Raw genomic sequence first — 117425 nt, forward strand, 5'->3', positions numbered from 1 at the left:
GTGAAGGGGCAGAATAGATATCTACATTTGGAAGTGTACAAAGTAATGGGATTTCAAAGAACTAAGCAAAACTCCAGAAAAAACGGCCAAATATTCTGTACAAAGAGATTTTCAAAGCCAGATGGGACATGGTGATGATGAGACGTACTTCTCGTTGAATGGCAAGGATTGCCAAAGCAATATACTCTATGATCTGACCGAGAAGTTTTGGGCCAACTTGAAGAAAAGAGTATTTTGAAAGGGAAAAAAGGATATCGGATAAGTTTTTCGAAAGGCGCAGTCAAGGATCTGAAGAATATATTTGCATGTTTCTTTTATCCATCCCTCGCGAAAGCACCGGTTGACTTACGTAGCTTGGGTTATTAGCATGCTTTCGTTGGTAGCACCAAGCAGGTTGATTGGCAATTTAAAGCAAAATTATATTTTCGAAAAAGACCAAGTCAAACTATCTTTGACTAAGAGTTGTCGATTATTTTCAGCTGATTTTAAACTGTAATGGTACACAGAAAACTTTTTTTACTGAGCTTCAGTAAAATTTTACTGATTTTTTTTTAACTGAAGTTTCAGTAATCCTTTCAGTAAAAAGAATGTTTACTGAATCATTCAGTAATGTCCGGTGCTCACCAAAATGACAGCTCGTTTACTGAAATCCCAGTAAAGCCATTCTCATATTACTGATTTTTCAGTAGTTGGTAGCGATAAAAAAATGACGAAATATTTATTTTAAATTGAGTTTTTATTGATGCGCAGATATTGCCAGTCCCTCAGTTCATATTCATACATGTTTTGTGTTGTTTTATACAGTTTTATACTGTATTTTGCCGCCGCAAGTGTAGATGGTTCAGTAAGCGCTCACAGACACCACGCAATTTCAGCAAGCACAGTGGATTGTAGCAAACATTTTACACACCAACACGGCTGCCAATTGTTTTAAATTAATCCCGTAAGCCGAAATATCACCTGAAATTTCACCAGGGTGCCTGTAAGCGCCTACAAAATCAACTTTTTGCACATCACGAGCAAGTGGGAACCGCATTGTTTTGTTTTGATGTTCTGACTGACAGGTCGATTTGACAGAATGAATTGCTGCATTTTCAGTAATTTGTTTTACTAATATCCAGTGAAACGACTTATTTGACACTTATTTTACTGATTTTCAGTAAAATGCATATTACTGAAACGAATTCAGTAAATTATTTTGCTGAAAGTCAGTAAAAACATGACATTCATGCTGAAAATCAGTAAATTTTCTATTACTGAAACGTTTCAGTAAAAAACTTTACTGAAGCAGGATGAGAAAATTTGCTGTGTAGACGCAATACGGGGTTCAAATCTCATCCGGACTGTCCTCAACTCAAGCTTATAGCAAGTCTGTCTAAAGTCTGTCCGGGTTAATCGTTACACTGAATACTTTACATTCGTTATCATCGCAATTGATAGTAGATACATTTTTTGAAAAAGAATTGACAATGTAGGTTGTTTAGCATTTCTAGAGCAACGTATACTGGTGACATCAGGTTAAATGAACCTTTTTTAAGAAGCTTTATCTAATAGGGTATTTTAATACAGATTTGATTTTGAAAGATTAACAAAGTAGATTAAATGCATCGATTTGTGGTGATATGAATGAACTCACTCATGCGGTTCTTTCACATATTGTTAGAACAGAACAATTGATACATATGCAGAGGCGAATTATGCACTAGGCAAACTAAGGGGCCGCGTGGGGCCCCGGTTAAACTATACCATCCCCTGCTCAAAAACAAATTTGCATCTCAATCTGGTAATTCTCTGGTTTAGAACTCCTAATACATCTTATCGCTCAATACTGCAGATAAAGGCCAGAAAATTTGTGTGACCACTTAGAGTCTCCATCCATGCTAATCCGACACTGAATGTCATCTAAAATTCCCAACGTTTGTTCAAAGTAATTGTTTAGATAAAATAGTAAAAAAGGTGTTGGTTTTATTTTCGGCAAACGGTACGTTGTACAAGTCAGTGCTCGCCATCGTATTTTCTGTCTTCGCCGTTCATTGCTCCTATCACGCGCTGTCAACCGTTAGACGTTTGACCCACGTGCTAAATCCAAACGTCTTCTGGCTGATTAGACGGAAAAGTAATTTGGAGTAATAAAAAGTAATAAATACCTCCGAGTATAGATTAATTACCATCTGTTCGAAGTCGTATATAAGAGTGATTGTCCCAACTAGAGTCAAAGGTTAAGTAAAAAAGAGTTCGCTGTAGCGCCTGTTTTTCTTATTGATTGCTGCGTTGGCTGTAAAAAAGCCACATAGAATCGAATTACAATTAAATCCTTCTTCCTAAAGCGAGGACCACTTATCCGACTGTGTAGTACTAAACAGTTTTCAGAATCCTTTACCACTTAGACGGTTACACCAAGATTGTTAGCGGCGTCTTCCATCCCCCAAAGAAATGGGACTCCCAAGACCTAGGCCAATGACAGTAGTAAAATCTAAAAGGAATGCAATTTACCTACTCCTTAACTGCGCCAAACACGTACTTTTAAAAGTACACACATTCCACTAATTTCAACCCCAAATGAAGATGGCGCAGCAACGAACTCCCTAAAAGTTAATGAAGCTACTCGTCTTTCTTCGTTTCAAAATGGACCTTTCTCCGCAGACACACACACACACCTAGTGTGTCTCGTGCCAACAACGCCAGATGTCCATTGCAAACAAGGGGGCCGGTGGTGTCTTCGCAGAAACCCCTCGTTACAAAAATGTAACCTCTCGCGTGAAGGAAGAAAAAAGAAGCACAAACAGGCACACATACGCACAACACAATGGGAATTCGGAAGCGCGCACGCAAAAAGGCAACCCCTGTTGTGCAGAGAAGGCAACCCCACACATACCTGTGCAAAGAGGGGGCGGGGGGGGGGAACGATACTCCCCCAGGCAGATGTCGCATTTCGGTCTGTCTGTTTGTGTACTAGTGGAGAGGCGGAAGGAAGGGAATCCTGGTCGTTTTCTTGTACTTTTAATTCGTCTTTTCCTGCAGCATAATGTTTTCATCGCATTTCTTCGCAGTATTCGCCTCGCTTATCGTACCGGGCATTTGTTGTTCCGCCGCACCGTACGCGTATGCGCACCAATAGTGTTTGCGTATTTGGCGCGCAACCGGGGGGAGAGAAAAAAAAAAGATACGCAAAGGTGTTGGAGAACCTTCCGGACCCGGGTCCATCATAACAGCGGGTTCGACAGCTTGCGTACGATTTTGTAACGCGACACAATTGTCGTATTAAATATTCATTAGCAAAGGTGCTTGCGCGTTGGCGGGTGCAGGTGAGGGCCGCTGGGAAAAGGAAGGCAAAGGTCTCGCGAGTGCGCGCGTTTGCTCGTGGAAAATAAAACCTTACCGTACGAATTTGCGGTCTCGTTTCGGCTTCGGGGGGAGTTTGTGTTGTCACTCGACATTTAAAAGTATGGGTGGCGAGGGGTGGCAGCAGGGGTTGGAGATGGAAGCACTGGAAGGGAGGATACTTGATACCGCACGGGCCGGGGAGGGGATCATGCTCTCGTCGTGTGGGGCTCTCGATTGCTGGATCAGCGGCTTAAATCGGTTTAAAAGGTAGCCTTTACGACTTACAACACAACCTACCGGCCTTGTAGACAAGCACACACCGAGTCTTCGAGGTGCACATGCATGCGGTGCAGGAGGCTCGAATTGCAACCCGCCAGTAAGTGAACACTTTGTTGTTGTTCTTTTTCGGTGTTCGGTTGATGTTTCTTGCCGCAAAGCAAGCGCAAATCCGCGTCGCATTGATAAGGGGGCGCGAGTGTTTGTTTGCGGCCAGCGTGGCTTTGTTTTCTGGCCCGTTGTTGTTTGAAGAATTGTTTGATCAGCGCTGCTTATCATTTGTTATTCAGTTCCAGTGCGATGGGCCGGGGCTTTTGATTTAAAGCATTTGGATTTAAAGCGCCTACAATTTGCCACAATCGCGGTTTTTAATGAGACGGGTGATGAATGAAGAAATGAAGAGTGAAGTGAAACAATTCAAGGGATTAAGAATACATTTGTTGGAATTCAAGAGACAACTACTGTAAAAATGATAAAAAAGAAACAGTTTTCAAAAATCAATATTTATGTTACAATTCCTCCCGTTGTCATTTTCAATCATTTTTGTCATATAATATTTATTTTTATTTATAATATGGTCATAATACAATTCAATTTTTAAACAGTTTTTATGTTCCACTTGGCGCTATCGTTTTTTATGTTCTTAATGGTATGTTTAAATCTTCTGTCTCCCCAATAAGAACGATACAATTGCAACAAATTAATTTATATATCCAATAATTACACATTCATTATTGGTCACTGTTTAACCTTTGCACAACCGGAGCTGTTTATTTTTGCTACGGCTGTGGGTAATAATTTTGCACCATTTTGCACCTTCCAAACGGTTACCATAGTCGCGATAGCCTGCCTGGACGTGCCCGGGGCGGATGGTTGCACAAACACCTCATGCGTGTGGTGTCTATTCTTGCTGTGTTGTTGTGTTTATGCGTTGCGTTTTGTTTGTTATTTACTTATCTTCTCTCGAGTGCGCGCGCTTTTTTTTTTGTTCTCTCACCCACAGCTAGGCCGACACCACCTCTATATTGCGATGCGATAGAGACACTTGAGCGATAGAGTTTGAGTGTTTGCGGCTATATGCAAATGAGTCGTCACACAGGCGTCCCGATGGGAGGTTATGCGCGCTAAAGGAATAATATCTTAACGCAAATAATGCGTTGGGTGGAGAATTGGCACCAAGCACTTGGTACGGGATGCTCGATTAGGAGGCGTAAAAATGCAAATAATTGAAATAGAATTAAAATAAAAAAATATTAATGTTAACAACAATACTAGACGCTTTTTCTTGTACAGCACTGTGTACGCGCTTTCGGTACAAAACGGGCCAGGTGGAGGGTACGTTTGGAGTAAATGGATGATTGACGATTTGGTAGTAGCACACACACACACCTATCGCACGTACACACCAAAACCCGAAACTGCAGCCGCGTAGTAGTAGGCTTGGAGTGTCCAAACGGCGGTAAGGGCACCGCTGTAGTGCTCGTTACGAAACGTTCGTTTGCTTCGTTGACTGTTGGGTGTTTCGGTGTTTTTCTGTAGAGAGAGAGAGAGAGAGAGCATTGCCACCCTGCTTGTTGTTTGTTTTAGCTGGCTTAGCTTCCTGTGCGGTGTGCTGTGGATGGTATCGTCTCACTCTCGCCCTAGCCCTTCTGACGTGGATGCGCAAGCATTGCTTTATCGCGCTTCTATCCGCTACGCTACACCACCCGTACACTAGCGGTTGAACAGTGATGGACGAACTTATGGTCACCACCGGACAAAGGTTTGATGGTGTTAGTGCCCAGCTCAAACGGCTGCATCGATTCAAAATAAAATAGTGAATTATTTAAGCTCAGGAATATTTAAGTTTTGAACGTTTTATGACGTATCAATCACTAGGCAAAGCTGTATAAACTTGAATACAAAATTTAATTTAAATAATTACGCCACACTGTTCGCTTCATACTGCTCCATTGCACAACTACACTGATCAACGCGCGTTATCAAATCTTCCCGCGGTTTTCGACTAGCAACCCCCCGTTTTCCTTCCCATTCATCCTCATCCTCTTTCTTTCCACTCTCCGTGATTGTGTCCACCTATTATGAAGACTTTCGACATTTCTCGATTGCCGACGGACGTGTCGTGGGCCACCGCAGCGCAGCGTCGTGCCCCACGGTTTCTCATGCATTTTATGGCCATTGGTCACGCAATTTCGGGCTGAGGCCGTCGTTGGGGTTTGTTTTTTCGTTTATTTTGTCTCTTTCCTCACTCTCTCTCTCACCACTCCTTTATGTCATACTTTCTCGCTCGGGCGCTCGTTTGCTCGCAAGCTGGCCGCGCGCGATTTGACGCAAGCCATCTCCATCGTAACGCGGCGCATTTCGGCTTTCCCTGCGTCGCCCTGCTGCTGCTGCTGCCCAGAGCAAGAAGCCGAGCGGCATAAATCAATCAAAAACGCACGACAACCCGCCACAACGGAACGCGCGCACATGCGGAGGGATCGATGCTGCTTTGATCTTTTCGATCGGTTTTGTGAACCGCGCTTTTCGCTTGTGTTTCGTTTGGCGGTTTGGTCTGTGCCTGGAGATATGGAGTTTATGATGAGCTCGGGTTTAATATTCATCCAGAGGAACATCATAATTCAAGCGCGGCATATAATCCTGCGCGGACTACAATGGACAGGGGGATTGGGTCGTAAACCGTGGAAGGATTTTAGGTAACCACTATTCACTCAAAAGGTTGTGAGCTGGTGAGAGGCTTTTAGTGTTTTTTAATGTCAAATTTATTAGCTATCTGAAATGTTCTTCCAGAGGTATGAAGTTGTAGGAGTTCTCGCTTCTTTAATGTTATTGTATTAATTTATTTTTTGTTTTTGACATAAAAAATGGGCTATTACATGAATTCTAGCGCCGTAGGAACGTCTAACAAGCTGTGTAGCATGGTATGTATCTTTAGGCTTTAAAGCATATGTGTTTCTAAAGAACACATCAGTAACTGTTATCAGTAACTGATTTTTTCATTTGCCAGGGAGTTGGTACATACAACGACCTCCAACAATGGCCTGCGTATACTTTCAAAATGCTTCAAACCGACAAGAATGCAAAGAAAGTGGAAAGGATTCTAGATTCAGAATCATTAGAGCGGAGGATGCAAACGCATTGGGCGTGTTGTAATGACTTTCTACGATCGAAGATCTTAACTGTTTGATGAAGGTTGGCCAGATACGTTGACTATTACTTGCTACGAGGAGACTGGAGGTTACTTCTACAGAGAGGCAACCAAAATGTTTGAATGTGATCCGTCTGGCATGAAACGAGAAGGGTCCAATTAATTGGGTAGCTTCATCTCGTGAAGCCGGTTAGAAGCTTGTAAATAACAACAAAAATGTTCACGGAACATGAGTTTGACAGTTCGTCCATACGATTTGGCAACAAATGTTCCCGCAACATTTTCATAGACCCGAGCCTTGCCTCCAACAATTTCTTGTACACATTGTTAGTTTAAAGAACCATAAAGTGCCTTGATTATTTATTTTAATCATTCAGAAGAAATGACTTATCATTCAGTATCAAAAAAATTGTCATTTTTATTTAACATAAAAAGCAAACGATTGATAATGTGCTTTTAGTTCGTTTTGCTTTATTGGTATGTTAAGCTGGTAAGACGTGGTAAGACGCAAAGGGTTTTAAAAACTTTTATATGGAAGAAAGCAAAATTTCAATCTGGTACAATTATTTGAGAATCTTAAATGAGTTTTACACTACAATTTTTAGCGAAAATCGCAAATTTTAAATATTTCTGTGAGGGTTCAAAGGTTATAAATGACACAGTACATGCAGATATCATGAAGAATTGAATGCTATATTCGAATCATGAAGAATTGAATGATTCGTATCACTAATGCAAAGGAAATACCTACAATAACATAACAATAACATAACCTAATCGTCCTAATGAGTAGAGCAATTGATCGATTATGAAAGAAATAAATGAAGTCCTAAAACTCAATTAAGACCGCTAGTCGCAGTCTCATTGACATCTAATCTTCTTATAAAGAACATCATTGGACTACTGCATTAACTAACAATAGCTTTTGTATGAGGAAATGTGGATAGTATTGTTATTAGACTTTAAAAAGAAACGATTAATAAAGAGAAAATAGGCTATTTATAATCATAATTACAAACTAAAATATTACTTATATACAGTAGATAGACTGGGCAGGTGGTTGTCAGATTAGTTTCTACAACAGCTAAAACTGACCAATGAGTTAGTAATGGATTTAGCTATTTGTTATTGTTGTATGATTACAAATCAGGAAATGAATAAGAATTTGGAATGCATGACGATGATCCATAACATGAGTAAATTATTCAAAAAATATTACGCATTTTAATTCTACAACACGATCATCTAAATATTCCATAGCTAATAGGTATTATAATTTGTTTTAAAATATTTTGGTTTATTCCGAATCATATATGATTCAAACTCAGGAGGTTGACGGATGCAATAAATGTTAAAGTATATGATGTAAAGTAAAAGCAACCTCACGGTAAGAAACAAAAAAGCGTAGAATGCTCTCAAATAAAACCTAATGAAGCTCGGGCCAGGGACGAGATGTACGGGGTGTGATTTATTCATTACAGCAAATTATGGTTCAGAAAGCGGAAAAGCGGTAAATCAAATTACACCACCTTAGCCAAAAGCAGCATACCACCACGGAAACTATGCTTAACGAGTGCTAATGAACCATGAAATTAAACGAAGCGGCGATCGTCTAGTGCATGATTTTCCGCGTTGTTTTTCACCTCTCCCGCAGCCATCGCGATCTATGATTTATTTCACCACACGTGTATGTACCGCATACACCTCCCGTTGAGCAATGAGCTTTGTGTTTCATTTAAAGTAAAATTCATCCATCCACACATCTATTGGCCTGCCCGTGCTCTCCTCCCCCCCGGTCGGTCGCTCGGCAAAGGCGAAACATCCGATCGAAAAGTAATCGTTTTTCCGCATGACGAGTAGTCACGAAGTAATTATCAGCCTTGCGCGATAAAAACGGCGGCCCCGCCAGCGCAAACTCGTAGGCTGGCCACAAAGGTGGTAAACGCGCGGCGCACCGGCGACGGCGATGCATTTACGACGGGCTGGACGCCTAACGCGTCCCACTTGTGTGCATACCAAAATAATGAGGTGCATGTTCATGTTCGCTATTATTATACCGCATGCATGTATGGGGAAAAGGTAAGCAAAAAAAGAAGGAAAAGACACAAGAAGAGAGAAAGAGAAAGGGAAAGAGAATGAAAGAACGTGTAGGAAAGAAGGGCACCTAGCAGGAGGAGGGGGAGCTGTTTTGCTGGAGGACCCCCTTTACGTTTCGTGGAAAGGCGATGTGAATGGAAAATGGCGCACTTGTGGCGTCCGATGATTGCTTGGCTAGTTCGTGCCTTTCCTTTGTGGTGGCGGCATGAGCAGTGTTCGCGTATTCCATAAAAAGGGAATTGTACAGCGTCAAGACAAGAATTGTACGACTTTGATGAGGACGGTTGTAACAATTACAATTTAATGATATAATAATCGTAATAATCCGTTTGCTCTTTACACAGTGATTAGAATTTGTTTGTGGTACAGTAGTTGTTACAGAGAGAGAGAGATTGAGAGAGAGAGAGAGAGAGAGAGAGAGAGAGAGAGAGAGAGAGAGAGAGAGAGAGAGAGAGAGAGAGAGAGAGAGAGGTAACAGAATAATCGGGGATAATTCTAAGATTTATTTCTAACTGTGTGCTCTGTTAAGATATATTAAGTACATGGCTACAAAGTCATACTGTGCCCTTGGAACACAAGTTATCAAATTTATCACATTACTATCATATAAATAATATCACTATCATATCAAAAACCCGAAAAATTGTGGTGCTTATTCGACGAAGGATTGCCGATAATGGAAGATTTTCATACTCAACATATCTGCTTGTTTTATATAATTCCGGATTCTTAGAGACAGGGATTGCAATTCTTTTTAATTTACAGGATTTTTACAAATTTTTTCAATTTTTACAGTTTTAACCATTCGAATCTAACCTATAATACTAGTCAAATATTTGAATCTACCTGCTAAAAATATTAACTACACGATACATAGCATTATAGTTTGAATGTTTTTGTGTAGAGTGAATGTATCATGTCTGTACCATTTGCTTCTAAAGTCTAGTGATAGAAATGGGGCATAGCGAAAAGTTTATCAGAGAACGCTTTTCGTAATATCTTTCTGAATATATTTCTAAGCTAAAGTATTTTGTAATTAATGTGTACGATATGTATTTTTGATATGATTTCCATTTGAATTAAGTCAACGGACATGTATAAATTCTACCAATTACATTCGTTTCATTGTTGTGAACTTTGAATGTTGTAATACTCAAAATAGATTGCCTTGTATGATTGATTCTCCGTATCATTCGATTTGGCAAAACAACCCGTCTAAACACTCTGCTAAATAAAGGCGTTGTATTCAGACAAGTCGAACTATACATTTCATCAGTACTCGACTAGACCCTAAATAGGGTAAATGTACCAATAGTGGTGCAATTTGTAGTGGTACTGATGTGTTTTAATGGATTTAAAGTGACAGGAAGGACAATTTCTGAATATTTTAACACATATGTTTTGGAATATGTTTTATCTTCGCAATCACAACAATTTTTACAATGAAATACATCAAATTTACGAAAAAATACATATTTTTGTGACTGCTTCGTTGTACCTTTAATGGTGGTATGGTTCCTATAGTCGTCGTATTGTGTTCCTATAGTGGTGGTAAACAAAGATGCATCAAAAACGGTGTATAATATCAATGAAACTTAGTTTCGAAGCTGTTTTCGTATGAATAGCAAGGATTACTGCCATAATATTGGTTTCTTGCGTAATTTGATCGTAACAAAATGTATAAATTTGATTGATGAAACTAATCACTAAAGTACTGCATCACACCTGTCATCAACCAACACCCAACAATTTTTCATTCAGCCAGATAAGCGAATTTTGGCCTGTTTTTGGTAAATTACCTACATAAAACTTATTTCTTTTGCTTATTTTAGTGAAAACAGTACGACATGTCAAAAATTTCCTCAAAAAAATCTAAAACGACCTGTTTTTATTGATTTTATAACTATAACCACTATAGGAACATGCCTGTTTTGTGTACCTATAATGACACTATGGTAAAAAACACTTAAAAATGCATAAATATGGTCAAAAGGCAAATAATTTTAGTAAAATAATAACATTACATAACAGTTATGTTGAAAAACTAGTAATTGCGTGGTTATGTGGTCGTTTAGATCGTTAACAGAAAAATGAGTTTCGTTATGAAATCCTAAGGATTTTGGAAAAATGTTGACACATTTCACAAAATAATGGATATTTCGGTCACTAAGTAACGGAATGGCCCCATTTAACTTTAAACCCTTTGTAAAAGGCTAAAGAACATTTCACACTAACGTAAATAACTTAATTACTTTTAACTTGCCCTATGAACCGCATTTTAGAGCAATAGCACCACTATTGGTACTACCACCACTATAGGTACATTTACCCTAGTGTGGCTAACAATGATTTCTGGGTGTAAGTTAGCAGATCTGGTCATCTCCTTAACATTAATACAATGTCCATTAACATTGGTCCAATTTGAATTGAAATGGCCGAAATGCAAACACTAACGATTTCGATATTATTTCGACGTTTTCTGTTTGAGGACCTTTGTTTTTGACGTCTCTCATTGTTGTTTACATACTTTATCCTGTTTATTGTGAATCATAGTTATTGTTTGTACCTTCAAGTTTCATAAATGATCTTAATTCTTAGTGATCTCCAATATTGACTGTAACTCATGGGTTTTAAATAAAAGCAGAATTTGTTGGAACTGTTGGATTTGTGATTTAAATGGACTAGAAGGTTTTGCTTCACGTCCTTACTGTAATAAGTACGAGCAATATCATAACTTAACACTCGAATTACCGAATGAAAGGTGACATATATGAATTGAGATATCTTCTTCTTCTTCTTTTGGCGCAACAACAACCGTTGTCGTTGAAGGCCTGCCTGTACCATTTGTGGGGTTGGCTGTGACTTTTAGATTACCTTCCATAGCAGGATAGGATCAGTCCAACGTATGGCGGCACGGTATATTTGGGACTGGAATCTATGACGGGCATGTTGTTAAGTCGTACGAGTCGTACTGCCATACCGGCCTGAGAGATATTGTTTGCTATATCTTGGAGTTCATGCCTATAAATCATACAACAATCATAGTATATAGTAGAAATATCAAACATTAAGCCAAACAAACTGAATAGACAGGCTTACTAATGCATCCGTTGGACCCTTGAAGTTAGGGTAAACGTTGTATTTCAACTTTTAGACCATATATTTGTCCGGAAAACATCTTAGGAAACATCTAAACTTTTGCATACTCTTTAATTTAACAGTGATAAGTATGGCGATAAATTTAAGCAAAATTGTTTATCGCTTTTAGGTCTTCAAAAACATTGAATTAGTAAAAAAGATAAGATTAAAAAGATCAATCATAATTTTATTTGTATATGATCTATTTCTATTGGATGTTTAATTATTAACTATTAACTATTCATATTGACTAGTAACTGATTTACTTATTCCAATACTTACACAAATTTTTCCATTCAAAGATAACTGTTATAATACTTTTTTTAACAGTTATTCTGGAGCTTGGAATATAGTAAGAAATTTGCATTATTTATACTGAACTTATACACAAAACCTCGCTACACATTGGTCCAAATGATTAACGGTCTATGTTCAGTTACACGTAACTGAAAAGAGGAAAATACCTCAAAGCATTATTAATATAGAGTACACTCTACTTACCTTTCCAAAGAGTTTTATGCCTAGGCCATTCCCTGCATAAAATAACAAACCAATTCCATTCCACATTTTCTTTCAAAACACCACAAAAAGGACAAAACATTGTACGGTTTGCCCATTGCCAGTCGCACCCCCTAGGGGAGGATTCTATCATTCACCATTTGATGATGGGCACAGTCTATAACGTTGCGGTCCCGTCTCGTCAACGTCATGTGCATTACCTACCAGTTCCAGCTCTCTTCGGAAAAATCCACGACATGCAGCACATCCATCCACCCCTACAGTGAGTCCAGAATTGTGATATTCTCATTCATACGGCAGCTCCCGCGCCTGTCCACCAATAAAACCACTACCCACACTGTATGTACGTTTAAATATTGATTATCGTATCTTCCTTTTGATGTTTATTATTCATATATACGCCAGTACATTGGTACGTTTGGTGAGTACAGGTGCGCCGTGTCTCTAGGTGTGCTAGTGGTCAGATTACATTTTACACTACACGGCACCACAAGGGTTTATTAGTTGGTGCCTTGGTGCCTTAACTATGGGGTGCCTGTGTTCTGTGACTATTTGTTTTGCACACATATACACGCATATAAACACACACATATACACTGTTTGCTACATTGTTGTAATGGTTTGATAATGGTAATTCTGCTGCTGCTACCATTCTTACGCCTTTCATTCAAGGACCGTTCCTTTGCTGCTTCACTGTCCTTTTTGCTTCACAAATTTACACATCAAACTTCTCCCTTTTTTCCTCGATTTTTTCTCTAGAATATCATCCATTCTTTTAGCCTGTTGCTGCTATTCATCTACTTAGCTTCACATTCAACTACATCATAGTGGTTGGCGGTGGTCGCCACCGACGGTTTCTACCTACCCTGAGTGAATATCATAATATCTGTGTTATCATAGTTGCTCGCCTGCTCTGTATCGCCTCCTAGCTTATGATTTCAATTCATATTATTGCACTAAAATACAAGCACACTAGCCTCCATTTTGTTTTGACTAATATTGTAGTGTGTTGAATGGATAAGAAATATAATAACTTATATGAACTTGTTACATTTCTATAACTTTCAAAGCAAAACATAAACTAACTCATTACGGTCAATAGGAAGACAACTTAAAAACAACTTAAACACAACGAATTGTTCCGTTAAGAGTTCCCTTTTACCCGTATTTATGATGTAGTGCAGAATAAATTAAACAATCATATTATTTAAACCAATGAAACGTATTTTTCGACAAATAATAACATTTTACAAAGAAATCTACATTAAATGTTGCACCAACACTGAACATCACCTCCAGTGTTCCCCTACACTAACACCCAATTTACAAGTATGGTTTTATTAAGCCCACCAGCACAAAACGGGACCCCTGTGTAGCCCTCCCGATAATCAAATGAAGAAAGGAAGTCACTCGCTTTGAAGAAGTGATTTTCTTCCTCAGACACACATGACTCGCAATGGTTACGTTTCCCTCGTTTCGTGTGACCCGATTCGAACCCAGCACTGCCAGCTATGCAGGTTCGTTAAGGTTGAAGAATGCATTTACAATAAATGAAATTCTTCTTCCTTCATGGCTAGCCAGCCTTTCACCCAGGCTCGATATCACCAATCACCAGGACGATGATGATGCTGGGTGCTCGCTCGGGGTTAAGTGAAAACGGAGCGGCATCAAGCCCAGTCCGTGGCGAAAGGGGGGAGAAGGAGAAGGGTTAATAATTTTTCCATTTGCTTCAATTATCAATCTATGTTTGCCCGCGTTTCCTCCCCCCCCCCCCTGCGTGCGCAAATACGCCACGCCACGGAGGCCGCATCTTTGGCACAGTACTCGGCAGCGTAGCGTCGCGCCGTCGCTGAACGGAGGCTTGAACGTTCATCAAACTAGAGTGTCTGATGATGTGTTTCCCCATCGAGTTGGCCGTTGTTAATGTTTCTTTTCTTTCTTTTCTCTCACTGAATATCATTTGCTTTTTTTTGCTTTGCCTCTATGCTGTCTCTATCTGTTTTTCTTTTCAGTTGTTTTGTTGTTGTTCGTACATTAATCAGATATTCCGCTATTTTTTGCCTCTCTCTCTCGCTCTATTCTATTTGCATTTAATCTGTTTCATTTTATCTCATCTCTTTTCTTTTGCTCTTTTTTTTATAAGCGTGTGTAATTAATTCTACCAGAATGTGTACTGTTTGTTTTCCCGCTAAACGGTTAGTTTTAAAAACTTTCCATTAAAACAAAAACAAATAAATGAACCAATCACTTAATACGTAGATTAAATATTCACAGTAAAATTGTATGTACCTTTCATGGGGGTACTTTCTCTACATCTGGGGACACAAATTGCTCCAAAATAAAAGGTAGACAAACGCGAGATAAACATAAATTGCAACAGTACCAGTAGTGCTGCAGCACACACACACAAACACTCTCGCGGCCTCTCGTTTTACGATGCACACGCCCTTAAGCTGCGTCTCGGAGCGGTTTGTTTATTATGCTTCCCTGCGTTCGCTTCGCTGTTGTATATTTACACGTATGCAAGGCAGGCAGAGCCAGCATCGTCTTCTTTGCACCCGAACCCGACTCTTGGTGGGGGGGTGCAAATTAAACACCTACTCCCGTTTCTGCGAGCACGTTTTTCCCTCCTATTCCGATAGCTGCTCTTGTTGTTAGCAGACCCGCTCCACACATTGTTTGCCGTTGTTCCTTTGTTCTATCGGAGGTTTCACTTTGGCAACAATTTATGCTACACCACCGTACAGTACGGTACCGTTGGTATCACTTTTAAATGAATTTCCCTGCTCTACTTGTTTTTGTTGTTGTTGGTTGAGCAAGTGATCCTTCTCTTAGTGTTTGTAGTAAAATGCGCCACTGATGCTATTCGCACAGTGTCGCTTGGGGATAATGGAGGTGTTATATGGAGCTCTCCCAAAAGGAGGACTCCCGTCTGTGGCATACACGTTTGTGAAATAAGTATTGTATTCTACTTCGCTACACAAATTTATAGGCTATACTGGACACTAATGCTCTACGAGCGACGTGTAAAAGAAAGTTGTAGACTTTAAGTGTATAGGTATTAAGCAAATTGTGACATGATGGGTACTGTACGTAAGACAATCTAGTTACTGCTGGCTATTATAATGGTAAGAGAAAGGGTTCTAAAAAGTATATGGCTGTATGGCTTTAAGATATTGTAGAATGTGACGAACATTACTATTAATTTAATGTCCTTCAAGCAAGAACTCATTGAACTCTGATCCTAAGACATCTGCACTCACTTCAGGAAAATCTGACCCCAAAAACTAAACCAAATCTCCGCTTCTACTCACTCACCAATATCGCGCCTTTTTCTACATCTCATTACGCACCTTCTTATCCCACGTTCACTATGCTGGCGGGGCTGTTCCTGGAGCTGCCACCCGACGCCCCAGTCACGCTTGCAATGGACGACGGCGCGGTGACGGTGCCACTCGTGACGATACTATCGGCGTGGGCTGTTTTGTTACTGACACGACTTACAGCCGCTACCGCCCCTGCCATTGACAGCGAATCGACAGCGGTGGTGGTGGTAGTCGCCGTCGATGCTGAGGCCACACTGGACGATGCGGCGGTGAATTCTTCCTTTCTTGGCGATTTGCTTCGGCCGTCATCCTTCGGGCTGGTGCTGGGTGCCGGTGTGTCGACGGTTACAGCAGCAGCCGCCTTCAGTACGGCCGCTACCTTTTCGATCGTCTTCTTCGCGGTAAGCCCTGTGTTCGCGTTGGCCACCTTGTTGTTGTTGTTGTTGTTGTTGCTGGTAGTTGACGATCCATTGATTGGTGACGGTTTCGGAGGCTCGCCGTTTCCATTACTGCTGGTGGTCTTGGCGTGCGTGGAATTGCTGGAACCGATGCCCATCAACGCTCTTGCCGCCTGTGATCCGTTGCTAAGCGACGTGTTGCTTTTGACAGTTGTCGATGAAGATGTCATCGATGTCGCGGTGTTGTTGTTGGCGGTACCGTTCGTACGATTGACTTGTTGCCCACCGGGAGCGACAAATCCCGAAATTAGCGGCCGCGAAGTAGAAGATGAAGAAGAGTTGGAGGAGGAAGTGTGGGTAGAGCTTGATACGCTCGTCGCCGTGCCGGTCTGCGTACCGCGGAACGCTAGCGCCGATGGATTGGGAATGCTGCGTATGGAGGCGTTCGGTTGCCGTACCGTTAAGCTACGATGGCGATTGATCTCGGTAAGCTTCGGTAGTGGGGCGAGCGTCTTCTGCACACCCGGCAGAGTCTGGGACAGCATCGTTGAGGGGGCACTCGTGGACGATGGGAAGCTAATCATCTCGGGGAGACGTTTCACAGGTGTGGAGTAGTTAACACTGGGCGACGGTTTACCCCTGTTCAGGTCAACCATGCGCGAACCCTTCACTGGACTGTGATCGAGAATGATCACGTCGTCGGAGAGTCGTCGACCGGAAGATGCCGCAGCGCCACCGGACAGATCGAGAATGTTGCTGCCCGGTGCTGACAGTGATCCTTCGGAAGACGTCCTCACTGGGGGCTTCGGGCGCATTCCCGGTGGTGTGAGTGGTGTCATGCCGGGTGGGCTGAAGTTACCTCCCGTAGATTGCTCGTTAGTTCCCGCCGGCTTCTTGATCTTTATCAGTGGAATGGTGGCTGGTGGAGGTCGCGTCGTTTTGTTGCTCGTTTTGGGCGTTACGAACGGAGCCAGCGATGGCTTATCGGCGACCGGTGCATTCGGTGGAATGCGAAGAATTTCAACGGCGGGACGGCCACCATCGTGGGCGGGAGAGGATGTCGAGCTCGAAGAGGACACAATGTCTGACATCTTCGTAACACTAACCGTTGCTGGTGGAAGGAGTAGGTTCGGGATGGGTTTCTTTGTCGACGGGATCTCCTTCGTGTAGGACGCACTGATTTGGGAGCGGTACGGGATGTGGTCGGATCCGGTGTGTTGGGTTGAAGGTGCAAGACCGGCAGCTTGCTGGGCCGCTTTGGCACGGTTCGCTCCTTTAGCGAAGTTGAACATTGGGGCCTGAATTGGGGCGGAATGTTTCGCTGGAACCAGGGTCACCGGAGCCATCAGGGAAGGTTGCTCAAGGCGTGGGATCTTTGCTGATGTCCCATTGCTGTCGGTACTGATGGAACGCTTAATTGCGGTTGGTGTTGGTGGTGGCGCAGGCACTCCAGCTGCTGCCATCGTACGGATTGATCCCGTAGTAGAGGATGTAACCGGGGAGCTCACCAGCGGGTAGGCCAACGGTGGACAGGATGGCATTGGGCGGGACAGCATCGGTGTGCGAGGTTGCGACTTGCCCGCAACTCCTTGCGAGGACGCGGTTGAGGTTGGAATGAGGGCTGGAGCTGGCTTCATGGTGGGCACCTTCGCCCCAACACTCTCCAGCAGCGAGCTCATCGTGGACCCGACACTTGGCAGATCGGCCGAAAGGCTACGGTCCAGGTTCGGGATGCACACCATCGGTTTGTGGCGCACGTTGCGCATCTCGTTCAGCTTATCCTTGGCGGCGTTCGATGGCGCGGATGCGCCCACAACAGGAGGAACGTTCACCGTCGGACTCTTGGGAGCACTCTTCTGCTCCACTGCAACCTTCTGCTCCACTGCCACCTTCTGCTCCTTCACAAACTTTACCTCATCGTCGTCCTTTGTGATGTCAATCACCTTCGCCGGCTTGGGTGGACTCGGAACCGGCTCCGGCACGGTCGCGGGCGGTGACTTGGGCTGCGGTGACGCGTCCTCCTCATTGCCCGAAGACTTGAGCCGCTCGTGCTTGGGCGGTTTCTCCGTCAGCTTCACCTTCATCTTCAGGCTGGCGTCGTGCTGGGAGGAGATTTCTGCGTGCAGCTTGCGACGCTTGCCACTGCTGCCCGCCTCCTTGGAGTGTTTGCCCTTCTTGCGCTTCCGGTGCGAGTGCGAGCTGTCATCGCGTGGGGACGACTCGTGCGCCACTTCCTGCACGCTACCGGCATACACCGGCTTTAGTCCGATCGTTTTCGCGTACTCTTCCTTTCCCATCGGCCAGACGGGGCTTTTGCCGGCGGAGCTGGTGGCGGATGAGGGTGATGTGGCGGCCGACGAGCTGCTGCTGCTCGGTGGACTCAAACCTGGGGTCTTTTCCCGTGGAATGCTCAACTTCGCTTTTAGGTCAATCTTTAGCCGGGGGATCTCAGCTGGAGCATTAGATTTCGTGGTTTGGCCCACTTCAGTACCTTCGGCAGATGATCCCGGACCAACGATGGTTTGCGTTTTCAGGTTCACGTAGCACTTCAGGGCTGAGTTGGAGCCGGTGGGCGATTTTTCCGCCTCGGAACTCGTCTTCTCTTTGCCATTGGCCGAGGCCCCCTCTTTTGATGGTGGCTTCGAACCGGCACCGTTTACCGCCGGCCCAGACTGCTGTATTGCCTTCAGTGGCGGTGGGCTTCGCTTCGTCTCCGCCGGTCCAGCGGTTGGCTCGAGTTTGGCCTTAGGTATCAGCACCATCTTCAAACCGCTCGCGGCTGCCTGGCTGCCCGGAGAGGAGGGTTTGGTGCCGTTGCTACTGCCACCGGTACGATTCGCATCGCTCGCCGTCGTTGACGATTTGGTACGATGATGATGGCCGTTAACGGCGGCCTTCGCAGTGGCACTATTATTAGCGGTCGCTTCCCGCGGGGCGCGACCAGCCGGCTGCTCTTTCGTTTTGATCGCGCTGCTGCTGCTGCTGCTACTGTTTGGCCGTAGCTGACCGTCGCTGCTGGCTGATGGGTTGGTTTTTACCGGCGTGGCGGAGGAAGCGGCAGTGCTGCTACTGCTGGTGCTGCTGCCGCTGCCTGTGGAACTCTTGTCAGGGTGGCCGGGTTCGCTGGGGCTACCACCGGTACGGCTGTTGGTGCTATTTTTGTCCTGTCCCTCGACGCGATGGTGGTATGCGCTCGCGGTCGGTGCCAACTTTGCGGTCGGGTGTATGAGAATGCGATAGAAAAACCGCATCGGTGCTATCTGTGTTGGTGTACCCATAAAAGAGAGAGAGAGAGGAAGAGAAAGGTAAAAAAACAGCATGGTTAGTGAGCTACAGGGAGAAAAGCTATTGTGACGCCAAACTGTCGACCAGGTGTAAAAATAAATTCTCCAAACTGTTTGTAACCGTTTTGCGCATGTTTGGTTGCTGTTTTCACATGTGTTTTGCGTTGTTTTCATGCTTCCGTGATGGAGACGTTTACGAGGGATGAAATGAAATGTACAACATAATTAAAAAGCAATATCCGGTCCTGTGGACACATTTACAAGGGAATTTATGGCAATGTTTTGTGAGTCACTGTCCAGTTGATTGTCCTATTAAGGATGCATTTGTTGAACAACAGTACATTGGACATTTTTTAATGGTTTTGAGATAAATGTCCGCCTTCAGCATGACTCCTCGGTATCGGAAATCAAGCATCCATCTTCACCTTCCCAGCAATTCACACCTTCAAGCTGGTTGACATTTCAATCCACCCCTGCGACAAACGACAATAAAGTAGCTGATAATCCTTCCCCCGTACCAAGCGACCACAAACTCAATCTTGATGTCCTTGTGCACGGTGTAAAAAGGCCAACCGGTGTAAGAATTTGGTGGAAGCAATGGCAAAGGATGGGAAGGATGTAACCGCTCACTCTGCCAGGAACGATTCCGGTAAAACACATCGCTTCCCGGTAAACGGGTACCGAAAGCTGCTGTGTTTAAAAGTACATTTACTCCCAGCCAACCATCGTTGGTTGGTGCTCCAACACACACGCAAAAAAACCTTCATCATCATCATCATCTTGATGATCCTCATCATCGCCAGTCGTTATGATTATCAACTACGCGAGGCAGCAGCAGCAGCTTCAAGTGGCTTCGAAGCCCTAAGTCAGTCCCAGTTTGTACCCAAAGGAAGGGCGGAAGAGGCAGAGGAAGTACACGGACAGAAGGTCAGAAGGAAAATCTCGAACCAGGGCGCTGCGCTATCGCAGGGCACAATCGCTCAGCATAATTACTATTAATTATTTTCGTTTCGCGCGCTTTCCACGGCTGCTGAGGCTGCTGCTGTTGCTGTTTCGCGCTTGTTCGGGGTGGGGGAGTGAGGGAACTCATTCATTCATTTCATCGGCCCCCTTTGGTTTTCGCACTTGCACTTACGCACTTACCGACCAGAAGATGTCGGGAGATGGTCTGTCTCGAGGTACAGTGCGGTGCGAATTGTGTGCTACATCAAGTTAGTGTTAAAACAACGAGCTTGATGTGGAAAAAAGAGCATTTTTAAAGTGCAAAGAAGGTCTTTTTTCCTATCTGATAAGCCAAAGATTGCTAATCATTGATAGAACTGTTCAATTTTAGCAGCAAATTCCAATTATCAAACCATAAATCACGCAAGTGTCATCCACAATCCGTAGCGCACTGTACTGCTCGATTCGATTTCGCATCAAGCCGGTCGAAATTTGGTCGCTTCTGTCTCTTGCCCTTCCCTGCTTCCTCATCTCTTTTTTTGCGCGCGCCTATCAACGCACCCGAGCGCACGTTGTTGATTCGCCACTTGAAGTCCTTCAGCCGCCAAATCCCTCCAGGGGCTTGCGAGGGTTTTTCGCTTGGGCTGTCGTTGTCGGTTTTTTGCTTGCTGCTGCTGCTGCTGCTCTGTCTTTATCATCCGCCCGAGAGCGTCAGTGCGAACAGAAAGAGCGACAGTGTCGGTAGAAATACACCGGCACACACTGCAAAACGAAGGTAAATTCACACAGAGACATGGAAACGGTCGCCCTTTTGCCCTACGCTCTTGTCGCAGCAGAGCGAAACGAGCCGCGTACTACCATTCGTGAGCGAGCGAGCGGGAGCCAAATTGCATTTATTTCCTTTCGGTTTGCCACGGTGCGGACGATACTTTTTCGACGCTCGGTATAATTTCACGGCCTGTTCAGTGATGGGGCTGATGGGGCGGATGATTGAAGGGACAGGGACCTTTGCACTGTTCGTTCGTTCGTTCGGACCTTGGTTTTTGTGGCAATGCTTGCAAGGTATTTCTTGTAGCAAGAAAAGCATGAAAAAAGTCTTGGAGTTTGTATCCTGAAGCCTTTGAGAAATGTTCAATGTGCTGGCTCTAAATCTGTGTAATCTGGAAAATTATATCAAAAAAGGGGTTTGTGCCTGGTTTCTGCAGGACTTCTACAAACATAATCAAGAATTGGAAAAAAGTTTCTCCAATGATTTGAGGAAGATACCTTTAACGTAAAGATAACCTTAATAAGACTTCGTCTTCCCCATCACTTGTAAGAAAGAAGAGCTTTATAGTTCTTCTAGCATTGCTCTTATTTATCCTTTCAAACGAATATTTCCAACGAAATAGAGCGGTTGGGTTGAATGGCCATTTTATTCTTGTCCTTCTGGACTTCAGGGGATTAGCCAAGTTTCAATCCCTTTTATTGAGCATTATGTAACTAGACCTATTTATACCAAGCAATTGAAAGTAATAACACCTTGGCTACATATAGTAGAGATGGTCTGGTTGAGAATCGAACCTTTAGAATCCACGACTCGTCGTGTACATGCCAGCGCTGCTATCCAATAGACCACCAAGTCACTTCAACTTGGCATGTTATTGAGCCATACTGTATGCAAATAGCTCTCATCTTGGAAGCATGACGAAAGATGCAGATGTGTTAAAATGCATTGGATATTCGTTACTTTTTAATGCAAACTGGTGTATAATATGCATCAAGAAATTGAGTCCTTTTCTGTGTGGTATTTTAGCTATTCTGATCTCTTCTTCCCCTTAATCTACACACGCATTGGGGAATTTTAGACAGAGCTACATGGAAGTCGTTGGCACTGATTATCGGGAACTCGTGATGAACTTCCTCTGTAACCGTCTGTTCTCTCAGATGGAACTCTTTTACCGTTGTCCAAAACAAACATCTTACGAATTGCTTCCCGACCATCACCAGAACATCACTCAGTGTGTGAAATTTGTTCTCTTTTTGTACACTATCTACCAATGGAGTCGCACGAGAAAATGAAGCCGTTTCGGGAAACACATAATACAAACACTGCAATAAGGAACAACATTCCAATCGATCACTTACCCGCTTGTAGTCGAAACAGTACGCCACATCCATCAGCGTAAAGTCGTGCGGCAGTATCTCCTCCTCGTAGATAATCTCCACCCGCACGTTGTCCGAGCCGACCTGCAGCCCGTTCTTCGTGAGGATGAATTTGTACAGATGGTGCACGGTGACGGCCGCCGGGCACTGCAGATAGGTAATCGGCAGCTGTGCGCTGGACGCATTGTGCTCCGCCAGCGTATCGTAGTGGTACTCCAGCGACAGACTGTTAGGCAAAACGATAAGGAGAGAGAGCGAGAGAGTGTGTGTTTAAAAATCGATCATGGGAATGAAAAAAAAACTACGCTGGAAAATTTCCAACACAGCAGCACAACCCACCTGATTGGTTCGTCGGGTGAGAAGAAGTTTTGATCGTCGAGCAGCTGGAACGTGCCCTGCCCGGCCGGATCGTCCGCCGACGAGACGATGTTGCTCGAAATCGATGCATAGAACTGGACGATTCTTTGGTTTTCGGACTTGTGCAGCCCCGGCACCAGCTTGTACACTAGCGCCCTTAATGTTCGATCCGGCCTGTATGTGGGGAATGGACGGAGTAAGAAAGGGAAGGAAAGCTGTCATTATAGTGAACATTTTCCCGGTGTGTTTTTTTGTTTTGGTCGAAAAGTATGCATTAAAAATCGTTTAGAAATGAAAAATGGCAAAATAAATCCGTTCGTGCCCGTGTGCAACATTCCTCGAGCATACTCGAACAGGGGAAAAGTATGTTCTCTCGCGTGAGCATGGCCCCGGTACGGCGGGCGAGACAGTACTCCACCCAATAACGCCCCCACGATGTGCGAGTGCGATGGCGACTGCGCAAGGGCCACCCGACGGCTAGAGGTACAATTCGTTGCACACAAAAAAAGGTTTTCCAGCCAGACGAAAAGTTTGCCGTGTGAGTAGTGGATAGAGAAGACAAAATTGTTGGCAAAGTAGGGAATGAGCGTTGATAGCTTTTTTTACTTTAAATTTTAGAGAAAAGTGTTTGCCAGATGATTTTATGAGTTGAAGGGAATATCATTAGAATATTATAATAAACTTATATTTTGAACATTATTATAAAACATTTAGATTATCCAATGTAAGTACAAAAACAACTCAATTCTACCCACGCTCGTCGCTCTCCCTGACCGCGACAGACCGTGCTATCGAAAGGGCAAACCCACCAGATAAAGAACGAGACGGATACAAAAAAAGAGCATACTTAAGACCCCCGGTTAGCCCCCGTCACCCATAATTACCTTAAATTAGCGACCGTAATCGGTTTGCTGTTGTACGATTTGCACCGGGGACAGTACTTGTTGCAATCGAGGTATTTCACGATGCACGATCGGCAAACTGCAACGACAAGACAAGACAAGGGCGTAAGCGTATGAAGGAAAAATGTAAGGTTTAAGTAGGCATTGTTTTGTGCGAAATGGTGCCGAAGGGCGAATGATCGTCCGGCTGGTGCTATTACTGCTGCTGCTATTACTTCTGTTCGATTAGTTTGCTTCCCGAACGACATGCTTTAAAGGTGAGATAAAATCAAGGAATAATATGTGACATGCATGATGTAGTTGTAAAAGTGGCTTGCGGTGTACAAACAGTTGTGTTCGCACCTATTTTATAGTCATTTTATTATTTAAGGGATTTATTGCACTGCATGTGGCTGTGATCTTCTTCCCAGTACTCAACCGGTCTTGAATCATTCTAGCCCGCGGGGACACATTTTATTGGTTTGTTTACTCAAATGTCACAACCGATGCAAACAAACACATTTTGTGCAAAAACATATGCGTCATGTGTTTCAGGGTTGCAATGAGATATCTCGTGCCCGAACTGTGTCAGCATGCAGAGTGTAAACAGAGTGAAGGCTAGACAAATTCAACATTCGAAGAAAATATTTACTGTTATATTAGTCGTATAGCAAGCTGAAATTAAGCTGTAATCAATTAGAGCAGAGTAATAGATTTAAACGCCGATCCGCAACGATCAAGATCCAACTCGATCGTGGCAGTGTGACAGTAAATCGTTCATTGAAAGAGAGAGCCCCAACCCCTATATGGGAAAAAAATACAACCGTCATCACAATCGGTTCATTCAGTATTTATCACGTCAGCGGCGTCATCCAACATCTAACAGGGAACAACATCTTCGATCGCGTAAGTCTACCGCACTGAACATAAACCGAACAGAACAGAAACAAGTGTGACAGTCAATCATCGTTTCTGTGCGGGTTTTGCTTCTTTTTTCCACCACCGTTCTCAGCCGAATCTCTCACGCTCCGTCCCATCATCCAGGCGGACAAGTTCTCCTCTGTTGTGACAGCGGCAAACTCAGCTCAATCATCGGCACCAACGCGACCACCACCACCCAAAATCCATCGTATCTTGGTCGGCGGGGAGGCGCGTTTGACAAACAACCACCTTGCCCGCGTCACACGTCACATCGAAGCTGTTCGCTGTTACGCTTTTGTCGCCCCGTTGCGATACCAAACCTGAACAAATCTAAAGCCGACCAGCATTATTTGTCCCACTGCTACTACCACCACTACTAATACTACTACTGTCCGCAGCATCACAACACCAGAGTGTGTTGCCAAGAGTGTTGTGGCTGTCAAAACCGATCAACTGGGAAGGTGTGATATTAATCACACCACCGCACGGCACTGTTGGCTTTAATCTGCTACCTATTAGATGGGTTGCCGCGCGGTGGTGGGTTTCTGTAGTTCCTCTGTTTACTTTATACTCGCTGTCTTTCCGAGTGGGAGTGCTTTTTTGGTTGCTGTTGTTGTTGTTGCTTTGGGGCTGATGTGTTTTAATTGACTCTTCTTTTGTTCTTGTCGCTTTAGGATGAGGGATTTATGTACTTCCTTCTTGCTTTGATAGCTAGCAAGTGTTTCTTTTTTTGTTTATTGTCTTTGCCGGAAATGGGGTAATAACTTGTCTGTTGTGTGATGATTTGTAGTTTTGATTATATTTAATTTATTTATAATCAATCTGCTGATGTGACTTTTCCTTTTTATTCCTTATTTCTAACAACTAAACATTGCTTTAATTTCTGTTGTATTTTTATCTTTAAAGTTATAGATTCGTTGAAACTTATGTTGATAAAACAGAATCATATATTGCAAAACATAAATCTTTGAATTATTTATGCAAAATCTCAAACAAATCATTGAATATTAAATATAATAAATTGTGTTTGTATATTCCTCAAACCAGAAGCTACTGATGACTTAGTTCTTAGCTCCGGAACCTATCACAACCCCTTGACCGGTGCTCGTACATTTTCACTTCCGCTTCTACTTTGATCTCAAGTGAACAGCAAAAGGCCCGTCCACAGAACGGAACGTCTCGGGCCAGAAGGATTTTCCCGGGGTCACACCGGTAAGCACGCCGGCATGACTACCTCCAAAGTTCAAAGTTTTCATACAAAAGCGCTTTTCACTGCTTGTACGCTGTATACCGGCACACACAAAAAACCAACCCCTTTGCCAGCCATTATTCAACGTCTGATTTTGTTTCTTTCCAACTACCAGAGGGAAACGGAGAACGGTGAAAAACCTTTTTTTGCCACATCTCGAGTTTTCACCGAGCATCGAGAGAGAGAGAGAGAGAGAGAGAGAGAGAGAGAGAGAGAGAGAGAGAGAGAGAGAGAGAGAGAGAGAGAGAGAGGGGGGGGGGGGGAGAGAGAGACAGAGGGAGAGGGAGAGCAAAAGCTGTCCAAAACAGTGCCCAGAGTCTGGTACAGAACTTTATCGGTGTTTCGGTTTTTTGGGCGCAAAAGAACGGAACCGGAAGCCCGGAATCAGAGTGAAGTGAAGATTAACAAAAGGGGCCCACGTTGGGTACGGGAAAACGGAGCATGTTTTGGTATACATTTCTGCCAAAAAAATATTTCTGTACGAGTGTGTTGTGTCGAAATGCGGTAATAAAGTATCAGAATGAAGTTTAAGATTTGTTTTTCCAATTTAAGGTTATGAAATATCAGTCGAGAAGTGGTTCTCACACAAGAATTAAAACTTAGCTTTTAGCAAAACATGTACACTTTTTGTGCCTATTTAGCCATTAAATTATACACTGCAATGGCATTAAATTTCGAAACGGGCAAAAGAGCGCCACAGAAAACGTGCAAGCTCACACAAGCTGCCCGCCACGCCACCGGGACCGGGCTTAAACGCATCCAAGCAGAACTAGGGCTAGGCAAAACCGTGCCAAATCCGTCCGTTCAGTAGTAGTAGTACAATGGCTTTCTCCTCTCCTCCTGCACTGCCTGTGCCTCCCGCACGCGGGACGGCTTTACGTACGAAATGACAAAATAATTGTCCCATTATGGTGGGTATGGTGGTTCACGCCGGCGCATCATACAACGGTGGCCACACCAGTGCGTGGCGGAAATGCGGGAGAACCAAGGGAGCTTTTCCGCCACATGGCACACATTTACGTACGTACGCGTAGCGCAATTTGTAGGCAATGAATAAGCATTGGATTAAAATTGGAAAAATCTGGAACTAGCATGAGGAAAAGCTACCAAAAGTTGTTCATTTTTTTACAAATATTTTAATTACTTTTGTTGCATAAAATCAAAGCTTAAAAGCAGCAGAAAAGAATCAATTTTCAGCAAGCCTAAGCTAATTAATTAGAACAATAAATTATCTCATCTGTTTCAACCTTTCATTTCGGCACCTGTAGGGGGTTATAAGGAACGAAACGAAAAGGCCAAAAAACCCTTTTGCTCTCTATAATCCATTTTCATTAGCATTCTACCAAATTATATTTCTCACGCCTCCCAGCCAAAACCCGAAACGATCGACGGCGTTATAACTCGGGGCTCGAAAATGGATCCGTGATGAGTCATGGGATTTGAAAGATGATTAAATTATCTGTTTACACAATCCTCACTGCATCATAAGGTGTTGCCGTTGCTGCTTCATCAACCTCATCTAAAGTTTCGTTTATCATGTAGAGCGAACCACTTCACACCGCACAAGAAACGCCTAACGTAAACAAGTGAAACGTACATTCCACGCCGTGGCGCGGACAGCGAGAACGAGAAAAGAGTAGAGAAAAAAGAGGCAAAAACCATTTCATGCATACGGTGGTACTTACTACCTTTTTTTGTTCCATTGGTTTAATTCAACCCTTCCCCCGCGCAAACACGGTAATCGAAACAAATAGCTGCTTATCCACGGACACGGCGTCGTCGGCGATATCGGAAATTGTTCCAACAAAAATGCAATCGAACGAACCACCGCGCTCCATCGCGCTTACACTCTTTGCGGCAAAGGCGAAGCGCGAGGTGAAGGTGAAGCGCGATTTGAGCAGAGTGAATCCATCCATAAATTTGTTTAAATTAGACAGCAGGCAGCACCAAACACAGTGCCAAACATCGATCCACCCGGGGTGTGCTTCTGTATTTTTGTTTTCTGTCCGCTCTCGGTCCCGCGTTCGATTTTTCGGCTTTTTTGGGGCCGCTCGTTCTCGTTCGGTTTCGTAACTTAATGCTTCCCCCTGGGCTGGGGTTTGGAAAGGAGACAGACCCTTCCATGGGGCAACGAGGTTCGGCCCGACCGCTCATTAATTAATCGGCCAGGCTCGGACCAATAAAAGTCTTGCAAAATGAGGGGATTGTGCAAGGCGGAGACACCCGGTTTCAGCAAGTTGGAAAGATGTTTTGGGTAAAAACACGGAAGAGGAGAAGAACATGAGAATAATATTGGGTGGCATATGGAAGGAGGCAGAAAAAGGAAGAAGAAAATACAGAACTAGGGGTAGGGTAACTAAGGGTAGGGGGACAAAAATATGAAAACACATTGCATGAACAAACAGCAACACGAGCAAATCAACACGTGTGATGGGAGATTGGAGGATGTACATGTGCTTGATGTTGGAAGTAAGTAATTAGTATTGTAGTGTACACCAAATATCAATATAAAAGGATAAGAAAGTTGAAAGATAATTTGTAAATGAAGAAAAAAACACCACTTTTAAAATAAAGTAGCAAAACAAACAAAAACTGGTAGAAAAGACATAAAACATACGTAAAAAAACTTACGAATGAAGTAATGCGGAAGATGATATAACTATTTCAAGAGGTATTCTTTTAAGTGAAGCTTAACGGAAATCAAATAAAAAGGTTTTTTTAATTATAAATATCAAGTAGGAATCGAAAAAGACACAGCAATTCCATAAAACGAATAAAAAGACATTAAAAAACTATAAAAAAGAACGAAAAATTGATGAAACTTGAAGTTCTTTTCAATGCCCGCGGATACGTAAAAAGAAACACACACGCCAACCAAAAGCTCCTTTCAAGCCCAAAAACGTTTCACGTTTCCCTTCCTCACCACCCTTGGCCGAAGGCCAGTCAGTAATCGGTATATTTATTTATGCTCCTGCCCGTGGGGCTTATTGGGGTGATGGTCACCAAAAAACTGATTTCCCGTGCCATTTCCCATTCCACAGCAGTCAGTGCCACACACACCCGTACTGTCGATCGCTTCGACATGTCCCGGTGCCTTCTCCGGACCCCCCCGGCACCCACCAAAGGGACCTAAGACCTTGGAGAGCCCGAAAACTGTGAGAGCATAAATTTGGGATTAACTTAATAAATAAATTTTTACCGCCCATGGGAAAGATTTTACTGTCACGCTGAGATGGTGCTCTTTGTGCGCCAATACGCGTGTGTGTCGGTGAATGTGTTTGTGTGTCTTTGGGCAGCGGTATAGGCCGCGGTTCGACAGGAAATCAAGCTCGAACGGCTTGTCCGCGGTCAACCGTTCGGCTTGGTCATAACAATAATAATAACTTCGGACATAATGATCAGTCACGAAGCCACGGGTGTGTTGTGTGATGTGTTTGTGTGTGTGCCGGTTCGAATCGGAGTGATGGGAGATTAGATTAGATTTCCGATTTGCATGCCAGAGTGACGGGCAGATAAGATAGGGCAAGCATTGCTCAGCAGGGCAGCTCCCAAACTCAAAATTAAACTGATAAGGCACAGTAATTGGTGACCACAATCGTAACTGCGTGAATGCACTTTGCGAGTGCTTTCGGATGCAGTACAGCTTGAAATGGCGATAAGATGGTTTATTTAATGTCATATAAGAGGTCTCAAATTAGGACCACCACAAAGCCTATGAAAGAATGGCAACATGGCCAGAGTACCGATTTAAAGCCATCATTTACGGAAGCTCTAAACCTCATTTTGCCTAATGCCTTAGTGTTTATGCGCTCGGTGAATGGAGCCTAAAGGCACAGCCGGCCATGCTTCGAGTACCAAGCAGCTTCTTTTGAGCAGTTCTCGGGCGGAAAAACAAAACATTAAGAAGCATAAAAGAAGCAAAACGCTCTATAGTCTCTCTCTCTTTCAAAAAGTTGAACATCCAGGGGGGAAAAATGGGAAAACAAAACAAGCGAGACAGGAACTGTCGCTGTGCCGTTGTGGGAAACGGTGTCCGGTGCGGAAGTGGTAAGAAGGAAAAACGCACGTACACACACACACACACACACACACAGAAACATTAGAAGCATGCGACTAGCGGCTAACGGCGCTTTCTGTTCTTTTTTTCTCTATCTAGCTCGGTAAAGCAATTTCCGCAAAGAAAAGTCCGTCAACGACGACAAGTGGACGCAGAAGGAAAATTCAGAGCAACAACATCTAACGGCCTAAAGCGAACCGCGCGTACGGCTCGAAGGGAGAGTTGCACAAAGTGATCAAAAAGAGGCATTAAGAACGGAACAAAGTGCCAGTAGAGTAAAAACAACACACACAGTTTCATGGCGAGTTTGTAAAGAAATAGGAACTCTGATCATGATGAGCAACAAAGCAACAAAATGATGAAGTAGAAACGTGAAAAATAGCGTATTTTGGTGACTACTTTTTTACCTTCTCCTACATACATCTTATTCTTGCTGCACGGTGAGAACAGAAGAACAGCCATTGAGGCAACCTTTAGTGTTAGAAGTTATCACAGCGTGTCGCAAAAAACAATAGACGAAAACGAGGCCGCAGACAGCAACCGAGATGCGGTGCAAAAAGGTGAGCGAAATCGAGCATGCACTGTGCCGACCGAACGAACGAACGAACCAACGAGAACGATATCAAGTGACAGAGCAGGGAATGGAACAGCGGAACAGCACCGCCAACCCCTCGGGGTCGTTCATATTATTTTCCACTTCCTCATTTATATTCACCCCTGCGAACGCCTGCGCTGCCTTCTAGCGCCAGGCCCTGTATTAGACGCCCTATAGTTCGCCGCTGTACGCCACGCCGGCACGGGAGGACAGGTGCCAGCCCCGAAATAGGAACCGAAATAGAGCTGGCCAAAAAAAAAAAGGATCCCTTCACAACGTCCACCCGCTAGCTAGAGCACACAATATTCCCCGTCTCCTTCTTACTTCCGGCCCATCGATTCACTCTCCTGCTCTGTTCCATTAGCAACTGTTCCTGTGTGTTGTAGTTTTCTATTTATTCCTCCAAGCTACTTTATGACTGGAGGAGCAATAATTTTCAAACACAGAGGAAAACGGAACGATTTGTGTGTTCTTGTTTGGGTTTTGGAAGTGTTGGTTCTATCTTGTCTGTGTTTTTTTCCTTCATCGGTTGTTTCGGTTTTGTTTTCACGTTGCCGGGCGTGCGGGCTTTTCCTTTATCGCTCCTATTGTTACCATACATGTTTATCGTGTTTTTCGGTACCTTTTTGGGTACCGGTGTTCTTACATGTGTTGTTTTTTCTGCTTGCTTCTTCTGTTTAGGGGTTTGTTTAGATAGAGTATTTCTTTTTACTATCTTCTAATCCCAGTATATATGTTTTGATCTTTTGATGGTCGTATTAATCCTCTTATGATTATATGGAGAAAAGTTGAGGTAAAACATTGAATTATAACTTGATGTGGAATTTACAAAGTGTCTCAAAGTGATCTTACCTAGTAGAGAAGAAGAAAGACTACATACTTGTTAAAGAAAACTTGAATTATAACATCGCAGACCTTATTCTATTCTCATCTTCAACCTTTCAACTATCTTGAAGTCACAAACACACTCATGCAAACGCCTTTCAATACTTCAAGAACCCAGCATATCGCACCGATGGCTTTAAAGTTTGTGTTCTTCCGCTTTCAATAACAATACCCTACAACGATGTTCCTTAGCGTTGCTTCCTGTCGCTCCCGGAAAGAAATCTCCCTACACCCTAAAGCCAATGTGTCCGCGAGTTGGTTCGTGCTAAGACCGCGTCTAACCGGGTGTACTACGTGTTCATCATTGCCACACAAACACACACATGAACATCTCCTCACGTCGAGTCACCGTGGCGTAACGCTGACAACCGGTTGAGTGATTTCTTGAGCACGACGCAGGTTTTTCGGAAAGCTTCCATTATTCTATTATTCTAATTTCCGTCCCCCAGACTCAGCAGTACGCAGGCCGTGAGAAGGTTGGGAAGGCAAAACACACACACAGGGGAGAAAGAGGCGAAGAGGCAAAGGGCCTTGCGATGTTCGTGACCGCGTGTTGTAGGATTTTGTTTGAACAAATTATTAGAATGTTACTCGGCAGTTCGCGTTCTGGGCAGCAGTTTCGGGGGAAGTTGATTCGACACACCCTGAAACTGGAGGCTGCTCCTGCTGATAGTTTGTGCAAATAGAGGTGAGTAATTGTTGTCTTTTTTTTTTAAAGATTCCAAAAACTCTACAAAATTTGTTGAAGTAAGCAAACCCCGTTGTATAAGACACTCCTAAAAGTGTTTCGTGTTTCAGAAAAAAAGAACCCTAAGATTCCACTACTCGGTGGCAATTTATCTTCGAACAAATGGCGCACAAACAACGCATCTCGTTTGCAGATGAGGATTTTCCTTCTCTTTGTTGTTTTGATCCCATTCTCTGCCCTATTGGTGCTCCCTATTGCGTACGCCAGCGTCGCCTTTGCGCACAGAAACCCAAACGCCAATAAAGCCGTACCTCGCGTGCGTGCCTTCCCAGCTTCTCCTCGCCTATTGCAGGCGACATCTCCGATGTGTGCCCGGGTGTCAAAATCTCAATCAAACAATCCCAAACCAAGGGGCCACCAAGGGGTTGTAAGGGAAGGTAAGCCAGGGAGGTAAGAGATGCCTTCGGATATTCGGCGAAACCACGCCGGCTTCAGCTGCCCAGCTGTGTAGTAAGGCGGCAGCAAAAGCCTTACCGCTGAAAGGTGGCCTCTTATTGCGCTTGAAATATTGCTCGACCCGACGCCGTGCTCCGTCTTCGGCCCAAAATCCCCGACGAAACGAAGTAGCGCAAGGGATCAGCACGCAAGGCACGCCGTAGCGCCTCGAACAGGATAACGTGCCTCTCGCTTCTTCTATTGCTGCAAGAGTTTGCGCAACGTGGCGTGCCTGTTTCCTCACAGCAGCTAAAAAGAAAAATTCTTCCTTCCAAGGGGAACCACGCCAAACGATTTCAGTGAGTGCAAATTTTTCCCCTGGCCTCGTACGAACGCTTCCCGTTCGCGTGCCTCGGTCGTAAACACCGAGATTTACCACGTGGTGACCCTTATCGTCGGCCGCACCACGGTAGGGTTTGGGTGTTTTGCGCTTCCCTGTTTCCCCCACGTTCCTTCGGGCAGTTTCCTAGCGCTCCGTACTTTATTAGATCAAATCTATTAAAGATATATGATTGCCCAAAGTGCGGACGGCCAGCGGTGTTTCATGTCCGGGCCTCTCTGAAGCCTCTGAATTTGCCTCGAGGGAATGCTCAGGGGTTTTACTTTTATTTTGTGTCCCCTCGTTGCTTCTCGCAATGTCTTGCTGGATTTAGTTGCTAGGACAGGCTGCTGCCAAATCCATATCTCTCTCTGTCTCGGAATGAATAAAATACAGACACAGAGTCGGTAACATGTGAATCGTTAAATAAGATAAATGCTTAGAAATCGAAAATCAGTGTGCAATTCGATCCGATTCGATTTGCACCCGTGTGTCCGAGTGTCCACCCGGCTGTCCGGGGATCATCTTTCCTTGTCCAGTCCTGGTTGGGATGTTTTTTTTATCGTTCTTTGCTTTTTATCCTTCGCACCGAAACGATTACGAGCGAACCGGAATTACGACACACAGCGCCGAGGGTTTATCGACGACGTCGTTTGAGCCACACTGTGTGGACAGTTCACACCTTCCTTTGACTTGCTTCCGCTTGGTGTGTGTGTGGGTGGAGAAAATTCAATTTCAATGTTTTATGGTTTGTTGACTCAACATTTGCAACCACACACACACATTGGATTACGCTCTGCTGAGCATGTTATTTCATTGCTCGAACTGGATTTGACGCCCTCCACTATGACATCATTTCTGATTTGCGGTATAGCTGAATGCATCCTTTATCTAATTTATCTTTTAAAACTTTTGCCCTAATCATTGATCTCTAGTCATCGGTGTGATAAATCCACGCAAGAATAATAAATTCTTTTAATTCTACTCCCAATTCCTGCGTGACCCCACATAAAAGATTTAAGTAGCAAAAACAATGGCAAGTGGCTTGACTGACAACTTCCAGCGCAAACTTTTAACATGCCATCCGTCAGACGAACGTCCGCGTTGACCGGTCGGTTTGATTTTTACGACTTTATAACTTTAAGCTCTTGCTTCGAAGTTGTACTAAAACTTTCCTTAAAAAAAAAACCGGCTACCCGGGCCAGTGATGATATGCTCGTAAAAATCAAACCATTGGTCACCATTTACGGTGGATTCGATCCCTCCTTCAGTGCTCCTTCCAAAAAAGAATAAAAGAATGGGCATGAAAAACAAGCATCAGCTCTACTTCAAAATCGTATGCACAGCACAGACTCGGCACGAGAGACGTAGGAATGGCAGCTAAATACGGTTTCGAAAGCATCGATATTAATTTATTGCCTCGTTTTTTTGCCGGAGATGCTTTCTGGAGCATAAATCAAAGGATCTTCGTGCGAGGAGATGTCATAAAAGTGACTAGCACCATTACAGGGCGAGATTTGGTTGTATGTGAGGTATTGGGGGATGTTTTTGTTGAAGATATTCTTTCTTTTTTATCACACAACTTCTGGAATAGAAAAGTTCTAGAGATTTTAAAGAACTAAAAACATATAAAAACACTGCAAGTTATTCAAACTTTGCACAATCGAAGCAAATTTCTCGTCAACGCCCGGGAGACACAAACAGCCCGGACGAACCGCAGCTTGAAGTGTGGACAAATGACAGCTGCAAAAGAATGGCACAGGAACGACAGAACCACGAGCAAACGAACTCGGGTTGTTATTTGTTTTACACTCGCATTATGATTTATCACCCATCACCGGGTGCGCGATCGCCCATTTTTAGTGCCACCCGTTGGTTGGGGGGAATGCACCGTCAGAAGGATCATAACACTGATACTGAGGAGAAGTACAAATAGTGAGGAGGAATCCGAAGTGGAATCTACATGGGAAGGATTATTTTTAGAATGTTATTGCAAGTGGGGAACGTGGATTTGGTTCTATTTTAAAGTTCTGCTGCAAAACAATAGTAGCATCAATGCACAGAACGTTTCATTATAACGAGCTACTGTAGCCAGTTTAATCGCTATTCATTCATTCAAAACCCATCCCCGGTTTCCGGTAATGCCGGGAAGAACTAACACGTGGCACGTGGTTTTGCGCGACAAACAGCGTGCGTGCGGGAAGTGCTTAGTGTTGCGCTCTTGCGCGTCCCGGCACGCATCAATTCATGTGTGCAGCACATGGTGCAGCATGGTTTTATGTTGTAGACTTTATGTCAACAGTTTTGAGTCTGTAAAAGGGAATATAAGGAGCAATAACAAAACAAGGTCCATCGAAAGGGAAACACAGAACTACTTTATGCATCATAAAACTGGTTGTTCTCTCGCTCTAAGTTACCAATCAATTAGCTTCAATGTATGGGCCGAATGGCTGGTATTTGCTTGTGAAGTAAGTGTATTGAGCACTGTTTCACTAAAGAAGTGCCCTTCTTCAAATGGCGCCACTTCCAGTGGTTGGGCATTTCAACGTACGCCAACCCGCTTGAACACTTTAACCACGATTGCCGGGCGTGTCAACGAACTCCCGGAACTGTTCGTTCGGCTTGAGCGTTTGACTGCGTGTGTGTGTGTTTGATTGTGCCGAGGAATGAATTGGTTTTCGTGTTTGAGTTCGTCTCTATCAATTATTCAGTTATTGACTGTGCATCAAACTGTGGGTCCAACCGAACGGGCAAGGATTATGCTCACGCGAGCAAGAGAGAGAGGGAACTATTCGGCAGCAATCGATACCTTTATGGTGGGTTTTCCGGTTATGCAAAATCATAAAAGTGGTCATTCGTGTACAACAGCATCGTACCGCTACCTTTCCGCTGCTTGGTATGATAGCAACCTCCAAATCACAACACATTTATGGGGCCAAACGATGATCCACGACCGCAAAACGCAATCAGAATGAATGAAGTTCAGAAAAGTGTGGGAAAAGTGTTTTACAAATTGCTGAAAACAACATGGCATGGGAAAGTGAGTGAGGATCGAAGGTTTGTTGATTGAAGTTGGGAAGTTTATCACATATTGTTTATGATAAACTATTTCACATCAACTTAAAAGCAAGTAAGTTAAGTTATACGGAGACTACAAAGAGCACAAGCTCATTTAGATAAAGTGAGCAGTTAGATTGAGTTTGAGGTGGAATTTGAAAGGAAAGGTAATGGAGATAAGGATATCTATCTAATTTCACATACTGGTTGGAGGATATGTATACATATTGGGCTATTATTCTATGCTATCCCCCCTAAACCTCGTCATAAAACGCTTCTTTGTCATGCCCGAACGAATCAACTGTTTAACATAGAGGATGCAAATCGTTGTGAAACATTTCCCCCTTGGGAACGGTAGCATAATGTATCATCATCAAGCCTAAAACACAGAGCATGCGCAGTGAAGAGATTTTAAGTGTGATAGTATCATTCGTATAAATAATTCAAAAAAGAGCTACATAACTACTGCCTAAAACGAAAGTATTGCACATTCTAACAGATGTTTGAAGTGCCGAAAAATAGTTCAAAAATTATCATACACCATGCAGAAACAAAGAATTCAGGCAAACAAGACGAGCAAATTCTTAATTAAATTTTAAACATTTCTCAACGGCAATGAGAGTTTTCCCCTCTCGTTCAAGAATTTCGATGAGCAGCAGCATACAACACAGCATACCCCTCGGTTGACCCCCTCCCCCTAGGAATACTCACATGCATGCAGACAGTCGTTGACGCTGGTGGCCTCGACCAGGTAGCCATTGCAGAGGGTGCAAGTTATGCTGTCGTTGAAGTCCTTGACGCGCCGCCGCTGGCTGCCCGCGGCCTGGCCGCGCATCCGGATGCGTTCCGGCTCGTGCATCATCATGCCGGCCATCGGGAGGGCGGGCGAGGTGGACGAGCCGCCCGCCGACGAGAAGGATGACGACGACGACGACGACGGGGGTGATCGTGTGCTGCTCCGACCGATACTGTCCGCCGGCACGAGGCCCGACGTACGGGAATGCTTCAGGTTTGGTCGGATTGTGGTGCCACCCTCAACAACGCCACCGGTACTGATGCCACCACCACCACCGCTGGCACCACCACTGCTTATCATTGCGGCGGCACTTGTCATTCCAGGCGTGGTAGGGTTGGAAAACAAAAAAAAAAAACAAACCCCCGTACCAGAGGGGTGAGGGTTTCTGGTTTGGGTAATCCTTTTTGCCTTTCTGTGTGTAATCCCTATTTATTCCTTGGGGTGTATTCGGCGCGGCTGAAATTGCACTTCACAGACAACCACACAGAGGCACACACACACACATATGGGAGCTAATATATGCGCAACCGAGAGGTTTACCGTAGTTTATGGGCACATTTTGATGTACATAATTGAAGTATTAAGCCTTCTACCGGGAGCGTACGGTAGGGAACGTTGGAAATCTGGAAAAAGAGAAGGAAAATAGATGATGATGATGAATTATTGGCTTAGACATGTAATTGTTGAATAATTTTGAATAAGATAAAAAGTAAAGATTATAATGTGATTAAAACATGATTCTAACATTAAAAAACGAAATAAAAAGACAAATATACTATAATATAAACTAGAAGTTACAAATGAAAGTTTGTGATAACACATTAACACATTTTAGTATGATGAAGTAAACAAATGAAACATGTAATAGAAAATGTGAAATGTGAAAAGAATACAATTCTATGAAATGAACAATAAGTAAGAATAGAAAAGTGAATAACGAAACAAACAAACACAACCTATGAGCTCCAACAACAAAACAAAAAGCAAAATTAGCAATAGGAAACGATACAAAACTATAACACAAACATAAACATCAAGAAGAACAGCAATAGAAACGATAGAAAACACGTTTCAGTTTCAAAAAAACACGGGCCCGCTCACGCAAGAGCAATAGGGAGGGCATCGAGCGTGTTGATGAAAACAACAACAACAACAACAACAACAACAACAACAACATCAGCAACAACACCAACCAGCAGAAAGTTATGCAAAGAGAAAGTTGTGTGCCGAGGCTCTCTCGCGCTCTATTTGTGTTTGCTCGCTCGATCTTGCACTCTTTCTCTCTCTCTCTCGCGAGCGGTTGTGTTTTGTTGTTTTTGGGCACTGAGAGTGTTCGCATTTTTTGTTTTGTTTTTTTTTGGATTTGTTATCATGTTCCTCTAGTGTCCTCTACTGTCATAATTATAGACTTCCAATCATTATGCGGGATGATTTGTTTTTTCTATCTTTTTCCCTCTTCATTCTTCCTAGGATGGGGATGACGTGTGATTAAACAGTAGTTGTTGGCGAAAGGCCGATGATGTACGTAAAAAAAAGGGCAAACCACGAGAAAGTACCGCGTTGGAGCCAGCCTCCCAATTGGAGCGGTGGGTGGGCCACCGTGAACTCGAAAACATTGGAGCCGTAACGTATAAAGTAACGCCGGCACCAATACTACCATGCAGGGGTAGAATTAACAACCAACGTCAACACACGGTGTACCGAGATCATGCTGAGCATAGTACACCCGATGCTTACAACATATACTCTGGTGCATTGCGATACAGGATTATGCTCCATCAGGGGAGAAGAAGGGAGAAGGGAGGGCGAAAGGGAGGTTTTGCTACTTACCACACAACACAACACGTCGCCCGAAAAGCGCCAAAAGGGATGAAAGAGAACGGAATCACTCGCCTGCCCGTTCGCACTCACAAACGCGAGGCTGAATTGGATTATTTTTTCTCTTTAATTTTCTACCCCCGTCACTCACACACACAGCTCTTCACTCACACCGAGGCAGGGAATCGAATCGCGCGCGCTCTCGCACACACATGTGCACGCGTGCGCTTGAATACGGCGACCACACAATCTCTTCCCGTTTTGCTAGATTTTCCAACAACCCCTAAAATAACGCACACACTTATACTGTGGAGTAGCAGCGCACGTCAAAGTAGGCGCACAGCACGCGCGCGAGAGACAGAGAGAGAACGGTGAGAGCACCACCACCGCACATACAAATTCCACCACAGGGCGCGATATTCCAACCCCTAAAGTACGAGCGATAGAGGGAGAGAGAGAGAGCGAGAAACGAGAAACTCTCCACACAAACAAACACACACACTGCTCGCTCTTCTGCACGTGACGCACCACTTCTACACCACTTCACTGTGACCCTGCTGCTGCTGCTGCTGCTTACTAAACGCGCTTCCCTTGCTAACAGACAGATGGCGTACCGAGCGCACGCCCTTGTGCAATGCCGCAGAGACACACAGAAAGACCTTCGCGCTTCTTCGCCGTCGGCACGAGACTGACGCGCGAATGCCGCGACCCGAACGCACTAGCCTCCCAAAAGGTGCGCGATGGCGCTGCTGACGGTCGGAGATGCCGATGGCGATGATGACGATGATGATGATGATGATGGCCGAAGCCGAACCAGCGCCACGAACCACGGTCCCGAACACGTGATAATGCTGGGCGCCCCGAAGCGCACCATCGAGGAACGCGTCTCTGCGGGTCCGAGGCGGCCAGTGCGCCGACGCACCACTCCAAAACGCCAGGCAAGCAGGGCAGCCAAGCGGCTCGAAACGTAGGCACACACCGAGGTACACACGGGGCAGCAAGCGAGAAAAAAAATCAATCCAATCCAGCACGATTCCCTTTTGCGCTTGTGGAGGGAAGGGAGAAGACAGGGTGGAAGAGTCACACTTCTGGTTGTCTTCCTGCTGCTGCTGCGAGGGAAGGCATAAATGGTGGAACGCGTAATGCTGTCTGTATGCGGAACCGAACGCTAGAGCTGCTCGGGTGGGAAGAGGGAAGTGAATTTTCATCAAAAAAAGGAAAACTGAAAGGCACCAAGCTTGCGGTTTCGCTTGTGCACGAGCGAGATGCACGATGATCTCTACAGGAGGGTTCGGTTTTCCACACACGGGGATGGGAAAATCGATAAACACGAAGCGTTACGAGATGATGACGGTGCCGAGCGTAGTTCGACTGCTTCGTGCTTGATGATTGGAAAATTCGTGAAAATTTTCACTAAATATGCTGCGTTGAGTTACGGTTTGCTACGTATGTTGAATAAAAATTGCGCTTTGTTGGAAAATGCGTCTTTGAATAACATAATTGCAGAGGAAAACTCCTTTGAAACGTCACACGAAATATGTTTCCCTTCGAAAAATCACTCCAACATTACCCAAATTTCATCGAAAAACACACAAAACCATGAAACTTCCATGCCAGGATTCCATGCTCGTCTGTAGTTGTGAGACACACGCGTGCAATTTGTGTGCCCTCTGCTGCGGCACGCACCGTCACACGCATACACGCAGCCGTACACGAACGGGCCACAAGATTGCGTCCGAATTGCGTCCGTAACGCAAAACGGACGGCCTTTTTTCGCAGTCTTGCTGGAAGAAACCTGCTATCAAGCAAGATCGATTGAATATTCACCCTCCTGGTTTTTGGTTTTTTTTTTTCGGGGAACCCGTAAACCGGAAACCCCGTGCTGCCATTCCCTTTGTGCGGCCTTTTATTTGGACGGTGGTGCTGTTCAGCTTCTGCTTTAGGCGTCTCACGGGTTCTGCTTTGTTCTGGGCTGTTTCGAGCTCGAATTTTGAACAAGAGGGTAGCTTCGCTGCCCTGGAAGCTTCAACGAACCCTTGCGGGGATCGGGACGACGCCATTTTTATTGAGCGTGCAGCAAACACACAAAAACAGGAAGGAAAGCTTGAGGCCGACAGCAAAAGAAAAATGGCAAAACGAGAAGGATGACGGCGAACGTTGATGAGGAGTTGCGGCAATTGCTATGCGGTTTGCGAGAATGCACTGAACGTAATTAGGAGTAGAACATCACCAGAGGAGTTTGATTAACAGGTCTGCAGTAGAATGGATTATTGGAAATATGAATAAAAATATTTATAAATAAAGAAATGTCCTCACAAACCGTGCTGTTTGCTGTGACCGTCCTATCCAGTATTCGAGAGTAGTGCTATCTTTAACTTGCGCAATGAAGCCTTAATCCTAACGAATCACATTTTTAGCCGATTTGATTTGATTTATATGCTTAGCGTAAACCTTTCGAAAAGCGACGTTACAAAATTATTCGAATTATTGTAAAATACTTCAAACATGTTTTGAACATTCCGAACATGAGGGCGGTCCCGTGGAACAGTCGTCATCTCGAACGACTAAATAACATGCCCGTCATGGGTTCAAGCCCAGAATGGGCGGTCCCTCCGTAGTAAGGATTGACTATCCGGCTACGTGGTAATGAATAAAGTCTAGAAAGCCTGTATAGGTAGGCCGGCATGTCCACGTAGGACGTTACGCCAAATAGAAGAAGAAGAAGATGTTTTGAACATCGGTTCGCAACATCAAATGAAGCTGTTAGGCGGAAGGTTGCCAGTTTTTCCGAAACTTATTAAAAATGTCAGTATTTGGCATATTCCTCCGACCTTCGTTGAACTCCATTTTTCAGTGACAAATTCGTTTCGGTGGCATAATTGTTTGAGTAGTGTTCAGCGACATATACTGCACAGTGCGTTAGCCAGTTGTGGCTGATATGATGGAGTTTGATTTTTTGTCTAGATGCAAGCTAACCTAATCTCATAATATATATAAGACCTCAAATAGAAGAAGCGTTTAAAAGTTCCGCAGAGATACTCACCAGGGCCATTTTTTCGTTTCCGTGGTAGCGCGTTCGAATGACATTTCATTTCTATGACTGAATTGTTACACGCATTTTCGGGGTTGCGGAAACATGCTACGTGTATTTGAGACCTCACAAAGGCTATCTTTTTTAACTACATCGTGTATGATGTTAACAATGTACTTCTTCGCCGTCAAGTCGGATGCTTCAACCTATCCATCGTCTAAGACTTTGATTTTCAAAACTCTCTTCCAAGACCGTAAGAAGCGTTTAGGAGCACATGCCATTTGCACAAAACCAGATGGCATGGTATATTTTTTAGCAAATAATATTTTTCAATGTTATTGATAGAAATGATGTAACATTTGTTGAGCACTCTTTTACTGTTTATTGAGTGACTTTAAAGCTGAGTGCTTACCTGAAGCTTGCTTCACAGAAAATGGAAACGAGCCTGATTTGATACCTTTTGTCTTATACATTCACCGCAGTACTGATGCATTTTTCGTTAATTGAATTAATATGCCGTTACAATTACAGTTTGGTTTTCTGAATCTAACAATTATTACTGAAAGAAGTAATAGGGCATGGCATTGTGTGAAATGTCTTCTTTCGAGAAAGATGTTATGGATACTTACTTCATCAAGTGTTTCTTGTAGTTTTGTATACTATCAACATATAGTTTGTATGAGTCTAAAGGTGAAAAAGTTTAAAGTAACGTTCTAATTAGATCATCAAAGCCAAGTGTGATTCAACTCCCATCTCGGTTAGGCAATGCGACTACCTTTAATCAGACGCTTCAATGAGTTCTCGCATTTTTTAAATTATAATATAAGCATCAGTACTTTTAAGAATCAGTTTCCTAGGGTGTAAAAAAACACTTTTTGTAATAGAACGACGTCAACTGACCGATACTTATATTAAAATGTAACTAGTTTATAAGTTTCCTCTCTTTAAGCCTTCACGTCGGACAAGTTAATAAATAAATGAACAAATGAACTCCCATGCCGGTTAGGCAATTCGACTTTTGGGCTTGTTAGTACAAAACGATTTAGAATCTTTAAGAGGATCTGTAACCAATTTCAATATGTATAAGGTATATCATCTACTGACACTGAAAAACATATGCTAAACTAAAGCTCCAAGACGTAAATACCAATCCGACGGAACATCTGATGATATCGCGTGCCATTAAAACGCCCACCAAACGGAAACGGAAAAGTGAAATTAATTTTCTTTTTGGTATTTTTTTCTTCTTTATATTACTACCCATATTTGATTCATAATTACGTAAAATGGTCTAAGTTTTTATTCCATTCCAATTCATCAATCCATTTCGACAGGCCTACGAAAGGAAATATTCACGAGAAATGCTGGAATATGAAATATAGGTTCTCAATATTGAATACCTAAAATCTGAGAAGTCTTTAACAATGGCCAAAACCTCTCTAAACTATACAAACAACAAGTCTCTACCTTGTACATCTATCTCTAACAGACAAATCCACCTTGTATTAAGCCCTATTTATCAGCCATGCCTTTTTAGCACAGTCTTTCACCAATTAAGAATTATAGAATTATCCTTCTTCCTGGTTCACATTCGTATGGCCGCTCAAGGCATCTACTCGTTAACGTTCACACCATTGTGTGGACATTGAGCCATGCTTTTATGGAACATTGAGTTAAGAATTGGTTAAGCTCCACATTTCTAAATGCCTCAGGTGGTAGTTTGCTGCTCTAACTAAAATCATCATTTGATTCCTTTTTTTACACCAGTACTCCAGTAAGTCTTGATTACCTACGAGGGGGCCAAATTCAGTGCGAAATAGATTATGAATTGTGGTTGTTTATTTATGTTTATAAAAACATTGCGTCGTTTGGCTTTAAACGCATCTAAAGACATGTAGGATGGTTATGTTTTCAGGGAGTGATTTGAACTGTGGCATATGTCAGTTCATATAGCACGGGTTAAACTCACTGCCCAAGCTACTCCATTAACTGTATTATTATTAACTGTACATTTCTCTTTAGATGCACTTCTTGTAGTTCCAACTCCAATAATGTCAACATTATTTTTAACCCCGATGTGATATCATGATTCGTCAATTACGTAGATTTTTAATACTTTGATTCAAAATAACGTTGATTAAATGTTTTGAAAATAGAATAGAGTACAAAGACTGCTCTCTATATTATTTTTAGAACGCTTCTCTTTCAATATAAGCAATTGTTCTTGTTCTGACATCGCTACAATGACACACAAACAGTGCACAATATCGCAAAGCTACTAAATTAAAATGCATCTCACTTGAAGCCCGTTGCGTTTCATTGCCCAAAACGGCACTTCAAACGATGGGACAAGCACACAAAACTTACCGTTTGTGTGCGTGTGATATGTGTGACGTTGAGCACATCGTCACATCATTTGCATCCGATGCAGCACCACACCACAGCACCACAGGCACTAGCATCTCAGCCACAATTGCATCTTCGTGAGCGTCGTCGTGACTTATCGGCCGCACAAAAAGCCGTCGCCAGCGGGTGATTCAGCGTCCGCGTGAACAACAAAGAACCAATTCAACTAACCGCCCAGACGCTTCCGCCTGCGCATAGTGATGCATTTTCGAATGCACGCACCCGTCCCTCACACACGCGGTCATTCCGCCTAGCCGGCCGCCGTGTCGGTTAGTTAGGCGTAGTACCGAAGGCAAGTGGCAAGGTGACAGGCCGCTTGGCAACGAACACAACTGCTCAAATAACACCGACACCGAGCTCGATGCACCCGCGCACACCATGCACACACCCGTCCCTACGTCCCTGCGCGAGTGTTTGAGTGTGTGTGCAATTGCACTCTGCCACTGCACGGGTGATATGCATGCCGGGGCATTGTGTGACGACTATGTGCTTCTGTTCGGGAGGTTGTTTTCCTTCCACTTTTTTTCCTTCAATGGCCTTCCCGCTCCCAGTACGTTCAATTGCAATTTGTTGTTCCAAGGTATTCATCCGAAACATGAGGCACACATACAGTCACACGGGGCAAGTGGCGCGGTAGAATGCAATGCTGTTGCAGATAAGAACAATTCCGGTGTCGCTGCTGCTGCTGCTGCTGCTGCTGCTGCTCGACGACGCTTATTGATTTAACTTCTCTCGGGGACCGAAAAACTCGTCCCCGGCTGCATTGCATTTCATTTCTTTTTCGTACTTGAGGAAGTGGTGGAATTTTCCACACCCGTTTGCATGTCGCCGTTCGTTTCGTTGTGTGTATGCCCCCGGGGGCACAGGTTCAAGGCTGGAGCGCTGAACTGGACTGCCACGGGACTGCCGGTTAGGGGAAGGGGGAGGGCAGAGTCAACGAGATTTATAGTTGCTGGCATGGATTGCATTTGACAGAGCGTTAATTTATGGGACCAGTGCACGAGAAGGTTGCACCGCTTATCATGCACGGCTGCCCCGACCTGGACCGTGTTTGGTAGTTGTGACAAAATTTGGCGATGAATATGTGTGAAAGTTTGACGAGGAAATTGATTTTATTGCGAGTCAATAAACAACTCAAGATATGGAATTGATTGCAAGAAGAGTTGTGCCTAAAACATAACAACAGTAGAGGAAGAAGAATGTCAAAATCAATAACTGTTGCATTTCAGATGGTAATGATTGACTGGTAGACGATTAGAATGTGTTTCAAATGTTACGTTTGTGGTGGGACTATTATTTTGCCATTTTTATGAGGATTTCAGTCTGAATTGATTTATTTGATTGTTTACAGCATTTGTTGAGCTAAGTTGTCTCGTCTTTAATAGCATGCAGTTCTGCATCTAATTTCTTCAATGACAAGACCTTCAACAGGTTCTACTGTTGGTTACTTTTATTTAAAATTTGCAATAAGTATGAGCAGATATAGTACATTTTTATTGTGTTGAAGTCATTTTGAGGTCCATAATAAATAGTTTACGGAACAACTAAGACGCTTTGGCTACGTGTTAATTCCTATGGAATATAGTCTAACGTTTTAATAGTTTCAAAATAAAATTCAAAATTTTCGCAGTGAAGTTATGAAATGATGATAATGCTAGTTTGAGTTCACAGATAAAAATGATCATCGAATAACGATGTTCAGCTGTTCATAAGAAGAATTGTTATTACATCTGAAGCTGACAGATATTGTTTTAAACATTGTAATAAATGTGCTTACCTTTTCTAGGACAGAAGGCAAATTTTAAGGTTGATCAGATTTCTAAAGAGTTCATAATGGTTTCTCCATACCAAATTTATAAAGCACAAAATACGATTTGGATGAAAGCCTTTTAAACAATGGGTCAGTTTTCAACTCAATCTATTTTTCATCCTAATTTAGTTGCAAGTCTCAGTTAATACCACCAAACAGATGCAGTTAGCTAGAATTTGTCTAAAAATAACCAATTTTTGATAGGCTTACTTAAAACTGATTCCCGAGGTGTGTCAACCGCCGAAACTACTTAGTCTTTGCGTGGTTTTCTGATATTTCAATAGATCATATGCATTTGCCAACAATCACCAAACTATTAATGGAAAATTGTGTAAAATCATGAGTTTCCAATTGCATTTCGGCATAAAAAACCCATTGTACAGCAACCATAATGTTCAAATTTTTTGCCGAAATTTGGTATTCGATATCTATTCAAATTGTTAATAGTGTGCATGTGGAACGGTAAAAGTTTCGCTGAAAAATATGCAGGCTAAAAACGTGAAAAAGTATTAATAGTGGCCAATATGTATTAGCATTGCAAATTGTGATACGAATTCTCATGTGTTAGTTCTGTCATGAAAATATGTTAAAATAGCGTTGAAGAGCTATAATGGGATATTATTTTTACCCTGCAAATCGTGTGCAGTACGCCAAATGCCGTTTTATATAAAACGATTTCAAGTACTTCAGTTCAAGTATCGCAGTCCAAGTATCTCTAAAATTTACATAGTACATTGAAAAACTAGCTGTAAATTAAGCTGTTATAATCATTCCTACAATTTTGATCGCATGTCTGCTATGACAAAATCTTTGTCAGCAAAACTGATTTAAGCTATTAAAATCCAATGCAAATTTAAAAAAGTAAATTACATAAACAATTAAATACATTATTCTGGAAAATTTCATTAAAATTAAATGAATATTTTCGTAGCACAAGCTGAAACGTTAGGTGTTTATTTTAAAGTAGAATACCTATATCAAATGACCATTTAGTGTCTAATGTCATTATCTCAGCTAATTCAATCAATGCCATAAGTTTCTTCAAACCATCCACTTTAAACCTGTTCCGATTTTAACCATCAACACGTTTCTGTATTTACTGTCCCCAAAATGGGTTTTGCTGTAAAAGGTAAAATCGTATTTACTAAATTATTGTCCCGAATCATCAGAAACCCCACTTTCCTCTATTTTTCAATCCCTATGAACTGCCTTTACTTTCCCACACCCGAAGCCACACAGGTACAGCCAAGATAGAGCTCCGAACCACTAGATAACGCTTCATTTTGCGAACCCAAACGCCATCACCATCATGTACTGCGATCTCGGAGGCACGTTAGTTTTGGAAATTTAATCAAATTTACCAGCACACCATCGTGGCGAAAGGTTAGTTTTACCTCCGTGCTGCTTGCAGTTGCACACTGGAGCGAATCGTTGTTCTCTAGCCAATGCACTGGCCAATGCATCCCGGGCAGAGTTAACTGGCAAAACTCGGCAAAGATTGCATTCGCACATGGCAGCACAAGATCAAGTTTCCAGCCGTGTGTATGCTGCCAGACAGTTTGTGTGGGAAGCACGCGAGACGACGCTATCGTATCGCTTGTATCGGAAGTCATGTGTGAGTGTGAATGTGTGTATGTTACGTATCAGCTTGTGGCGTGCACCGGTCCAGCGGGGCTCATAGTTTATGACCACTTGTGCCGGAAGGCCGTCGCTGTCCGGGTTGGTGGTGGTGACCGAGCTCGTCCGATAAGATTTTGTAGCAGTACTGTCCGCTCTCTCTCTGTCCGAAACACACCCGGGATGGGGTGAACGCAAAGGCGTGAAGGCGATGAAGAAGCTGGATACCGTTCTCGGTCGTACAGGCACAGCATCTTGTCCAGCCATCATCACACCGAGATCGGGTCGCAACGAGCGGGTGGAAACGTCGCTAGTTATGCTGGAGATTGTTGTGTCCTGTGTCTGTCTTATCTTTTCCGTCTCCCCGATACACGATAAGAACGGTGCGGAGTAAGCGATGGAAAGTGGTCGTGCCGAAGCGAACTAGGTTCAGCTCTAGCACGAACGGGTGGGTTTTTAGTTGTGGCTACAGTAGTGGACGTGACAGTGGCAGATAAAGTGCGCAAACTGAGCGTTTCCAAGTAGTTTGTTTATGGATCTATAATTAGATGCAATTGATTTAAGAAACAAAATCTACATTTTACCCTACAAAGAAGACACAGTATTTCAAATCGAATAAACAAATTTAAGCTGCGTTAAGCATAAACAATCACCCAACAACAGCCCAGGGAATGGGACAGCTATGACGCGTAATTTGAATAATTCTCGGTCTACGCAACGCATAAGGAATAATCACTAATGGGCGGGTTTGTGCTTTTATGCTAATGCATGAATCCCATTTCAAGCACCTTATTCCAGTGCATTGTGCCCTTAAACGTTTGCAAATTCATGGCAACCCGTTCCAGGAAATGAAGCAGAAAATGCGACTCGTTTGTACCGATATAAGACAGTTTCATTAGCAACCAGTGTATAACTTCAATTTCAGAACGGAGTGCGATCACTTTTTGATAGGGATCATCACGTCACACTACCACGAGGAGCAATCTGCGCGGTGTGTAGAGTGAAGAACAGTGAACCACCCCTGGGTATGAAGGCATTGATTTTGCAACTCTGTCCCACCCGGTTCCGTTTCCCCTTCCCCCCAGTGATCCACACAGATGAAGTACCTTTTGTACAGCGCCTTTACAGAATTGATGCTAAACCCACGATAAGCCTCATTTTAAAAGTCTTCGTGTACGCTGTTCGATGCTTTTTCTTGTTCGGCGATGCTTTTGCCTTCCCTTTTTCTTATTGTGCCCTTTTAAGCCCTTGTTTTTTTTCTGTTCATTCCCAGCTCGTTCGCGTGGTAAAGAGCGTCTAGCATGGGGCTAGGTTAATGTGTGTGCATCGTGCCAGTGCTCGGCAAAACAAAAGCCAAAGGACGAACGTGTACTCGTGGAAACGGGAAGAGGGAGAGAGCTTTGGCGCAAGGTAATTGAATTGAAACAAGTCTCATAGGAACTCTTCCAACACCACCCAGGCTCCTTCTCCGGGCTAGACGAGCTGGAATTATCTCGAGCGTATGTGTGGCTTTGTATGTGTGACTTTGCTGTTTGAAGGTTTCCTTGCGATTTGAGCACGTTTACTGCACGATTCAACACGGCAAGGCGGTTAACCTTTGCGCCGTCGAGAGAGAGATTCTTAAAGACGATTTTATGCAAATAATATTATTTATTTCAATGCTTTTGCATTCTCAGAAGCTTCATGTAAGCGATTCATATTTTCCATACCATCGAACATCGGTGATGTTCGCAACTCGACTCCGGGTTGTCTGCTCAGTTGCTCCAGCACCGGGAGGCATCCCGCACCAGCCCCGTAACCCGTACAAGGCAAAACCGGACACCGGAATCCAAATCGAGGCGTATTCCTTTTTCTGCCAGTTGCTTGTTATCTCACGCCGTTTCGTCGATGCCGTTCCCCAGAGGCTGGAGCAGTCGGACTAGGCCACTGATAAATGGACTGCCGGACTGCCGCTGGACCCATCAACGATACCCCCTGCCGCTGTCGCCAGTGGGCCCGGGAGGAGGGAATAAATCATACTCGCATCTCACCGTCAGCCTCCGTTTGGATTTGGAGCTGTGTGGAACATCCTAGCAATCGTCCAAGTAGCGGTGTGTCCCCACTTGTAGACTATTTTAATGAGCGAACAGTTTGACGGCAGACAGGGAAAACTCGTCCCAACATCATTAAAAAAAAAAAAACGTTTCAGCCTGTTCAGTAAGGAACAATCCTCGTGCGCGAAATGCGAAACTAGTTGACCGTGAATGCGATGCGTTGGGCTTGTATGGTTCTCCCGCGCTACCGCTACCGGGGTAAAGTGACCCGGTGGGAGTTTTGTTGTCAGCAGAAAGGTGTAGTTGCACTGTTATTACGGGCTTTTGCCAAAGGGTGCATAATGATGTGCTGTTTGTAGCGGGATGATGGACTACATGGCGCCGCTCATTAGTGTTGCTCTTTTTTAAAGCTGGGAAGGATTGTAGGTGCAATACCGGGAAGTAACGTTTACTGCGTTATGGGGAAGGTGTGTGAACATTGGTGTCAAGTAACATGTGTAGTTTGAGGCAACAATGGTGAAAGGGGAGATCACAATGAGATTTTAAGTGGTGTAGTGTACGTTGAAGTCCGTTGAAGTATTAAAAGCATTTCTTGTGATGATCTTTTTTTGCAATTATTATTTTGTTTGGGCTGAGATTTGTACCAAATGTGTTTGTTGTTAGATATTGCTCAGCTTAATCATCGATTTCCTTAACTTTTTCATGCACCAAACATATCAAATCATTGTTAAACGAAGCAAAGAATCCTTTTTTGCATTTTGATGCTATACAGTTTTTAAAATAATGTTACAAATTCTTTAAAAAGCTCATTTAATTTTGCCCTAATAACAGGCCTTCCCGTGGTACAGTCGTCAACTCGTACGACTTAACAACATGCCCGTCATGGATTCATAACTAGAATGGAGTCTCCTCACGTAGCAAGGACAGTCTATCCGCTTGAGTGGTACTGAATAAGTCTCGAAAGTCTGCATAGGCCGTCATGTCCGCGTAAGTTGTTACGCCAAGCAGAAGAAGTTGTCCTTAAGACGTGTAAGATCAGAAGGCGCACTGAACTACACTTATTAGCATTAGCTATTGTGAATCGGTTGAAAAATGGTAGTCCATTAGATAGACGCGCTTTCTCCTACAATGCCATTCGGGGTCTATCCGTTTGCGTTGTATTTATAGATATCATGTATAAGACCATAGCCAAGGAAACGTTTTTAGATGACCACGTTGGTCTTTTACGCCAATTAAAGGACACAGTTTGAACGGCTCAAAGTAAACGAATTTTGAGCATTACTAATGATTTGCTTTGGTGGTTGTATAGTTAATCTGCACTGTACTGCAAGACAAATAATTGATAGAGCCTTTGGATTGAAAGATATTTAAGTTGTAATAGTTGTATTTCTTCATATTATACAGACGGTTTAATACAGACCGTTGAATTCAAGCAATAAACAAGAAAGAAGATGATCTTATATCGTTGCGACGCAAACATTTCAATGTTTAATGTGCATTATAAATTGTTATTCAAGATACATGGCATTCAAGATACAAGTTTTGAGGTAAGAAGATTTGATTAAATCTATCTTCTATCGAAATTAATCTATCAAATAATTAATAGAGCATAGACTAGGTATTGAGTCATAGACGCAGCCCATTGCTAGTAGAGCAAGGGCCAAAGTAAGAACATATATGTTAAAGAATGGTCTTACATCTTTAAACGTGTTTCTTAATTCCATGAAGCATGGCACCGTTTCCAGAACAACGGCGAGAAGTAGTTGAATTTTTTGCAGGATGTGGATAAAGAAATCTTTCATAAACCACTGTCGTTTACCCCAATCATGCATCCCAAGTCACCTTCACCTCTAACCGCATTGTCACATTCAGTTTCAACCGCTTTGTGGTGAAAGTTACCATGTCACCTGAAAACCAGCCTAATTTGCTACAATCTACATAATTATCAACCATTTGCATTGGCTACTCTCGAAAACCAATTACCTATCCTCTGATCTCACCACAGTTGGAATTGAATTTATCGAACTGCTGAAGGTTATAGAGAAGAAAGCAGCATGATTGTCAACATACAACCAAAGTGAATTTGCAATCAGAAATTGGTACCTCCCCATCTCTCGATTGCCCGCTCAAGGTGAGCAAAAGTTGAAAAGCCACAAAAAGATTCCATCTTGTAATCGAATGGAATAAATCATCTCGGCCGGTAAGAAGCATGTTGCTCTTAGAATGGCACTGAACCGGGGCTGGTAATTTCCACCTCACTCCAAATGACTTCACCGGAAATTTGTTGGTTAGGAAAACTTTTTGCCCAGAAATGCATCCGCTAATTTTGTCGAAAACTTTAGCCCACCTTCCGCTTTGTGTACGTGTACGTGTACTCCTCTCCGATGGGTGTCTTCCCCTGGGTGGCTGTTGGGAAAACAGCAAGTGCGAACAAGAAAAATGCACCCGGAAATAGTGCAAAAATGAACGAGCACTATCCGGTGAGTCCTGGCCACGGCGGACTGGAACTAATTTTAAACTCAATTAATATTCATGCTCTGATTTATGTTCACCTGTCTGGCGCACTCCGGCAAACGGGTAAGCTGAAATGCGGCACAGGAAAAACAGACCAAAACGAATCGCCGAGCGCTGGCATCCGACGAGAAATGGTCCTTAAAAGCTATTTCGCGTACTATCTTGTACCATTCGCTCTTTATTTCGCTTATCGCTGTTCACATTTTTTTTTTCTGGCGGGAAGATTCACATCCTGCCGACAGCAAAAGCTCACAAAGCGTCGAGTACGAGACGAGGACAGAAAAATGTCGCCCTTCGAATGGAATTCACTCCGGCACCGGAGACTCCCGATGGAGCAATCACGGGCGGTGAGTTATGTCGCGAACCAAGGTGTAACAGCGGTAAAGCGGCTGCCGTGAGGTAATAGAATTATTTTGTTCGCTCTCTACCTTCTGGATGACATTTTTTCACCCTCCCCTTCCTCTCTCTGTACAACGGGCCCATTTTGTGACAATTGTCCCATTCCATCTGTCTGGTGTCCCCCTTTTTTGTACAGAAATCCTACCGTACCGAGCAGTGTAGGGATCCTGAGGATCCTATCCTGGGGAGCAACCCGAAGTAAAGTTCAGCCGTACCAGTGAAGCCGAGGCGGGTTTGGTGGGTAGGAAGTTATGCCACGGAAATTAATATTCATCAACAGGTTGGTAATGGACGGAAAGGACATGGTTTGCGCGGAGGTTTTCAGGCACAGTTAACAGGGAGCGCCTAACTATTTGGTCTGTTGGACTTTCAGCACTCCACCATGGGGCGTTTGATTTTTAATGGAGTGTAAAATTACTGGACACTTAAATAAACTTTAAGTCCGCTGGAATCATGCCTTCACACTTGTGGCATTCGGGCATTGCAAATGAAGTGGTACTAATGATGAGAGGAAGAGTGGTTGAGCCGGGGATTATGAGGTGTGAAACGGTAAATGAATATTCGAACGGAGGGAGTAGTAAAGAAGTTAAGGGCAAACTTAATAAAACAATCAATTGCTTCTAAGTTGATTTATAGTTATAGAGTTTATAGTGTGTGTTTCTTGCTAAGTTGAAATAATGAAATCAATATTAAATATCTTTAGTCGTAGTATGTGCAGGCTGTTCATATTTAGTCTCAAGTCTCTAAAGTCAAAGAGTCTGAAGTAATTTTGTGTAATATCAAAATGCACCTAGAGTTGTAGCATCCTAAACTAGCAAATGCATAACAAGGTTTAAAATTATAATCAACACTAAACTGATTCTGATGCTGAACTGATATGAAAAAAGAAAGAATGCAGTAAGTTGTTTTAGCACAATTGCTCACAAAAACAGACATTTAAAGAGTGCGGGATAGGGGAGATGGAAGAACTGGATGCATAAGATTGCCAACTTTGGTAGTTGGGGAGTCTCAGACGACTAACAGATAGCCAGATAGGTGGATATTTAACGAGAACTGTTTGTTTTCCATCCAGCCCGACACACTGTAGTAAAGGTAGGCTTGTTCGTTCTTTTTACTTAAAAGTTTAGGACGGGTGTAGACAAACATAAAAAGAAGACAAAGAAGAAGATCATGAATAAATGGCAGTTAAAGGGTAAGATGTTCTCAACACATATGCCTCGTAAGATTAATACATTAGAAGTGTGCGATGTAAGTGTGTGTTTGAAGGACAGGAAAAAGAAGCATTGTATAGAATACTTCAGAGCTTATATGCCATAAATTTGATGGTTCACTTGTTAACAGCGTTTCGTGGGTTGTAATACCTAAGTGTAATATCATTGTTTAAGGTGTTCCATTTCGTATATTGGATGGATTTATCATAGCTCATAGCCTCGCATAGCTTCATACAGAACCCTCACGGGTCGCCAGTTTGACATACCAACCTTGTTACTAAAGGTAACGGATTCCCCAGATTTTCCCCTTTTTTACAGATGTATTTAAAATAATTTCAATGACTAAAGCGTGTCTGTGTGTTGAATATTATTCCAGTCCCCTGAAGCGAGGCAAATTCAACCTGCCTATCTATAATAAGGATGTTTTTAATAATAATAAAAAACTGTAATGTTTTTAATGTTTTTTTAACCATAAAGATTTCATAATACTTGGATAATGTCATAATGTTGAACGATGTACAACTTGATCAGGAAGTGAAACCCTTTCGGTGTTGTAAGAGCCTTCGAGCTAATACGTTAGTTATACTCCGGTCACTGGGTTGAAGCATACTGTATAAATCCTTCCAGCTTAAAACATTGTACGAGAAATTTGATTTGTGCTTTTGAGTTAATCTATGAGGAGAAATGTTCGACACATTGAACAAAAGCTTATGACGATAGCACCTATTTCTCAACTCATCGCAAAATTTGATCTCAGGTTAGGCGAACTGTTAATTCGCAAACTTTAATATAGAATTGGTTGATGTTAAAAGCTCCCCTTTTCTCGAGAGAAAAGTGCTAGAACAATATAGTGGAAAAGTATCTGTACTTCTGATGGAGAAGTATCACTCCTTCATGCTGTAAAGAAAGACACTCTTCGAAATACCCTAAGCCTTATTGAATTTTTATTGGACATACTTTCGATAAATATATTCAATTAAGTAACAATGCTTTTATATTTAGCTTTTGTGAGAATAAGTCTACTCACTTATTATCCTTATTTCAACCACCAACTAGGATTATTTTGATCCTGCTTTGGCAATGTAATGTGGAATGCCACGAATGAAACTAAAATAACCTATTGACATTGTTAGCAGTAACGAGCGGTTTACTAATGAACCCAACTCAATCCAACCACACCGTCCCATTACCTTTACAGATAAATGCTTACCACAACAACAGTAGTACGCTGTACGCTCCTCCCTTGGGTGACACAAATCATCACTTGACACTGACCAATAAATCATAATCATACACTGGTTAATTATGCATCATTACTACACTTCATCACGCTCACGTTCGGTAAGCTCTCTCCTGCGAAAACCCCCAAAAGCTTCCTCTTTCCCCCACATCCAGAAACTCCCTCAAACAGGTAAATATTTAGATTTGACCCAACACAAGAGTGTCCACAGGAGATTATGGACGGACCGCATCCTCTACCCCGCTCCATTAGTACCACCGCACCAACAGTAACCCAAAACCGTCATCAACAAGTTAGTGTCAAGTGCGAAAATGGAAATACATTATTCATGTTCAGATACAATAAAGCAGACACCAACTAACCACGCACGCACGCATGCACCCAAAGGCACTGTGCAGAAAAACTAGCACAAAAACTGGAAAACGTTGGAACAAAAGGGCCTGCGCCCTACTGGGGACATTCATTAGTGTCACTGGGTGGATAGTGGTGGTGATGATGCACCCAAAATAGATACAGTTCTTTCCTTTTCCCGTCCATTTAAAAAGGTCGTCAGGTGTAATGGTAATTAATTAACCTCGAACCATTGGCGAGAAGCGTTGCATCGGTGCACTTGGCACAAATTAAACCTGCGGGACAACCGAAATATGGCCTCATCTCATATGGTTTGGTTGGTGTGTTAAATTGTTTTTCCGTCCCAAAAATTGCGCTCCATCCCCTGCAAGAGGCACAGGCGGGGAGGAATGAGTGAGAAAGTGATAATTATCACGCTTATCGCAAATGGGAGCGCTTTTTGCGCATTCGGCATGATTTAGTGCGCGCTCCAGCGTGAGTTTTCAACTCGCTTGTAATAATAATAATGATTGTAGTCCCTTTTCCCTGTAACCCTACAAACACACGCGCACACGCACAGCTCTGTTTGAGCATCCCGTTTTAATCTGCCTTTGGGGCATGAAAAGGAAATCCCAACACCAGCAGCAGGAGGTGGGAGGTTGTTATAAAACCGGACCTCTTCATTCCCGGTCGCGTGATGTCCTCTGGTGGGAGAATGGTGGGCAGAGAAACCGAACCGGAACCAACCGTTGGTAAGGACAATCAACACGGGCACTTTGTACGTGCTTGTGTGTGTGTGTGTATCTGTAAAAGGCAAACAACGGCAAAGGCCGGAAGGAGCGGAGCCGTGTCATCATCATAAATTTTATTAAAATTTCAATCCGATCCGCTTCGGGGCATAAAATGAGTTCAGTCACAACGAGCGCCTCCGCTCGGGCTGCTTCACGAACCTTACCGTACCGATTTTCCACCGTGCCCGAAACGAAACCCGGCGCTCGTTGTCCTTGGGATGTTTCGAATGAAATGGAAAAGCGGGAGCTATTTGTCTCTGTTTTTCCTCCTCACTGCCAGCCAACCCGAAGGACAATTGGCCTCGAGTGGGTTTGCGGCCTACCGTGGCGTGGGTTTTGGGCCCTATGTATTTGTGTGCTTGTGTGTGTGTGAGTGTGTACAAATAAGAACATCAGTTGAAAAACAGAAAAAGGGGGATTTGCCGTAAGGACGACGCGAGCCTGTAGTTTTCGTACACGCCGGTGGAAAAAGACAAACAAGTGCCTGTTTTTTTCGAAGAGGCCAAGGACGGTGGTGATACTGTAGCATGGTGGTACAGTGAAGGGCTCATGTTTATTAAGCCGTTTTAATAGAATTTAAGGAATAATTATGGTATTTTGTACTAGGTGGGATATTGAAAATGAAAAATGAAATTCTGGGATGGATGTTAATTAAAGAAAATGTTTAATGCAATTCTGCAATATTATTAAGTAAAAGTCTTCCAAAAAGATACATTGATTCAGGAATTCTTTAACAAATAAGTTATCTATTTTCCTTCCATTTCAAGTGTGAATCCTTTTCTTGGTAAATAAAATATTCACGCAAAATGAATGTGGCATCAATTGGAGCGTGTACTGTATTATTCAAACAATTCTCACAGCACTCCACAGCCCACGTACGCAGCCCCACAAGCCTACGACGGAAGTGATACGACGAGAGAGAGAGATAGCAAAAGAAAAAAACGTACCAGGAAGGGAAGAAGGGAGCATTTTCCACACGCAAGCATTGCAGCTAGAAGCGGGTGCAGAGGAATAAAATACCCACTCATACCCAGCCAACCTCGGCCGGAAGCCTCGCTGGGGATGGGGAAGTCCTTCATTGAAAGCCTCTTGAGAAATCCCCAAGCAAATTTCCACTTCAAAACTTGTGGGCTCGCTTAGGGAGGCAGGGATATAGGCTGTGGAAAAGCGTGGAGAACATCTTTCCATCAAAGCTCACTCTCATATCCTTGGTCTCTCTGTCATAGGGCCTCTCTCGCTCTCTCCCGCCTTTTGAATGCCGTTTCTCACATTTCCCAAGGCCTACTAATACTACCCTAGTATTCTATTCGCGCGCCTTTCTGTTCGCTTCGGGGGGAAAATATGCCTCCCTGAAGGACGAGTAGCGACTCATCGCTCGATAAAAATGTCCGTTTTTTTTTGGTTATTGTCGAAAGGTTCGGTTCGATTTTTGGGACAATTTCTACTGATTTCTACCCTGTTTTGGGTTGTTTTTCCAATACCTGCCCAACGACATAAACATGTTCCACACTTTGTGCCACAGCGGAACGGGAAGTCGTCGAAAGGCTCTTGGGTGGCTCTTGAGTGGTTCAAAGAGTTGTGGGGGACTTTTCATGACGTCGTGTTGAAGCTACGGTGGAAAGACACGGTGCAGGGAGGGTTAGAAAACCCAACCGGATCGTCGTTTTATGTGAAGAGTTGTGAACAGTTTTCCCTGGAGGAATTATCAATATGTATGGCGTCCCCTTCGAAATGGTGATATGATGTGTTCCGTGTGTTACATTCGTTAACAAACGAAATACAAAATTAAGGGTTGAGCGTGACGTACAGAGTAAGTTTATCAAAAAAATAATATATCCTTTGATTTTAAGAAACATGTATGGTAGTTACTTTATTTTGATACTGTGAATAACATCTTGTTTTACCCATGCTTCATCTGTCACTTAATTAAGGAACTCCCGGCATAAGATCCCCGGGAAACCTGTTCCGTCCTACCAATACCATCAACCGTTGCTCCTCGATCGATACAGCGGGCTCAATAAATTACGAGCCAATCGTGAAACTAACTCATTAACCGGTAGTACTCAGTGCCAGGCGAGGACGCTCTACGGTACCAGCAAGGGCGACGACGCACAATGTCAATAAGCGCCACGTGGATCATTACGGCGTCGGCCTTTTGCTTACCGTTTTATTCAACTTCTTCCATCCTTCAGCAATTGCTCGCACGTGCCATTTAACTGCCTGCTTTTTCCCGGGTCCGATGGACTCATTTACTCTGCCAAGAATGGCTGTAGTCTGTAGCCGTGTCTGTGGACAATATCGTTTGAACAACAGCGATAACCGTAACGCTGTCGTTCCTCCAAACCCCTGTCGGTGCGGTATTTATGTGATCCATCTTAATTTCTACAAATTAAAAAAAAAAGAGCCAACCAGTAGGGAAAGGGGATGGGTTTGCGAGAGAGTGAGGGTTTGCCGCAGGGAGCATTATTTTGGGAAAGGAATTTTATTGAAAATGTTTGCTTTACGTGCGTAAAGAATGTACAACAGCTATCAATGTAATTTATCATCCCAAAGAATTTAATTGAGGTGTTTTGATCAGCTGTAGAGACTTCAATATTGAACCCATTTTTAATTGATAATGTCTTTGAAATAAAGCTTATTTCATACACCAACGTAATTAAAAATGAAGGATTACTTAACATGCTTATTTCAAAGTTGTTCGGGAATTCAGCTTCAATTGATCCTGAAAGTCGACTTGAACCTGCAAGCAATGGTTGATCTAAAAAGAACTGAAGTTAAATATGCAAAGCTATAGAACAATTGTTTTTATTTAATCAAAATATGCTTTCATTTTGATCTATATTAAACTAAACAGTTTAATCTTTCGTATGTCCTCCAAAATTTATGTTCAAAACATACTCGAATAAAGGGGTTAATGGTTAGACAGTTACGTCGGCATCTGCTGATTTAGGATGGTATTGCTCTCATATTTTTTTAATATACAATTGTTCTTCCCAGGGAGCGTTAAACGCCTTATCATGTGCGTGTGTACACACATATGCCCAGGAAGTCGCACAAGTCACATACGCACCAAATGCGGCTGACAACCGTTACCGAACGCAAGAACGAAGGAAAAAACTCATCCTGCAAAGGGCAACACGCAGCCTGCTGTATATGGTACTGGATTTTGCACGACCAAAAAGCAAGGGTTTGGCACCACCATCACCATCACCTGCTTCTATATCAATTCGTCTGTTTCGTTTTGTTGAAAATCATTGCCACAGGCACAGAAGAAAGCCTGCGGCAGCAACAGCAACAGTAACATATGTTAGTACCAGGGCTCTACCGTTTTGTTTGCTTGGCGTGTCGTGTGTTTTTCTTCCTTTTTCGGCTGTGTTGCGTGACTCCGGGAACACCCTTGGTGCGAGTACTTGACTTTTCCATCCGACAACGCTCCTTTGCTGGAGACGCTTTTCCGTGTCAATCAACACCCCCTCGGTATCGGGCGGCTGAAGAAGTGATTGCGTGTTTTCAACGTACGCACACACATACAATGCCAGGGAGAGAAGCAAACACAAACATACAGACACACAAGTGTCAATATTCTCTTTCCCCCTGTAGCATCGTCAATCCTTCGGCGGGTGTCAAGTCCTATCGGGAGCCAGCGTGATTTACCCAATCTCAGCATTTTTTCCCACCGATTGTCCCCACTTCTTACCCAAGAAAAACCCAAGTTTCATCCCAAACCTTCTTGAATCCGTTACCTTTTTCGTCGCGTTTCGTTTGGATTCGTGTGAACTGTCAGCTCGGTTTGGTGGTTTGTGGTGGGAATGAGTAATCCGACACGACTGGGACGATCTGTTCGCGTTAGAAATGTTGGGGTACCAAGCAACTGTCTTCTTTAATTCATTGCACGGTTTTTTTGTGTACATTGTGGAATTCATTCGTTCAATATTACGCCCCAAAAACCCCTCTTCTAAAACAGAAGGAAAAGAAACTTCTTAAACAAACCATGTGTAAGAGCATTTTGCGCATAAAGAATGTACCGTGGAGTGCTCGCGCTAAGTGCAATAATGAAAAACACATTTTAATATAAGATGAGTGGTGGGAAACAAAGCAGAAACACCACAGTATAGAGAAGTGAAAAATTCATTCACGCTATAAAGTGAAGAATAAAACTTAATATTCCCCACAGCCCAGAAGCGTAAAATATTTTGCGCATTTTTGCTGTGCTGCTGCGTTATCTTGCACCTTTCCTATAAGTTTTATGTTTTGAAGCATTTTCATAATTTTTATCCACGCACGCTCTCTCCCTATTTTCCACCATTCTACGGCTGTGGTTTAATTTCACGAAGGAATGGGAAAAAGCAATAAAATCTTGTCGGTTTTTCTCCACATCATCTTGTCTTGGCTGAAGGCATACACGAGCAAAAGGGAGCGGATTTACGGAGGAAATAGATTGAAAAGTTCCAAAACTCCAGAACAAAGGCTGGGAAATTTGGCTTTTTACTACATCCATATGAAGGGATTTTTTGTTGCTACCCTCCTGCGTTAAGGAATGTTTCCTTTTTAATGCTGTGATTTTGATTGTCATGTGAGGGGAGAGTCGTGCTGCCATGTGTGGGGATGTGTGAATTGGCACATTTTTTTAAAGATCCGTTGCTGGTATTTGAATGAAATAACGCATTAAATTGATAATGGTGGCTTTGCGTTTTGCGTTTTTGGCAACGGTGGGTACGAAAGATGGAGCATTTGCATCTGTAAAATGACTTTCAAATTCTGGAAGCTGTTTGGCATCGTAACAATTTAATGATGTGTAAAAAGGAAAATATAGCATTAATTTGAAGCTTGACTGGATTCATCGTACGTGCTAGTACTTTAAGAAATTATAGACTGCTAAAAACTAATCAAACCAGACGTGCATACAATGATAACTAACAAATGATAACTAGCATGAATGATATAACTTTGAAAGTTATATTATCATATGTACTGTATGTGACGTGATATTATTGTAATTCTTTCCTAGCTTAACATATAAATCGTGACATGATTTTCAAACAGATACTCTTGTGATACGAGAGAGATAAAAATGCTCTTTTATTTAAACATAATGAACCTATTATGCCTAAAAGTTGCACAAAGTATGTTTGTAGCCAAGCTGTTGAAACATGGGATTGACGCGGCTGAGCTAGTAAAAATTATCCCCATTAACGCGCCAGTCACAACTCATAGACAACGTACATTTTTGCAAAATGAGTTTTTGAGAACTTTAGCCTCATACAACGACCCTCTCTTGACAACGTTCAGACAGTTCAATTGGTAAAAGGCAAGGTTAGTTTTAGTATATACAATTAAGTGGGAAGGGTCAACGTCTATTCAGAACCAGATCCTAAAATTGCAGAAATAAATAAATAAATAAATTATTGTTTGATGGTTTTGTTTATTAGATTTGGTAGAACATATACGCATTGGACAAGCATTACGCAAATATGATTGTGCAGTCGTCAAGTTGACCAATTTTACAACATGGCTGTCATCATAAGATAAATTTTGCGTTAACGTTTCACAATCCTTTCAAAGGCTGTGATCGACTAATGATGAAACATGTTTATAAATTAGCATTTATAGCCTCTTTAGTAGCAAATCTGTGAATATGTTAGACTTCAAGGAAAAAAAGCTATGGTCACCTAAACACTACGTAGACCTACAGACCACGGGAATCCATTGAAAAAGGCCGCAGTGGTCATAATACCTAACAACCCCAACGCAACCGAGATGGCGAATGAGGCACATAACATACTTTATGTTGGCAACTTTCATGTTACACTTGCCGTCTATGAGGCCATCCCCCATGGTTAGATCCGTAGCTATTTCTCTAAAAAATTTAAACTTGAAAATTTTAAAGTGGAACAGCAGCAGTAGTAGTAGTATCAGTTGTTTTTGTAGTAGTAGTTTTGATAGTATTGGTTGTCACAGTAGTAGTAATGTTAGTAGCAGTATTAGTAGTAGTAGTGGTAATAATGGCAGTAGTAGTAGTAATGGTGGTTGTAGTAGTAGTAGCAGCAGTAGGAGTAGTAGTAGTAGAAGAAGAAGAAGAAAATTAAGAAGAATAACAATAAGAAAAAGAGGAAAAGGAAAAAAAGGAAGAAGAAAAAGAAAAAAGAAGAAAAGGAAGAAGAAGAAATAGAAGAAGAAGAAGAAATAGAAGAAGAAGAAGAAGAAGAAGAAGAAGAAGAAGAAGAAGAAGAAGAATAATAAGAATAAGAAGAATATAAGAAGTTCGATGCTGAAGAATACAAATACTACATGCCAACAACATTAGGTACTTGCCTACCGAAAAGTATTTTATATATAGTATATCTCTGCTAGACAAGCAGTACTACAACAATACTAAGCATAAGTAGCAACATTACCAAAATTGCACAACATTACCCATAAAGAGACATGGCAAATGGCTTACATTGTAGCTGCTCGCTGGTTCACTGGCAAGCGCACGTGCTGATTAGATTGTCTGGCCCGAGGGCTTCGGAGAGTTTTATCAACTCATGCTGTGTCAGCGTACCTTATCGGTTTCCCGTTTCCCATTCGACCGAAGAAACCAAGATGTCTACCGGCACCGTTTGATGAGTCTACTGCTGCTGCTGCTCATTAAGAAGCAATTAACGCGCTATCGCTAGCAAACTGGCAAATTCATTACTTTGCTTGATAATATTTCTTCAGAAGCGCTCTAGGAATCATTCATCGTTTCTTTGGCTCATTCAACAATTGCAATCGCGTACAGTCTGCAGTATAGAGCGCGATCCCGAGATGACCTTTCCAGCGGATCAATTCGTTAGCGATCGCCAATGCCGAGCAGAGCGCAACAGTTTTATGAGCGCATTGGGTAGTAAAATCGTACTTTACGATTGTATTATCAAGCTTTATGCTCTGGAAAGAACGCTTACAGTGTGGTATGTGGTATGCGGTATTTGTCATCACTAATGACACGCTATAAGTGAGCCGCTCCAGCCGAGTTATAGAAAAAAAGAAGATAAATGACAATCCGTAACCTCCTACCTTTCTCGACCAGTGATGTTGATGGAACTGCTGAAAACCTCTTTCTAAACCTCCCTTTGACAGCTCATGGTGCTGTAGGCATATTTAAATGTTTTGCAGCACATGCCGATCCTCACGCACGCGGAATGAGCCGCAATGAATGGCCATCATAAAATCAAGTCACGCAACGCCAAGTGATACCACGGAACGCGTGCCTTCTGCCTCGTCGGCCGTTCGCCCAAAAAAGTCAAAATCACAAAAGCAGACAAGCAAAACCAAAACACCACAACTGATGAGGGGTGGAAGCTCCAAAGAAACGACACCCGCTTGCGGGTGACGTACGCGTTTTGGAGCGTCTGCAAAAAAAAAAAAAAAAAACAAACAGCTTTCAGCACCCGGGAAGGGTCTCGGTCGTGGGCGCAAAGTGATCGTCGGACTTCGCAAATGAGTAGAATGATAATAATATAGTACGGTAATGTGTAATGAGTGTGAAATACATTTCATGATGAGGAAATTGAGTGTAGACTTGTGGTAGAGAAGTAAACAAAAAAGAAGAAGAAAGAGTGTAAAAAATTGTCCAAAAGGGGACCGCAAATACTGACCGTGAGCGAACGTTTGGGTGAATGTGGTAAAGCCAACATCCACTGAAAATTGCTAATTTTGACTGTTTAAAAAGTAAATGTGGCATTGTGAGTCTTTCCTTTTCAACACAATTGCTTTGTAAGGTACTCAGCCCAGTAAAAACATGCAAATAAAAATCGATGTCATCAAGTTGTGTGCTGAAAAGCATCGAAGCATCGACGTGGCAGCAGCAACAGCCAAACCGAACCAAAGCGAATGTTCCACTGGGGGGGAAAGGCACGTAGGCACGCGCATTTTACCGTACCGTAGACAACAACCGCGCTCTATCATCATCATCATCATCATCGTCGTCGTCGTCGTTTTCTAGGCGAACGTGTACACCCTTCGCCACCCTCCCCAACGGCCATCCCCCACGACCACCGCCACCAGCGTTTGGAATCGTGCGTTACGAAAGCAACACCCTTGGATTGCAACCCCCCAACCACCCCAAAGCGGGGGCGGGTGGGAGGGTTTGAAGCATCAGCAACAAACCCGAGGCCAATGCCGAAGCGCCCGAACACCGAACCCGAACACCGACCGATGATTGTGTGTGGAAGAGGGGGGGTGGGTGGAAGAGCGGGTGCGATGGGGAGCGCGAGAGTGAAGCGTGAATGTAGAGAAAAATTCACGAAACTCACCCTGCGTTCGAACGCCCCAAAAAAGCGAAGCGGACGAGAGAGAGTGTGTGCTGCCCCTGCCACATCCCTCCGCATCCCGCTCCCCAGGTTTGCTGTTGGTGTGGTGGGTTTTGGGGTGGTGGTGAAGGTGTGAGCTGGTGGTGAGATTGATCTCGAAAAGTTACGCGTGGTAGTGAAAATGCCACTGCAGCATGCTGTGAAAGTTGTTTCTTGTTGTCATTGAATTTCCTTATACGCTAACATGTCGCTAACTTTCTAAGCGTAAGTTTCTGCTCTTACTCTAGCTTACCTTGTCCTAAAGATGCTGCCACAAATGTAAAAAAAAACAACAACACCACAAACAGTTACGTAACTTTACGCACGATCGTACGACGCAAATACGCACTACGCGATACGCAATAAAAAAAGAACAGAACCACGCAGCGCAAAAGCTGCCGCGAGAGCGCGAATCTCTTCGCTCCACCAACCACGAAGTTTCGTCAGTGAAATCTAGTAGAGCGTTGACACCGCCACACGGGAAACAAATATTGTGTCTACTACATTCACCCCAACAGACACGCCGTACTCGACTGTGTGCTGTGAAAGGGGGAGCTGCCTTCGGCCGGTGTGTTCTGGCCTGTTGGAGCGCTCGGCTCTTCGGATTCGGTTATCAGCATCATCATCACCACCATCACCATCATCGTCATCGTGCTGATGATCATCATCAGCAACAACCCTTCGCATTGGTTACGCTCACCCCCGGACGTAACGTGTGCGAGAGCAAACCCAACAAAATAAAGAGAAGAAACGCATCATCATCATCGTCTCCGCGTAGTTGTGGTACGTACGTACCCGCCCTCTTTTTTACGTGAGAGCCCTCGCGCGCGTGAGAGAGCGTACAGCAGCGCTCGAGAGCGCGCCCTCCGTTGAGCGAGTGGCGGTGGCTCAGAGCGAGACGGCACACCAGAAAGGGTGTCGATTGGGTGGTGAAAATCCATTTTGTTCGCCCGAACTCACCCTCTCTCTCTCCCGGGGGCGCACGGGGTTTTCGAAGGGTGCGCCTTTTTTCGCCTTTCCCTTTTTCGCTCTCGCAGGAGCAGCATTGAGCGTGAGTGAACAAGCGAGAGAGAGAGAGAGACTGGTAAAGGGCGGTTTGTAAAACGAATGCCCTTTTCGCTGAAGCCCTTTCGCCCAGAATTTTCGTGTTTTCGCCCGGCTTGGGGTTGGTGTAAATTTTCCACTTCCGACCCGGGGGCGAATTCAGCTGCGGGTTCGGGCGAACGATTTTCCCCGAGCGGGCTTTCCCGACCGTTGACCGAACGATGGAAGTCGCGGACGGTCCGTTTTCCGTTCATTTTCGGAAGCCGAAGGCGGTGTGCGAAAATGGCCGAGCTTGGCCGTTCGTGGAAATTTTAATCGGGAAAATGCGAACTGTTTTTCGCCCGACCAACGCGAACGCGCACTGCGAGGGTGAAAGGTTTTTCACGAGCAAGGCAAGCGTCAGTTGGTCTTCGGGTCTCGAAGCGCATCCAGGTTGGTGCAGGAACCGTAGGCCGTTTTTTTCTCGGTCCGGGGTAGAATGATTAATGGTTAATTTGAGCGAGATGATTGGGTGGATTAGGGCGTTTGGTTTACGTAGGGGCAGAATGTTGGGCAAAGCAAATGTCGAGAGAGCACAGCATGGAGCATGGGGTAATGATTGACGTAAAAGAGAAATTTAGATGGAAATTATAAGCTGATTTTAATTCAAATCTAGAGCATTGCTTTTGTAAGTTAATTGAACTCTGTTTTTGGTATATAATTGCTAAATTGTCTCATGAGCTTTCAGAGTTTATCTATTAGAATTAAAGTATAATGAAAGAATAATGAAAGCCTTATATTTTCAGAATACGCAGCATTTAAATACTTTAATGCTGATCGTTTGTCTAAGAATTGATAATAGGATCAATTCAGGTGGCTACATACCAAACTGGATAATGTAATAAATTTATGTCCTACTCATAGCACATAAACGATCAAGCAGCAGTGTAAGAGAACGTTTTAAAACGTGTTAAAACATTCAACTTATTCCTGAGCTCGGTGAGACGTTCCTTGTTCGCCGGATGCAACCAATCTACCATTTACACCATTCTTCCACATCTATAAAAAGGCCATAGCTTTTCATGGATGACTCTCCTTCTTTAGACGTCTTTGTTAGACGTCTTCTTTGTCTTTGTTGGACGATGTGAAGGTCTTGGCGGAGAAACTAAGGAAGAAGACTCATCGTTTCGATGTCCACGCCATGCATCAGAAGAAACCGTGAGGATGTTTCTGAGCCGTTCATCATCTTTTTATGAGAACAGACTGATGCTGTTGGATAAGAAGTTTTGTTTGTAAAGAACTGTTATATACATTATATTATAACAGCTCTACTATCACATATGGCAGAGACAGACAAGAATCGATTGAAGATGTCCTAAAACTGATAGGACTCTGGAGCCCAAATATTTTGTGGAGATGTTTTATGAAGGTCTCAAAGTTCAGCAAAAGCTCAGTAAATCTGATAGACTCACAGATTTTCTTTCCGTCTTCCTAATAATCGAGGGTCTTCCTACTTGTCGCTACTTGCGACTCCCTGTAGCGTAAACTGATCATTGGGGGAAAACCGTACAATTTAGATTTAAGAAACTGTGCTGGTGACCAAGATGGAGTGACAATTCGAGCTATAAAGGCCGTAAGAGAACCTATAACTAGCTAAACGATCAACTTTTATCAGCTATAGGCCCTGGCCGTATAGCCGCCAAAGTGTCATCAAATGTGGTGTAGAAAAAAAGGCAATCATGAAATTTTCATTTTTTTGATCATGACTTTTCGTACCAATCAATCATTTTCAATTGAACAGATTATCTATCATGTCTTGTAAACTTGTTCGACAGCAACCCTATGTTCAATGCCTTGATTGGTCACCGCGCATTAATCATTTATCAAGAAGAGTAGAATTTTAAAACTTTTTAATTCTACACTTTATTGGGGTAAGCTTTAGAATATTTCAGATGACAAAATTTCCTACCAAAAATACTGACGATATGAATTCATACGTTTACTTACCTAAACACTGTAATAAACTCCTCATGCCTCCCTATAATGGGTTTGTATCTACAAGGCCATCGACATCGTTCTATGTACATCAAGACGTGCTATAAATAAGTCTACTAGGCTAGCATATAGTATCAGCAGGCCTAAGTTCGACCCAGAAACTACATGACCCTCACCGAACATGGAAAGAAGGACAAAATATTAGTCCAAGAGTTTACTGCAGTCTGAAAAGTATATAAAACTAACTTATGAAGCAGAGAGACTGTTATGATTACTTGTTTCATGCACGGTATTGTGATGTTACTACACGGTAGATATTCGTCTGCACTTTATTCCCATTTATATTAACGATAAACCTCGACACAAAACATCTCGCGTAATTACGTATCTTTCCCAGAATGTACACTGACTCCCCATTCTTACACGCCGAGGTATATTAAAAGAAAAGAAATTCCACACGCACTCACTCACGCGGGAGCGCGCTTGCCGGCTGTGCACGAGCCAAAAGCCGCAGGACAAATGATGATAGTAGTAATAAAAACAACCCTTTCCCAAGACGCGTCCAAGATGATGACTTTTTCCTTTGTTTTCACAGCAGAATGGCGAGAAGTAGCGCGTCGGCACATGTGCGCAGTCGGTGACGGTGGCATCATGAAAACACAGCACAGGGCGCTAATGGGAGGCCACGCGCTAAAGGGGACGACCTTTGTGCGTTGTGCTGTTGTGTGTCTTGAGCAAAATTAAATGTTCCACCTCCGCCACCCATTACCTTCCCATACTGCGTTATTGCATTTGGGCGGAAGTGGAATAAACTTAACCAGTTTATGTGCCCGTGGCCATATAAATCAGGGTGACTGGGTGGGGATAACATGCACCGGGGTTGGTAATTAGTAATTGCAAATGAGCAAAATTTCGCACATTTTTGGTGCTTGTGGAACTTTTTCGAGCACTTGGCGAAAGAAATTATAAGGCCGTAATCGTTAACGATGGAAAGATGAAGACGGTTGCATATGAGTTTAAGATAATTAAATTAAAGTGTAAAGTGAGGGAATTTTTAACACTTAAACAGTGAAAAGAGAGACTTGTGCTAGAGTACATTCTTAATTACTAAACCACATTGACCACATTGGCACGACACAATCTGACTTATTTTCCAGCAAAACTGATTGAACTGTTCTTTCTCGAACTGTGAATCCATTCATCAATCTTTTCACTGCAACGTCTTTCGCAGTCCCATGATAAACGATCTCTCGTCTCGTGCGAAAGCAAAAACTCCCGAGCAAGGCTTCAATTAGATAATTTCTTCTAGCCTTCGTAAAACGTGCCGGAACAAAGCGTACCATTGTGCACACGATACGCAATCACGCGGAAAGATAGTAGTGCCGCACGGATGAAGCTTCGGGTGATTCGATCAGCGTAGCGTGGGTGCAGACAGTTCTCGCACCCACACGCACAGGACCGCACAGAGCACCGAGTCGGTGTTCCGAGCCGATGAAGCGGAGCGGAAATTAATGACACATCCCGCAGCAGTAGCAGCAGCAGCTATGGCAAAGGCACTTAAGCTCCGTTCGGATGGGGCTTATCTTTTCCACGCCAAGCCGTATATCACACTTCCACCATACACAGAGACGCAGACGTTTCTAAGCGACTGATTCATCGTCGATTGAGACGTGAAAGACAAAAGGGAGAAGACCTCTGGAATTCAAAAAAAAAGGTGAATAGAGCTCTTTTCTGTCTGTGCAGCTCGTGTCTGTGCATTTTAAGTTCTGCAGTAGGTAGGTGAATAAAAAAGAAGCGTTATTATCTTAAATGGTGCCATTGAGATTGGTGGCATTGATAATGGGTTTGAATTTGGAGCGAATATCGATCGATGGATGAGTTGAAAGTAATTAAGAATTGTGGTACATCATGTGTTTTTCTTTATCGTAAAATCTGGGAGTTGTTTCTTATGCTCTACTAACTGGAAAGTTTTGCCATTTACGCGCTGCTACGCTAAATGAAATGGAAACTACGACATAAAGGAGCATGCTGAATTCTTCAATGTTTTGTATCTCAATACTAAGTCCAGGAACCCTAATGTCTGTAAGTGTTATTGGAAAAGTGTCCCTATTTGGGAGGTCACTTTTTTGACCATCCTCATGTTACATTTCAACCCTACAAATCTCTACCATCTGGTTAGAAACACAATAAACCCATAAAGCATAAAATCAATTCCCATTCAATTTAAAAAAAAAAAAACAACTCCCCAAATCCCCAAAGATGCATCTTGATTCCCCCCCCCCCCGCACAACCAATCATCTTCATTTGCTCAACGTCCAAACTGCCTCGTTGGGCTTCTCCACAGCAACTCTTCTCGAAAATCTGCTCATTGATTGACTTTCACCCCATCGTGGACCCATCGTCTATTCCCTTCCCTAGGCTTAAGTGAAAGCAACCTTACACTGATAAATTGAAAATGACGTCGTCTTTCCAATGCGCGTTACACACAATGCCTTATACCGCAGATGGAACGGACTGTTTGCCGAAAAAAGAAAACCTCCACCGAAACGATTTCTGCGTCCAAAAGCTTCTGTGCGTATTGTTTCCGAACAACGCTGCTAGCAACGAGAGGGGTTTTTTTTTCGCTCGCGTAAGGTATTTATAGGGTAGAAATTGCGCTAAAGGGGGTTGTTGCGTTGCAACCAATACACATACACGCGCACACATACACACACCCCAGGCGCAATGCTGCTTAGTTACCCTCGTTCGGCTGCTTGGTCCGCGCAGGCGGGGGTTTGTGCTGTCGTGGCAGTTCTTACCAAACGGGAGTTTGTTTTTTCTTCTTCTTCCAGCTCTTCCTTCGCCCGAACCGAAGGGAATTTCTTTGTTCGGTTGAGGAGGGAATTTCTTTGTCCGGCCCTTCCACTTGGACAGAGCTGCAATTACGCGTCGAGCGGGCTTTACTATACCGCAATACACCACACTTGCTTGCTTGCGTGGGGGTTTGGCGTCGCGTAGCTCGGGCAGCGCAACCACAGGGTTAGAAATCGAGATCCACGGCCTACTTTGAGAGCGTTTGGCGACGGGATGGTTTGAAATCTTTGAATCAGATTATGCCCGCAACGTGTTGGTACATTGAACTAAAAGAGATATCAAAATTTACTGCAGTTTTTTTTTTTGTAATTTCAATTTAACAGTAAACATCGATAATCTTTTAAACGAAAGGACTTGTACCTTGTACTATATTGAAACAACCGTAACTTCTTAACATACAAACTTTCGTACACTGACTCCACTCACAGTCCCACCAACGATCGTTACAAGCAGCAATAAGTTTCGCCTTGAACTGCCAACGAAAGAAACCGACACTGAACGCCGAATTAGTTACGGTGTATGCAAATGCAATTGTTGATGCAATTTTCCCTCCGATTTGGCACTGGCTGGACGTCCCATCATTACGGTGGTTGTAAAAATACCCATTAGCGTACGAAATCGCACACATTCGTTGCGCTGCAAACTGTGACTAATAGCGTAGTGTCGAAGCGATGTGAAAGTATCGATGTTTTTAACGATCATATATGAGAGCTTGGCCCTTTTTTTTGCTTGCATGAACAACGCCTGATCGGTTGCTTTTGACTTGTGAAGTGTTTTAAATGCCTGCCGTAAGGTGTTGGGGTCAAATTTAATAGAGATTCTCTCGTAGGTGAGTTGTGTTTAATTTTAGAACTTTAGTTTAAGCTACCGAGCACTAATTTAGCTAAGTCTTTTCTATACAAAATCAGATGCTAGAGATGAGTTTAGAGGAAAGTGCGAATGATAAAGTGATCGTCATTTGGATAAATTTTTAGGTTGGAGCTGAAATAATGCTCAAAATTAATATCATCTAAGGTCTATTGTAGTCAATTTTGATCATGAACACTACATTAACTTTTTAGAAAATAACAGCATGAACATACTAATACTATAATGAGTCTTACAATTTGTGTTTTAGGATGGAAATGCCCGTAGTAGTCTGATTTAGTAGGCTGAAAATGGAATTATTGGTGCTTTGTGTACAATTACAAAGATTGAGGTTGGTTTTTTGGTTTAACTTTCGACATTTATTCCAAATATGTCATATTTTAGGTGAGATTTGAGCCTGTTGAGATTTATTATTGATCCTAAAGCATAGTTTTGCTTAAAAAAAATCGTCAAACATTGCATCAATATCACAAAAACGATACAAACCACCTTCTAAACTTGTACTTTTTGAGTTGTTTGAGCAATTTTGCTCGTTTAATGAACCAAACTAGACACAACATATTGAATTTCCTATCAAAAAGTAGCATAAGCTAAATAGTGAGTCATTAAAATGAACAAACGCACTTGTTTCTATTATACTATTTCAAGGCAGTAATACTTCCGACCGAAATAGAACAAACTGCAACAACAAAAAATCCTTAAAAAATGTATGACATCTACGATAGGAATCTTCTCACAAGCACAAAACAAAGAGGAACACGCAGATAATGTGACTCAAACTTTTATTACACATCAGTGCAGGGCACGGCAGGGCTGCGTCATCCGCAAATGTCCAAGCAATTAAGCAAGTAAGGTTGTTTTGTCCGTCCTTTTGAAATCAATACAATCGTCCCGCAGTCGTCATTTTACGACCAATCGTCAATACATTACATCGTGCCAAGTGCTTACCCCGTGGCGTGAGGCATTCATTTCATGGTGTAAACATTACATTTTAATTTGAAGGCCGACTGGGCTGGCAGTCCATCAGGTTCAGGAGGTGAAAGGTTAATTGTTTCACTTTTGCTTGCCGTTGTTGATCGATTGTGCTTGTGCTATTTATTCCAAAACAATAAAAACCTCTTAAATGAATCATAAACTTGAAGCACTTTTGCATAATTCCGATGCAAAACTGTAGTGACACACAGTGTTTCGCCAGTCCATCGATGGACATCCGTTTCAATGGGTAATTGAAAGTTATCTTATCTCACGCTACAAAACACTCGTAAACTGCAATCTCGCCGATGCCTTCCTCGTGTTCGCTCCAAGCCAATATCGAGGAAGGGGTTCAACTAGTAATTGCATCGGCAAAATATTCATGCCCTCTCGCTATAGCCACGCTCCTGCCACGATTCTGTTTTAACAACGTGACACGCTTGACTTTGGTTGGCACAGAAGCTAAACGAAGGTTAACGACCAAAACCTAACTGGGGCCCGGCACGATCGATAGTGTGGACGTGTTTGATGAGAGATTTCTGCTAAGCTCAGGTGCCGTCAGGCCAGGCTGATCCGTTCCTTTTGCCTGGTACCGGTCCGGAGATGAGATTGATGCTTACCGATGCTCTGGTGGTTGAGAGATACCTCGGAGAGGGGAAGAATCAAACCCAAGATCCACGGGCACGATCCGCCCGGCGACCTTAGCGAGAAGATTGACAAAACAACCGAAACGGCCACCGTGTTCCGCTCCATTGTCCTTACGTCGTCGTCTGTGGGGTGTCTGTGCTTTGTCGTCTCCTACCTAGCATTTTCTTACGAGTGGCGCGCACCATTAAAGCAGAGCAGTGCTTCCATGACCGGAGGTACACATCGGAGACCACTTTTCGAACGGCTCGGCTTTCGCTGCAGCGGTAGCAGGCAGCATCGTCGAACGAGCATTTTATGTTTCGCATAAACAAAACAAAACGTGCCCAGAATGCTTGAGCAGGGAAGCCTGCTCCCGGGATGGACATTTACTATCATCGGTGGAGCATGCGAGCGCGAGGGCAAATCGACAAAGGACGCAATCGCAATTGGAGGATCGATTTTTCTTATTTGCCTAGTGGATGATGGTCCGGTGAAAGGACTGAGTAAACATTTTAAAATCCCTCCGGTGACGGGTGGAATGGAAGAGGGGATGATTGGACGTGGATAGGGGGGCTTGTGCGTACCGCTGGAAATGCAAACGAGCAATGTGCAAAGCGATTGTATTGTTGGTGATACTTTAAGGATTGTGTGATTGGGAAAAAGGCATAAAGGCAGGATTAGAGCATATAAACGAGGCAATGATTTGTAGTTTAATGTTTAAACATTCGACAAACATTCTGAAGTTGGAAATAAATGATGTGATTTCGTTTTTGTTTTTTATTGCAACAGTACACTTAAAAGATTTAAGGGTTTAGATTAGTATTTTATATAGGTTTATGCTTTAAAACAAGTTATGCTGGAATTGTTGATTCATTATGCATCATCTGATTATATGAGACGGACCCGTGGTACAGTCGTCAACTCGCAAATCTTAACAATATGCCCGTTATGGGTTCAAGTCTCATATAGACTGACTCCCGTAGAAAATGGACTGACTATCAGACTGCGTGGTATTTCAAAAGCCTCAAAAGCTTGTACAGGCGAACTTGACCGTGGAAGTCGTTACGATAAATAGAAGTAGAAGAACGACATAATTACGATGTATAACTAAGGAAATATTAAAGAATTGTGCTTTACTCCAGAACATCAATTAATTTTCATTAAATTCCCTACCAGCTCTAAAAGGTGGTTCACATTTTACTTGGTTCATGTTTGAATAATGAACAGTTTTGGTATTCGTATTAGTCACCATCAGCATGCAAACTTCTTCTCGAAGGAACATAAACGGAACTGCTTATTTAGTTTGAGTGATGTATAAAACTAAAAATTTACAGTTAACACAGATGTTTATATGCAAGAGCTTACCAATAGTTTTATGCAAGGATGAGTAATATTTGTAAGTAAGTATGATCTGTGTAGGCAGACATCATTTACTTTAAATGTCACAAAAAAGATTGTACTACTACTGTACCTAAAATCACCTGAAGGGAGTTAATTGCTCTGTATTCATTTATTTGTCCTTAGCTAAACAATTACTATCGATACTAGATCCTTATCATTCTCTGATCCAGATTTTTGACCGGAATTTCTCCATCTCATTATTGTGCGTGTGTCGGAGCTAGTGGCGCTTCTCGCCTGCTGTAAGAGAGATTTTGCTTCATAATTACACTGTGTCACCATAGATTTTTGACTATTCTAGTGCGTCATATAGCTCAAAAAGCTCGTGGGTTATCTTTCTCTTCTATGATACTTTTTATCTGAACTATTGAAACCTCATCATTCTTAGGCTTGTGTGGAAATATGACCCACAATCGCACCTGGCGTCCAAACCATGGCCATTGAAGACCAACGGGCGCATCAATGTTTGATATATCTCACGAGGCGTGTGGTCCTGAAGTCTTCAAAATTTTAACATTTTATAAAGCAGGTAGAATGTGTATACGGATTGACTCGTAGACTATGCTGTCAAATGTTACGGTCGCTTCTAGATACTATGACTCCTCTACTGCCTCTAGGTTCTCTCTGTTAGGTCTCAATTCTCAACCCAAAGGCCAATTGAACACTGATTTGTTCTCTTCATTGGGTTGATAATCAATCAATCATCAATCAAATTCCTTCTACTTTTCGTTCGCACTCCCAACATCTACCCATTGCACTGTCTGTTTCAATCGATCTACAAACTTTGTATTTCAACTTAATTAAGAAGACTGCGTGTTATAGGATATGTATACAAAGGATAGGATCAATACAAATTTAGTATAATTACAAGCATGACAGCCAATCAAATGAAAAAGAATAGAAATCTTTGAAATGGGTAGCAAAACGTAATTATCAATAAAGCAAATATTTCAATATTTTAATTAATTGTACAATTTCAGTAGTGCAGTATTCAGCTCCCGATTCACTGATTCCTTATTCTTTCTTCTCCTTCATTAACACATCACAGTTCTTTTCATTCGAACATCCCATTACAGACAGGCTTTAGATACTGTGTCAACTACAAACACCTTCCAAAATGCCGTAATCCACAAGAAACTCTCAATACTCGCGATAAGTCTTTGCCCATTGTGTAACGTCAACACCAAAAAAACTTATCCACTTCGTGATGAAAGTGATTGAGCACTGAGCCGATGTGTAGGGGAAGACACACGCGACAAGATACAGTGTTGTGTTGTATAAATCCACCATAACCACCAGTACCATCCACCACCATCCACACTTTGATGCTGTGGGTGCGTCATTTTGTTCCATCCTTAAATACAGATAATCCAATCGCAATTGATGGTGTTTGGGACGCGGGCCACAAAGAAAGGGCGGACATTATAAATCATGACACAGCAATCGCAAAACTCACAACCCCGGCTCGTCGTCCGAAATTTGTCGTCCCAGACGAAATAGGTTTTTTCTTCCAATGCCAATACGGTTGGTTCAATCAAGCTTCACACGTCTCGCCCTGAGTGTCGGCCCCGATGCTGGCTGTACGGATTGCCCTCTCGGTGCAGTTTATTATCCGTCGCTCAGGGGAAAAGCTCCATAAAAACCATATGCGACGGGCCAGTCAACTGAAGCCATGCTATTTGAGGTTTTGTCGCTTTTTTCTCTCTCTCTTAGTTCCTGTTTAGTGTTTTCCTTGCCAATGTTGCACTTGCTAGAGCATGGTGAGCTCCGTACGAAACCGACACCATCGCCGTCGGGTGGTGCGCACAAAAAAAGCGGCCAAAATCGACGACATCGAATGACTGGTGAGAAATGTACATACATTTATGCTGGTTTCGTTTGATTTCTTGCTGCTGCTGTTGCTGCTAGTGTCACACAAGACATTGCCACGGCTAGCAATGGTAGCAGGTGTACCATATTGAGCAGGAAGACTTTTTTCCGTTTTTATGAAGTTGTAACCATTTGGAAGAATGGTGAGAGAAAGAAAAAATAGAAAATCGCCCAATATTAAAACGTATGATTGATGTTTTTCGTGATAAAACGGCATGTTGCAGGTTGTGCAAATTTGTGAAAAAGAGTGGAAATATAAAAATACGTACAAAAAGACACAAAAATTAAAGATACAACGCAAAATGTTATCCCTTACAAACAAAAGAAAAAATGTTTTAAAAGTTTGTAAAAGCCATATTTTACTTCTTAAAATGGTAAAAAAAATTAACACAATTATGAAAGAATGTAATAAAAGCTTAAAAAAGTATTTCAAATAATATAAAAATTATTAGCATTTAATATGAAACCATAAATTATAATTAAAATTAAAGAAACTGACTTATCAAGACTTTAAATAGACAAAAATCAATAACATATCTACAAATCAAGCAAAGCAGCAATACACTGTATTGTTTAATTTAAATTTTTGTTGTTGAAAATTGCTCTAGAAACTGAAAAAATACTGAATATTATGATGAAACAAATTTTAAGAAACTAAATAAAACGAATGAAAATAATATAAGCATATGTAACAATCGCGCTGAAAATGTCTCACTCTTAATATGACATATTTTCTGCTTATTCGGCTTCTGCTCTTGAAAGCAATTCACCACAAACGGCAATTATTTTCTTTCTTTGACCTTCTACAACCGGCTCTCGGCCAGGCACGTTCGTTCCGAATTAAGCGCAATAATGCAACAGCCCACCAGCCAGCCCATCTTCATCATCAGCGACGGTAATAAATCTATAAACTCAACCGCATTATTCGGCTGGGTGGGCGTCATGAGGGTTTGACCACACATTGAGCACACAGCAGCGACTTAACTGCCTTTGCCAAGCCAAGGTGGTCGGAGAATCGGAGGTTTCGATCGGTACCGTGTCGGTGCTGGTGGTTGAAAACGGATTCATAAAAATGTGTTTTAATGCCGGTCGTACGGTGGTTGTATCGGAAGGTAAAGTGCCGCCTCCCGCACAGCATTCTTTATTCCCATTTGTTACGACCGCTTTTCTATTCTTGTGACCAACCGCTTACGGCCTGTGAAATTTGGGTGTTGGTGTTTGGTGGGGCGGACGACGTAGGTTCTAGTGTGAACACAATGCGTGGCCGCTTTCCATCATACGACACAGCCGTGTACCGACTTTCGTTTATTATTGTTTTCTCATCTTGCTTCCTTGGAAGTGTAAATACACAATGTTCGAAATGCTGCCCGGTCTTGTTTGCTGCCCCTACGGGAGGGTGGTGGGGGTTGGCTTCTTGCCGTTTGCCTAATTCGAAAGTAATCGCTCAGCCGACCGAGTGGCTACGATTTTCAACACTTTTTGCTTTCCTTTCCACATCTTTCCATAACCCCCCCGCGCGCCAAAACTAACTCTTAGCCCTTAGTACTTGGCGGTGTTGATTTTTCTTCTCGCGTCACCCAGTCGCTCTGCATCTCCGTATCGCTAGCACAGTCATTCAGTTGTCGTCGTCGTCGAAAGGGCCTCGAGGAACTGGTGCGTTCCATCGGTTTCATCTTTCAGTTTGGCTCGAATGTTACTCAACCACACTGCCGGTGCTGGGGGAGGAAAGGGAAAGAAACGCCAGTAACGGCAGCCAAAGTAACGTCATAACGGTGGACGCAGCGCCAGCATGCAACTCGTGTTGTTTATTTATCATCAGCATGCGATTGATTGAGAAGTTTCGGGAAGAAAAATATTGTTTTATAATGCAAATACAATGAGGTGTTTGTACCACCTCATTTCATAGAAATATATAAAAAAACAATTAAATTTGATGCGCACAATCGGTAAAATTAAATTAAAAAAACAGAAATTGAGTAATATTATAACCAAGGGTATCAATTTTTAACTATTATTGTTCTTAATCTTCTATAAGTAAGTATAATTTAATCGAATCTCATCATAATAATTTGGTATAAGATAATCATAATCATCAACCGTTAGAATGAGTCCATAAACATTGAATAAGTTCATGGACGCTTGCAGAACTTACAGGGTTTCGAATCATATAAGGGAATAGTTCAACCTCTTCGGGAAATGTTGCAAATCGGTAGGGGAATGTTGCAAGCAAGCTGTGGATGTTTGCAATCACTTAGGGGAGTTTTGCAATCGATTAGGGGAATGTTGCAAGCGTACTGTGGAGCTGTCATCAGACTGTGGGTGCCGCTGTAAATACCTTAAAATATTTTCGTAAATCTAACTAACTTATCATGTTTAATTATGGCTCCGCAGCAGGATTTCTTTAGTTTATCATGTGTACAGCAGACTCCCACACGAAAACAACTCCAAACGATGTTTTTAAAAAAAACATCATCGGTATCAATTCGAAGCTTTTTACACCGGCACCCACCGTCTGATGACAGCTCCCCAGTACGCTTGCAACATTCCCCTAATCGATTGCAAAACTCCCCTAAGTGATTGCAAACATCCACAGCTTGCATGCAATATTCCCCTACCGATTTGCAACATTCCCCTAAGTGATTGAACTATTCCCTTATATGATTCGAAACCCTGTATCAGTCTTTTTCCTCTATTTTTTTATCTTATTCTTCTTCTTCGCTTTCTTCTTCTTCACTTCCTTATTCTTAATCCTTTTCGTTTTCTTCTTATTGATCTTCCCTTTCTTCTTCTTCTTCTTCTTATCTTCTTTTTCTTCTTCTTCTTGCTCTTCTTGTTCTTCTTGTTATTCTTGTTATTCTTCTTCTTCTTCTTCGCTTTCTTCTTCCTCACTTCCTTATTCTTAATCCTTTTCGTTTTCTTCTTATTGATCTTCCCTTTCTTCTTCTTCTTCTTCTTCTTCTTCTTCTTCTTCTTCTTCTCCTTCTTCTTCTTCTTCTTCTTCTTGCTCTTCTTGTTCTTCTTGTTATTCTTGTTATTCTTCTTCTTCTTCTTGTTCTTCTTGTTCTTCTTGTTCTTCTTGTTCTTCTTGTTCTTTTTGTTCTTCTTGTTCTTCTTGTTCTTCTTGATCTTCTTGTTCTTCTTGTTCTTCTTGTTCTTCTTGTTCTTCTTGTTCTTCTTGTTCTTCTTGTTCTTCTTGTTCTTCTTGTTCTTCTTGTTCTTCTTGTTCTTCTTGTTCTTCTACTTCGTCTTCTTCTTTAGGTCATCTCCTTCTTCTAGGTCTTATTTTTTCTTTTCTTCTTCTTCTTCCGTTTCTTTTTCTTCTTTTTCCTTGTCTTCCCCTCCTCCTTATGTTTCCTTTTTTTCCTCTTCTTTTTCTTCTTCTTATATGTAGTATTAATGCTTGAGTTGCTCGTTGAACATTTTTTTAGAAACAAACTTTCCCATTCCCATCACTTTTCCATCCACCCAGCAACCAAGCCTAACGCGCTGCGTCAGTTCGAACTCGGTTATTCGTACTTGTTTTCTCTGTAATCAAAACGCCTCTTCATCCCTCTTGCCATTTTCCACCCTTACATCTTCACCATCGTTCTTTTGCCGGCGGCAATAAGGAGAAGTTGTTGTTGCTATTGCTGCCGCTGCTGCTGCTATACTATTGATTTTTTCTCTCATTTCCTCTCCTATGCTTTCTCCAAATCAGGCAGTCTTATTTACACGTTCGCCCACGAGGGCTAAGTCACGCCATCTCCCCACGCCGGTCCGGGAGTTCATTCGGTTGGCCCAAATCGGAGCGCACGAATAGATGAATGAGGTGGAAGGAAGGTACGAAGGATAAGAGACAAATTATCTGATCATCGCGATAATGACTTCGACGACGAAATACTAAATGAATGACTTTTGCCACCGGGTGTGTTTTAGTTTCTTTTTTATGTCCCGCTCGCATTTCCACAATAGACAATCTCATTTCAACGGTCGTGATTCAGTGCCATCGAAAAAATGAGAAACCTCTATCGTGTGGTAGAAAATAAAATTAAAAGATAAACCAACACACCTAACAAGCGCACACCGGAAGCAGCATATTTTTGAAGGGCGATACGAAAAAGCGTAACGTTGAAGACGAAGCTGCCAGATAGGAGCAGGAAAAAACTCAGATCTCCCCAAAATGCTTACTAACACCAGGGGGTGATTATAACATATTTATGGAGGACTTATTTATACTCCGTTTTTGCCCTTTCGCCTTTCCCTAGCAGAAAATTAAGTGAAGATGAGGATCCTTTTATGAGCGCCCCGGAAGGTGAATTACCCCGAGAGAGTAGGTGGTGGTTTTTGCTAGAACCTCGTACCTTCATTTCTAACCCGACCATGTACGGTGAAAGCAAGCAATCGTTTGCAATGTAAAGAACCATAAAGACATTGCCCCTTGGGAGGGGAAAGCCAAAAGCGTGAGCATAAATGTAACATAAGTGAAGCATTAGTTACGGCACGCAGTTTACGTCTTTTCCCGCTCCCACTTTGATCACGGTCGATGCATTAAAGGGTCCATTCTTATGCAGAAACGAGTCCATACTCCGACCCTCGTTCCTCTGCTCTTGGTCGTGCTGATTGTACACCGCTCAAACACAAGTTCAACACTGCTTCAACACGGCTCCCTCGGCTCACTCGGCGACCGGTGGTGTCGCATCTCACAAACAAATCTTTCTTCTCCACTTCCTGCTTTGCGATCGTCAATGAGGTGGAAAATCTGTCTTTCTCCTGCCTGCCGGGGTCAAACGCGCGAAGAATGGGCGACCCAGGGAAGAGGGACCAACTACCCGAGTTGGTAAGTGCTAAGTTGCTGTCCATTAGCATCACGATGCAGCTCGCCGATTTGATGGACACTTGCACGAGCAGCAGCAGCAGCAGCAGCAGCGGGTCGGTCGTAGAGCGTTGTTGACATCGTCGTCATCATCAACGCTCTGCCACCATCAATAGACGCTACTATTGATCCCCGCATTAACGATCCATTTGCAACAAGTGGCAGAGGGCAATTGAGCTTATGGGAAGTGATGGGATGGCAGAAGAGGACGAGCAAGAACGTCAACCGGGGGAGACGGTGGGTGTCTATTTATCTGCAAAGTGTGGCTTGCGATGTGACAGCTTGGGCTGTTTGCATTGCTGATTAGAACATCTTAGGTTTAAGAGCAACATTTTTTTTCTAATTTCAATTGGAGCTCTTTTAAATTACAAAGAAACATTATAGAAATTAGCTATAAATTGAGATCTGTAAGATAATGCAAGATGACTATTAATTATTAAAGTATAATTTATTGTGCAGTAAAAATTAAAAAAAAAGATATTGTTGATTTAATAACATAAAAATAAAAAAACCAATAAGAAAACAACAAAACCACAACAAATTACACAAATAAAATGCAACAACAAAATACAACAAATAACAACAAAAGAATACAATAAATGACAATAATGAGTAAAAATTAAAGACAATAAAAAATCAATAAAAAAAAAGTCAAACAGTGATGATCTGTTGCTAAAGTGATCGAATATGTGTGGACAACATAGAATAATAGAAATGTATTTTTCGTCTTCAACATTACCTTCAACAAAATAAATAAATTGAATCCCATTAAAACTATATTCTACGTTCAAAAGCTTGTCAGCATAGATTGATTCCCTTTTTCTTTGGCCGTTAACATCAAACAACTGAAGTTCTAATGCCCATTATCCTCCGAAAAGATCCCTTTTCGATAGCATTTTCCCTTCCTTTTTACCCCAAAACGATGGCAGAAGAAACAGCACAAACGGAACGTGTTCACAAAACGCCAAAATGGTGCTAATTAGTCGCACAAACTGTTTTCCGATACGAATGTAAATCGGTATCGCTTTCGTCCGCTCAGCGTGCGAAACAGCGTTGCGATATCATCAAACTTCATGGAGCGCGAAAGAAGATTCGCCTCCCCCCCAAAACAAGGTGCACGTACCTACGGGTGCGGGTGAAGAAGCATTAGACAGATTCGCTTGCTATTAGTGTGACGAACTTTGCTGGGTAGGGAATGGAGCCGAATCTATCAAACTCATCGGAAAGACATAATGCGTAAGCGATGTTATTAGGAAGTTTTGCGCTTCTTGTCGGGGGGAGGGGGGGGTCGGGCCTCTGCCGCTTGGCTACAGTTGAAGACAAGTTTTGTCGTGTAGCCGTTTTACTTTCCCCTCTGTACTTTGATGCATTTTCGGTTGAATTACGAGTCATTTATCAAACTGGAGTTTAGGAAGTATCTGCTTAGTACAGCTATAAACTGAATTTTAATATCAGATTTTGGGTAACACATTTCGATTCTACAGATACTCAACCCGCAGGTTTTATGAGCAACTTAAGTTATTTTAACAATACGGTTTCGGCTTTAATTAACGTTAAGTTTGCTATTCTATATATGTTAAAAATACTTTCTTAACACAAAATTTCCATAGCACCACCAGAGAAAAGATGTAAAATTCTAAAGCATTCCTTTGTGAATGAACTAACCATACTTAAACATCATACTAAACATTGAACAAGTCAAAGTTGTTACAGACTTCTATGACTCAGTATGACTTGCTTGATTGATCGATCCATCAATCAAACTCAAGCTTCACGCGCAGGAATTGGCGAGAGTTAAAGACTAAAATCGGTAGACATGACTAGCGCTATGTCAATTTTATAGCTTGTTGCAGTTGGAATTAAAGTCAGCGGAAACTCAAATTCAGTAAGATTATGAACACAAATAGTAACAGATGCTATGGAATAACCATCAGCAGTGCTATAAGTCTCATAATTTACCAAATTTCTGCATAAATTAACTGAAACTGTAAGCTATCGGTGTGTCCGCTTCAAACCAAACCTCAAAAACAAATGACTTAAACCCTCTCCTTTAACAACCAAAGCCACTAATGTTGAGCTGACATTGTTCGAACATTAGAATGGAAATCTACGTTCATTCGTTTGAAACATCAACTCCGTGAATCTGGCCTGATATCATTAATTACCTCGGACGCATTGTAGTTGTGCTCGTGACACGCTCCAATCTGCCAATCGAAATACCAACCAAATTGAAACACGATACAAAAGATTGCAGCCAAACCAAACTCCAAACTCACCAAACGACAAACCATTCCGGTGATAAAATAGAAACATCACTGTAACTCTGTGTGTGTGTCGATGTGCTCGGCATAGCGTTAAATCGATCATTCTTGAGATATCTTTTCCGAAGGCCAACCCTCCCAACCGCGGTAGAAGCGTTCCATCGTTCACCCCTCGGACAACAGCGTCGAAAAGTTTGTTCGGTTGGAACGAGCTCAGAGAGAGAGAGAAAGCCTGAACGTGGGGAGAAATAGGCGGGAGGTTCCAGTCATCAACTAGCATTAGTATTAATTAGAATGAAATGTTGACGATATTTCATGCCATTGCTGCGTTGGTGGTAGTTCGGTTCGCTGCTTTCTGTGTGCTGCTCAATGAATGGTAAAAGGGACGCGTTAGGGACGCAATCCAGCCCAAAACCAGCCACCAGCTCGTTTGCCGCGATTCACTGCGTAGTGGAGTGTTTTGTTCGAATAAATCGTCCCATCCCGCCCAACGCCATCAATTCTATCATGAGCGTCACTCGTGAATTCAGCCAACGCATTACGCTGCGCTAACATCTTGGCCGTGGAAAATTAATGAGAAAATTCCAACCACTCACAAACAGTCAACGGTGGCGTCGGTGAAGTGATCGGCAAAGTGGGAAAAGTTTTACCCCAGGACACAGTGTTCCATTTCAACCAAACGGCTCTCCGTTTTGCCACTCCTCGTTGATGAAATAATTTACCCCGATTTTACTTAGCGCCTGGGAATTTCCCTTCCAAAAAATCGATGCCCAAAAGCTCTCTTTTGGAGGGCCTCCCCCACAAACGCCCCGTCTTTGCGTAAGCCAAAAGTAAAACAGAAAGTCCTCGTTGAAGTCCGACAACTGCGGGGAAAACTTAATCTCATTAATGCCATCTTGCCGTGTGAAGCATCCCAGCGGGAAAGTTTTCCACGGCTGCACAGCGACAGGGACATGTGTCATGTACTTCATGTTTGTCCGTTTCCGTTTGCGAGCCCCAGACTAAAACGTAGCAAATTAGAACATCGCTACAAGGTTTAAGGTTCCCTTTGCCTACGGTTTCTCCAACACTTTGATGCTCGATTTCAACAGTTTGGGATGCTGTGACGATGGTTCAAGTGTGTTGCAAGTTTTACTCACTCACCCTACGGCATTGGGATGAGTTTCGGAAATCGATTCGCTGTAAAATGTGACTCCTGGACGCGGGTACGGCAGCACACTGGACCGTAGTTTGCGTGTGGCCAAGTGTCTCTCTCCCAAACACACATACACACACGTAGAATGATTCTCTTCGCAGATCGTAGATCTGTCAATTTATTCAATTAAATCGGCACCATCGGTACCGAAACGCGCCGAAACTTTATTGAAAGTGTCGAAACGGTAGCGTCGGGCAAAAACCCGGCGGTTTGCCAATTGGTTTGCCTGGCGAGAGGAAAAGCGAGATTTATAGTTGGCGAGAAGTGCGAGAAGTGCGGCCAAAAGTTTATGAGATCGATTTGACTTTTGATTAAATTTTGCCACCCTTTTTGCAGCTTTCCCGACGACGTGTTGTTTTACATAATGCACATAAACGCGGCGCTTGTTTTCGAGGGCGAGCGTGAAGTTGAACCCTTTCGTAACCGGTTGTTGTAGAGCGGAAATGATCCTTTTATGGCGTAAAGTTTCGGTTGAGTGGGTTGGAAATGTCGTAACATTGGAATCGATTTCTATGTTCAGAGCAGAAACTGAACCAATTTTTTGTTGTATAAAAATAGAATTAAAACTTTTGAACTAATATTTAATCTAATTTCTCGTCAATTTTATTTTTCCTGGTACAGTCGCTGTCATACGTGTAGCGTGTAGGTTAAGTGCACTACTGCCCTGACAAAAGGGGATTAATCTATTGCCCATTGAACGCTGTCCGTGTCCGTGGCAACCGACCACAGCACAATGTCCTTTCCAGCCCGTGAAATCGATACATTTTTCGTTTGGCTTTTCGAGTGGGTATCGTGTGGTGAACGGTTCCTGAGCATTTCAACCACCCAACCCATGCGGACCCCGATCAATGCTCGATTTGGGTCATTCCCCACGAGTATTGTGCTACACCAAAGCGGAGTGGAGAGTGTTTGGCCGGTTGAATTAAGTGTTTGAATGCTGCTGCTGTTGGGAATTATCGTTCTAATTTCATGTTCCGTTCGTTGCATTAGCTTTCTACCTTTACCGTGTGCAAGTAGACGAGAGAAGTTCACCCATTCATCGGCCATTGGATACTTTTAATTAATATTCAATCATCCAGCAAAGAAGAATTAGCTAGTGGAAATGAGAATTTACTTCTTCAAATATTTAATTTGCCCTTTTAATGCTTTTTGAACACATTTAGACAATATTCCTTCAAAATATTCAGCCAAAATAGAAAAATAAACACAAGGTTCTCAACACTACCTTCACACGTTATGTCGTTCTTTAGTTTGTTTTTGTATGTTTTTTTATAGGATCTACTGCTTAATTGCAAAAATAAAGTCTATACGATGAATCCAAGCAATTTTTCTTAACAAAATAACCATGCCCAGCAGTATTTACCCATAGCAGTAGATACCATTACCCTATTCTCTGTAATCTAAATGTCAAGAAAAATACGATCATTTGCATTCATTAGCGTCATTCATTAGCGTGATTAACATGGAAGGCATTTATTTATGAAAATCTGTTATTCAAAACATTCTGTTCTGTTGGCCTAGAATACTGTTGCGGAGGTGGAAAAATAAAACAAGTACGACAAAGTGTGAGGGAGGCGTCAGCGAGTGATTAATGATGTGAAATGTGGTAATGGATGGAAGAAACATTGCGGTAAGCTACAAATTTTTACTGGTTACAAACTGTTATCTAGATCCTGAGGCAAACAATAGGTTAAATGAAGAAAATTTAGGGAAAACTCTCCTCAGTAAATGAGCTCCAAGTTTTTGTTAAATCTGCCTAAAAAATACTACATTTATGTATTTCTTCTAACACATACAATTTCAAAAATGTCCTCTATCCAAGGCTTTTTGGATCTATTTATAGCAAGTATAGCTCATTGGCAACGAATAAATTGAGTTACCCTTGCACTTCATTAACTATTCGACAATCATTTACTAGAAATATCCAAAGGCAAACATCTGTAGAACAAGTCACACCTTAAATGGTAAGCGATCTATTAAGGCGTTACTGCTACACTCAATATCACAACAACCTTCAAACCAACGGAAACACTTATCGCTTCCAAAAAAAAACTACAAAACCGCATTCCAAAGCATCGTTTTTAAATCGTTTTACATCGCCCCGTTTGGAGCGTCATATTCATTCGCTCACCACATGCTCATTAGCATAAACGACAGCGTCACGTTTCTCTACATTGCCAAAAAAAAAACCCACCCCGCAATAGTGTCAATTTTCCATCCACACATACCAAGCGAGGTGTCAAAAACTGTCCCCCTTTCAACTCATTTACCTTCCGATGCGCAAAATTTGAAAACTGCACCAACGCGTGGGGCATGTGCCTGTTGGTTTCACTATCCGCGACAATGACGAACGTGACCGGGGTGCATCGAACGTGGCAACGAATGCAAAATTCAACCAGCAAAGCAACCTCTACTAAGGGGGGAAGCCTTGTAAGGGCCCGCTTTGCATCTCCCCGAGAGAAGTTCGCCTCGGCCGGCGAAGAAAGCCATTCCAAGCTTTCCTCAAACTACGCTCCTCATCATCATCGTCATCATTTTCAGCAGAAGCAGCTCACCTTACCACGCACGGTTTGAGCCGTTTGGGATGAGATTTCCACCGCCTGGCCCGATAATAAGTGAAAAGAGTAATTACGTACGTGTGTTCCCATTTGAATATAATGTGAAATGTTAATCGCACATTTCACCCATTCTGCCTGGCGCGGTTTTGCAGACGCGCAACGGTTCAACGGTTGGCCCTTTTTATTTGTGTCGTGTGTTTGTATCAGTTTTTTTTGCACTCTCTTTCTCTCTTTCTGTGCGCTTTCATTTATTCACCTCTTTCTCAGTTTGTTGTCAATGTTTTTGTTGTTTCTCTGCTCTTTTCCCTTCGTATGTTATCTTGAGAGGTCGTTTCTGTTTGTTACAATCGTTTTACTGCTTTTCTGTTTTGTTTGTTTTTTCTTCTTCTTCTTTTTTCGTTGCTCTTTTCCGTTGTTTTGTTTTTGGTTATCTTTTGCTCTGTACGTTTTTTTGCTTTTCATACTTTTTTTTTGCACTCCGAGACACCGTTCGAAATTGTCTTCCTCCACGTGGCAAAGCCGAGGCCCATTGAAGCGAAACACGCGAAGCAAACAGAGTGAGGACGCTGAAGAGGTACACCGAACCACCCCCCCCCCCCCCCTTCAACCTCTCCGCTTAACAATCGCTTAAAAAGAGCTGCAAAGTCGGGCGAAATCGAGTCTCCCGGGCTCAAAAAGGGTATGAAGCAGTGTGTATTGTTTTGTCTTGCTGTGTCGTGCTCGTTTTTCGTATCATTTGCTGATGTACTTAGCTTTTTTCCTTCTCCAACGTCTCCACCAGCTCTGCCAAACCTCTGAGGCCGCAACTGAGCCGTACCGTACCGAAACCCTAAACCCTGTTCAAAGAACCGTATCTTTTTTTTTTTGTTTTCGTTGCTGTGCCTTTGCCTTCGTTGCACACGCTTGCATTTAAATTGCAGAGGCGTGCTTGAATTCGCTCCTTTTTTTTCCTGGTCTGTACTTTTTTGTGTGATTTTTATACTTCCCTTTCTTATTACTGGGGAGTAGACTACAACTTTATGTTAAACTTTATCCCGGACAGACACACACTCTCTCTCTTTCCCCTCGTCAGTCTTTTAAAAGATTGCATTCCTGCTCGCTTGCTGCTGCTGCTGCTGTAACACGACGATAACACAGCAACGATGTCGCTTGTTCGATTACGATATGTAAGAAGAGTGCGCCAGTGCGGAAGGAAATCGAAAGGAAAGCCGTGAAACGGTGGCCCCGCAGGGGCCTGAAATCCTTAAGGTGGATCGCTTCGTACACAAGTGGGGATATGTATAGCATTAATTACCGATTGCTGGGGCTTTAATTGCCGCTTGATAATGATACGATAATTAGTGTGCTGTAGAAAGGGAGAACTTCTAGCAGGGATTGTTCAATACCAGGTTCGATAGGGCAATTCTGTGGGATTCGTAAGTTTTGATGGTGGAAGTAAGTTTTGTTTAACTGTTGCTGATGGAATGAATACTTTTAAGGCAGGGTAACATTTTATTCTAGCTTAAGTTCTGAAAGTGGTTTTAGTGTGATACAGTAATTTAATTTTTTTAAAATACGATTGCAAAATTTCGATTGAAAGTTCAATGTAAAACATTCACTAAACACTCAAATACATTGACGAATGGACACAGTTGTAATCTAAGAGGACCAACACTGCTACTTAAATCCAAATTTTGCTTTTAACCTTTTATTTTGAATTCCAAAATCTGGACATTTTCTATAATAATAGAACTATCTCCTAGTGTACAGTCAAAGCTTCATACATTTGTTTTTATCCTTTTGCATTGAAATGTTGTTTAATTGATAGCCTTGATACTTTACCTTTTCATGTAAATAAATCGTAGTATGGATAAGCAAGAGGAAGAACGAATAATGTTCCATAGGAATTGGTAGGTATAAGTACTCAAATAATGCATATAGCCAAATTACTTGCGTTCTTGGTTAATGTTGAGGCAGGCTCTTGTTGGTTCCATGTACCGTCTTATACCTCTTGTGATAGAGTTTTTCGTACTTCTCTCTTTTGTTTTATACCACTGACTAATTGTTAGTTTTTTTAGCTTTCTATTTACTTATAATGAGTTGTTTGGTGCTTTAAATAATTTGTTCTGTCTTCTATGTATTCTACAATGTTGTCTCAGTTGTCTCGGGCACAACTTTGTATGTTTTTTGTACCATTTTAAGCGGCTTGGTCGCTGTTGTTGGACTTAGCTTTACAAATTCACACATACAAAGGTTGGAACGACCATAGTGATGTTATATGGCTATAATCTTCGGTGGTGTTGGCCAATATGTTGGGAAATTAATATAAACTTCCTACGATATTTTGTTGAATACATGAATAATATGTTTAAATTTCTGATGAACGAATTCAACAAAACTATTTCTTTCAACTTGTGTTGTTACTAAATATCCTATAGAATACTATATACTAATAAATCCTATCCTATCATATAAACCAGGGGTCTCCAAACTACGGCCCGCGGGCCGCATGCGGCCCTCAATAGCCTTTAATGCGGCCCGCGATGACTGGGTGAATGTTAAATTAAATAGCTTTCTTTTCTGACTAACCAATCAAAATTTATTTTTTTAATTCTGGGAGACGAAAATCAAGATTCAATAAAATAAAGCTCCAGAAATTTTATGTATTTTGCTAGTATTTTCTTATTAAAACAAGATTTGAACTTCCACCCATTCTAAAGGTAGCGTCAAAATGGTCCTCAACATAGTTGATTGTGAAGCAATGCGGCCCGCGAACTGAAAAGTTTGGAGACCCCTGATATAAACTAATAAATCCTATAGAATACTTCACACTCGGGCTTATTCCGAGCATCCGGGCATCCGGTGAGCAGAAATATTATTTTAGTGATAAATGTTAAAGGCAATGTCATTATTCTACTTCTTTGGCTCAACAACCGATGTCGGTCAAGGCCTGCCTGTACCTACTTGTGGGCTTGGCTTTCAGTGAATAATTGATTCCCCCCCATAGCAGGATAGTCATTAGTCCCACGTATGGCGGCGCGGTCTATTTGGGGATTGAACCCATGACGGGCATGTTGTTAAGTCGTACGAGTTGACGACTGTACTACGAGACCGGCCCAAATGTCATGCTGAATGTCATTATAATAACCCAATAAAACAATCAACTAAAGTCAACTGTATTGTAAACTCTCGTCAGTTCCCAATTTGTAGTTCCATGCAGTCTTCTTAGTTACTATCATTTCTGAAACCGTCCATACAAATAGCTCCACGTTCCACCAGCAATGTAACAACGATCTGCCCCAACAATTTAAGCACAACTTTTACCTCAGCACCTTAAATCAAACCACCAATCGAAAACCCGAACGACGTGCCCGAATGACAGTTGCAAGCGAGGCATCAAAAATAGTTGCACGCGTGCAAACCATGAAGACCATCCAATTAGAGCCACAGTTCAAAACATTTCAAAGCGCCCAGTAGTCGTCACCGGGCACGAGGGCAAGCCTGGTTTGAAATGCATTTCCTTTCACCCGTTGCATGTGTGTGTGTGTGTGTGCGGTGGTATGGAAATAATTTTAGCTTGTTCGTTCCGTAGCCTTTTGCCATTCGTTTGCTTCCTCACCGTCTGCCGGCAACGTCACAAAGCGCGCACACATTTTGCCCTGCGGATATCTATTTCTATTCCATTTTATTATGCAATTCATGCGGGATATGAGACCCTCTCCCCGGCAGTAAAACACACACATGCTCGGGCGCACACACACTCACATACGCATACATCATACGCGCGGGGAGAGAAATGATATTTCCTTCCGATGCACACATAATTTCACCGGTGTGTGCATGTGTGTGGGCAACAAACTTGAGCATTGCATTGCAGTGCAGGGTGCTTTTTCTGGTGCGAGCGGGATGAATAAATATTTACAATGTGGTTGGTACAACGACGGACATAGCGATTTGTACACATCCTTTCCCCACCCCCGGATCGGTATGTATGTCCGTATACATCCGGCACATCGTCGTCCGGCGACGGGGCTTTAGAGAGTGAAATAAGTTCTAAACCCATCCACCAACCGTTCCACTTTGCGAATCACAAATGACAAACGGCACTTACGGGTACGGGGGGGGGGGGGGGGGGGGGAAGGGTAAGCAGCTAGATAAACTGGAACGCAACTGGCAGCAGTTTTGCGTGGTTGCACAGTGGTGATCCTTCCGAAAATCGCTTCCGGTAACGTATCCTCCCGGTTCCCGGCGAAAACCGCGCAAGCCCGGAAGCCCGGCACGATGTAAATCTCACTAATGCAATAATACTGCATACTAAATCCGTTCCCAAAACCACTCCACCCACGAGGGGGGAACTCTAGGGGACAACTTCCGTTCGGTCAGACCACGGCACGGGTTGTGGTAGTCCCGATTTTCCTGCAAACAAGAACACGCCAGTCGACACGACAGGGCGTATGCCGGTATGTTGCGCTTGTTGTGCATGCACCGACACGTACCAACTTTGCCAAAGCCGAATAATATTCGTCATCGTTCGCAATTACCCGCAATTTCAAGTACGCAAAGGGATGAGGATTGAAGTGAAGAAGATAGAAGAAAAAAATAACCGGCTCCACACACACATGACACGTCTCATATGACGCGATACTTCGCGCACCGAACTCAACCTCCCGCGTAGACTCACGATCCCCAGGTGGGTCGGAGCGAACGCCGCGGTTTCAATTCCACCTTCAAGGTCCCCAAAGGCGGATTTGTGTTCGGTTTGCTCTCTGCCCATCTTCTGCTTCTTTCGCTTGCTCGCATACTTAATGCTTGCTTTAACATCGCTTCAGCCCGATTGTCCGTGGGTTCTTTTTAGTGCTTTTTGCATAAATTATCATGCCGAGGGTGCGGTTAGGTACGCTTCTACGTTTGTAATAAAATTTAACCTCTTCTCATCATACCAGCTCACTGAGCTTGAGCTGCTCACTGTAAACATTCGTTTCTTTTTATTTTTTTTTTATTTTTTGCTTTGCCCTCAAATCTCTGCTTCAAAGGTTCATCTCACTGCTCCTAAAAACTCACCACAATCCACCCAAAACTCACCATGCAACGCAAAGGGAAAGATGTGAGTTTTAACGTTGCCGCAACTCGTTCGTGCGCTCTTTTTTCTTCCCTCAATCATTGGCCCTTACGCTTCCTTTGCCGTTCTTAAGCACCGGTTTTAGCTGCCTTTACCCTTCTTTTACCCTCCTTCTCTTGCTTTGCTCTCCCCTCATCATGATTGCTTTTGAAAAATAAAGCCAAATCACCGTCTGCAACTCGATGCCGGAGAGCGCTCGCGCGCGCGCGCCTCGGTTCCGTCCTTCAGCAGCAGCAGTGCAATTGCATTGAATGGAAATGAAGCCGATAGCTCGGGTATATGCCGGTACGGTAAGACATACCAATCAACTTTGGAAACACCGATCCGGTCGACTGGATAAGCCCTTCTTGCCTGGCTGCACACACTGCAGATCCTTGCGACTGCGAATCACGTCGCAAGTGGATCGCGATATCCGACCAACCGGAAACATTACTTCCTCCTTCATTTGGCGCTCCTGGGGAATCGCAAAAACGACGCTCAAACGACGACATTGATGACAACGACGGACGGACGGACGCCGACATGAGAAATTTGCTCGCACGACTGACGCACACCGTCGTCGCTTTTTGGGGCGAAACATTTCCATTTCCAATTCCCTCACAGTAGCACGGACTGACGGACGGATCGTCTGAGCTGATTCCTTAAACGCGTTTTTGCACCCGGGCGCACGCGGTAATTGTACGCCACACCTACACTTCTCGTGTGTCATCTCCCTTTTCTCCCCAATGTACATCGGTGCAGGGCACCGCACACCGAGTCCGTTTAAAACTTCATTAAAACGAAACTAGTGAACGAAACATCCCAGCGTCACCCAGTGGGGACAGGGGGGGCAAGGTCTTTGTTTCCGCTCGATTTGGGTGATGGGATTTTCGGGCGAGCAAATCACCGACGCTACTGTGCGCGCTACACGCGAAATTCCGCCAGCGCTAGCATTTGGCACATTTTGCTAAATGGACGCAATCTATTGCGAAATGTGATGCGCTTAGGATGTATTTATAATCATAAGCTGCCGCCTAATTTATCTTGATTTGTGCTCATTTGTTCTGCCAGCGGTACTGTCACGGTTCGTGTGGCGATGTGGAGGCTGTGCTGCGGAAGTTTGCAAAGATAAATGGAAGATGTGTAGGTTATTAATAATCGTGCAAATGGTGGGCGTAGATTGAATGCTTTGGGAAAAATCGCTTTCAATTATAGACTATACTATTTTCTAGCTCAAATTAAACTGAGAAAGTTTATTCGATTATTGTAAGAATGTCTTTATCGCAATTCAAGACTACTTACTAGTTTGAACTATTCCAATTTGAACTAGTTTTGAATTATTCAAAGATGGAATAATTCATTTTAAATAGCCCTAAATATAGTTCTGAATTCACATTCCTCTGGGATTTTATGTCTATGAGTGCGTTTAATCAGAGAATAATCTCTTTATTGCCTTGATGATGATTCAGGTCTCATCTAAAGCATTAGTGGAAGCATTAATTAGACGTATCGTCACATAAGAAATCACATTTATCACTAGCAAGCGAATGAAACTCTCTTATCCACTTCTCTTTCACAGCTTTAGTTTATGGTTCCTGCAAACATCTATTAGGTGGTGCTATGAAGGTTCTATTAAGTGCAACTCAACCGAAATTGTTACAGATTTATATCACAAAGTTGGTAGATCACCGATAGTATCATAAAAGGATAGGACTGACCATGGTATGATATGAGGAAAACTCATCTAAACTCCAAAAAAATCTATGAAAACCTTAAAATGACTAATTCAAACGTGCAGATTCACTCTAAAATAAATTATTACAATGGAACCTGACGTGATAAAGGTTATACATTATCAACCATATAGTTTCGATATAACTGAAACAGTCGATCCAACTCTCATCGATTCCAATGGGTAGCAGTAGACCAATACTTCAACGCTTCTGGAAGTTATCTGTCTACTGACAGTAAAGCATTACGAGCCTCCAACTCAAATCATCAGAACCCAACAATAGAACCTCGTTTATTCGCCTTTATTTATCTGTTTCCGTTGATAAGCCACTAACTTGTAAGCTCTGTTGCAGAAAATCCTTCGCTACCCAAGAAAAGAAGACCTATTGCCTACTAATGCTCTCCATCCTTTTTGGTTGGTTCTCACATTGTTTGTTGATTTGTAACTGTTGATTGTTGAAGCACTTTCCCCTTGGAACTTAGGTTAGCTTAGGACATTAAGTGAGGACATTAAGATATTTCTGTCAATTTCGATACCATCCTATTAAACGAGTCCCCCCTGTGCCGAACGATCTTGATAAATGATAAATGTTCTTTCCTTTCTTTGGATCGCCCCACAAACCGTCATGCAAGCGTTCCCTACTGCGTTCTTTGTTTTCGTGTCAAATTAGTCGTGTTTCGGTTATTTATGACCGATAGCTTACTTCCTCGTTCATGTTTCTGGCTCTTGTAAGAGTTCTCTCATGTGTAGGGTTTATGTGTTGGTTTTATGCCGAATATGCAGGGTCTTACATATTCAATATCTTCCAGTGTTCATTTTGGAATCAATAAGCGCCATATGGTACCTAACGAAGAGATGAGTTAAGCATAAACAGTGAAAGGTGTCAGTGTCGGGTCATAAGAATTGTCTCCAGATGCTTCTTGTATCGATCGTTTCTTACCTACTCTATGTCAATCCTGAAGTGGACATGATTATTTACTACTATTGTGTCTAATTTTATAATTTCTATTCACAAAAGAGACGTAAGAAAAGTGTTTAACAACTGTGCTTAATTCTTTAAACGAAGCAACAATGATGCCATTCTACATCCAGCAACATCTATTTGGCAACAGTTGCAGTTCCGCACTTAATTCCTTCAAGCTGCTTAAGTGAGAATTTAATTGCTTGTTACAATCCCATTAACCCAGCCAACATCTCGCAGGCTTCAACAGCATCAATAGAGCTCCCGTTTGTCAATCTTTACTCCACAGCACACAACCACGCAACAGCCTAAACGCACCACCGCTAATCTGCCTTGCGACCGGCTGCATCAACTCCCAGGAGTATCACAGGCCAGAAGCAGCAAGACCACGGCCACCGACCGACCAACCGACCGACCGATCGACCGACGGGACAACGTCTTCCCGTCCCGGGAGTGATATTCTTGACGCATTAAATTCTTGCAGCACGGACGGGATGACGGGGGAGACAATTAAAATAATGCATGCATTGCAGATTAATAATTATGCAAAACAGATACGGCCATTTATCATCGACCGGGCGGCAACATTGTGCGAATATCTCTCGCTCATAAATGCATACTTCAATTTAATCAGGAAGCCCGCCGCTACCGGGACCACCGGTTTGCAGTTATTGGTGGACGAAATGGGAATATTGAGACCGTACGGACCAAACCCTGCAAGTCTATATAACCGTGTCTCTGTGTCTGTGTATAGGGGAACCTTTTATGTGCAACACAGGTGGCTGTGGTAAGAAGCAGAGTACCATCTGCTACTTAACATAAGGATATCCGTCTCCGCGCCGGCTCGGTGGGGTTGGTCCCCGGCTGCGTGTGGCGTGGACGGAAATCGATATATATTTACGCCTTCATTACTAATGCACCAGCAGCACTGCGGGGCACCGGTGGTTCAACCGGTTTCGGAAAGGTAAAATCGTGAACCTGTCGAAATTACTATCATCCATCAAGTCGTCAGTCGCCGGAACTGTCCCGCCTTCGCCGTGGTGGTGGTGATGGTGGTTGCTGGTACGTGCGCGCACTCGTGCTAAGGCAAAGCACTCTATTGTTGCGGTCGAGTTTAGTTAGCGTAACGCCAGAAGGTGGCCGACCAGGGAGCTATTTTTCACTAGGGAGCCAGAAGGAGGGTAACTGGGTAATGGTAAGAACCACGGAGCATACGGAAACCCGATAATTGTGGTTAAGTTATGAACTGAGCTGGTGTTGCCTTGTAGCTTGAACTCCATTGCAGCGGAACCGATCTTGCCTTAGACACTTTATGCTTTTGTGCGAAACGATCGATACGTTGTGTATAAATTTTAATGAACTTGTGGGTGTGAGAGTGTATGTAAGGGTTTTTGATGCGGTAGTGTTTAAGTTACCAAGGTTACTTAAAATTAACGATGCACAAAGCTTTGATGTGTTTTAGTGTCAACCGGAATGAATACGATTGAAGCTCGTAAAATATGTAATGCTCATTCAGACAATTGCTTAAAGCAGCTAAACGGAAATATGGGTGACCAAATATGGGGATAATTTCAGGTAATAATTAATTTCTTCAATCATTGAAGCTGAGACTGTCTTTTTTCTGTCCAAATTTGGAGATTTCCCGTTGGAATAATACATTGGATAAATATTCTTAACAGTTCAAAACGGTTGTAAAACAATTAATTGATAGAACGCTTCAATTTTCTATGATTTGATATCACCAATTATAAAAAAAGTATGCCAAACATATTAGGCAAAAATGTCTCAAAAGGTTTTAATTATGTTCATATACTGCTTTTAGATTCTGGAGACATTTTTGACACAAAGCACCAGAATGCATCAAACGACTCCAATGTATTTAGTTCCATATTTGTTCCACACATCATATTTAAACTAGCCTGGTAGGCTTGACAAAAGTTCAGTAGAAGATAACTGCAACATGTTCTTCACCACCGATATGAGTTCTGAAAGAAATTAACATTTTCTACCTGTTTCTAGGTTTTCGGCAGAATGTGATTCCGGCTATCAAAAGATCTAAAGTTCTGGGACTCATCAGATAGTTAGTTAGTTGTTTTATTTTATGTTTGAAATACATTATTTATGTACAATAGATCTTACGCGCTAATAGGTACGAATCTATGTTCTCTCCTCATCGAAGCCAATACTTAACAGCAACCTTGGCTGGTGGAACTAAATGGATCTTTAAGAAATGCAATTTTTGGGAACAATTAGATTTAGGAGAGGAAAATACTATAAAGAACACAGCAACTTACTAACATATTTGCTTGAATAATGTTCAATCTCACATTTTGGCGGTAGTTTTGCTAATGCGATTGAATGAAGTGGGCTTCTTTGCCTTAGCGATGTGCTGAACTGCTTTAATAATTTACTAGACCTTGTATGCGTTTCATAATACGATTACTTCCTGCTTGTATCAGACTTGAATCTCCCAGTATCAAACCGCTTATAGCAATCAACAATTCTCATCTATCTCTTATAGTTAAACGATCTTAAAGGCTAAACAATCTTGACTCAAAACGAACTGAATTAAGCAGTCTGGAGGAACTGCTTGCAATGATCGATCGTCTTGATTATCTGCATGTTCGTAATCCGACATCGAGGTAAACACAGAACATCTGTGTAACTAAAACGCGATAAATCTCGTTCTTCGCACACCTTCCACTGCCTTCCATCCGCGTATCATGAACGGATGTACAATCTTGCCACATCTTCTCATATCTGCAACTAACTATTTGTATTTATTTCCAATTATTTTGACTTTACGTAGTTGGTTGCCTAAGGCACCATCAATTAACTGTATTAAATTGTCTTCTCTGACATTTTTGTCTCATAAAAAATAATTTGTTATCTCCACAATTTGGCAGTAAAATAACAATCTAATGAAGTAACCCCAATGTATCCTCTAAAATGGTTTACCAAATCTTTCGCATAGAAATAACACCGAGGATTTGTTATCAAAGATATTATCAAAACACAATTTACCCAGAAAAGCGTAGCCTCATTCCCTCCTTCTTTCCAAGTACATAAGCATGCAAATGCAACTAAATTAAATTGTTCGGCAATCACTTCCTTCATGAGGTTTTTCTTACCGTGTGTGTGGATGATGTTTCTTGCCTTACTTTTCCTGCCTAACTTTGAGACGTTAAATTCGTATGTTTATCATACACGCACACACAGTACACACATTATACTACATCACCGGCATGGCGTAGTGCGAACGTAAGAAGCGCGTGGTAAACTTTATCTAAATGCAATTGTCTGCCACCGAGCTTCTTCCGTCCCTGTATCTTCCCAAACACCGACAAAATCTGCCTAATTTTCAATCTACCAAATTGTTATCAATCCTCCACTCCACCACCACTGCTCCATGGTGATCTTCTCTCCAGCTGTTTCCCTTGCTTGTTCTGAAATATATTAAAATTTCCTCACCTCCAAAAACCCTTGTACTGCTCCGGTCACCCTGTTTCTTTTGCTGTCAAGTGGCACCGAGATGGTAACACTTCCCATTTATGCTCCACCTACACATTACCGTGTTGGTTCATCACACATACACCAACCATCCTTGCATATACTCACTATCAGCTGTCAAGATCAGGACCTCCGTGCCGCAGGATGTACAAGCGCACAGACACATACAGACACACACACCCAACCACGCTACGTATAATCAGCACACCGGCAGGCACATGTTACCGCAACCATCACACGCGTGGGGGGGTTGTGCCTTCATTTAATATGTAATATAATTACGATCAAAAAAGTACAAAAACTACCCATCCCAGGGGTTTGCCAACGGCGCACGTCCCAGGCACGGTGTAGGGGCAAGCGAACAAGGCATATGAACATCCTGTTCGGTAAGGGCTGCTTTGAAACCATTGGCGAGAGCAGGAGCAAACGAATCAGTAGTATGAAACCCAAAAAATAAGGGAAAAAAGGAATTCAGGGTGAGGACCAACGCAGCTTGGAACGAATTTCGGGTAGCCTGTGTGTGTGTGAGTGTGAGCTGGAAAGTTTTGAAACGCCGCGGGGCCTTCGAATGTGTATGTGTGCTGCGAGAGAACGAGTGGCCAACTTCGCGTCCTCGTTGTGTGTATCGCTGCCCTTGCTGATACGGAACGGAAGTGTAAAAACATAAATCCACAACTGTATTGGGAAGCGAGTCGACGTGAGATAGACGTGAGCGGGCCTGGTGAGCTACAAAGTAAAATAGGTGTATCCTGGGGTTGTGAGGGGATGGGGATGGCTGCAAAGGGATGTTTACACATTGGCTTGGTGGGACTGAAGGGAAGGAAGGAAGGGCAGGGTGTGGAAACTCGTTCGCTGGGCTCGAATGTAGGACGAATTGGGATGAGATGAGAAGGGGAACCGAAAATTGACGTCCTGTTTGTTGCAATAGCAGGCCGTGGCGGCCGTGGTGCGTCCTGACAGGGTGGTTCGGTACAGCCGCTTGATGGATGAAGTGGGAAATCAAATTAGTTTTCGCCTGTTTTTTTTTACGATAACGGTTGCAGCACTTAAAATTTACCATATTTATCTTTAAAAAAGGGTTATCAAAGTCATTACAATAGTCATTTTACCAAGAAGATGTACAAATCATTGTTTCAAATCGATCTATTATCGTTTAATTTGTTTTGAATTTGACAGCTGTCAAAATCGGAATCGGTTTATATCATCAGGTTGGCGAATTTACTGAAGAAAATTATCTTGACGAAACTAAAACAAGTTGTTTAACGTATTTTTCGATAGTTGAACGTTTGATAGTAAGCCGGCCTTGTGGTACGTCATGGCTTCAAGCCCCGAATGGAACGGGCCCTCTCATACGTAGAATTGACTATCCTGCTACAGGTAATCTATAAGACACTGAAACCCAAGAGCACTAGTTGGTACAGGCAGGCCTTGACCGACAACGGTTTAGAGAGCGTTCGGTAGTTTGGAGAGAACGTTCGGTAGAGTGTCAAGGCCTATGAGGAAAAAATATCCTGTTTTTTGATATTGGTAAACGTCCCAACTAAACAGTGCAATTTCAATAATTGGCAGCCAATCGAAGTTCAAACAGTGAGTACAGACTGTATAAGCAATTTTCATGCTAACTTGTGGAGTTTGGCAACAGCTATTCCGCATACATTAAAAAGTAATAAAACCAGCAAAACCCACTAGACAATTATTCTTTAATGATAATCTTGTTATGGAAGCTACAATTTGTAGCAGATCTTCATGAAAAATTCAAACCCCTTTTGGTATCCCATAACGGAAAGAATCGCATCCCAACAAATTTTACGCCCGTTTGCCCATCCGATTGATTGCTGCTCACCGAAAACTTACCGTTTCAATGATCAAATAGCATCTATCCGTAACGAAACGAAATGGTAAAAAAATGCAGCAAAATAAAAACAAGTTCTTCAACCAGCTTCCAATTGCTGCTGCTCGATACTTGATGCACAAAACTTTATACGACAGTGGTATGGCTTGAACTTCCTTTCCTGCTTATAAAACTATACCACAACGTCTTCGCGGGGGAAGTGGGGGTGGTAAAAAGATACTCATGTAGATGGCGAGAAGCACGACGGTACAAGACCTTCAGGGAAAAGAAGTTTTAATTGATGAATTATTTATGTGCAATTTATTTCGCCCGTCTCTTGCTGCATCACCCTGTACTGGCAGCGGCTCAGGCGAGCTTGTCTCGCGCGTTCTCTTTCACTCTCTCTTGCTCTCTTTCTCTCTGTCTCACCCTACAGTCTCTGGTCGCTTGGGACACGGTGTGTGCAGGCCACTAACAATCGCCAGCGAAGGACGAAGATTTAGTTTATGGAATATTAATTCCCTATCTCGCTCGCCGTATCTTGGGCGCCTCCGGGGTCGCTGTGTGCTCCGTGTGCCTCGGCCGCACGTGAATCGTGAAGAAGTTTGTGTGTGTGTGTGTGTGCGAGCAAAAGCAAGCACAAGCACACATAGGCACACCTAAAGCCAAGGGCACACACATAAAGCAGAGCCCACAAACGACAAGCCGAACGAAAGGTAAAGTGAAGAGAGAACTCAAAACCGACGCTAAGATAAATCCATCCAAAAACAGAATAAAAAAAAACTCTTTTTAGGTTTTGTTTTACTCCCTTTCCAGCTCTTTCACTCCGATGTACGATTGCTCAATAGTTTCTCCCTCTTACACACTCGGCCTTTGAAGGGTGCAGCATTTGTGAGGATCCTGGCAGGCTTTGCCAGGGGCTTTGCTTGTGGTGAGCGGTGGTGAGAACGCTTCCCTATCTTCACGAGTGAATTGGAAATGGAAAATTACCAAAACCCTCATCAAGCAGTTCCGAATGCGGCCCGGTTTTTTTTTTTTGTTCAGAGTGCGTGGCTGTGAGTTCCATTTAATTTCCTTTGCCCGTTTTTGTACGCCATAAATCCATTTTCATTCTGAGATGCTTCGAATCGAGGCTTCACTCACAGCTCACACTCCCCACACCAGCTCAGGGTGTTTCGCTTTGATTGCATTTTTGCTTTTTGTTTGTTTGTTTCTCATTTGCCGTCCTCCTTGCCGTCCATTGAGCTGGAAAACAGCGTGGAAACATGCAATAGTGTCAGCCTGCTGCGTATACACAGCCGCCTGCTGCATACAATGTAAACATAGTTATGACTCAAATTAACGCACGACCTGTCAGAAGCCTCCGGTGCAACGGCTGGCTCCGTACCGTAGCACGATCGTACCGTTTTGTTGCGTTTTTTCGCTGGCTGGAGCGTTTTTGTGTCGCCCAAACGCTGCCCACTACACTGTCCACTGGGCGAAGGGAGAGAGAGAGAGAGTGAGAGAGTGATCATGAATTCATTATTCATAAGCCACACGCCGCCACATTCGCGACCGGAAAACGAACACCAAAGGGCGCGAGACACACACACAGATAGAAGCCTCCAAAAAACGCGAAAACATGGCACCCGGTAACGAGTTTTCCGGGCGCGTAATGGTAGTGGAAATGGAGTGACAGAACAACACATAAAAAAAAACAAGGAAAAACGCGGCAAATCTTGTGCCTTGTGACCGGAAAACTCTTCGACCGCACTACGCGCGTCTGGGTGACGGAGTGCCTTTTTTCCCGAGTATGGGTGTAGTTTCTATCTCACTTTTCGCGATTTGTCACCACGCCGGTGCCATATGGTGGAAGGTTTTTGGGGTACGGGATAACCTAAAATGAATGCAAGAAAGACTTTAACTAACAAACAAAAAAGACCCATGAGGGAGGGAAGGGGGGCCAGGAAACTTTCTTGCTGCAAAATTGTTCACTCTCAAGCTCGCACAAGAACATTGCAGTTTTGGAGTACGCAAAACTCACTCAGTTTTTGATTTACGTCTGCTTTGCTGGAGTTTTGTGTTTTTGGTTTAAAAAATGTAAAAATTTTGACATTTTTTTGTGTGGCGGGATGAATTCTTTCACCTAACAGGAAGCTTTGTTTGTCCACCCATCTCCTTTTACCGACCTTTACCAACCTGGAGAGCTCGAGGAAAAGGTAGAACCTGTTTTTGGTTCTTCTGTACTCAGGAAATGGCGTCCTACAAAGTCGCATCTGTGCCAGGAACTGTAGACACACTCTGGATGCGATTTTTTTACTTCTTCGGGACTAATGCAAACGAAATTGCTGTGTTGTTGTTTGTAGGTAAGAAAATTTGAAAATTTGCTGAAGCGTTCACAGTTTTACATTTCCTGGCGACAACACCACAAAAGGATCAGGTTAAGCTTCCGTTATGGTTTTTGCGGAATTTGTCTTTTTTGGAGGATTTTGTACTGGAGATGCATCATGCGTTTAAAACTAACCGAAAAACGAGAATACATTATAAGTTACTCAGTTTTCTAAACTAAAAGTGCGAATATGTAGTCATAAATAACTGAAATCGTCTGTTGTAACGATTGAATGCTATGAACCTGCTTTTCTTACTTGCGATAAGTAATGTTGTTGATTGCGGTGTCATGGCAATAGTCAATCGCAAAGAAATAAATCTTTATTATTTATTGTTTTTAAGCTTTTGTTTAATTAAAAAAGAATTAGTTACTGACATTGTTGCTTTTGTTATATTTTTATTCAAAGCTTTAAGTTTTGTATGCTTTACATGTTCCAAAGATTGTAGAAATCAATTTAATTGTATTATTATATCTCATCGATTTAATTTTTTTAGAGTTTTTTTTACACGTGTTATGGTTCATTTTTCTATTATTTATTTTGTTGTTCTTGATCTGTTGCCCACTTCTTTATGTTTTACATTACTGAAATTTTCTAATACACTTACTTAGTTTTACTTTGAATGCAAGAACAATTAGCATCTGATATTTCTTCATCATATTTCTTTCTGTAGTTTCATCATCTTGAATTTCCTTGATTCCGAAAATAATGATGATATCACAGGGTTTCGAAACATTGGGACATTGGGATTTGGCAAACATACTGTGGATCTGTCATCAGACTGTGGGGTGCCGCTGTAAACATCCCAACACATCTTGGTTAATTTTACTGATTCAACATGTTAGTTGTGACTCCACTATTCGGCTGCAACACGTCATTATATGATTGCAAACGCAGTTCCACAGTATGCTTGCAACATTCCACTATCGATTTGCAACATTCTCCCAAGTGATTCCCTTATATGATCCTTCGAGAACCTGTAGTACTATAATATCTCAAAATTCCATGTTTCATTATGATAAATTTTGAACTAAATCTTAAATTTAACATTCAGAAGTTTTGAAAACTTGTAAGAAACAATCAAATTATACTTTAGAATGGTTAACTTTCTGTCTGTATAAGAAAGATTTGCTAAAACATAAATAAATAGTGTGAATAACATCCTAAAACCAAATGGAGAAGAAGAATTAAAAGTTGTAAGAGCAACCACACAAAAACAACTAACCATCAAACAATGGGAAGTCAAAGCACATTAAGAAAAACATGTCCTGCATCGAGCGCCTGGTTTTTGTCTTATTTTCCCTTTCGAGACAAGAGTACGGGCATACATTTGATGTGCAAATTGTTATTTTTTGTTCGCGAATCATCTTCCGCTCTCCCAAACTTGCGGTGATCATGCAAAACCCCAAAAACCTCAGACATTGCAACCCGGATCCCGGATAGCTTTAATCATGCAGCTTACTCTATGCAACTCCGGCTCGAGAAAGCTCGCCCCACTGCACTGTACACTTTTACAAACACATTGGCATGCCGACGACGGAAGCACCCTGGCGTGTTGTGTCTCCCCGGGAATATATTAAAAACTTTGCAGGCATTTCAATATTTGCAACGTAACACCCAACCCGGTTAAAACATTTGCAACTTTGTCCTTACGCTGCATCGTCATCCACTCCACATGTCATGGAGGAGGAGAGGCCTTTCCCTACTTGTGCTGATTGTGGCTTTGCTCTCCTTACATCAGCCCCCCACCCCTTTTAGTGACCGAGTGTGTGTGTATGTGTGGATAGAAATCCAACCCGAAAACAGCCACCAGCCGGGATAGAAAGTTTTGTTTGAGCACAATTATGACGTGTCTATTTGGTGGTTGATGGCTGTTGCCAGATTTGCAGCCGTGTCGTGTGGCACTCGTCTTGCTGTCTAATTATGCGACATGCAAAATGGGAAAAGTTTTGCGCATACCAACTGTACAAAGGGGTGCAATAAGGTAAAGAAACTCCAGACCAGACCTGACGGGAAGATGCACTGGATGGCGGGACTCTCACACACTCGCAATGTCCCACGGTTTTCCACGCCCCTTCCCAGCAGCTATCCCGTGCTCCAACCAAGTCGCTGCGTGTGGTTGTTTGTGGTGTATGTTGCATTATTGATTTTGAGTTTGGTTGGAGTTTATGCTTCGTTTAGCGTGCAGACACACAGAATATGTGTGTGTTTGATTTGCGTGTGAGTGTGTTTGGGGATATTTTTTGCTATTTTCGCCTGCATGCTGTATGCTCACTGCCGTTTCGTTATCGCGTGGCAACAAGATGAATATTTAATCGTACAATGCGAGAACTGCTGACGAAAGCACAAACTCAGACTTCAGCCTGGGAGGTGAAACACAAAAAAAAAAAAACAAGAGCCAAACGGATGCTTTATTGGAGCGTAAAATGCGTCGATGAAGGCTGTCTCGGGGTCTAGGGGAGGGGGCGGCTTTGTCGGGCAATTGTACAGGTGGGTACTGTTAGTATAGTAACATTGCCTGTCAATAGCCATTACCGTACGATAAATCATCTAAAGCGTGTAGTTTATTTGTTGAATGTATTTCCCTCCACCGTGCGTGTGTGGTGGTTAGGCGGAATAAGTGCATTTATGGGTTTGACGGCTACCGGTGCTCTATATTGTGTCAAAATAATACGCGCACAGTGCAGAACATGCAATTGGCCGTGCAGTGGAGTGTAAATCAATAGGCAAATAAATAACCTTACTATTTTCATAAATTCACTAAGGTTGGTTCAAATCATTTAGGTATTATGTACTTTGTTTTGGTGTGAATGTTTTGGTGTGAATATGTACTTTGTTTTGGTTGGACAAAAATGCATTAATTTAACACTTTGTGGCCAGCCTAAACACTTATTAGCTCTGATATTGTCATTATGTTCGTTTTCATTTAGCAGTGAGACCATGAGACCGTGATATAATATGAATACTTCAGTCAATGGTTGTGACACTTTCTTAGGTTTGTCAAGGCCACAGGCACAAATTGTGTTACAATCTAACCTTTTTCTATCATTGTAAGGACAAACGAAATAAGCTCAACTTCTTCTTTAAGCAATAGATTCGGAGAGAATCAAACAGAAATTGAAGCATGTTAAATCACTTTAACTTAAAAAAAACCACAAAGATTGAGTCTATTGCTATGTTCTATCAAAGTTATTGTTTCATCTAAAGATTGGGTTTAAATGTAAGTAACAGACTCTAACATTTCTACGTGCTTTGTTTCTTTATAATGTTTTTTTTTTTAAATATTTGCCTTCCCTGAAGAAGGTTCTACTATTACTTTATTCTCTTTTTCTTCTTTTCCATCCTTTGGTGGGCTCTTATGTCCATAATTTCTAATGGCCTTGAAGTATAATTATCCATACTTTCCTTTATTTAGCTACCTAGAACCTCAATACATGGTTTTTTGTATATATCTCGATATTTCTTTGATGTGGAGTGGCAACATACATACTTTTGGCAACATGCTTTTTGGCATTTTGATATGTTTTACTATATACTTTGTCAAACAAAGAGACAAATGTGTTGTGCTTCGATCTTGCACTAAACTTGTTAATTATTTATTCTTGCATTCTTTAGTAAAAAATAAAATAAGCTGTTAGAGACTGCCAACTACAATTAACAAATTTACAAGTAAAAAAACTACATCTAAAACCGACCAAAAAGTTGTCTATTGTTAAATATTTAATAATAAACTAATCTTAAAAAAATACACTGCAATACCCGCAAATGATGTACCCGTTAAAGTACACACAGTCCGTTAAAGTCATTATGGCATTATAAAAGGTTCATAGTAACCCATGCCTCTTTTGACACTTTTTATCTCAACAAAAAATCCAACCACAAACACACAACATAAAACAGTATGTTCATCTTTTTGTCCTTTTGCATACTCATTAATTTCCCCCAAAACCAATAAAAGAAAAACAAACGCACAAAAGAAGATCCACAACACAATGTGTTCCCGAAATTGCTGCAATAATAATAAAGTGTTAAAATCATCCTTAACAATATAACGCTCTCCCTTGAATTGCCTCAAATGACACGAGCAAGAGCGCCTGGACTGGAGCAAACAAACAAACAAACAAACACCGGCGTTAAGTGAAACGGACAAAAGCAGTTAGCCAAAGTAATAAATACAAATAAATCCCAATTTCAACCACTTCGCGCTACCGGTACCGCACAAAACCATCGGTACAGGGATATCCGGGTGAGCGAGATGGAGTGGACCCGAAAGCGTAGAGAAAGGTTGTCGCATCAATAATAAATTGTCCAGGAAAACCCTGGCCAAACGATGGCTCCCATCCCTGTGCCGGTGGACAGGTGGGGGGACATGGTAAGTGAAGCACACTCGCAGCAAAACAGCGAGAGTAGCAGCAGCAAAAAAAAAAAAAACAGTAGATACATCCATCCCCTCATACAACCTATCCAACAGCCAGCTAATGCAGTTCATAAAATTTGATTGCAATTGCAAGGAGAAGGTGAAACAAAACTTATCAAGACAGTAAGATAGATAGAGAGAGAGAGCAATGTGAAATAAAAAAATAAAATAAAAATACACAATGTGATACCGAAGGGAAAAGCGTGCATAAAGCGGGAAATAGTAGCAAACAGTGACGGTGGCAGCACGGCTTACGGAAGTGCTCAATTATTCACCTCACCAGAGAGCACCCGGGGAAGCGGAGGATTATTTGCCAACATTTGCTTTATGGATCTAATGTATCCGGTTTGGCTTCGCTGTTATGCATAAAGTGTTTTTCGTACGTTTTTTTTTTTGTTCCTGCTGTTAATTTCACTTCCACCTGCTCCATTTGCTAGGGAGGGAAGGTAATGTTTTCCCCGGGAATCACGGGGCTACCGCCTAAAATCTGCTACTCATGTCGCCGTACCAGCGCAGGGAGAATGATTTTATTAAAGCACATTTTTGTGGCCTGAAACTGTGGCCATAGCGCACGAGACCGAAACACACGAGACACTAGACGAGTATACAGTGGAGGATGTGATAGCGACCAGGATCGGGCGATTCTTGCCAGGAAGCAGGACAGCTGACGCCAGGGAATTGCCTTGGCGATGGCTTTTCTTTGCCAGCTTTTCTTCAGCAAACGCTAAGAATTAAGATCAGAACTCTGAAGACATGCTCGTATGTAAGAGAAAATTGGAAGAATGGCCACCCAGTGTGCCAACTTTTTGCAACATATTAAAACTCATAACTCGTGCCGTTGGTCGTCTGGGCTGGGAGTGGGAGTGTAATCGTTCGGCAAGCTCTAAAGACGCTGCAAGTACCGCTCGTTGCTCGTTTCAACATCAACAACAAGAACAACTACGAACGACGACGCACTTTGGGGAAATTCTTTCAACACTTGGTTGTTTAAGGGTGTACCCCATGTACCATACCGTTGTCCTCCAATGCTTTGTGTCAGAATACACCACTTAAGTGGGCTTCCGGACTCCACCCGCTCCAACACTCCAATAGAATTTCTTTTGTGTCGTTTGTAGTACACTAGTGCACGGACTTCAGGGTGTTGCGGCTGCGAACTAAGCCATGGTTGTGTATTTTAGTAAGGTTTCTTTGTGTGTAGAATTTAATTTTCACTATACAAAAGTGTTATATAGTAACTCTCCTTATGGTGCGAAAACCGCGAGCCCATCCACGCGAATGAAAACTACGCGCTACGCAACGCGTTCCAACGGTGTCGATTTTCGTGAAACACTAGAGCACACCGAGTTGAAACTTGTTGAGAAATGATCCTTGCCTCTTTGCCCTTCTTGGGAGCTAATCCTTTCCAGTCCGAGGGTTAAGGTCCCTGCCAACTTCTGGCCCTGATTGGACTGCCATCAAAAGAAACGCCCAGACGTTCTTGTCGCCTTCGCCAGCGTTCAAAGCGTTAAGTTATCACCCGTTCCACCCAAGGTGACGACGATATCTCATAAATCATTGGAAAACTTTCATTGGCTGCTTGTGGAATGGTAGTTGGAGGAGGAGGAGGTTGCTCCGTTTTCTGCTTCTTATTCCTCTCCATAAAGTAATGGAAAAATGAAACAGTATGACAGGTGGCCAACGATGACGCTCTCCTTATGACGACGAACGATGATCATCATCAAACCTTTTTATCCGGCAGCAGGTCTGAAAAGGGCTGCAGGCGGATGATTTATAGACAAATGATGAAGTTTTGCACCGAATGTTCATGTCCAGCCTCTCATCATATAGTGTGTGCGTGTTTGTGTGTGTGTGTGTGTGTGTGTGTGTGTGTGTGTGTGTGTGATGGTAGGTTGGGAAAGTTTTTCTCCACGTGCCCAAACACACACACCGGCACATTGGGGGTTTTAGCATAAAACCCGGAGCAGCAACTCTTCAAGAACCTTGGTCAACCACAAACACTTGCTCAGGGGTATTTAGGAGAGCAGGGGGTGTAGTTGCGGGTGTTGGTCTCGTTATTCCGTTCCGTTATTTATTGGAACTTTCCCCCCATGGCCTCTGACCGCCGTCCTTGGACCGTCAAAGACCTTTTCCGTTTTCCGACCAAAGCGCCTTTTGTGTGAGTGCGCTCGGCGTCTTTCCCGCTCCAGCAGCGGCAGCAGCATCCTTTGCGGGATGGACGAAGGTCTCTCTGTCTCTGTCTCATCCCGTGATGGATCACGTCGTCAGTCTGGGTGCGCAAAATTAATATCTTAGTTGATTTATGGAGAATTTGCTAACAGGCGAGGTAGTGGACAAACGCCCGGTTATGCACGGGCAGGATATGGGAAAGGAACTGAAGCACTTGTCGATGGTGGGCACTGGTCGCGTATGCGAACCCGGTAAGATAAGCTGACCCGGACCCGGTGGTGGATGAGCTAGCGGGCAGCATGGGATGTGGTTATTTGCTATGTATTAAACTCACCTTTCATAATTGATGCCGGTGAAACACAATAACGGGCGTCAATGAACTGGGGCTGAGATGAAACGTTCAACAGCTCGCTCAATCTTGCTCGGTAGAGAGTAACGTTGTAAAGGGTAAGTTTGTGTGGATAGTAGTCGTGACTGTGTTCGTTTAATCTAACTTTTGTGTATTTAACTCGTAATGGAGAGCAACAACGTTCTTTATTGTGAGTTTTATTGTATGTATTAAATATTTAATGCGTTTTTTTCCTTCAAAAAATCATTATTATTGCAGTATTATTGCAGATCCGGTTCGAAGGACCGACAATAGTATAAATAACACCCGCTGCGCAAATTCGAGCAGTTTTCTGCGTAGTTTTTTGCGTAGTTTTGCGTCAAAAAATACGCAAAAAAATACGCTAGACTTCAGCCAAAACTACGATAGCCAGCGCATTTATTGCAGTTTTTAGGTGCGGAACGAGTGCCATCTGTTGAAGGAATGGATGAACTATTTCAGACGGTGGAGCAAAAAAAACGGCCGAAAAATTCAAAAATATTGGCGCCCATTCCTTCCTCCTCCTCTTCCTCTAACTACTCCCTTCCCCTCCCTGCCTTGCCTTATACTTGCGCTTCAGCCCGTGCCTTTCGCCGTCAGCTGATTGTGTGTATGCGTTGGTGTATGGTGTATGTTGTTGTTAGTATGGTTTAGAGAGGCTTTGGCTCCTGCGGAGTTCTTTCGCCTCTAGGATATGGTGTATATATGTACATTGCGGTTGTGTATTTTAATTGGTGGATGTTAGCATTTATTTATTCGTGTGTGACCTTGACGATGCGGGAGAAGCTGGTTCATTTTGGGATTTAAAGTGTTATCGGTGTATTGATGGTTTATTTTATTTCGTGCCGCTGCTGATGAGGCCATTTAATGCCCGTGCCAATCGAGGGTGAAGAAGCCAATTTCAAACAAGCGTACGAGAACGTCTAACACTGATCTAATATTTTTTTAAATCTGAACATGTTTGATGCTTCAACGACCTTCCAAAGATCATGTAGCACGGTGTATAGTGGCAATAAAAAATATTTTTTTTTCAATGTGCCGGAATTTGTCTCGAGTTTTCTGGCCACGACACACACACACGGACACACACACAGCGCGGGGAAAGTGATCGTCCACTCTATCATGCCGCGATCCCCCTTCCCTCCCGGTGCTTTGGATGAGGATGCGCTACAAGTTAAGCCAGCAATTCTACCGATAAGGTAGCGGAAATCGATCGTGCGTGTACGCGCGTTCGGGGGTGCGTTCTCGCGTACGCGCGTGCATGCGTGCGTGCGAGTGTGTGTGTGTGTGCGTGCGGGAACCCCAAAACTGTTTGATTCTGATGCGTGTATTGTCACCGGCTGCGTCTACACACTCCATGCATTCTTAGAAAACGCACTGCACGCCGCCCGATCGATTACCGCTACCTACGACACAATACAACCATTTAATTGGGACCACCATCTTTGCGACCGGTTCTGCTGTTGGGGGTATTAAAAAGACAAACGATCGAAGCAAACGTGCATGTGATATGTTACACATTTCTTTCCAATTCCGCTAGCGGACGCAAATGGAAACAAAACTTGAATTGAATTCATACAAAAGAGAATTCTGGTTTGGTTTATTACGGTGCGCGTATGATACTGCACCTGTCCGTCCAGAATCTGGTGGCTTGTTGGTTTTGAGTCGGTATCATGACGCCGTGCGACCGGCACTGCCTTGGAATGGGTTCGGATCGGTAGGTTCATGTTTTGGTCGAGTGCATTCCGTGCATTTGTCGCGTCACAGCCGTAGACCCGGCAGCACCAAAGTCAAAACAAAAACCTTCCCCGAGGGTGGACTGCTATGCTAAGTTCTTCCTCTTATTATTATTATTATTATTATTATTATTGGCATAATGGTCTACGCGATCATGCCGGCCTTTTCACGACTTGAGTACCACGTAGCCGGATAGTCACCCCTTGCTACGGCCGACGGTTCATACGCGGTTAGAACCCACGACGGGCATGCTTTTAAGATGTGCGGAATGATGGCGATGCCGCGGGCCCGCTCCTATCCAGCGGGCAACTTGCATACTGCCACACTGTATCCTGCCCGATGCATACGCTGCAGGCAGGGGGAAGGATGCAGCTCCACAATAAAAAAAACACCGTCATGAACACCTTCCTTTCTTTGACCGATGGATCATTACATTCCGGAAGAATACACATTTGGCGTCAGTGTTGCACACACACGCACCCTCACACCCTTGCGCAGACGGCTCAGCCTATCTATGTAATCTACGACATACGAAAGGAAAAGCATAGTGTCACATAAAGTTATGCTTTATGCAATTAGGTTTAAGCTTTCCTATGCACGGCCATGGCCACCTGTGTTGCGTGCGCTACTTCGAAATAGGGTTCTGCGCGTTGCACAGCCAACCCTCCAGCGTGAGCTAGCGATTCGTTAGTTATTTTTACATTGCAGCGATTGAACTCATTGCGCTTTTTTGGTTTGATTTGTGAAAAATCAAATGCAGCGCCGCAATGTTTGTTAACGGTTTTTTAAGCGCCACAACAGCTCGCGAGCATTGACCACACGCGTGAAAGAGATAGCGCTATGGAGGGAAAAAGCACGGATGACGACTGACAGCGATTGGCCGTCTGACGCACCAACACATCCAAACCTGTGACAGCGCGCTCAGGCGAGGGGTAGGAAGCGGAGCCAGGGACGGGTAGCTCGAAACGCTGCTCTACAAATTTGCCGTAGGAGCGAAAAAGAAGGCCTGAGAAAATGCGCGAAAGGGAATGATTTCTTCCGTCGCTTTGCACAGGGGGCAGAAATTACCTTTGCCGCTGTCTTTGCGGCTAAATTTAGTCTTCAATTTACACATTTATGATAATGTGGTTTAGAGTAGATGTCATTATAAATTCACTATCATGTAGAAGATTGTCCGAAGATGTTAATTTAGAAATTTAGTATATTAATTGTAATATTTTACTACCATTCATAAACTAAAAGTTTGGAAAACACGTCTTCAAAAACATAATAAATCCGTCAAGCTTCATTAATAAATCTGATGTTCAGTTATAAACTGATGCCAAAGGACAAGAATTGATGAGACTGAATTGAAATTGACTTTAGCATCGACTCAATATTGAAATTATTCATACATTTCTTTTATGTTAACAGCTACTCCATTGCTTCGCACAATAACTACAGCGTTAAAGCCGAAGATACTTACAATAATGCTTATTTATATGTCACTATTTCTCTTCTAAAGAACTAAATTGTTTCAAAATTACTAAGAATACCTATTGAAAGAACAAAGCAACATGAGTTTATAAAGTGCCCATAACTTTCACAGCTCTTCTCCATTTTCAACAATCTTGGGAAATCTCACCTTGTGATTCTATGCAGAATGATATGTACCAACATAAACAATATCATCCTTCAATGCATAATAACTGGTTCGTCCAGCAATACACAGAGGAATATACATAGATTACACGCTCAAGAAAACCTTCCACCATGTGGTTAAGGCTTTATTCTTAACCTTTCAAGATCATTACAGCCCCTCCCAATCGATGGTAGCTCTGCTAAAGCACGTCCAACCAACCAAGCACCTTACCGCATGCATCAAGAAAGCAATCGACAATTGAATGTTCTTAATCCACCGAAGCAAAGATGCATCCGACTTGCAAATTCCATTCGTTGCATTGTTTCTGCGCCTCAGCCAGCCGAAGCGCAATGGCACGTCTGCCTCCTAGAACCTGCCCCTGGTTAAACTAGACAGAATAATTAAACAATGAAATTAGAACGGAAAAACCCCGGACCCAGGCAAACTAATGATGATGCATGATGGGCGATACTTTAACAACCAAACTCTTAAGGTTTTGGTGCAACGGAACAGAGGGGCAGCTAAGGGGGCATTCGTCATCGTACAATACGAAAGCTGCAGCATACAGGAAGGTGCAAAAGCGACACACGGACGTAACACGTTTCCCAGGCCCTGTGTTCGAGGTTTGCGCCAAGAAAAGGCATCGAAGCGTGCAGTTCCCCATCCCATTTCGTTCTTCCGGTCACATCCTGCGTGTCTCTGTGTGTTTGTTGGAGACTGGGAAGTTTGTGAGGACATCTTACCATCCCAGTCACTTTCCAGTGTCTTGTTCCTGCAAAGACATGTCTCTGTCTGCGAACCTTCGGTGCAAGGGGTAGAAGACGTAACCGAAGCGCCTTCCTGCTAGCCCTTTTCTAAAACAAGTGAAGAAGTACAGTACAGCGCCCAGACGCTGCCATGCAATGAAGACGTTTTCGCAACGTGAAATGGATACGTCTGTAATCTGCCTTCTTAAGCCTTAAGGCGGCAACAGCAGCAGCAGCAGCAGGTTTGGAAGCAACAGAGCGCACAAATAATCTTTCTCTGTTTGTTGCCTTGCCTTCTTGCAAGCAGAATGGAAGCGGAATGGAATTGCCAAGAACTACATCGAATGTTTTGTTCAGGAAACACAATGTGTGCTGCTGCTGCTGGTGCAGGAGTTTTGTGGAGACACGAAAGGAGTTTGAGCGTTTTAAGGCAGCTTTTCTATTCTATTACCTCGGTGGCGTATGCAAATATGATGGCTTTTGCACTCTCGCTCCCAGTGCACTTCAGCCACCGGCATCGGCCAATACTCGAGGGAATTTAAGGATCTCCACTATAAATTCCAACCATTCCGATAGTACAGAGAGGCAGCAGAGGGTAAGGGAGGGAAGGAGAGAACGGGAACCGGTGATGGTGGTGGTACATGAGCAAGGTGCAGTGTAGTGTTTGATTTCTGGCAAAGCAGTTAAATCTGACAAGCTGACAATCTACTGCCGCGCCCCACCATAGGCCTCAGTGTGGTGGCTTTCAGCGGTAGAATTATGTACCATTAACCGGAAGCTAATCATTTTAAGCAAGTAGTAAGTGTGTGCGCGTGTGTGTGTGTTGGTCTGTGTAAGTGTACAACACAATCTTCAAAGGACTGTGTCCAGCTACTTCCGTTGCGTTCAATTGCCACGGGGGTTTTACGCGCATGCTGCTGATTACAGTATACATCGCCATCGTGAATATACATAAACTTCCAAACACATCCAAGGATGTGTACCACTTCGAGGTCGGGGAAAGGTACGTAATTAACGTGAGCAGTGGCTGTCGCTCGCCCGCTAAATACATAACCACCACCGGGCCATCGTCCATCGATCAAGCGCAAAGCGGGACACAAGCAACGAAACTAAGAGACGAGGAAATCTTGGAAATTGTATGCATAAATTCCACTAACCGGAAGGCCGCCCACCCTTGTTGTGCGAAAATTTGCCCAGCATTTTGACTAATGAACGTCCGGTCGGCTTGGGGCCACAACATACACACACCGTCAAACGTCTTTCTCCCGGGGCGACTTTAATTGAACGTGTCAGCTGACACGGGGGGGCTGACAAAGCAACTGCACCACCGGCGACGACGACGACGACGACTGCACTGACTTTCAGTGCAATGTTGGCATATCTCATTAGTCGCATAGCGGGCTTTTGGTAAAACTTTCCACCTCCGTTTGGGGGGACGACCGCACGGCACTATAAATAGAAATAGTTTGCAAAAGAAATGGTAGCTCTTCAGCGAGCGGGGAAGGAAAAGCTAGTCTGTCGGGGGCAAAGTTTTCATCCCCGCCGCTGTGTTTGGCTCTATTGGTGGTATGAGGAAGTGAGTCGTGTTGAAGATTTGGAAGCATAATAAATTAAATTATATCGTAGAGAATCTAGTACCACGGAAGCAGAATGCGTGCTTGCTATTGCAAACATTTTGCGAGTGATTCGGGTGCGGGCAATTGGTTAAGCGTGGTTCCCGTTTTGCGTGGTGGAAGTTGTGCGTTCGCCACGCGGTGGGATGTTTAATTTGAAATGTTCGCATTTCTTCCAGCCTAATCGGTTGATTGGGTGCTGGAAGAGTGGTAGATGAGTGTGATGGTAAGCAAAATTGCACACATTGTTTCTATAATACAGTAGTGGATAGCAATGATGGGTTTGATATAAGTAGAGTATGAATGATTTGCTCCAACGTTTACTCGCAAATTCTTGTTATGTTCTTGCCATGCAGCTAAAATATTCCTGAATTAATAAAAACTCTATAAAACTATGCTCCAATCTATTCCTATTCATTTTAATGCTTGTTACTTCCTTAAATTCCTTCCTTAAAATTAAAAATCCTTGGGGCGGTTCCGTGGTACAGTTGTCAACTCGTACGACTTAATAACATGCCCGTCATGGGCTCAAACCTAAAATGGACCGTCTCACCGTAGCAAGGTTTGATTATCCGGCTGTGTGGTAATGAATTAAGTCTCGAAAGCCTGTATAGGCCGGTATGTCCGCATAGGACGTTACGCCAAATATATGAGATGACTTCTTTAAATCGTTATTTGTTAAACTTCGGTAGTAATTGCTAAAGACTGACCTAGGTCGTTTGTCCCTCTGTCCCTAGTATACTTATGTATACTAATTATAAGTGTTTCGGATTATGTAGGTTCATTTTATATGGGGTTTAAGCCCATGAGAGCATATTATTAGGACGACACACAATCCAATGACTATTACTAAATACCACAACATTTCCAACTAGAGCCTAGAAATGGTTTCACATATGACGTGGTTAAAAAGCTGATAGAGAACATAACAATTTATCCAACAAAATGTTTTTTCAAAATATTCAATACTGTTGTTGGAGACTGAAAGATCAGGTCCGGTCTATTATGGGAGACCGTTGCAGTGAGATTTTGCATTCAGAAATGAGTTTTTTGAGTACTTGCCGAACCAAGTTTGGATAAATCTCTATTAAAGCCTTTAAAAGAGAAGACGATTCAATTTTTGAGTCAATTTAAAGGAAGAAATGGATGATGAATGACTCTAAAAAAACATAAAAAATCATATTTTTAAAGCATTTTCTAAACCAAAAGAATCCATTAATGTTTAAAGTCAATTATCAACACCTTCCAGTAGAAATGAATAGGACGCAACATTATTGCTAAAGCGATTGAGTGTTTATAGTTGGTTTACTATATACGAACCGCCTAACAGTTCTGTAAATAAAAAAAAGCCCTCTCCCATGTAACAGACATAGTACCAGTGGAACAAGTCATATGCATGTCGCAGTTGGGTCCTGATACGTGGTGCCCCATATTCATTATATAGTTCTTGCCGATGGAGTAAAACCCGGCTTTTCTCGATAGAACTATTTCGATCGTTTTAGAGCAGTGGTTTTCAACCTTTTAGCAGCTTTTCCCCCCATGTAGGGTGCATGAAGGATTTCATTTCCCACTCACAAGATCATGAGCATGAGGAGATCGCGATAACATAAGGTATTAGACACTATAAGAACTAACTACAACGCTGATTTGCTAGAAGAGAAAACATACCAGCAAGATCCATGGATCCTACAATACGAAAGAATTCATGACAGTGATATCATAAAACACCTTTTTGTTCATCCTGATTCCATTGGAAAAGTGAGTGGAATCAGGAGAGATAGTGCTTCAACATTTAAATCCACCATTCAATCTCTACTCCTCAATGGCTTTAATGAACATCACTTGAGCTCATTATCTCCACTGTCCTTTTGCTCAACCCAACCATCCATTTCCAGCACCGGTCACTGACTAAAAGAATAAACGCCTTTAAATGCGTCGCCCTGCCCAAAAATGAGCCCTCGGAGGGCTTTCCCCGGTGTCACGTCCCACATCCACACAGCTTTCCGGTTAAGCAAACCGAGAAATGTCATACCACCTTGTTGCATGCGTTTTCATAATTGATCCACCGGCGGACCAACGTCAGCCATCATCATCATCAGTCCGGCAGGATCACCGATGCGATAATGAAGTCACTTACCCGGGCTGCATTAAACCGGGGACGGGGGGGCTTCAAACATTTCCCAAGCATCACGGATGCGCTTCCGGTGTGCGACCGAAAATTGGCCTTCAGCGTCCGAAAACTGTTGGACGAGAAGGTCGAAGAGATCGAAGAAGCGAAAAAACACACTGCACTGCCCTCCCCCCCTAGATGCAATTCATCGTGTTGGGATCGTCGGTACACCCGTTTTCCGGGAGACGACCGAAACCGCGGTCCACGGACACAAAAACGCGCGCGGACACAC

At 42.9% G+C, this 117425-nt stretch overlaps 1 protein-coding gene across 2 annotated transcripts; it reads right to left on the bottom strand.

Annotated features, from left to right (window-relative positions):
* Positions 1–12846: 12846 nt before the first annotated feature.
* LOC120948912 (protein suppressor 2 of zeste) lies at positions 12847–64952 on the bottom strand. Of its 2 annotated transcripts, none has more exons than XM_040365768.2 (6): positions 64663–64952; positions 36813–37520; positions 23839–23935; positions 22937–23128; positions 22580–22823; positions 12847–19486 (listed from the first exon to the last, which is right to left on the bottom strand). In XM_040365768.2, exons 2-6 carry the CDS (start codon positions 37213–37215, stop codon positions 15860–15862), a joined length of 4563 nt encoding a protein of 1520 aa, XP_040221702.2. In that variant the 5' UTR covers positions 37216–37520; positions 64663–64952; the 3' UTR covers positions 12847–15859. The 2 variants fall into 2 exon arrangements, with proteins under 2 accessions (XP_040221702.2, XP_040221701.2); XM_040365767.2 differs by lacking the exon at positions 64663–64952 and adding an exon at positions 38728–39407.
* Between the last annotated feature and the right edge of the window lie 52473 nt (positions 64953–117425).

The sequence above is a fragment of the Anopheles coluzzii genome, chromosome 2, assembly GCF_943734685.1.
Source record: "Anopheles coluzzii chromosome 2, AcolN3, whole genome shotgun sequence".
NCBI lineage: Eukaryota > Metazoa > Arthropoda > Insecta > Diptera > Culicidae > Anopheles > Anopheles coluzzii.

What these genes read in the sequence shown, in the direction of transcription:
- LOC120948912 (XM_040365768.2), bottom strand. Translation starts at nt 37,215, where the DNA reads ATGACAAGTGCCGCCGCAATGATAAGCAGTGGTGGTGCCAGCGGTGGT. An exon ending in ATTACGGTCGCTAATTTAAG is followed by an intron (nt 23,129 to 23,838) that starts GTAATTATGGGT and finishes CCCCACATACAG; the next exon opens with GCCGGATCGAACATTAAGGG. An exon ending in ACTGTTTCGACTACAAGCGG is followed by an intron (nt 19,487 to 22,579) that starts GTAAGTGATCGA and finishes ACACCAACACAG; the next exon opens with ATAGCACCGATGCGGTTTTT.